Below are 144,179 nucleotides of genomic sequence, written 5' to 3' on the forward strand. Positions count from 1 at the left end.
GATGATCCTTACCTAGTGTAGCCTCTTCTACAGACCCTAGGTACTGGAGTTTCCCGGTCTCTTAGGACAAGAGCCGATATAATGCTTGGCACTGCCACAGTAGAAACAGCTCCCCTCCAGGCGACGCGCCTCCTGGCGATGGTTGCCCAGATTTACACGATCCACCTCCATAGCCACAGGAGCGGGAGACAAAGTTGGAGAGTTTGCAGATTTAGGAGCACAAGCAACCTGGTTGATTGGATTCCTTTTCACGTCTGATCTCGTTGGACCGTTCCTGAAACCGTAGATCAACCCAAACTGCCAGGGAAATCAGGTCATCCAGAACAGTAGGCAAGTCTCGTCCCGCCAACTCATCCTTAACTCGTCCAGAGAGTCCCTGCCAGAAGGTAGCCACCAAAGCCTCATTGTTCCAGGAAAGTTCAGATGAAAGAGTACGGAACTGCAACGCATACTGAGCCACCATAAGAGCCTCCTGTCATAGTCGAAGAAGAGCAGAAGCTGTCGACGTAGTATGACCAGGTTCGTCAAAGGTCTTGTGGAATGCCTCTTGAAAAGACTGGAGATTAGTAACCAATGGATCCACCCTCTCCCACAGCGGATTCATCCAGGTGAGTGCCTCTCCATCAAGGTGGGACATGATGAAGCCAACTTTGGCCGAATCAGAAGCAAACCTATGCCCCAATAGTTCAAAGTGCAGTGTGCACTGATTTAGGAACCCTCAACACAAAATGGGGTCGCCTTGGAAGTGGGTGGGAGCCGCCAAGCAAGAATCCTTACTTGCTGTGCAGTTAGATACCTGGACACAGGTGGCAGGAGCAGGTGCTATCAAAGAAGCCAGACTATCCAGGTGAGCAGATACGTTGTGCAGGAAAGGCATGATTTTATCCTGTTGCTCCCTCAGCTGGGAGATCTCCTGACGTAACTCCATGACTGGTGATTTCTGGGATCCAGCGGGTTCCATGGCCGGAGCAATCTGTAACGAATGGAAACGGAGGCACAGATGTAGAAGTTCACATTTGTATTTATTAAGGTTTGATGTGGAACCACTAGACCGCAGTCCGGGGGGCTCCAAAGGAGGCATTACTGCGTGAGCCCCAGACACCCGTAGTAAGTCCCCTCGAACAGGGACAGAATGGAATGCCTGGAGGACACGGGTGCTACCTTCAGTTAGACTCCGTACTCATGGCAGCTGTCCCAGCGGATCAGACGGACCAGCAGGGTTAGCGGGTGTTGCAGAGCTGACTGGAGGATACCGGGTGTATGAGTAGAAGCTGGCACCGGGAGTACTGGCGTGGTCCGGAATTGAGGCTGGCAGACTGGCAGGACTAGACGGGTCCAGCGTAGATACTGCGGATGCAGTCCAGAATAACCGTGTAACCGGTAGCAGAAGATCTGTGGAGACAGACAGAATAAGCGGAGTCCCTTGCAGATACTTCAGAAACAGAAGCGCATGATAACAGGAACCGGAAGTTAGAAACAGTAGATACTTGTTGCTCCGGCACCCTCCCTATGGTGGAAGGGCTAGAAATAGTAGATAAACACACGCCATTGGTTAGAGGCAACATTTGGAAAATGCACACTGTCTCTTTAAGAGACCGGGAGTGAGCGCGCGTGCGACCTACTAACCCTGCCAGGGAACCTGCTGGCCGCACACCAGGAAGCAGGAGAGGAAGGAGGGGTGGGGGCTGTGTCCAGACAGCGTGAAGCCGGCACAGAGCGAGAGTCCCGACGGAGACCCCTTGGAGGTACAGTAAACAGACCGGGTGTAACAAAGAGGCACTTCCCTTTCAAAAGGAGAATGGTAATATCCAATTTTTAATTTATTAAAACATTTCTGTACGGAATAATGGGAATGGCACAACACAATGATGTTTCAAAATACACTCTAGAATTCTTACATCATGTCATGTCCCTGCAATATGACATTTGCACTTCCTCATTAGATACTTCAATACATAATTTATGGTCAGGGTCTAACAATTGTGGCTATGTTCATGTGCTGCTTCCTTAAACAACAGGAAGTTAGAGTTGAAAATAGAAAATAAGCCAACTTTAAAATTTCAAGATTATATAATTTTTTAAATACACATTGTGATACTTAAAGAAAACTTTGCCAAAAATATTTAAAAATAAATGTCTGTTGTATGTGTGTACGTGTGTGTAATACTTGTGGCATACGTGTGGCATCAGTACCACATGTACCGGCACCTGGGAAGCAGCCGTACACTTACCGCTGTTCCCCGGTGCCGGTTGCTGAAAATGGCTCTTATCATTCTGCCATGCTCTGCCAGCGATCAGTGTGAGCAGAGGATAATGATGAGAGCCAGGGAACAGTGCTAACTGCACTGCTCCTTCCCAGGTGCCGGTATGTGTCACACTGAGGATACACAGGTCTTCCTTGTGTCATCAGTGTGCATGTGTGCAGAGATTTGTGGCACGTTCTGCTGTTAAAAAATGGATAAGTCAGCGCATCTCGCCTATGGACCGTGTGTCTGTAGAAACACACTGACATGTGCATGGACCCATTCACTTGAAATGGCCAAAAGTGTAAGTGTCTCCGGAACGTGTGAAAACTGTCACCACACATACCGGACACACTGACATGTGGAAGAGGCCTAAAAGAACTTTAGGGACCACTTTTGCTAATGAGTGTTATTAGAAAAATCACTAGTCTCATGCTGCCCACTCTTTGTCAAAAAAGTGCAGCTGCAGACTGATAATACTGTAGGTACTCTTTGTTACAATAAATAAATTCAAGAATTTGCATACAAAGTATAACAATTTAACAAGTCATTTACTGCAGTATTTTAGCACAGACCAATTGTCAGATGTAAAAACTAATGTGAAATCTTAATCAGAAAATTATTTTATGTCAAATTGTTTTTAAACTTATTCAAAGAAAACAATACTAACCTTAGATAATAGAGTCAGACCACTGCATTGGAACAATTTATCTATTACAGATGGTGGATATTTTACAGATCTTTTATAAAATCTCATTTTTAGGCATAACAACAGGATTAGAAGAAGAGATAAAATCATTCTTTATTTTAGTAGCTGGATCTCATAATTTATTAGTAAGTAGTATGCATGCCAGAAGTATCAGCTTTGCTTCCTTCAGAAATTGTTGCATTTGTTCACTTGAGACTTTTTATTTGTTATATTTGTCAAAAATAAATCAAATTTAACCTGTATATATTAAGTTAGAAGAAAGGAAGAAAAGCACATTTTATTAAAAGGCTCTAGGGAAAGACATTTAGTAGGATGTTTACAAATTATAGGGGTTAAAGTGTGCTTTTGTGTTCCATTGAGATGAAATGAAAAACCTTATATAACCATATAACCTACAATAATAAAATAAATATCTAGCAACAGCAACATTTAAAATGCAAAGTCAGGAAATTTAAGCCTTACCCCAGGACTGCTAATATGCCAATTCCATGGCCCCCAAAATGTCTGAACAGTTTTTGAAAAAAAAAAAATGACATTTGAAGAATTTTTTTTGGATAATTTTTAACAATTTTGCTATTTCTCACAATTGTAATTAGGATGTTACCTGAAAATTTCAACCCAGATGCAGTCACAATAATCTTCCACCTAAAATTAGAAAGGTTAGTTTTTTTGTGTTGAAAAATTAGTGCACATCATACAATAAATTTTGTCTAAAAAATGTTGCATGTTTTTAAGGCACAAAAAATGAGAACTTATGAAGCACTGGTGTGAGAGAGTGAATTATGTGGAAAGAAGTTGGTAACCATGATGGGGCTTATGACAAAAACAATGCACTACTTGCAGGTGCAGACTGATTACCAGAAAGATGATCTTGAAGACAGGAAAGAGACTAGCTTTAGCCTTTCTCATCTTACTGGTTAGTTGCTTTCTCCACATGAACAAGTGATGCCATTCCATGTGCTGAAGGAGTGATTTTGTTTGTGTTTGATGTGTACCTTAATATAATTGCCATGTTTTCCAACATCAAGCACATACACTAATGAGCAAAAGTTTAACAATTAACAATGAGCGAATGTGCTCAGTAATACTCGGATATAATAATAATAACAATAATAATAATAATAATAATAATAATAAAAAATAATAATATCATCCAAGTATCTGGGTGCTCGGATGTACTCATTACTTGGCGATCATTGGGCCCGTGCTTGATGTAAAACTCAAATCCCCACTCCGCTTGTTTGGTGCTTTTTACACAGCCAATAAGCATTCAGGGATTGCCTGCCCATCACTATAATGCTGTAGCCATCTTGATTGTGGCATTACTGTGATTGGCTGGCCGTGTCACATCATCAGGAGTTATAAAAGAACAGCTCTGTCACAGTTCGTATTGGAGGGAGATAGTGCTTGTTTAGGTTTGTGTGTGCACAGTATTGCAGGTTAAATTTCTCAGCCATACAGTTTTCCGTGGTCTGTGGATACATTTTTGTGATATATAACACTCCAAAAAAAGTGTTGAAAAATATTGTTGGGTTAAATTTCTCACCCGTACAGTATTCTGTTGATGAATGGGGTACATTTTTGTGATATATGATACTCAAAAAAGTGTAAACATTTTTTGGTTGGTTAAATTTCTCAGGCATACAGCATTCTGTTGTCTGAGGTGCACTTTTGTGATATATAACACCCAAAAAAAGTTTTAAAATTTTTCTGGGTTAAATTACTCACCCATAAAGCATCCCGTGGTCTCTGGTACATTACTGTGATATCTATCACTCCATAAACATATTTTTGTGGTATACAAAACTCCCAAAAATTTTTTAAATTGTTTGCTGTATTCAGTTAAACTTCCATATATTGTAACGTGCTTAGTGGGCGACAAAGATCGCAGAACCACGCAAGACTCCCGAGGAATATTGGAACCAAAGGAAGCTGGCACAACAGCAGAGGTGGCAGGAGCCTGTGGTCCAAGCACCAAGTCCCGAACTCATGCTGCATCCTTACCGCTGAGGTTCTTGCAGACTGCAGACGGGTGAGCTAGGATACAGGAACTGGTGAGCAGACTGTGGGGACTAGGCTGGTCGAAAAAAAGACAAGGAGATGAGCCACGACCAGGTCTGGAGAAATGTTATCGGGCCTGCTATCTGCAAGGTAATGAGAGGTGGCATCAAAGGGATTGGTTATTACTTATGAATGTCAGTAGAGAAAGGGGTCTATTGAAGTGTTTGGGACCTGCATTCAAATCTCGTTCAACCATTGGGCAGTAGAGGTGGAACACTTGCCTTAAAAGCTGCAAGAGCTGATGGCTGGAACTAGGGTCATGTTCATGAAAATGGAGGCACAATATTGCTGGTATGCAGTGGGTGTGATCCTAGAAGAAAGGGAGCAGGATGAACCCTTCTTGAGGAATGAAAAGGCCAGGTTGAGGCTCCTTGTGATGGCACAAGACAGGGCTACTACCTCCCCTGAGAGAGTATACTGTCCTTGGAGTTCCCCAGCTCCTATATGTGAACAGCCGATGGTGCAGGTGACACATGGAGCTGTTGCCCATTAATATATGTCGGGGGCTCTGGTACTACTGGAAGCATTGTTACTTACAGCCCAGACACCTGAGAATCAGGCTTTAGGAAGCAGGTGGAGGCAGTCCCCCCAACCTCCCGAAGAAGGAGAAGAAGCTGACACATGATGAGAATTACTGTATTACCTGTTGTGAATTCCATTCTCGAACTCCCTCCTGTGGTCATGAATGGTACTTCGGCGAGTTCTGTCCGTGGACTCCCTCTGGTGGCTGTGAGTGGAACTGCTGGTTCTGAGGTCGCTTCCTCAGCTGCCCTCGTTTGCGGCTAGGCTGGCTTCTCTATTTAACTCCACTCAGATCGTTACTTGATGCCAGCTGTCAATGTATCAGTACTAGTGTTGAGCATTCCGATGCTGCAAGTACCGGGTATCGGCCGATACTTGCTGTATCGGAATTCCGATACCGGGATTCCGATACTCTTGTGGTATTGGGTATCGGGTATCGCAACAACATTAATGTTAAAATGTGTAAAAGAGAGAATTAAAATAAAAAATATCGCTATACTCACCTGTCCGACGCAGCCGGGACTTCAGCGAGGGAACCGGCAGCGTTGTTTGTTTAAAATTCGCGCTATTACTTGGTTACATGAATTCCCGGCTTGTGATTGGTCAGGTCGGCCACGTTGCCGGGACGCGGACCAATCACAGCAAGCCGTGACGAAATTACGTCACGGCTTGCTGTGATTGGTCCGCGTCCCGGCAATATGGCCGCCCTGACCAATCACAAGCCGTGACGTCACGGGAGGCTGGACACGCGCCCATTTTAAAATGAGCGCGTCCAGCCTCCCGGCTTGTGATTGGTTGACCGCGGCGCAACCAATCACAAGCCGTGATGTCACGGGAGGCTGGACACGCGCCCATTTTAAAATGAGCGCGTCCAGCCTCCCGGCTTGTGATTGGTTGACCGCGGCGCAACCAATCACAAGCCGTGACGTCACGGGAGGCTGGACACGCGCCCATTTTAAAATGAGCGCGTCCAGCCTCCCGGCTTGTGATTGGTTGACCGCGGCGCAACCAATCACAAGCCGTGACGTCACGGGAGGCTGGACACGCGCCCATTTTAAAATGAGCGCGTCCAGCCTCCCGGCTTGTGATTGGTTGACCGCGGCGCAACCAATCACAAGCCGTGACGTCACGGGAGGCTGGACACGCGCCAATTTTAAAGTGAGCGCGTGTCCAGCCTCCCGTGACGTCACGGCTTGTGATTGGTCAGGGCGGCCATATTGCCGGGACGCGGACCAATCACAGCAAGCCGTGACGTAATTTCGTCACGGCTTGCTGTGATTGGTCCGCGTCCCGGCAACATGGCCGACCTGACCAATCACAAGCCGGGAATTCACGTAACCAAGTAATAGCGCGAATTTTAAACAAACAACGCTGCCGGTTCCCTCGCTGAAGTCCCGGCTGCGTCGGAGAGGTGAGTATAGCGATATTTTTTATTTTAATTCTTTCTTTTACACATTTATATGGTTCCCAGGGCTTGAAGGAGAGTTTCCTCTCCTTCAGACCCTGGGAACCATCAGGAATACCGTCCGATACATGAGTCCCATTGACTTGTATTGGTATCGGGTATCGGTATCGGATTGGATCCGATATTTTGCCGGTATCGGCCGATACTTTCCGATACCGATACTTTCAAGTATCGGACGGTATCGCTCAACACTAATCAGTACTGGTTCAGATCTCTCTCGGATCTTTCTGATGACCTGTCTACTCCAGCAGAAGCTAAGTCCCTGCTAGTTCATTTGTTGTTCATTGTGTACTGAATATATTTCTTAGTATTTGCTAAGTTCTAGTCCAGCTTGCTAACATGATATTTCCTTGCTAGCTGGAAGCTCTGGGGTGCAGAGTGGCACCTCCTCACCGTGAGTCGGTGCGGGGGTCTTTTTGCACATTCTGCGTGGCTTTTTGTAGTTTTTTGTGCTGACCGCATAGATCCCTTTTCTATCCTCAGTCTATTTAGTAAGTCTGGCCTCCCTTTGCTGAAACCTGCTTCATTCCTGTGTTTGTGACTTCCCTCTTAACTCACAGTCAATATTTGTGGGGGGCTGCCTTTTCCTTTGGGGAATTTCTCTGAGGCAAGGTAAGGCTTTATTTCCTATCTTTAGGGGTAGTTAGCTCTTAGGCTGTGAAGAGGCGTCTAGGGAGAGTTAGGTACGCTCCACGGCTATTTCTAGTTTGTGTGTTATAGGATTAGGGTTTGCGGTCAGCAGAGATCCCACTTCCCAGAGCTTGTCCTGTCGTCTAGTTTAACCATCAGGTCATTCCAGGTGCTCCTAACCACCAGGTTCATAACAATTACCCACCTCATAGTTTTTTTACTGGCTTTGCACTTTGTGCAATGCCTTTAAGAATGTAGAAGTATATTACTACACCTTCAAAATATTTATATTACAAATTTACTTCTGGATTCAATTAGATATCCATATAGTTTAATGCGAATATTGTTACTTTTTAGTGGTGTGTAAAACTCCACAAAAACACTAAGCAATTGGATGATTAAAATTTCTTACCATTTCAGTGATATCTAACTCTCAAAAAACCCGGCAGGGCTTTAGGTTGTACTGGAGGAAGAGCAGGACGAACTGGAATGATACATCAATCAAAGCAAGAATCTCCCCAGTGCAGGATCTCTCCCGTCCTCCAATTTAGAACAGGTTCATGCATCCGGAACCAGGGTAGACCTAGATGCAAGGAGTGAGACAAATCTGGCAACACATAAAAACGGATTCTTTCAGAATGGGTTAGACCTACCCGGAGTTCCAAAGGCACAGTCTGGAACCATATGTACTCTGACAGGGGTCTGCAATCCACAGATGTCACTTGCAACAGTTCCAATAAACACTGGACTGGAATCTGATAACAATCCACTACCACCTGCCGAATAAGGTTCCCGCCAGCACCAGAATCCAGGTGACAGAACTCCGAAAATCTAGTCTTGCCGAAGGCCACAGAGATTGTTATTTGCAGAGCTAGAGAGAGATGATCCTTACCTAGTGTAGCCTCTTCTACAGACCCTAGGTACTGGAGTTTCCCGGTCTCTTAGGACAAGAGCCGATATAATGCTTGGCACTGCCACAGTAGAAACAGCTCCCCTCCAGGCGACGCGCCTCCTGGCGATGGTTGCCCAGATTTACACGATCCACCTCCATAGCCACAGGAGCGGGAGACAAAGTTGGAGAGTTTGCAGATTTAGGAGCACAAGCAACCTGGTTGATTGGATTCCTTTTCACGTCTGATCTCGTTGGACCGTTCCTGAAACCGTAGATCAACCCAAACTGCCAGGGAAATCAGGTCATCCAGAACAGTAGGCAAGTCTCGTCCCGCCAACTCATCCTTAACTCGTCCAGAGAGTCCCTGCCAGAAGGTAGCCACCAAAGCCTCATTGTTCCAGGAAAGTTCAGATGAAAGAGTACGGAACTGCAACGCATACTGAGCCACCATAAGAGCCTCCTGTCATAGTCGAAGAAGAGCAGAAGCTGTCGACGTAGTATGACCAGGTTCGTCAAAGGTCTTGTGGAATGCCTCTTGAAAAGACTGGAGATTAGTAACCAATGGATCCACCCTCTCCCACAGCGGATTCATCCAGGTGAGTGCCTCTCCATCAAGGTGGGACATGATGAAGCCAACTTTGGCCGAATCAGAAGCAAACCTATGCCCCAATAGTTCAAAGTGCAGTGTGCACTGATTTAGGAACCCTCAACACAAAATGGGGTCGCCTTGGAAGTGGGTGGGAGCCGCCAAGCAAGAATCCTTACTTGCTGTGCAGTTAGATACCTGGACACAGGTGGCAGGAGCAGGTGCTATCAAAGAAGCCAGACTATCCAGGTGAGCAGATACGTTGTGCAGGAAAGGCATGATTTTATCCTGTTGCTCCCTCAGCTGGGAGATCTCCTGACGTAACTCCATGACTGGTGATTTCTGGGATCCAGCGGGTTCCATGGCCGGAGCAATCTGTAACGAATGGAAACGGAGGCACAGATGTAGAAGTTCACATTTGTATTTATTAAGGTTTGATGTGGAACCACTAGACCGCAGTCCGGGGGGCTCCAAAGGAGGCATTACTGCGTGAGCCCCAGACACCCGTAGTAAGTCCCCTCGAACAGGGACAGAATGGAATGCCTGGAGGACACGGGTGCTACCTTCAGTTAGACTCCGTACTCATGGCAGCTGTCCCAGCGGATCAGACGGACCAGCAGGGTTAGCGGGTGTTGCAGAGCTGACTGGAGGATACCGGGTGTATGAGTAGAAGCTGGCACCGGGAGTACTGGCGTGGTCCGGAATTGAGGCTGGCAGACTGGCAGGACTAGACGGGTCCAGCGTAGATACTGCGGATGCAGTCCAGAATAACCGTGTAACCGGTAGCAGAAGATCTGTGGAGACAGACAGAATAAGCGGAGTCCCTTGCAGATACTTCAGAAACAGAAGCGCATGATAACAGGAACCGGAAGTTAGAAACAGTAGATACTTGTTGCTCCGGCACCCTCCCTATGGTGGAAGGGCTAGAAATAGTAGATAAACACACGCCATTGGTTAGAGGCAACATTTGGAAAATGCACACTGTCTCTTTAAGAGACCGGGAGTGAGCGCGCGTGCGACCTACTAACCCTGCCAGGGAACCTGCTGGCCGCACACCAGGAAGCAGGAGAGGAAGGAGGGGTGGGGGCTGTGTCCAGACAGCGTGAAGCCGGCACAGAGCGAGAGTCCCGACGGAGACCCCTTGGAGGTACAGTAAACAGACCGGGTGTAACAAAGAGGCACTTCCCTTTCAAAAGGAGAATGGTAATATCCAATTTTTAATTTATTAAAACATTTCTGTACGGAATAATGGGAATGGCACAACACAATGATGTTTCAAAATACACTCTAGAATTCTTACATCATGTCATGTCCCTGCAATATGACATTTGCACTTCCTCATTAGATACTTCAATACATAATTTATGGTCAGGGTCTAACAATTGTGGCTATGTTCATGTGCTGCTTCCTTAAACAACAGGAAGTTAGAGTTGAAAATAGAAAATAAGCCAACTTTAAAATTTCAAGATTATATAATTTTTTAAATACACATTGTGATACTTAAAGAAAACTTTGCCAAAAATATTTAAAAATAAATGTCTGTTGTATGTGTGTACGTGTGTGTAATACTTGTGGCATACGTGTGGCATCAGTACCACATGTACCGGCACCTGGGAAGCAGCCGTACACTTACCGCTGTTCCCCGGTGCCGGTTGCTGAAAATGGCTCTTATCATTCTGCCATGCTCTGCCAGCGATCAGTGTGAGCAGAGGATAATGATGAGAGCCAGGGAACAGTGCTAACTGCACTGCTCCTTCCCAGGTGCCGGTATGTGTCACACTGAGGATACACAGGTCTTCCTTGTGTCATCAGTGTGCATGTGTGCAGAGATTTGTGGCACGTTCTGCTGTTAAAAAATGGATAAGTCAGCGCATCTCGCCTATGGACCGTGTGTCTGTAGAAACACACTGACATGTGCATGGACCCATTCACTTGAAATGGCCAAAAGTGTAAGTGTCTCCGGAACGTGTGAAAACTGTCACCACACATACCGGACACACTGACATGTGGAAGAGGCCTAAAAGAACTTTAGGGACCACTTTTGCTAATGAGTGTTATTAGAAAAATCACTAGTCTCATGCTGCCCACTCTTTGTCAAAAAAGTGCAGCTGCAGACTGATAATACTGTAGGTACTCTTTGTTACAATAAATAAATTCAAGAATTTGCATACAAAGTATAACAATTTAACAAGTCATTTACTGCAGTATTTTAGCACAGACCAATTGTCAGATGTAAAAACTAATGTGAAATCTTAATCAGAAAATTATTTTATGTCAAATTGTTTTTAAACTTATTCAAAGAAAACAATACTAACCTTAGATAATAGAGTCAGACCACTGCATTGGAACAATTTATCTATTACAGATGGTGGATATTTTACAGATCTTTTATAAAATCTCATTTTTAGGCATAACAACAGGATTAGAAGAAGAGATAAAATCATTCTTTATTTTAGTAGCTGGATCTCATAATTTATTAGTAAGTAGTATGCATGCCAGAAGTATCAGCTTTGCTTCCTTCAGAAATTGTTGCATTTGTTCACTTGAGACTTTTTATTTGTTATATTTGTCAAAAATAAATCAAATTTAACCTGTATATATTAAGTTAGAAGAAAGGAAGAAAAGCACATTTTATTAAAAGGCTCTAGGGAAAGACATTTAGTAGGATGTTTACAAATTATAGGGGTTAAAGTGTGCTTTTGTGTTCCATTGAGATGAAATGAAAAACCTTATATAACCATATAACCTACAATAATAAAATAAATATCTAGCAACAGCAACATTTAAAATGCAAAGTCAGGAAATTTAAGCCTTACCCCAGGACTGCTAATATGCCAATTCCATGGCCCCCAAAATGTCTGAACAGTTTTTGAAAAAAAAAAAATGACATTTGAAGAATTTTTTTTGGATAATTTTTAACAATTTTGCTATTTCTCACAATTGTAATTAGGATGTTACCTGAAAATTTCAACCCAGATGCAGTCACAATAATCTTCCACCTAAAATTAGAAAGGTTAGTTTTTTTGTGTTGAAAAATTAGTGCACATCATACAATAAATTTTGTCTAAAAAATGTTGCATGTTTTTAAGGCACAAAAAATGAGAACTTATGAAGCACTGGTGTGAGAGAGTGAATTATGTGGAAAGAAGTTGGTAACCATGATGGGGCTTATGACAAAAACAATGCACTACTTGCAGGTGCAGACTGATTACCAGAAAGATGATCTTGAAGACAGGAAAGAGACTAGCTTTAGCCTTTCTCATCTTACTGGTTAGTTGCTTTCTCCACATGAACAAGTGATGCCATTCCATGTGCTGAAGGAGTGATTTTGTTTGTGTTTGATGTGTACCTTAATATAATTGCCATGTTTTCCAACATCAAGCACATACACTAATGAGCAAAAGTTTAACAATTAACAATGAGCGAATGTGCTCAGTAATACTCGGATATAATAATAATAACAATAATAATAATAATAATAATAATAATAAAAAATAATAATATCATCCAAGTATCTGGGTGCTCGGATGTACTCATTACTTGGCGATCATTGGGCCCGTGCTTGATGTAAAACTCAAATCCCCACTCCGCTTGTTTGGTGCTTTTTACACAGCCAATAAGCATTCAGGGATTGCCTGCCCATCACTATAATGCTGTAGCCATCTTGATTGTGGCATTACTGTGATTGGCTGGCCGTGTCACATCATCAGGAGTTATAAAAGAACAGCTCTGTCACAGTTCGTATTGGAGGGAGATAGTGCTTGTTTAGGTTTGTGTGTGCACAGTATTGCAGGTTAAATTTCTCAGCCATACAGTTTTCCGTGGTCTGTGGATACATTTTTGTGATATATAACACTCCAAAAAAAGTGTTGAAAAATATTGTTGGGTTAAATTTCTCACCCGTACAGTATTCTGTTGATGAATGGGGTACATTTTTGTGATATATGATACTCAAAAAAGTGTAAACATTTTTTGGTTGGTTAAATTTCTCAGGCATACAGCATTCTGTTGTCTGAGGTGCACTTTTGTGATATATAACACCCAAAAAAAGTTTTAAAATTTTTCTGGGTTAAATTACTCACCCATAAAGCATCCCGTGGTCTCTGGTACATTACTGTGATATCTATCACTCCATAAACATATTTTTGTGGTATACAAAACTCCCAAAAATTTTTTAAATTGTTTGCTGTATTCAGTTAAACTTCCATATATTGTAACGTGCTTAGTGGGCGACAAAGATCGCAGAACCACGCAAGACTCCCGAGGAATATTGGAACCAAAGGAAGCTGGCACAACAGCAGAGGTGGCAGGAGCCTGTGGTCCAAGCACCAAGTCCCGAACTCATGCTGCATCCTTACCGCTGAGGTTCTTGCAGACTGCAGACGGGTGAGCTAGGATACAGGAACTGGTGAGCAGACTGTGGGGACTAGGCTGGTCGAAAAAAAGACAAGGAGATGAGCCACGACCAGGTCTGGAGAAATGTTATCGGGCCTGCTATCTGCAAGGTAATGAGAGGTGGCATCAAAGGGATTGGTTATTACTTATGAATGTCAGTAGAGAAAGGGGTCTATTGAAGTGTTTGGGACCTGCATTCAAATCTCGTTCAACCATTGGGCAGTAGAGGTGGAACACTTGCCTTAAAAGCTGCAAGAGCTGATGGCTGGAACTAGGGTCATGTTCATGAAAATGGAGGCACAATATTGCTGGTATGCAGTGGGTGTGATCCTAGAAGAAAGGGAGCAGGATGAACCCTTCTTGAGGAATGAAAAGGCCAGGTTGAGGCTCCTTGTGATGGCACAAGACAGGGCTACTACCTCCCCTGAGAGAGTATACTGTCCTTGGAGTTCCCCAGCTCCTATATGTGAACAGCCGATGGTGCAGGTGACACATGGAGCTGTTGCCCATTAATATATGTCGGGGGCTCTGGTACTACTGGAAGCATTGTTACTTACAGCCCAGACACCTGAGAATCAGGCTTTAGGAAGCAGGTGGAGGCAGTCCCCCCAACCTCCCGAAGAAGGAGAAGAAGCTGACACATGATGAGAATTACTGTATTACCTGTTGTGAATTCCATTCTCGAACTCCCTCCTGTGGTCATGAATGGTACTTCGGCGAGTTCTGTCCGTGGACTCCCTCTGGTGGCTGTGAGTGGAACTGCTGGTTCTGAGGTCGCTTCCTCAGCTGCCCTCGTTTGCGGCTAGGCTGGCTTCTCTATTTAACTCCACTCAGATCGTTACTTGATGCCAGCTGTCAATGTATCAGTACTAGTGTTGAGCATTCCGATGCTGCAAGTACCGGGTATCGGCCGATACTTGCTGTATCGGAATTCCGATACCGGGATTCCGATACTCTTGTGGTATCGGGTATCGGGTATCGCAACAACATTAATGTTAAAATGTGTAAAAGAGAGAATTAAAATAAAAAATATCGCTATACTCACCTGTCCGACGCAGCCGGGACTTCAGCGAGGGAACCGGCAGCGTTGTTTGTTTAAAATTCGCGCTATTACTTGGTTACATGAATTCCCGGCTTGTGATTGGTCAGGTCGGCCACGTTGCCGGGACGCGGACCAATCACAGCAAGCCGTGACGAAATTACGTCACGGCTTGCTGTGATTGGTCCGCGTCCCGGCAATATGGCCGCCCTGACCAATCACAAGCCGTGACGTCACGGGAGGCTGGACACGCGCCCATTTTAAAATGAGCGCGTCCAGCCTCCCGGCTTGTGATTGGTTGACCGCGGCGCAACCAATCACAAGCCGTGATGTCACGGGAGGCTGGACACGCGCCCATTTTAAAATGAGCGCGTCCAGCCTCCCGGCTTGTGATTGGTTGACCGCGGCGCAACCAATCACAAGCCGTGACGTCACGGGAGGCTGGACACGCGCCCATTTTAAAATGAGCGCGTCCAGCCTCCCGGCTTGTGATTGGTTGACCGCGGCGCAACCAATCACAAGCCGTGACATCACGGGAGGCTGGACACGCGCCCATTTTAAAATGAGCGCGTCCAGCCTCCCGGCTTGTGATTGGTTGACCGCGGCGCAACCAATCACAAGCCGTGACGTCACGGGAGGCTGGACACGCGCCAATTTTAAAGTGAGCGCGTGTCCAGCCTCCCGTGACGTCACGGCTTGTGATTGGTCAGGGCGGCCATATTGCCGGGACGCGGACCAATCACAGCAAGCCGTGACGTAATTTCGTCACGGCTTGCTGTGATTGGTCCGCGTCCCGGCAACATGGCCGACCTGACCAATCACAAGCCGGGAATTCACGTAACCAAGTAATAGCGCGAATTTTAAACAAACAACGCTGCCGGTTCCCTCGCTGAAGTCCCGGCTGCGTCGGAGAGGTGAGTATAGCGATATTTTTTATTTTAATTCTTTCTTTTACACATTTATATGGTTCCCAGGGCTTGAAGGAGAGTTTCCTCTCCTTCAGACCCTGGGAACCATCAGGAATACCGTCCGATACATGAGTCCCATTGACTTGTATTGGTATCGGGTATCGGTATCGGATTGGATCCGATATTTTGCCGGTATCGGCCGATACTTTCCGATACCGATACTTTCAAGTATCGGACGGTATCGCTCAACACTAATCAGTACTGGTTCAGATCTCTCTCGGATCTTTCTGATGACCTGTCTACTCCAGCAGAAGCTAAGTCCCTGCTAGTTCATTTGTTGTTCATTGTGTACTGAATATATTTCTTAGTATTTGCTAAGTTCTAGTCCAGCTTGCTAACATGATATTTCCTTGCTAGCTGGAAGCTCTGGGGTGCAGAGTGGCACCTCCTCACCGTGAGTCGGTGCGGGGGTCTTTTTGCACATTCTGCGTGGCTTTTTGTAGTTTTTTGTGCTGACCGCATAGATCCCTTTTCTATCCTCAGTCTATTTAGTAAGTCTGGCCTCCCTTTGCTGAAACCTGCTTCATTCCTGTGTTTGTGACTTCCCTCTTAACTCACAGTCAATATTTGTGGGGGGCTGCCTTTTCCTTTGGGGAATTTCTCTGAGGCAAGGTAAGGCTTTATTTCCTATCTTTAGGGGTAGTTAGCTCTTAGGCTGTGAAGAGGCGTCTAGGGAGAGTTAGGTACGCTCCACGGCTATTTCTAGTTTGTGTGTTATAGGATTAGGGTTTGCGGTCAGCAGAGATCCCACTTCCCAGAGCTTGTCCTGTCGTCTAGTTTAACCATCAGGTCATTCCAGGTGCTCCTAACCACCAGGTTCATAACAATTACCCACCTCATAGTTTTTTTACTGGCTTTGCACTTTGTGCAATGCCTTTAAGAATGTAGAAGTATATTACTACACCTTCAAAATATTTATATTACAAATTTACTTCTGGATTCAATTAGATATCCATATAGTTTAATGCGAATATTGTTACTTTTTAGTGGTGTGTAAAACTCCACAAAAACACTAAGCAATTGGATGATTAAAATTTCTTACCATTTCAGTGATATCTAACTCTCAAAAAACCTTTCAAAATGTGTCTGGCTTCAATTATTCATCCATAGAGTATAACATGCTCTGAGGAACATTTCTTTAGTATATAGCCCTCCAAAAAAATTTATAAAAATGTGTGGGTATTATATTGCTCACTTATAGAGTATTAGGTCTTCTTGGGCACATTTCAGTGGTATCTAACTCTCAAAAAATTGTTAAAAAGTTTATCAGTATTATATTTCTTATTCATAGAGTATTACATCTTCATGGGTGCATTTTGGTGGTATATAGTGTTGAGCATTCCGATACCGCAAGTATCGGCCGATATTCGCGGTATCGGAATTCCGATACCAAGTTCCGATACTTTCTGAACATCGGATACCGGAATTGGAAATTCCCATAATTCAAAGAGCCAGAATTCAGCCAATGAGGAATCATTAGAAGTGTGGGCACATCCTGTTCTGCATGTTAGGTATGTAACTACTGGCATGGCTGTGATTGGCTGCTGAAATGATGTCATGATGCACTATAAAAGTTGCCGCCGCCATTTTGGGTTCACTCTGCTGTGAATTCAGTTAGGGAGAGGATGCTGTTGTTCTGACTGAGGGCCAGTTTAGAGATAGCGATTTGCTTCATTGTGCTTTACCCAGGCTAATTTAGCAACCACTGTGTGAGAACCTTGTTTTTGCCTTGCAGCACTGTTCACGGCTGTCTGCACGGTCTCTGTGTCTCTGTATGCCTTTAATGTCTCTGCTACCTCCCCAATACATCCTACATTATTCTTAGTTGTTTTCCTTCATGTAGAATGAACCTACAAGGAAAGAAAGGGTTTATTTTAATTCCCATATTTTTGTCCCATTGACTTGCATTGGAATCGGGTATCGGTATCGGCGATATCCGATATTTTTTTAATATCGGCCGATCCAATCCGATACCGATACTACTGGATATCGGAAGGTATCGCTCAACACTAGTGGTATATAATCCTCAAAAAAGAGTTCATAATTTTATTGGTATTAGATTTCTCATCCATAGAGTATTACATCTTCTGGTGCACATTTCGGTAGTATGTAACCCTTCTGAAAATTGTTAAAAAATGTATATCTACTAAATTGCTGATCCTTAGAGTATTACTTCTCCTGGGGTACATTTTGGTGGTATCTATACCTCCTGAAAACTGTTAACAAAATGTATCAGTATTACATTGCTCATATATCTCAGAAAACAGTATTGCTTGTTCTTGGATACAATTTAGTGGTATATAGCCTTCAAAAAAAGTTTATAAATTTATTGGTATTATATTAGTGATCCATAGAGTATTACGTCTTTTTGGGTGCATTGCATGTGGTATCTAACCGTCCCCAAAAATATTCATAAATGTATCTGTATAATATTGCTAAGACTTAGTTAAGACTTAAAGTTGAAACGCGTTGATCGTTTATGGGTTCCGATAGTGTGTTATAGGGCTGGATACCATATGTTGGACTATTTTTATCTATTTGGATTAAAAGTTACATTTTATACCTTCATTGCTCGCTGGACACATTTCTGTTTGATTGGATTCTGCTGTGGCTGCTTCACCCTGGTCCTTGCGAGGTGTCGGCGTGCAAGAAGGAGGTCAAGATAGGATGCAATGGTGAGCTGACTTGTTTTGTGCTAAAACTTATCGGTATTACATTGCTCATCCAAAGAGCATTACGTCTTCTTGAGTAGTGATGAGTGAATTTGTTCGGAAATCGATTGCCAAACTTAAATTCAACACGAATACAGCACATTCGAATTCGTGATCGGAAAAAAGAGCAAAATTTTAAAAAATCATAAAAATCGGTAACATTTGGTAAAAAGTGCAGGAAAATATTTGTGTTACCACACAAGTATTTTCAGCACTTTAGCAATGATAATGGTGGTGTATCATGAGCGTTTGATGAGGGGAATGGGATTGCAGAGCTCAGAGGTGCGGCGTTCTTGTAAACAGTAATTTTTTCCCTAACTTTATGTGTGCACATTGCAGCTAGCCAGCCAGGGCGCAGGAAACTTCCACAATGTCCTGCACAATGGCTTGTGTCATTGGCTGCTGAAATCACGTGTCCTTCTCCATACATAGAGTGGACATGTTGTTTAGAGCCATTTTGACACTGTAACAGCACAGAAAAGCTGCCCCTGATTCTGGCACTGTTAGCAGCAAGATTTTAGCTAGTCAGATAGTTTAGCTAGCTAGTGTTCAGTGTGACTGTGAAATTGACCTTCCAGCTTTTTTTTGCCATTACTGAGGTCCACAGACAAAGCTGGCAGGGCTCATGTCATACAAGTGTGTTGAACACTGCTTATCCCATATCTTACGCAAATATCCCCCGAAAAATTATATAGCTAAATGTCATACAGTAGAAGACCTAAATTGCTTGCAGCATCTAGTGTGATATAGAGGCCTGATCCAGAGGGCACCAAAAAAATTCTTCTGTTACTAAAGACATACAGTAGGGGACATATGACTTTCAAATTGTTTGTAGCATCTAGTGTGTTATCGAGGCCTGATCCAGAGATCATCAAAAAATTATTCTGTTACGAACATCATACAGTAGTGGACATCTGACTTTCCAATTGTTTGTAGCTTCTAGTGTGTTATAGAGCCTGATCCAGAGGCCACCAAAAAAATTCTTCTGCTACTAGTGTCATACAGTAGGTGACATCTCACTTTCAAATTGTTTGTAGCATCTAATGTGTCACAGAGACCTGATCCAAAGGCAACAAAAAATCTTCTGTTACTAGTGTCATACAGTAGGGGACATCTCAATTTCAAATTGTTTGTAGTATCTAGTGTGTTATAGTGGCCTGTTCCAGAGGCCCTCAAAAAATTCTTCTGTTACTAACATCACATAGGGTACATCTGACTTTTAAATTGTTTGTAAAGAGCCTGATCCAGACACCACCAAAAAAATATTCTGTTACTAGTGTCATACAGTAGGTGACATCTCATTTTCAAATTGTTTGTAGCATCTAATGTGTCACAGAGACCTGATCCAAAGGCAACAAAAAATCTTCTGTTACTAGTGTCATACAGTAGGGGACATCTCAATTTCAAATTGTTTGTAGTATCTAGTGTGTTATAGTGGCCTGTTCCAGAGGCCCTCAAAAAATTCTTCTGTTACTAACATCACATAGGGTACATCTGACTTTTAAATTGTTTGTAAAGAGCCTGATCCAGACACCACCAAAAAAATATTCTGTTACTAGTGTCATACAGTAGGTGACATCTCATTTTCAAATTGTTTGTAGCACCTAGTGTATTACAGAGCCCTGATCCAGAGGCCATGAAAAAAATATTCTATTACTAACGTCACACAGTGTAATCTACTGACGTTGAAATTCAGCTGTTTGCAGAGCTGTTGCAGAGTTAAAAATCTAATTTTTTGTTGCTAATACTGTGCTCCTACCACACTAACTGAGCAACATGACTGGGAAAAAGCAAGGCCATGGTGGAAGGGCAATCAGGCTTGGTTTCAACATGTACGTTGAATGTAATGTTTGTGAAAGCACTAGTGTGCCAACATCATTACGTCCTATGCAAAGACAACTGACAACTTCTGTTACTGGATGGGCTGCTCCACTACCATTCTTTGGCAGACGCACAGCATTATGCTTTGTTGATGAAGCCCGGAAAGCGCATGTGCTCGAGTAGATGACAAGTGCAGCTTCAAATGGCCTCTTCTCCTCTTCCTCCACCTCAACATCACACCCAGTACAGTCTACATGTTAAGGATATATGTATATGATCTGAAGATATAAAAAAAAATGATTGCAGACAATATGGACTCTTTGCTGAATATGTATAAGAATCACAGATATTACTTAAAGTGTGTATGTTCTCTAAGTCATACCTGTCAACAGGTTATACAACACTCAAATGGACTCTGATATGACGTGTCCACTGAGCTAATCAAGAAGGAATAATACTGAATATGCCTGTACCAAGGTGTACCCATCTCCACTCCCCTCATGTCAATCACAGATCGACACGCTACATGCAAGACAAGATATCAGCTTACCCTAATTGATTGACCATTAGAGTAATATAGATAATGACATGTGGGTGACAGAAATCAGCAATGACTAGCAATAATTATGAGATAAGGCAATGAGGTAATGGGGGGGGGAAAGCCTCTTATTTTTCCTACAAATTAATGTACATTTCAACTAATAAACCTGAATTAATGTGAGACAAGACTCTCACACGCCCCCGGAAGAAGCGATCAGCGAAACGGTGCCCGTCGGGCGGGAGGGAGGACGCCAGGCACAGTATACCTTGTGGTAAGCTTTTACATCTGATGCTTTCAGCTTGTCCTGCATTTGCCCTGTATTATCGGCACCACTAGGACCACCATTGTCACTACTTAGTGAGTATTTTCTCAATGGGAAAACCGTTGCTCAGGATATAATATTGTACCAAGGTTCGTCACATCATTATCTTATATTGGAGTATAGCGATTTTTCTATTTTTTGCTTGGTAGGTCTAGTTCAGGTTATGGTATTGCCTTCGTTGCATTATACCTGTTGATACACATTTTTGGTATTACATTTATAGTCCACTGCTGTTTTCCTATTATTACGGACAGGAATTTATTGTCTTATCTCATAGGTTTATTAATACAGCAGTGTTCTTACGTGCCTTACCTGTTTAATATTGCAGTTCTTGCTATTTGTATTAGCATATATATATATTTTTTTCACCATTTTGCTTACATGTACCACCTGTGCCCGTTTTTACTTCCCTCCCTTTGGAGGTTTTTTTAGCCCTGTTTTATAAATTGGTTTTTTATCTATTATGTTGTAATAAAAATTTAAATTTTAACTATACTTCAGCCTATGTCACTCTTTATCCTTGGCTATTGTACCTCTGGATATAAGTTGATTTATTTCAACTAATAAACCTGAATTAATGTGAGACAAGACTCTGTCTTTGTCTTGTGATTTCTCCAGCCGTAAACCTTCAATAAACAATTTGGGGGCAGACAACTAAAGCAAGAACACACGCATCTCGTTTGTCGTTTTAAAACACAGAGATGGCACTCAAATTACCCTTGCTTACCCTCACATCTCAACTCTCCAAATGTACAACTGATGGTATGGAACTACAGATGGTTGAGTCTGAAGAGCTGTTCACACATTTTATGCCATGGTCATCAGAAGTATTCTCAAAGCTTTGCAGAGTCAAGAGGAGGAAATCTGCACCGATGCAAATCATTTGTTTAGCTTGGATCTGGGGCAAGACAAAGTAGGGTCCAAGCAGCATCCTGAACCTTGTAAAAAGACGTTAACCCCCGGGGAGGATGTGATCCAGAGGAGACTCAGATATCTGAGGCTCATGTGGACTGTACTATGCTGTCAGGGCAGGAAGAGGAGGAGGGCGACTTCAAGGGCAAGGAATGTGATAAAACAGAGGATGATGATGATGAGGTGTTAGATCCCAATTTACATGAACATAGAGGTGCACAGCTGAGTATGTCATCTGAGGAGGAAGACAAGGAGGTTACGCTGTGCCGTACATCGCAGACAAGTAGTGATTCAGCTACAATGAGCAATGCATCTTCAGCCACAACTGTGACTGTGACCAACAGCATCCGTGGGTCTGCAGCTCACAGGGGTGGCAAGCGCTGCCTAGCCTGGGCCTTTTTTGACACTGCAAAGGATGAGCCAACTCATGTAATCTGCCATCTTTGGTAAAAAATAAACTGAGTCGAGGTAAAAAGTGCAAAATTTGACTACTATATGTATGAACCTTCACATACGAAATCAACATGCTTTACTCTGGGAATCCCAATGGCGCTAAAATGCGGACCACCGGACCTCAACAACCATCAGCTGCCCCTTCAATTGCATCTGCTTCTTCTTCCTCTTCCTCTGTTACCGTGCCAACTATTGAGACACAGGTCTTCGACTGCAGAACCTTGGTTTCTTTTCCAACGCCAGTCACCCTGACTTTTTTGCTAGCTGCTTCCCACCCTGGAAATGGACCTGCAAATGCTGGAGTATCAAACATGCTTTTACACAACCTTAAGAGCGCTTTTCTCCAGGAGAAGCAGTGAAGCACACAGTTCGCATTACAGCTCTAGACTTTCAACCTCCAGCATGTTAATTCGTTAATGCTAAAACATTAGCAGCAGCAGTGGTGTAAGTGGAAGAAGTAGTCTCTGTGAGTCCTTTTACACTTTTTTTAGACCAGCTCATGCACAAGCACAACAGAGTCCAAGTCTTACATGAATGGAGAAGATGGTGCAGGAGTATCTAGAACTGAATATAAATACCAACAGGGAGGGTTTGGACCCTTTTGTATTTTGGTTTTCCAAAAAGAATGAGTGGTCTGAGCTCACCTCACACGCCTTGGAGGTTTTATCGTGCCCGGCAGCCAGCGTTCTCTCAGAACATGTCTTCAGCACTGCAGGTGGTGTCCTGATGAATAAGCACAACCGGCTGTCCCCTGAAAGTGTAGCCCACCTAACTTTCATCAAGATGAACAAGTCATAGACCTCCAAGGACTTTTGCCCCCCAATTGCACACTGTACAGACTAGGTGATATTGCATTTTTTAGTGTGATGTATTAATGTCACTTAACTGCACTCTGTGATATCTTTAGTGTGGCTTCTGTGCCTGCTGTGCCTGCTGCTGCTGGTTTAACACAAATTTGTGGAAATGTGAACAGTCATGGGTTAGCTGTAGTGGAAGATGTGTCGATCCCAATTACAATTATTTCTATTCTCATGACAGTTACTCCACTTTGGTGGTGTCAGGCCATCATTTTTTTAAAATATGAAAACTACACTTGGTGGTCCTTCTGCTGGATTGGGTATAGTGGAAGACCTGTCGGTCCCTATTGGTGAAATTGATGCCATGTCTGTGGTGTAAAAACCCTCATTTGTTTAAATGTGAACACTCCTGGTTAGGTGTCCATCTGCTGGATTGGGTGTAGTTGAATACCTATCGGTCCTTATTTTACTATTTCTACTGTGGTGAAATTGATGCCACTTTGGTGGTGTCTGACAATTATTTTTGAAAAAGTGAACACTCTTGGTTGGGTCTCCTTCATGCGTGTTGCCTGTAGCAGTAAGCCTCCAAGATCGTCAGGCCTCCATTTCCTTGGACTCAACTACCCGTGTTACTATCCTTACATTTTTCTGACAATGGTAGTCTACAAAATTGATATTTGTGCCACCTGAGTGTGGGTCAGCATGAAAGCAGGTGTTGCATGTGGTATCTGAGCTCTCAGCAAAGGAGGCCTACACCGATCCCTCACCCACCTTGTTTTACTGTGACATTCAATTGAAAGTTGTAACTGCTGTCCCAGACCCCGATACCTCATGCCTGGCTGATCGCTGATGTGCCATGCTATAGTTTGTACTGTGGGTGAATTGAGGCCACTTTCCTGGTGTTTGTCCCTCATTTGATGTGTTTTGGCAGCATTTGGGGCCATTATAAGGGGTTGTGCATGCGTTTGTTTTTGCCTCCCATTGACATGAATGGTGCTCGGTTATGTTCTGCAAATATTCAACAAATTATTCGGAGAATATTGAAAATTCAGTGATCGTAATCCGAACCGAACATTGAAAGATTCGCTCATCTCTAATCATTACTTCCAAGATTCCTTGTTCTTTGTACTCAAGACAATTCTTAATGAGATTAACTGTATATTTGGGATTATTATCTTGCTATCGAATAAATGTGGAGATAAATAGATGCCTCCTTGCAGATATTTCATCATAGATATGTATCTTTCTGTATTTATTAGCAATGATTAATCACCATTAATCTTGACCAAATCCAAAATTCCACATGAAATGCAGTCCTGAACTTGCAGGGAACCTCCACCATGCCTCATTGTTGTACCACTCTCCAACTCATTAGCAAACAAACTTCTTTTTGTTATAACCAAATTCTTTATAAAATCCAAATATTTTAAAAATCCTTGTTTTTACCAATATGCAAAGAGGTTGCAAGTGCTTTGAGTTTGACACAACATTTTTCAAGCTTCTGCCTCCACAGCCAGTAGTTGTGACATCAAGCAATAGAAAAAAGAACTTAACATCAGTCAAGCAGCAGTGAGAGTAACAAGGTGGGGACTTGAGCTGGGGAGGCAGAAGCACAGGAAGTACACCATCAGGCTCAGAGCATTTGAGGCCTCATTTGCATATTTATAAAAATATAGACTTTTTGATTATGAAGATATGGATTTTATAAAGGTATGTACAGTATATTTAGAAGAGCTACCTTACCATAAAAGTGACCAATTCTCGTTAAGTTCAGTATCTCTCTATTATATGCTGACATTAGATATTGGCCTTATAGCAATGCAGTTTATTGAGAAAGCTGTCAAATGTGTACAAGCCTTATCTGACCTATGTGTATTAGGTTTGAAAACTGAACCAACATCAATTACTGTCATTTTTATTGGATAACTTTTGTGACAAATCAGCTTAGACCTGTCGAAAAATCAGTTCCAGTTGAATTGACTTCTTGAAAGCATTCTTAGATATACTGTAGAGCTAAAGCCAAATACTCTCTAGAACAGAATCGAAGTTCAAACCTACTCCTATAAATCTGTAAATGCCTTTAAAAAAGTGGTGATATTTAGCACTACATAGAATTTATGACTGTCCAATGATCTTCATCCAACAGAGGCCTTTGCTTTTGGCAGAGGTCGTGTCTGATTTGAACTTAAATTCTCAGTCTTACAACAGTACATCCAAGAAAATTTCAAGAAACAATTTATTAGACTTTTTATTCAGCAATAGGAAGATGAACTTTTGTGAAAAAAGCTCTTCTAAGAAAATTCATAGGAAATAATGTGGGTCTAAAATTTTCATTTAAAATTAAAAAATATTTATGAATTAAAAAGGAAACAGAAGCGCATAAGAATAAAAATTTTTACACACAATTTTCTGATTTCTAAGACAAATACCCTTGTCATTGGAACAGTGTAAACATGAAAAATTTGAAGAAAATCTATGAATATTGGTAAATATTACCGCAGATATCTTTCGGTCTTACAGTAGTTTACATTTTGTCATTGGCCGTTCTACTTTAAACTTCTCATTAGTGTCATACTGTATGTATTTAATCTAACAGTTACCCAGCTCTTTCAGGCAGGCCGTTGCCTAAATTATACAGTGAGGTATGCTATAGATTATTATGCCCCTTACGTAAGAGCTGAAATGGGCTATTTTTCATGTTACAGAAATAGAAAAACAAAGCAGTTTTCTGCGGAAGTATGTTAAATTATTTTGGACATATTCTTCTGCCAATTCATACAATTTAGAGTTATTAGCTGAAATATTATTTAGAACCTCTATGAATGTGTCACTGGGAAGCTTTAAACAAGTGGCTGTCTCCAACTGTAAAAGCTTAGTGAAAAACCTCTTAAGTACATCATGATTCTGTAAGCATTGTCCCTTTGTTCATCCCTTCAAAACATCGTACAAGTTCGGCACTGTAGAAGGTACATCTGTTAAAACCGCTGTACATGCACGGCGTGACAATCTCACAGGCTCACTCCAAGCGCTGGTGCAATCAAAAGACAATGTCAGCATTATATTAGAGATAGTATCCTGCAATAATGCTCACAATTGATGCAAACACCAATCATGGTGACAAATTTGATGTCTCTATCAAAAGTAAAAGGGACATCGATCAGCATTGCAGAGGGAGGGAGCTACCTCTCTGTTCTGATTGGCACAATGTTATTTAATCACCATGGTCTCCATGTTGACTTTGGGCCGAAAGATGGCCATGGGGTCACCAAGTACAGTGGCCTGTAAGCTCCTGGTCAGAGCAGGAACTGAGACTCCTCCCTGTGTGTGAGACACTGATCTAATGCCCTGATCCTGCAAAACAAAAACATTGCAGAGTATTAGATCAGTGATCAGAGCAAGGAAAGTTTATATCCCATACTGAGACATGGTAAAAAAGTAAAAATAACGTTTTTAAAATGGCAAAAATATATTTAAAAATTCACAAAATAATGATAAAAAATAATGAAAAAATATGAATCCAACAAATACATATATTTTTATACAAACAATTAGTGTTGAGCATTCCGATACCGCAAGTATCGGGTATCGGCCGATACTTGCGGTATCGGAATTCCGATACCGGGATTCCGATACTTGCCGCGTATCGGATACCGGAATCGGAAGTTCCAAGATTCAAAATGCAGAAATTCAGCCAATGAGAATGATTCCAAGTGTGGGCACATCCTGTTTAGCATGGAGGGCATGAAACTACTGGCAAGGCTGTGATTGGCTGCTGAAATGATGTCATGATGCAGTTTAAAAGTCGCTGGCGCCATTTTGCGATCACTCTGCTGTGAATTCAGTTAGTGACAGGACGCTGTTTGCTGACTGAGGGACAGTTTAGAGATAGCGATTTGCTTCTTTGTGCTTTCCAAAGGCTAATTTAGCAACCGCTGTGTTCACCTACTATTCACCTTGCTTTTGCCTTGTAGCGCTGTTTTCACAGCGATCTGCAAGGTCTGTGTGTGTGTGTGTGTGAGTGCAGCCCACTCTCTAGTCTGAGTGCAGCCACATAGGCCATCCATAGCTGGTTGTATTCAGTTCAGGGAGGGTGGTTCATTGCCTCATACTGTTCTTTTTTTTTTTTTTTCAAGTAGTGTAGTCTGCTGCTAATTTATTCAAAAAAATCCTATTAGTGTCTTTCCACCCGTCTCCAGCTAATTTGTGGAAAAACACTACATAGGATAACGTAGAGGAGGGTTTTTGGGCCTTGCAGCGCCGTTTACGGCTGTCTGCACGGTCTCCGTGTGACTGCAGCTCGCCCTGTAGTCTGTGAGCAGCCGTAGCCTGGTTGTCTCCAGCTCAGGGTTGTTCACTGCGTCATACCGCCAAATCAATTTTCATTTTGTTTTAAGTAGTGCAGGCTGCTGCACATTTTTTCAAAAAATTCCTATTAGTGTCTTTCCACCCGTCTCCAGCTAACTTGTGGAAAAACACTACATAGGATAACGTAGAGGAGGGTTTTTGGGCCTTGCAGCGCCGTTTACGTCTGTCTGCACGGTCTCCGTGTGACTGCAGCTCTATCCGTTGTCAGTTCAGCCCCCAAAAAATAAATAAATAATAAAGTTCACCAAACACACCAGTTACACCACTTTACATTTGTGTAGGCCACATTAGCTCATATTAAAGTCTAGTCCACACTTTAGAAAATTAGTGTTTCTTATACCTGTTAGGAGGAGTTGCTCAGGAATAAGCACACAAAGCCGTTAGTACTTTTCTGCTTATCTTTATCAGTCAACCAAGATGAAGAAGGCAGTGAGTAAGGCACGTGGGCGTGGGCATGGGCGCGGAGCAGGGAGGGGACGTGGGGATTCTGTGCCTGCTGCGGGCACCGGTGACTCATCAGCACCCACATTCACCAGGCAACAGTCGTTCATGCGCAGCTTTGTGTCAGAGCGCCGTACACCGCTGCTGCGTGAAGAACAAATTGAAGCCGTTGTCGGATGGATGGCAGCTAATGCATCAACTTCAATTAGTGCCACATCCTCTCAGACACAGAGCACTGGAGAGCAGCCATCTGTCTCTTCACCACCTGCCAAATTGCCCAGGCAGACAGAGAGCCCAGGACAGGAGCCGTCTCTACTTCTGTTCTCTGAATCTCTTGGCTTGGAAACAGGGGGCCAGCCAAGCAGCATTGGAGAAATGGAAGAAGAGGCAGGGTGCAGTGATGCCCAACAGCTTTTTCTCTCTTCCTCTGAAGAGGCGGGTGGGCCAGTGGCTACGTTCACCACATCGCAGGCCGCATCAGCTGATGATGACACTCAGGTGCCACTTACTGGTGCGTGCTCTGCTGCTGAGACTACCCAGGAGGAGCAGTTGGGGGCAGAGGGTAGTGTAGATGATGAGGTCCTTGACCCATCTTGGCGTGAGGGACAGGAAGGTGGTGGGAGCAGCTCTGAGGAAGAGATTCCCCGTACGGCCCAAAGAGGGAGAGGGAGGGGGAAGACTGCGGATCCTGCAGCCTCCGCTTTGGCACCCGTTAGGAGCATGTCTCTTCCAAAAGCCAAAAAGGGCGCTCCCAAGACTTGCAGTGCCTGGTCCTTTTTTGACACAGTTGCAGATGACATTTGCTATGTCAGATGCAAGGTGTGTCATCAAAAAGTCAAAAGAGGGAAAAATGTCAGCAACCTCAATACCTCCAACATGTGGAAACATGTGCGCAACAGGCACCCGGCGGAGTTAGAAAAACACACTGAAGAGCTAGGCCAACCAACAGCGGCAGCTACCACCTCTTCAGCTCGTGTTGCCTCTTCCTCTAGCTCACACGCAGCTGGTTCGGCTTCCTCCCAGGATCGCCGTGGAAGAACCTCTGGCCCTGTTGTCCAGAGACCCGCTGTAATTCCACCCGCAGCACCACTTTCCCAGTCATCCACACACTCCCAGCCCACTCTACAGCCATCGGTAGTACAGGCATGGGAGAAAAGGCGGCCTTTCTCGTCAAACCACCCACGAGCACAGGCTCTGACTGCAGGCATTGCCAAACTTCTTTCACTGGAAATGCTGTCATTCAGGCTGGTGGAGACTGACAGCTTCCGTGACTTGATGTCATTGGCAGTCCCACAGTACAATGTGCCCAGCCGCTTTTACTTCAGCAGGCAATCCGTCCCTGCCCTGCACAAGCATGTGGAGGGACACATAAAACACGCGCTACTGAACGCCGTCAGTAGCAAGGTCCACCTCACCACCGATGCGTGGACCAGTCAACATGGACAGGGGCGATACCTTTCCCTCACTGCCCATTGGGTTAATGTCGTTGAGCCGGGTACAGACCGTGCGAGTGGCGCAGGACGTGTCCTGCCCACTCCAAGGATTGCAGGAATCCATTCTGTACGCATTGACTCCTCCTCTTACACCAGTTCCTCAGAATCATCGCTGCAGGAGCCTTCACAGTCCACCTCCACATGGACCCGTGATGAACGTGTACCTGTTACGACCGACATGAGCACAGCCGTGGCCAAACGTCAACAGGCCGTCTTGAAATTAATTTTTTTGGGGAATCGTAGCCACACAGCGCAGGAGCTCTGGAATGCCATCAAGCAGGAGAGCGATGTGTGGTTTGTGCCAGCGAATCTCCAGCCAGGCATGGTAGTGTGTGATAATGGCCGAAATCTGGTGGCAGCTCTGGGCCTCGGCAACCTCACTCACATCCCATGTCTGGCACATGTGCTCAATTTGGTCGTGCAGAGCTTTTTGAGGGACTATCCGGATCTTGATGCACTGCTGCACAAGGTCCGCCTAGAGTGTGCTCACTTGCGGCGTTCCAGCACGGCAAAAGCGCGCATTGCGGCTCTGCAGCGCCGACACCGCCTGCTGGAACATCGCATCATATGTGACCTACCTACCAGGTGGAATTCCACGTTACATATGTTGGAGCGGTTGTGTGAGCAGCAGCAAGCTGTAATGGAGTACCAGCTGCTTCAGGCGCAAAGAAGTCGCAGTCAGCGCCGTACAGACTTCACAACCACAGAGTGGGCCACTATGAATGACGTCTGCCAGGTTTTGCGTCCCTTTGATTATTCCACGCGGATGGCGAGTGCAGATGATGCACTAGTCAGCATGACTGTCCCCCTTATCTGCCTGCTTGAAAAATCACTGCAAGCGCTAAGGGATGATGTTGTGGAAGAGGTGGAGGATGAGGATTCACCATTTCCATCATCTTCTGGACAGTCAGCGCCACGTGGTTCCTCACAAACGCGTAGGCAGGGGACAGTGTGTGAGGAGGATGAGGAGGAGTCAATGGAGGAGGAAGACATCCGTCCAGAGGAGGGAGTTACCGAATTGTCCAGTACTCAGTGTGTACAGCGAGGGTGGGGTGATGACGAGCGGGCAGAGACCACGCCTCCAGCAGGGGACAGCGTTTCTTGGGCAGTTGGCAGTCTGCAGCACATGGTGGATTACATGCTGCAGTGCCTGAGAAACGACCGCCGCATCGCCCACATTCTCAACATGTCTGATTATTGGGTGTTCACCCTCCTCGATCCTCGCTACCGGGACAACGTAGAAAGCCTCATCACACCGTTGAACCGGGAGCGAAAAATGCGGGAGTACCAAGACACACTGGTCAATTCCATCATCTTCTCCATTCCAACTGAGAGAAGTGCTGCTAGTGCATTCCAAAGCAGCTCAGTGCGTCCAGGCAGTGGTGGAGGCTCTGCACAAAGAGGGAGCAGAAGCAGTGCCTCTGCCCAAGGCAAGACCAGTATGGCCCAACTGTGGCACAGTTTTCTGTGCCCCCCACAAAAGTCTATCTACACCATCACAGATGGCTCCAGTCAGCAGGAGGCAACGGTTCCGTCAGATGGTGACAGACTACATGTCTTGCCCTCTTGCTGTACTCCCAGACGGCTCTTCCCCTTTCAAGTTTTGGGTCTCAAAGCTGGATACATGGCCAGAGCTAAGCCAGTATGCATTGGAGGTGCTGTCTTGCCCTGCGGCCAGTGTATTATCGGAACGTGTCTTTAGTACTGCAGGTGGTGTACTAACTGACCGTCGCATGCGACTATCCTCCGATAACGTTGACCGGCTTACTTTCCTGAAAATGAACAAGGCCTGGATCTCGCAGGAATTTGCCACTCCTCCTCCTTGCCACTCCTCCTGATTAAATAATTAGGTCACTGTATACGTTATCCAGGTCTCCTGTTGTGTTCATCTTTCTACCACCTGAACTTAAATTCCTGGGCTCCAACACCGCCAGTTGAGGCTCAGAAGTGCCGTCTGCACAGTCAAAACATACGACCCAGTGTTATTGGGTTTCAGTAACGTCAGCTGATCCCCAGCTGTGTAGCCGGCAATGTGTCATGCGACCGCCACGCTGACACAACAACTGAAATGTAAGGGAATCTGTCCCCCCCCCCAAGGCGTTTGTTACTGAAAGAGCCACCTTGTGCAGCAGTAATGCTGCACAAGGAAAAGGTAGCTATTTTGGTTTAGCTCCTTGCACACGCAGAACTTAACACTTATAAAATGTGTCCACTGATACCGTAAAACCGTCCCGGAGGTGGGACTTTCCTTCGTAATATGACGCAGCACAGCCGTCATTCCTACCCCCCCGGCGCCGCGCCCCGGCTCCTCAACGTTGTTTGATTCCGTCCCGGAGCCTGCGCTGTTATGTTATCCCGTGGCCAGGCACACTTAGCGCTGCCCGTCTTCTGGCATCATTTGGTGTCAGGATGGCTGCGCCTGTGCGGCCGCGCTGCCCGAGAGCCCGCCTCGCAGTGTCTTCTGATTTAATCCCACTGGGGGCCTGGGATCCATGGACATGCGCAGTGCATATCTGAACCTCCACCTCTCACTCATCTCCCTATGGCTTCTTCAGACTGTTCAGTGTCAGCTGGTCCCTAATAGCATGCCACGGCCGTGACACCGCACAGTCTTAAGAAGCCGTAGGGAGGGGAGTGAGAGGCGAGGATATGCACTGCGCATGGCCATGGATCCCAGGCCCCCAGTGGGATAAAATCAGAAGACACTGCGAGGCGGGCTCTCGGCCAGCGCGGCCGCACAGGCGCAGCCAGCCTGACACCAAATGATGTCAGAAGATGGGCAGCGCTAAGTGTGCCTGGCCAAGGGATAACATAACAGCGCAGGCTCCGGGATGGAATCAAACAACGCTGAGGAGCCGGGGCGCGGCGCCGGGGGGGTAGGAATGACGGCTGTGCTGCGTCATATTACGAAGGAAAGTCCCACCTCCGGGTCGGTTTCACGGTTTCAGGGGACACATTTTATAAGTGTTTAGTTCTGTGTTTGCAAGGAGCGTGATGAAAAGAGCCACCTTTTCCTTTTGCATCTTTTGTGCTGCACAAGCTGGCTCTTTCAGCTACAAACGCCTTGGGGGGGGGGGTTAAAGGTTCCCTTTCGACTTTCTCAGGCTTCGGCCTACATTGTGTTCCTCTGCTTTTCCACCTGTCCCTGGGCTCCAACACCGCTAGTTGCCGTCCAGAAGTGCTGTACGCACAGTCAACAGTCCCTCCTCTGTTATTGGGGTTCAGTAACGTCAGCTGTTCCCCTGCTGTGTGTGTGGCAATCCCTCCTACCTCCTCCTACCTCCTCCTCCTCCACCTGTCCCTGGGCTCCAACACCGCCAGTTGCCGTCCAGAAGTGCTGTACGCACAGTCAACAGTCCCTCCTCTGTTATTGGGGTTCAGTAACGTCAGCTGTTCCCCTGCTGTGTGTGTGGCAATCCCTCCTACCTCCTCCTACCTCCTCCTCCTCCACCTGTCCCTGGGCTCCAACACCGCCAGTTGCCGTCCAGAAGTGCTGTCCGCACAGTCCCAACAGTCCCTCCTCTGTTATTGGGGTTCAGTAACGTCAGCTGTTCCCCTGCTGTGTGTGTGGCAATCCCTCCTACCTCCTCCTACCTCCTCCTCCTCCTCCTCCACCTGTCCCTGGGCTCCAACACCGCCAGTTGCCGTCCAGAAGTGCTGTCCGCACAGTTCCAACAGTCCCTCCTCTGTTATTGGGGTTCAGTAACGTCAGCTGTTCCCCAGCTGTGTGTGTGGCAATCCCTCCTACCTCCTCCTACCTCCTCCTCCTCCACCTGTCCCTGGGCTCCAACACCGCCAGTTGCCGTCCAGAAGTGCTGTACGCACAGTCAACAGTCCCTCCTCTGTTATTGGGGTTCAGTAACGTCAGCTGTTCCCCTGCTGTGTGTGTGGCAATCCCTCCTACCTCCTCCTACCTCCTCCTCCTCCACCTGTCCCTGGGCTCCAACACCGCCAGTTGCCGTCCAGAAGTGCTGTCCGCACAGTCCCAACAGTCCCTCTCTCTGTTATTGGGGTTCAGTAACGTCAGCTGTTCCCCTGCTGTGCGTGTGGCAATCCCTCCTACCTCCTCCTACCTCCTCCTCCTCCACCTGTCCCTGGGCTCCAACACCGCCAGTTGCCGTCCAGAAGTGCTGTCCGCACAGTCAACAGTCCCTCCTCTGTTATTGGGGTTCAGTAACGTCAGCTGTTCCCCTGCTGTGTGTGTGGCAATCCCTCCTACCTCCTCCTACCTCCTCCTCCTCCACCTGTCCCTGGGCTCCAACACCGCCAGTTGCCGTCCAGAAGTGCTGTCCGCACAGTCAACAGTCCCTCCTCTGTTATTGGGGTTCAGTAACGTCAGCTGTTCCCCTGCTGTGTGTGGCAATCCCTCCTACCTCCTCCTACCTCCTCCTCCTCCACCTGTCCCTGGGCTCCAACACCGCCAGTTGCCGTCCAGAAGTGCTGTACGCACAGTCAACAGTCCCTCCTCTGTTATTGGGGTTCAGTAACGTCAGCTGTTCCCCTGCTGTGTGTGTGGCAATCCCTCCTACCTCCTCCTACCTCCTCCTCCTCCACCTGTCCCTGGGCTCCAACACCGCCAGTTGCCGTCCAGAAGTGCTGTACGCACAGTCAACAGTCCCTCCTCTGTTATTGGGGTTCAGTAACGTCAGCTGTTCCCCTGCTGTGTGTGTGGCAATCCCTCCTACCTCCTCCTACCTCCTCCTCCTCCACCTGTCCCTGGGCTCCAACACCGCCAGTTGCCGTCCAGAAGTGCTGTCCGCACAGTCCCAACAGTCCCTCCTCTGTTATTGGGGTTCAGTAACGTCAGCTGTTCCCCTGCTGTGTGTGTGGCAATCCCTCCTACCTCCTCCTACCTCCTCCTCCTCCACCTGTCCCTGGGCTCCAACACCGCCAGTTGCCGTCCAGAAGTGCTGTCCGCACAGTCCCAACAGTCCCTCCTCTGTTATTGGGGTTCAGTAACGTCAGCTGTTCCACAGCTGTGTGTGTGGCAATCCCTCCTACCTCCTCCTACCTCCTCCTCCTCCACCTGTCCCTGGGCTCCAACACCGCCAGTTGCCGTCCAGAAGTGCTGTATGCACAGTCAACAGTCCCTCCTCTGTTATTGGGGTTCAGTAACGTCAGCTGTTCCCCTGCTGTGTGTGTGGCAATCCCTCCTACCTCCTCCTACCTCCTCCTCCTCCACCTGTCCCTGGGCTCCAACACCGCCAGTTGCCGTCCAGAAGTGCTGTCCGCACAGTCCCAACAGTCCCTCCTCTGTTATTGGGGTTCAGTAACGTCAGCTGTTCCCCTGCTGTGTGTGTGGCAATCCCTCCTACCTCCCCCTACCTCCTCCTCCTCCACCTGTCCCTGGGCTCCAACACCGCCAGTTGCCGTCCAGAAGTGCTGTCCGCACAGTCAACAGTCCCTCCTCTGTTATTGGGGTTCAGTAACGTCAGCTGTTCCCCTGCTGTGTGTGTGGCAATCCCTCCTACCTCCTCCTACCTCCTCCTCCTCCACCTGTCCCTGGGCTCCAACACCGCCAGTTGCCATCCAGAAGTGCTGTACGCACAGTCAACAGTCCCTCCTCTGTTATTGGGGTTCAGTAACGTCAGCTGTTCCCCTGCTGTGTGTGTGGCAATCCCTCCTACCTCCTCCTACCTCCTCCTCCTCCACCTGTCCCTGGGCTCCAACACCGCCAGTTGCCATCCAGAAGTGCTGTCCGCACAGTCCCAACAGTCCCTTCTCTGTTATTGGGGTTCAGTAACGTCAGCTGTTCCCCAGCTGTGTGTGTGGCAATCCCTCCTACCTCCTCCTACCTCCTCCTCCTCCACCTGTCCCTGGGCTCCAACACCGCCAGTTGCCATCCAGAAGTGCTGTACGTACAGTCAACAGTCCCTCCTCTGTTATTGGGGTTCAGTAACGTCAGCTGTTCCCCAGCTGTGTGTGTGGCAATCCCTCCTACCTCCTCCTACCTCCTCCTCCTCCACCTGTCCCTGGGCTCCAACAACGCTAGTTGCCGTCCAGAAGTGCTGTCCGCACAGAGCAAAACACCTCGCCAATGTGTTAGTGGGGTTCAGCACCGCCAGCTGTTCCCCTGCTGTGCAGCCGGCAACGTGTACTGCGACCGCCACGCAGGCACAACAAGTTAAATTTAAGGGAACCTGTCACCCCCCCCCCCCAGGCGTTTGATACTGAAGGAGCCACCTTGTGCAGCAGTAATGATGCAAAGGGAAAAAGTGCCTCTTTTCGTGGTGCTCCTTGCACATGCTGATCCTAACACTTATGAAAAGTGTCCCCTCCTACCGTGATACCGTCCGGTTGGTGGAACTTTCCTTTGTGATGTGACGCAGCACAGCCGTCATTCTTACCCCCTTGGCGCCGTGCGCCGCCTCCTCAGCGTTGTTTGAATCAGTCCCGGAGCCTGCACTGTTAGGTTAGCCCTTGGCCATGCACACATTTTGGATCTCACACATGTGAGATCCATGGACATGGATGGTCAGAAGAAGCCGTAGGGAGATGAGTGAGAGGTGGAGGTTCAGATATGCACTGCGCATGTCCATGGATCTCAGGCCCCCAGTGGGATTTAATCAGAAGACAGTACGAGGCGGGCTCTCTGCCAGCGCGGCCGCACAGGCGCAGCCAGCCTGACAACAAATGATGTCAGAAGACGGGCAGCGCAAAATGTGTGCATGGCCAAGGGCTAACCTAACAGCGCAGGCTCCGGGACTGATTCAAACAACGCTGAGGAGGCGGCGCACGGCGCCAAGGGGGTAAGAATGACGGCTGTGCTGCGTCACATCACAAAGGAAAGTTCCACCTACCGGACGGTATCACGGTAGGAGGGGACACTTTTTATAAGTGTTAGGTTCAGCATGTGCAAGGACCATAATTAAAAGAGCTAAGTTTACCTTTTCCAGCATTAGTGCTGTACACAATGGCTCTTTCAGCTACAAACACCTGGGGGGGGGTTAAAGGTTTCCTTTCAACTTGCTCGAGTGCAGGCTTCGGCCTACACTCCGCTCCCCCTGCTCCTCCTGCTGACCCTGGGCTCTAACACCGCCAGTTTTGGCCCAGATGTGCTAGCTGCACAGAGAAAAACACCAGCCAATGTGTCAGTGGGGTTCAGCACCGCCAGCTGTTCCCCTGCTGTGTAGCCTGCAACGTGTCCTGCGACCGCCACGCAGACACAAGAACTGAAATTGAAGGGAACCTGTCCCCCCTCCCCCAGGTGTTTCTATGTTTTACAGCCACCTTGTACAGCAGTAATGCTGCATGTGTGCAAGGTGGCTCAGAAACTTATTTTCCTTGCCCATGTTGAAGTGAACACGTCTAAAAATGAGTCCTCTGCGACCATTAAAACGTCCCTCAGGTGTGATTTTCCTTTGTATTGACACACGCAACAAGCTCCTTGGTAGCGCTGCCCGTCTTCTGGCATCATTGTTTGGCTGCCTGCGCCTCTGCGGCCGCCTTGCCCCACACAACGCCCCTCGGTGTCTTATTTATTTGGACTGCGAGGGTGTGATTGATGGTCATGAACGGTGAATTTCTTCGCCTGTCCCTCATCTCCTTCCGCCTTCTTCGGACTGTGCGTCTTCATGGCCGTGGCATGCGATAAGGGATCAGCTGACGCCGCATAGTCTGAAGCGGGTGTAAGAACCCAAGCGAGAGGCGAACATATGTACTGCGCCAGGCCATGAATCCCAGCCCCGCAGTGTTTTAACAATGTTAAGACACTGGGGGGCTGGGATTCATGGTCATCGCAAACCGCAACAGCCGACATAACATGATGTCAGAGGATGGTCAGCGCTAACAGCGGAAGGCCAAGGGATAACACAAAAGCGCAGACTCCTGTGCAACAAATAACGATGCTCAGGAGGCCGCGCAAAGCACCAAGGTGGCATTTTTGCCAGCTGTACTGCGTCTCTTTACGAAGGGAACTCACGCCTCAAAATCAGTTTGACTGTGTAAGGGCCTAAATGTCATACGTGTTCCTTTCAGCGTGTGCAAGGAGCAAAATTAAAAGAGCAACCTTTGACTTGTGCAGCACTACTGCTGCATAAGCTGTGGCTCTTCTACTTTGTAACCCCTGAGGGGGGGTTAAAGGTTACCTTTGAAATTGGTTCAAGTAGGCTTCGGCCTACACTCTGCTCCCCCTGCAGAGCCCGGGCTCCAACACCGCCAGTTGGGGCCCGGTACTGCTAGCTGCACAGAGCCAAACACCAGCCAACGTGTCAGTGGGGTTCAGCACCGCCAGCTGTTCCCCTGCTGTGCAGCCGGCAACGTGTCCTGCAACAGCCACGCAGGCACAACAGACCCAAAGCTGCCGCCAGTGCAGGCTTCGGCCTACACTCTGCTCCATCTCCTCCTCCTGCTGACCCCGGGCTCCAACACCGCCAGTTGGGGCCCGATACTGCTAGCTGCACAGAGCCAAACACCAGCCAACGTGTCAGTGGGGTTCAGCACCGCCAGCTGTTCCCCTGCTGTGCAGCCGGCATCGTGTCCTGCAAAAGCCACACAGACACAAGAACTGAAATTGAAGGGAACCTGTCCCCCCTCCCCCAGGCGTTTGTACGTTTTTAAGGCCACCTTGTACAGCGGTAATGCTGCATGTGTGCAAGGTGGCTCATAAACGTATTCTCCTCGCACATGTGGAACTGAAAACACGTCTGAAATGTGTCCTCTGTGTGACCATTTAACCGTCCCGGGGGTGTGACTTTCCTTTGTAATGACACGCTGCAACCCCCTTGGTAGCGCTGCCCATCTTCTGGCATCATTGTTTGGCTGCCTGCGCCTCTGCGGCCGCCCTGACCCACACAACGCCCCTCGGTGTCTTATTTCTTGGGACTGCGAGGGTGTGATTGATGGGCATGAGCTGTGCATCAGTTCGCCTGTCCCTCATCTCCTTCCGCCTTCTTCAGACTGTGCGGCTTCATGGCCGTGGCATGCGATAAGGGATCAGCTGACGCCGCACAGTCTGCAGCGGGTGTAAGGACCCGAGTGCGAGAGGCGAACATATGTGCTGCGCCAGGCCATGAATCACAGCCCCGCAGTGTTTTAACAATGTTAAGACACCGCGGGGCTGGGATTCATGGTCATCGCGAACCGCAGCGGCCGACATTAAATGAGGTCAGAAGATGGGCAGCGCTAACAGCGCTAGGCCAGGGGATAACACGACAGCGCAGACTCCTGTACAGCAAATAACAACGCTCAGGAGGCTGCACCCAGCACCAAGGTGGGATTCTTGACATCTGTGCTGCGTCTCATTACAAAGGGAACTCGCGCCTCCAACACAGTTTGACTGTATAAAGGGCTAAATGTTATACGTGTTTCATTCAGCGTGTGCAAGGAGCAAAATTAAAAGAGCAACCTTTGACTTGTGCAGCACTACTGCTGCATAAGCTGTGGCTCTTCTACTTTGTAACCCCTGAGGGGGGGTTAAAGGTTACCTTTGAAATTGGTTCAAGTAGGCTTCGGCCTACACTCTGCTCCCCCTGCAGAGCCCGGGCTCCAACACCGCCAGTTGGGGCCCGGTACTGCTAGCTGCACAGAGCCAAACACCAGCCAACGTGTCAGTGGGGTTCAGCACCGCCAGCTGTTCCCCTGCTGTGCAGCCAGCAACGTGTCCTGCAACAGCCACGCAGGCACAACAGACCCAAAGCTGCCGCCAGTGCAGGCTTCGGCCTACACTCTGCTCCATCTCCTCCTCCTGCTGACCCCGGGCTCCAACACCGCCAGTTGGGGCCCGGTACTGCTAGCTGCACAGAGCCAAACACCAGCCAACGTGTCAGTGGGGTTCAGCACCGCCAGCTGTTCCCCTGCTGTGCAGCCGGCATCGTGTCCTGCAAAAGCCACGCAGACACAAGAACTGAAATTGAAGGGAACCTGTCCCCCCTCCCCCAGGCGTTTGTACGTTTTTAAGGCCACCTTGTACAGCGGTAATGCTGCATGTGTGCAAGGTGGCTCATAAACGTATTCTCCTCGCACATGTGGAACTGAAAACCCGTCTGAAATGTGTCCTCTGTGTGACCATTTAACCGTCCCGGGGGTGTGACTTTCCTTTGTAATGACACGCTGCAACCCCCTTGGTAGCGCTGCCCGTCTTCTGGCATCATTGTTTGGCTGCCTGCGCCTCTGCGGCCGCCCTGACCCACACAACGCCCCTCAGTGTCTTATTTCTTGGGACTGCGAGGGTGTGATTGATGGGCATGAGCAGTGCATCAGTTCGCCTGTCCCTCATCTCCTTCCGCCTTCTTCAGACTGTGCGGCTTCATGGCCGTGGCATGCGATAAGGGATCAGCTGACGCCGCACAGTCTGCAGCGGGTGTAAGGACCCGAGTGCGAGAGGCGAACATATGTGCTGCGCCAGGCCATGAATCACAGCCCCGCAGTGTTTTAACAATGTTAAGACACCGCGGGGCTGGGATTCATGGTCATCGCGAACCGCAGCGGCCGACATTAAATGAGGTCAGAAGATGGGCAGCGCTAACAGCGCTAGGCCAGGGGATAACACGACAGCGCAGACTCCTGTACAGCAAATAACAACGCTCAGGAGGCTGCACCCAGCACCAAGGTGGGATTCTTGACATCTGTGCTGCGTCTCATTACAAAGGGAACTCGCGCCTCCAACACAGTTTGACTGTATAAAGGGCTAAATGTTATACGTGTTTCATTCAGCGTGTGCAAGGAGCAAAATTAAAAGAGCAACCTTTGACTTGTGCAGCACTACTGCTGCATAAGCTGTGGCTCTTCTACTTTGTAACCCCTGAGGGGGGGTTAAAGGTTACCTTTGAAATTGGTTCAAGTAGGCTTCGGCCTACACTCTGCTCCCCCTGCAGAGCCCGGGCTCCAACACCGCCAGTTGGGGCCCGGTACTGCTAGCTGCACAGAGCCAAACACCAGCCAACATGTCAGTGGGGTTCAGCACCGCCAGCTGTTCCCCTGCTGTGCAGCCGGCAATGTGTCCTGCAACAGCCACGCAGGCACAACAGACCCAAAGCTGCCGCCAGTGCAGGCTTCGGCCTACACTCTGCTCCATCTCCTCCTCCTGCTGACCCCGGGCTCCAACACCGCCAGTTGGGGCCCGGTACTGCTAGCTGCACAGAGCCAAACACCAGCCAACGTGTCAGTGGGGTTCAGCACTGCCAGCTGTTCCCCTGCTGTGCAGCCGGCATCGTGTCCTGCAAAAGCCACGCAGACACAAGAACTGAAATTGAAGGGAACCTGTCCCCCCTCCCCCAGGCGTTTGTACGTTTTTAAGGCCACCTTGTACAGCGGTAATGCTGCATGTGTGCAAGGTGGCTCATAAACGTATTCTCCTCGCACATGTGGAACTGAAAACACGTCTGAAATGTGTCCTCTGTGTGACCATTTAACCGTCCCGGGGGTGTGACTTTCCTTTGTAATGACACGCTGCAACCCCCTTGGTAGCGCTGCCTGTCTTCTGGCATCATTGTTTGGCTGCCTGCGCCTCTGCGGCCGCCCTGACCCACACAACGCCCCTCAGTGTCTTATTTCTTGGGACTGCGAGGGTGTGATTGATGGGCATGAGCAGTGCATCAGTTCGCCTGTCCCTCATCTCCTTCCACCTTCTTCAGACTGTGCGGCTTCATGGCCGTGGCATGCGATAAGGGATCAGCTGACGCCGCACAGTCTGCAGCGGGTGTAAGGACCTGAGTGCGAGAGGCGAACATATGTGCTGCGCCAGGCCATGAATCACAGCCCCGCAGTGTTTTAACAATGTTAAGACACTACGGGGCTGGGATTCATGGTCATCGCGAACCGCAGCGGCCGACATTAAATGAGGTCAGAAGATGGGCAGCGCTAACAGCGCTAGGCCAGGGGATAACACGACAGCGCAGACTCCTGTACAGCAAATAACAACGCTCAGGAGGCTGCACCCAGCACCAAGGTGGGATTCTTGACATCTGTGCTGCGTCTCATTACAAAGGGAACTCGCGCCTCCAACACAGTTTGACTGTATAAAGGGCTAAATGTTATACGTGTTTCATTCAGCATGTGCAAGGAGCAAAATTAAAAGAGCAACCTTTGACTTGTGCAGCACTACTGCTGCATAAGCTGTGGCTCTTCTACTTTGTAACCCCTGAGGGGGGGTTAAAGGTTACCTTTGAAATTGGTTCAAGTAGGCTTCGGCCTACACTCTGCTCCCCCTGCAGAGCCCGGGCTCCAACACCGCCAGTTGGGGCCCGGTACTGCTAGCTGCACAGAGCCAAACACCAGCCAACGTGTCAGTGGGGTTCAGCACCGCCAGCTGTTCCCCTGCTGTGCAGCCGGCAACGTGTCCTGCAACAGCCACGCAGGCACAACAGACCCAAAGCTGCCGCCAGTGCAGGCTTCGGCCTACACTCTGCTCCATCTCCTCCTCCTGCTGACCCCGGGCTCTAACACCGCCAGTTGGGGCCCGGTACTGCTAGCTGCACAGAGAAAAACACCAGCCAATGTGTCAGTGGGGTTCAGCACCGCCAGCTGTTCCCCTGCTGTGCAGCCGGCATCGTGTCCTGCAAAAGCCACGCAGACACTTGCTCTTGTACCTTCTGCTCCCCATCCTGGTTCCAGTACCGTCAGCTGGTTCCGGGCAGAGCCTTTGGCTTAGGTGCCTCCCTCTGGGTATCCGAGTTCCACCAACGTCAGGTGGTCCTTGGTAGTGCTTTCAGGCACGGGTACCTCCTGCTTAGTAACCGGGTTCCAGTAACGTCAGCTGGTCCTCGGTAGTTCCATTGGCTCTTGGACCTTCGGCTACCCATCCGTGTTCCAGCACCATCAGCTGGTTCTCGGCACTGTCTTTTGCTCTTGTACCTTCTGCTCCCCATCCTGGTTCCAGTACCGTCAGCTGGTTCCGGGCAGAGCCTTTGGCTTAGGTGCCTCCCTCTGGGTATCCGAGTTCCACCAACGTCAGGTGGTCCTTGGTAGTGCTTTCAAGCACGGGTACCTCCTGCTTAGTAACCGGGTTCCAGTAACGTCAGCTGGTCCTCGGTAGTTCCATTGGCTCTTGGACCTTCGGGTAGCATTCCGAGTTCCAGTTCCATCAGCTGGTTCTCGGCATTTTCTCAGCCTTCTTGTACCTTCTGCTACATTTCCAAGTTCAAGAGACTAAACACGATGACCCGGAAGACCACCCCTAAGATGACGACGACACCAGAGACGACAACCACCGTGATGACGACGACCCTGGAGACGATGACCCTGAAGACCACCCCGATGACGACGACCCCGGAGACGACTACCCTGAAGACCACCCCGATGACGACGACCCCGGAGACGACGACCCTGGAGACGACGACGACCTGGAAGACCGAGAACAGAAGAACAAGAGGCTGCAGAACAAAGATCAGAAGAACATTAAGCATAACACTAAATATCAGAGCAAAAAATATTATCTAAATTATAAGCAGAAGAAGACTAAGCAGTGTATGGGGGTGAGTCCGTTCCTCCTCGTGGTGCCCCTGGATAAAGCCTGATGCTGCAGGCCAAACTGAACGCGGACAAATGTAACTGTTTTGTGACAGGCAGAACGGAAGGTGTAATCTTCAAACTTTTATAGATAACAACTACGGGAATGCCTGTCACAAATAAGAATATGATGAAGAAGTAGAATATGATGAAGATAATAGTAAAATAAAAAGAATATGAACAATGTAACCAAAAAAATAATAGGTAGAAGATGAAGAAGAAGATGAATAAGGTGAAGAAGTTGATGTCAAAGAAGCTGATGATGAGGATAATGAAGAAAAAAGTGTGGGAGAAGTAAAAAAGAAGGTGAAGGGCGTGGAAGTAGTGAAACATCAATATCTGACAAAATAAAAAAAAATTAACATAGTCAAAATCTTTCTAACGCCGAACGTCATAAAAAACAAAACAAAATCCTGCTATTCTATTACATTGGGCTAAACCTCTGTGCCTTTAATGTCTCCGCCACGTCCCCCAATACATCCTACATTATTCTTAGTTGTTTTCCTTCATGTAGAATGAACCTACAAGTTTATAAAGGGTTTATTTTAATTCCGATATTTTCGTCCCATTGACTTGCATTGGGATCGGGTATCGGTATCGGATTAGATCCGATATTTTGACGGTATCGGCCGATACTTTCCGATACCGATACTTTCCGATATCGGAAAGTATCGCTCAACACTACAAACAATATTAAACAAAGTATACAAATGTCACGAAGTGACAATCCTTGCGTGACATGCCCCGACGAGGGGACAGTCACAAAATTGCGAAGCACACAACTGTACACCAGGACACAATAACAACAGTGGTCCCTGACAATAGAGAATGGAGAATTGGACACCTCCTGCACTCACCTGATAATGTGCCCTGATCTTACTATTGTCCCTATATGGGTTATTTTACCCCGTTGCCGAGCAGGATAACTAATCCCTCACTTGCCCTGCTCCTATCCCTACGTAGGGAATTGGCAAGTGAAGACACTGGTCCCACTGTTGCACTAAAACAACAGAAGGTAAGGTAAGACAAACACCACAGGGAAAAGGAAACACAAAACAACACTTAGATTTCTCTGCTGAAATGCATCACACAGCAGAGTAAGGCACCAAGTTACAGCATTCAACTGAAGCACCACTGAACCAGAAACCTCCAGTCTTCAGCATGGTTGGTATCCAAAAGGACCTGTATAACCAACAGTCAGCTGATGCATCAGGTGACCTTTTGAAGGATGGTGGGAGTGGAGGAAACCAGATCTGCCACAAATCCAAAAGTGGATCGTGACAACATATTAGATATCACTGTGTCCAGAACAACCTGGCCTATAAAAAACTGTCACACTAGTTAGCACCATCAGTGAAAACTGTGAAAGCAAACTAGCAAAAAACTATGCTTTTTCCATATACAGTGGGTACAAAAAGTACTTAGACCCCTGTAAAATTTTCACACTTTGCTTCATTGCAGCCATTTGGTAAATTCAAAAAAGTTCATTTTTTTTCTCCTTAGTGTACACTCTTCAGTCCATCTTAACTGAAGAAAAAACAGAAATGTAGAAGTTTTCGCAAATTTATTAAAAAAGAAAAACTGAAATATCACATGGTCATAAGTATTCAGACCCTTTACTCAGTATTGAGTAGAAGCACCCTTTTGAGCGAGTACAGTCATGAATCTTCTTTGGAATCATGCAACAAGTTATTCACACCTGGATTTGGGGATCCTCTGCCATTTTTCCTTGCAGATCCTTTCCATTTCCGACAGGCTGCATGGTGAACGTTGGTGGACAGCCATTTTCAGGTCTCTACAGAGGTGCTCAATTGAGTTTAGGTCAGGGCTCTGGCTGGACCAGACAAGAATGGTCACAGAGTATTTCTGAAGCTACTCCTTTGTTATTTTAGTGCATGCTTAGGGTCATTGTCTTGTTGGGAGGTGACCATTTGGCCAATTCTGAGGTCCAGAGCACTCTGGAAGAGGTTTTCATTCAGGATATCTCTGTACTTGGCCAATGGCAACCAGTCATCCTGTCCCTGCAGCTGAAAAACACCGCCATAGCATTATGCTTCCACCACCATGTTTCACTGTAGGGATTGTATTGGGCAGGTGATGAGCAGTGGCTGATTTTCTCCACACATGCAGCTTAGAATTATCACCAAAAAGGTCTCTCTTCATCTCATCAGACCAGAGAATCTTATTTCCTATAGTCTGGGAGTCCTTCATGTGTTTTTTAGCAAACTCTATTAGGGCTTTCATATGTCTTGCACTGAGCAGAGGCTTCCATTTGGCCACTCTGCCATAAAGGCCTGACTGGTGGAGGGCTGCAGTGATAGTTGACTTTGTGGAACTTTCTTCCATCTCCCTACTGCATCTCTGGAGCTCAGCCACAGTGATCTTGGGGTTTTTCTTTACATCTCTCACCAAGGCTCTTCTCCCACGATTGCTCAGTTTGGCTGTACAGCCAGGTCTAGGAAGACTTCTGGTGGTCCCAAACTTCTTCTATTTAAGGATTATGGAGGTCACTGTGATCTTAAGAACCTTGAGTACTGCAGAAATTATTTTGTAACCTTGGCGAGATCTGATCCTTGCCTCAATTCTGCCTCTGAGCTCCTTGGCCAGTTCCTTTGACCTTATGATTCTCATTTGATCTGACATGCACTGTGAGCTGTAAGGTCTTATATAGACAGTTGTGTTCCTGCTAACCACCGAGGGGTACAGGGACAATAAGCACCAGCTCAGCTAACCACTGAGGGCTACAGGGACAATAGGAAGTGTGCAATACCCCGTTAGAACCATTGTGAAAGAACACGTGAGTTAAACTTGCTCTGTGGTGCAATACCCTGTTAACCCCAGAGGAAAGTATAGCATGCACATGGCATGGAAACAGATAGCAAAAATTCACAGTCAGCAACAACATGCAGTAAACCTCCTCTCCGGAGGTGCCGAAATTCTGATGGCTTGATTCCAGCCCTAAACTCACACAGCCAATCTCCTCTCCGGAGTTGCCGGAATTCTGATGGCACAGGGCCAGTCCTGAACACATGCTGATACAGATCACTGACATCCCACTGGTAGCTGATATGGTGCTAAACACACAAAACGCAAAGACAGAGCGGTAGCGAATCCACCCACACATACACCAAACACAAGTGATGCTGGCATGCCCGCGAGCTTCGATGAAAGCAGTTTATGTGGCAGACTCCACCCCAAACACTCACGCCCAGTCGTACAGGGCATCACCCATGGGTCAATCCAGAGCTGCCACATCGCCAGAGCAGAAAGCATCTGAGCAATAACAACAAGGCACCACATTACGGACATGTTCAGTAAGGTGATTTTTGGACCTAGACTCCAGAGAGTGGGGCTACCTCTGTATGCCACTGGCTACCATAGACTTTAGCTGTAGAACCAGCAGTAACCACATGTATAACAGGATACTGAGCAAGATGCTGGGATGACCCAGTATCCAGGCCTGAATGGGAGACCAGATCAACAAACAGTGCCTGCGATACATTCCACAGGGATGTCCCAGCTTCTAATAGATATACTCAGCACAGCCTTATCTCAGCTGCTCAGTGCAGATTGGGTAACAATGAAGAGGTGGAGGCTGAGGAGTAGAGATGAGTGAATTTCATCGGGTCCCTGCTTATTTGGCAAGCTATAATGCTATTCGGCTATAACTGCAGAGGGAACCCGGCTTCCTGGATCGCTTAGACTGATCAGCTGTTCAGCTCTGCAGCTGCATGTGTCATGGCTGTGTGACAGTCGCGACACATGCATGGAAAGCCTGGACCAATTCATGAGACCCTCCCAGCATTTATGCCCTGATAACAAGTATTTTTGACAAGGAGAGAAAAGTGTTCAAAGGTGGTCAAGCAAGACCTGGCTGACAAAACCAGAGTACTCCCTAATTCTTCTGCAACTTTCAACTATTTCATCTCAGACCTGGAAACCTGGCATGAGTTGTCCATCCATGCCTTGGTGTTGTTGTTGTGCCCTTCCACTAGCATATTATCTGATCAGATTTTTAGTGCCACTGAGAGGAGTCATAACAGACAGGTCCTTTCACCTGTTAACAGAATATGCTGACAGGCTCACTCTGATAAAATGAACAAAGCCTTGATTAGCCTTGAGTTTTCCACACCACCAGATGAAAGCAGCACATAAAGAATTTTCAATCTTCAATCTTTGAATGAAGCCAGCAAATTGTTGCCTTCAAGGGTCTATGGATTACTGGAAAACCCTCCTTATCATTTTTTACTGGTTTTGCACTTTGTGCAAATCCTTTATGAGCATAGGAGTACATTAACAAAACTTTCACAATATTTGCATGAGGATCGCTAGTTGTTGCCTGAAGAAAGTGAGTCCTACAAAAAAAGAACACAGTACCTACAGTCAAGTATGGTGAAGGTTCAAAGATGGGGTTGTTTTACTGCCACAGCCACCGGGTGCCTTGACTATATGCAAGACATCATGAAATCTGAAGATTACCAAAGATTTTTGGTTCACAATGTAGTACCCAGTGACAGAAAGCTGGGTTTGCATCCTAGGTCATGGGTCTTCGAGAATAACAATGACCCCAAAAATATTTCAACAAGCTCCCAGAAATGGATGGAAGCAAAGTGATGAAGAGTTCTGAACTATCCAGCAATGAGTGTGTATCTAAATCCCATTGAACACCTGCGGATAAATCTTAAAATGGCTGTTGGGAGAAGGCACCCTTTAAATATGAGTGACCTGAAGCAGTTTGCAAAAGAAGAGTGGTTAAAAATTCCAGTTGAGAGGTGTAAGAAGCTTGCTCATGTTAAAGGAAGTGATTGATTGCAGATACTAATTCCAAAGAGTGTGCCACCAAATATTAAGTTGAGGATGCAAAATATTTATTTCGGACCATTTTTTTCTATATTATGTCAAATTTGACATCTGTTTTGTTTTAATTGTTCCAATGCACACAAAGGAAATACATATGTACAGCATAACATGTGTAATAACGTGTAATAATTCTCTAAGAGAAATATTTCATTTCAAGGGTGCCAACACTTTATGTCATTTTTATCGCTTAACTATTTTCATGTTTTTCTTCTAACATATTTTTATTACATATTTTGTATTGAATTTTAAAAAAATACATTTAGGTGCTAGTTTAGTAGAAGACCTGAAACAAATTAGACTAAAAATTATGCCAAAACGCTAAAACAGCAAATCTTAGGATAATGTTTAGGAATGTCTAAGGAATCCCACAATACTGTATGTTGGGCAGTACCACTAAATGTGACACTGCCCCTATTTCACCACAATCATAAAAACAATTAAGAGGTATCCACATATAGTTCTATAGTGTCCATTATAATAAATAAATTGTAATTGAACCACTGTATTAACCCCTTAAGCCCCGAGGGTGGTTTTCACGTTAATGACTGGGCCAATTTTTACAATTTTGACCACTGTCCCTTTATGAGCTTATAACTCTGAAACGCTTCAACGGATCCTGGTGATTCTTACATAGTTTTCTCGAGATGTACTTCATGATAGTGGTAAAATTTCTTTAATATTACCTGCATTTATTTGTGAAAAAAAATTTGGCGAAAATTTTGAACATTTCGCAATTTTCCAACTTTGAATTTTTATGCCCTTAAATCACAGAGATATGTCACACAAAATACTTAATAAGTAACATTTCCCACATGTCTACTTTACATCAGCACAATTTTGGAAGCAACATTTTTTTCTTAGGGAGTTATAAGGGTTAAAAGTTGACCAGCAAAAAACACCTAACTTGGAACTTTTACTATTGGGAAAAGGAGCTGAGAAATACCTCTGGACCTCAGCCATCCCCCCAAAAAATTCTCTTGAAGAAATAACTAGCACAACACTGTCCATTAGGAGGAAACTGATCCCAAATAACTGGCCATACTGTCTCTTTTTTGATAGCATGCCTCTGGGGGTCGCACCTTGGCTCATTGACCCAAAATATGTAGATGCATTTGACCTTTGGGACTCATTACCGAATCTCCCAGTTTCTCATTTGCTTTCTAATCTAATCAACTGTAATAACAGTTGGCCATGTGAAGCCAGGAAGCGTCCCCGAGACTTCATACAAGTACACCACGTTCAACATATCATGTCCAAACTAAAGTCAAACATCCAACACAACCCAGATTGGCTTTGGTTCGAACTTATACTAAAACTTAATCCCACACCCCCCAAATTAATATCTAAACTATACCATAATTTAATTTCCCCAAACACTAATTTCAAACCCTTATACCTATCCTCCTGGGAGTCTGAGTTAAACATTTCTCTCTCCAATAAGGAATCAAATCAAATTTTAGGACACTCACACGGGTTCTCAAGATGTGTCCTGTTACAGGAGAATGCTTTTAAAGTCCTTTCCAGATGGTATAGAACCCCCGAATCACTCTATCACCTGGGCCTCTCAGACTCTCCTCTTTGTTGGAGATGCATGAAGTCAAAGGGTTCATTATCACACATATTCTGGTCATGCCCAGCTATCACAAAATTCTGGAAAGACGTTTCCGACCGACTCCGCCAATTGGGACTGATAACTTACAACCTAACACCCCAAGAAACTCTACTGTCACTTCCCACGAAGTCATACAAACCGAAAAAACATGACCTTCTCCCTCTTCTAATAGCCGCAGCCAAACACTTGATCTCGTTGCACTGGAGACAAAAGAACCCCCCTCATATTGATGAATGGACCAAAAAAGTTCAGGAAATCTGTAGGATGGAGGAATTGTCCAGCTGGGACTCTTATTCACACGATAAATTCTTTCGGACATGGTTACCATGGCAAATGTTAAATAATCCTTCTCCGCTGCCTTCCACTAGCTATTCTTCTTAGCTATACAAAATGGTTCCCCTGTGAACTCATCGAGTTTATTGACAATGCACTGTGGTGGACCCGGGCACTATTCACTCACCTGGTTACTTTAGTTTTACTTAAATATTCTCTATGGCACTCTGCTACAGATGGTCGAAACTACCTGACTAATTTCTACTGGTTTTAGGTAGTAGTGTATCCGTCCTCCGCAAACTAATAACCTGTACTCAGAAATTTCTACATCGACCACTATCTCCCCTCCGGTATTTCTCTCCCCCCCCCCCCCCTCTCTTCACCCCCAGTTTTTGTTGTTGCTTGAGTCACATGTTAATTGTTTACTATTTTGTTTTTAGCCTTTTGGGTTGCACAACCCGAACCTCGTGACCTAAAATTGCCACCAATATTTTATGCAAATAACTATAGTTATGGTCACCTCGATATTAATATGCAGTTGTATGGTACGTTTTATTCCATTCAGAAGTATGTAACACGATGTCTCAGATTCATGTGTACCATTTTGTTGTTTATGTAATTTGAAAATTTGGAAATAAAAAATTTAAAAAAAAAAAAAAAAGTTGACCAGCAATTTCTCATTTTTACAACACCATTTTTTTTTAGGGACCACGTCACATTTGAAGTCATTTTGAGGGGTCTATATGATAGAAAATAAACAAGCGTGACACCATTCTAAAAACTACACCCCTCAAGGTGCTCAAAACCACATTCAAGAAGTTTATTAACCCTTCAGGTGTTTCACAGGAAATTTAAAAAAGTTTAAAAAAAAAATGAACATTTTTACTTCAGCTCCAATTTGTTTTATTTTACCAAGGGTAACAAGAGAAAATGAACCCCAAAAGTTGTTGTACAATTTGTCCTGAGTACCCCAGTACCCCATATGTGGGGGTAAACCACTGTTTGGGCACATGGCAGAGCACGGAAGGGAAGGAGCGCCATTTGACTTTTCAATGCAAAATTGGCTGGAATTGAGATGGGACGCCATGCTGCGTTTGGAGAGCCACTAATGTGCCTAAACATTGAAACCCCCACAAGTGACACCATTTTGGAAAGTAGACCCCCTTAAACTTAAAAACTTAAAAAAGGGGATAAAATTAAACACACCAGTAGCGCTTCAGAAACTGTGAATCCTGCAGTGGATACAAATACAGTGCCACCCTTTTGTATTAGTAGCTTTAAATAGGTATATGAATAAAAATAATCCGCGCTGGGTTCTCCAGTTTTGTGACCACTAGATACCTCCAAAAAACAATAAGTATTTGCACCTTTTATATGACTTAAAAAACTATTTAAAAATAAGTTTGTGCTGTGTTTTAAAATAGCTCCACCATGGAGCACGATATTACCATAAGGAAATTCTGAGCGAGATAATAAATTGATTTGATGAAGGAATACGTCCTATTCCGAAACTAGTAGGAAATTGGTCCACCGTGCTATCTGTAGCAAGTCACGTGAGCAATCACATGACCGTGACGTCACGCAAGGTCCTGCAGAGGCAGAGAACCGAGAGCTGCACAACAGCGCATAGTCGCTACTAGCAGTGAGCGAGCATAGGGCTGTTTGCCGCCGGCCGGGGCACTGCCTGGAGCCCGCTCACGTGAAAACAAAAGAGGAAAAAAACTCCACCGAAGCCGCATTTTTCCACATTTGGACTTTTACAAAGACCGACTAAAGGGAACTGTGGACATTATCGACTATACTGCACCAGGTAAAAAATCAATTTATTATCTCGCTCAGAATTTCCTTATGGTAATGTCGTGCTCCATGGTGGAGCTATTTTAAAACACAGCACAAATTTATTTTTTAATAGATTTTTAAGTCATATAAAAGGTGCAAATACTTATTGTTTTTTGGAGTTATCTAGTGGTCACAAAACTGGAGAACCCAGCGCGGATTATTTTTATATATATACCCCTAAGGAACTTATCTAGTTGTGTGGTGAGCACTTTGACCCACCAAGTGCTTCACAGAAGTTTATAATGTAGAGCCGTAAAAATAATAAATAATATTTTTTCACAAAAATGAACTTTTCGCCCCCCAATTTTTTATTTTCCCAAGGGTACCAGAAAAAATTGTACACCAAACATTGTTGTCCAATTTGTCCTGAGTACCCGGATACCCCATATGTGGGGGGAAACCACCGTTTGGGCGCATGGCAGAGCTCAGAAGGGAAGGAGCGCCATTTGGAATGCAGACTTAGGTGGATTGGTCTGCAGGCGTCACGTTGCATTTGAGTATAAAAAATGTAGAAATCCAGCTCCAGGATGTAAAATATCAAAAAGATTCTTTATTCAAACATTAAAAATTGGAACAAGGGCACACAAATGACCAGCAAAAATAGTTAGGGAGCAGCCATGATTGACTGAACGAACAGCTGCTGTGTTCTTAGTCTTCAGTACAAGAGTGGAAAATTCACACCTCCTTTAACCCCTTCCCGACCTTTGACGCAGTGTATGCGTCATGAAAACCTGTGCCAATCCGACCTGTGACGCAGCATATGCGTCATGGTTGGATCGTGCTCCTGCAGGCCAGGTAAAAGGGTTAACTGTAATTTCATCCAACCTGCAGGGACAAGGGGAGTGGTACTTGAGCCCAGGGGGGTGGCTTCACCCCCCATGGCTACGATCTCTCTGATTGGCTGTTGAAAGTGACGTTTCACTTTCACTTTCAATCAGAGCGGTAGTAATATTTCACCAATGAAAATTGGTGAAATATTACAATCCAGCCATGGCCGATGCTGCAATAGCATCAGCCATGGCTGGAGATCACAATCTGCCCCCTCCACTGCCACCAATCTCCTCCCCTCTGTCCTCCATCCTGTCATTGCTGTCCTCCTCTCCCCTCCATCCTCTTGTTCGCTCACCCCGCAGTCCGATCCCCCCGCTGTCCGATTTCCCCCCCTCATACTTACCGGCCTCCGGTGTCCCTCCCGGTGTCTGTCCGTCTGCTCTATGGGCACTGCCATCTTCCAAAATGGCGGGCGCATGCGCAGTGCGTCCGCCGAATCTGCCGGCCGGCAGATTTGTTACAGGTACATTTTGATCGCTGTGATAGGTTCTATCACAGCAATCAAAATAAAAAAATAATAAATAAACCTCCCCTTTATCACCTCCATAGGTAGGGACAATAATAAAATAAATAAATATATATATATTTTTTCCACTAGGGTTAGGGTTAGGGCTAGTTTTAGGGCTAGGGTTAGGGCTAGGGTTAGGGCTAGGGTTAGGGCTAGGGTTAGGGTTAGCGTTAGGGCTAGAATTAGGGTTAGAACTAGGGTTAGGGTTAGAATTAGGCTATGTGCACACGGTGCGGATTTGGCTGCGGATCCGCAGCGGATTGGCCGCTGCGGATTCATAACAGTTTTCCATCAGGTTTACAGTACCATGTAAACCTATGGAAAACCAAATCCGCTGTGCCCATGGTGCGGAAAATACCATGCAGAAATGCTGTGCTGTATTTTCCACAGCATGTCAATTCTTTGTGCGGATTCCACAGCGTTTTACACCTGTTCCACAATAGGAATCCGCAGGTGAAATCTGCACACAAAAAAACTGGAAATCCGTGGTAAATCCGCAGGTAAAATGCAGTGCCTTTTACCTGCGGATTTTTCAAAAATGGTGCGGAAAAATCTCACACGAATCCGCAACGTGGGCACATAGCCTTAGGGTTAGGGTTGGAATCAGAGTTAGGGTTGGGATTAGGGCTAGGGTTGGAAATAGGGTTAAGATTAGGCTGTGGTTAGGGTTATGGTTAGGGTTAGGGGTCCATTGGGGTTAGGGTTGGGATTAGGGTTAGGATTAGGGTTGGGATTGGGGTGTGTTGGGTTTAGGGTTGTGGTTAGGGGTGTGTTGGGGTTAGGGTTGTGATTAGAGTTATGGCTAGAGTTGGGATTAGGATTAGGGGTGTGTTTGGGTTAGTGTTGGAGTTAGAATTGAGGGGTTTTTACTGTGTAGGCACATCAGGGGTCTCCAAACGCAACATGGCACCACCATTGATTCCAGCCAATCTTGTATTCAAAAAGTCAAATGGTGCTCCCTCCCTTCCGAGCCCCGACGTGCGCCCAAACAGTGGTTTACCCCCACATATGGGGTATCATTGTACTCAGGACAAACTGGGCAACAATTATTGGGGTCCAATTTCTCCTGTTACCCTTGTAAAAATAAAAAATTGCTTGCTAAAACATCATTTTTGAGGAAAGAAAAATGATTTTTTATTTTCACGGCTCTGCGTTGTAAACTTCTGTGAAGCACTTGGAGGTTCAAAGTGCTCACCACATATCTAGATAGGTTCCTTGGGGGGGTCTAGTTTCCAAATTGGAGTCACTTGTGGCGGGTTTCTACTGTTTCGGCACATCAGGGGCTCTGCAAACGCAATGTGATGCCCGCAGACCATTCCATCAAAGTCTGCATTTCAAAAGTCACTACTTCCCTTCCGAGCCCCGACGTGTGCCCAAACAGTGTTTCCCCCCACATATGGGGTATCAGCGTACTCAGGACAAACTGGACAACAACTTTTGGGGTCCAATTTCTCCTGTTACTCTTGTGAAAATAAAAAATTGCGGGCTAAAAAATAATTTTTGAGGAATGAAAAATGATTTTTTATTTTCACGGTTCTGCGTTATAAACTTCTATGAAGCACTTGGGGGTTTAAAGTGGTCACCGCACATCTCGATTAGTTCCATGGGAGGTCTAGCTTCCAAAATGGGGTCACATGTGGGGGAGCTCCAATGTTTAGGCACACAGGGGCTCTCCAAACGCGACATGGTGTCCGCTAACGATTAATTTTTCATTCAAAAAGTCAAATGGCGCTCCTTCCCTTCCGAGCCCTGACGCGTACCCAAACAGTGGTTTACCCCCACATGTGAGGTATCAGTGTACTCAGGAGAAATTGCCCAATAAATTTTAGGATCCACTTTATCCTTTTGCCTATGTGGAAATGAACAAACTGAGGCTAAAAGAAATTTTTTGTGAAAAAAAGTACTTTTTCATTTTTACGGATCAATTTGTGAAGCATCTGGGGGTTCCAAGTGCTCACTATGCATCTACATAAGTTCCTTGGGGGGTCTAGTTTCCAAAATGGGGTAACATGTGGGGGAGCTCCAAAGTTTAGGCACACTGGGACTCTCCAAACGCGACATGGTGTCTGCTAACGATTGGAGCTAATTTTTCATTCAAAAGTCAAATGACGCTCCTTCCCTTCAGAGCCTTGCCATGTGCACAAACAGTGGTTTGTGACCACATATGAGGTATCGGTGTACTCAGGAGAAATTGCCCAATACATTTTAGGATCCATTTTATCCTGTTGCCCGTGTGAAAATGAAAAAATTGAGGCTAAAAGAAATTTTTTGTGAAAAAAAGTACTTTTTAATTTTCACGGATCAATTTGTGAAGCACCTGGGGGTTCAAAGTGCTCACTATGCATCTAGATAAGCTCCTTGGGGGGTCTAGTTTCCAAAATGGGGTCACTTTGGAGGAGCTCCAATGTTTAGGCACACAGGGGCTCTCCAAATGCGACATGCTGTCCGCTAAAGATTGGAGCCAATTTTTCATTGAAAAAGTCAAATGGCGCTCCTTCCCTTCCGAGCCCTGTCGTGCGCCCAGACAGTTGTTCCCCCCCACATATGAGGTATCGACACACTCAGGACAAATTGTACAATAACTTTTGGGGTCCAGTTTCTCTTTTTACCCTTGGGAAAATAGAAAAATTGTTGCTAAAAGATCATTTTTGTGACTAAAAAGTTAAATGTTCATTTTTTTTCCTTCCATGTTGCTTCTGCTGCTGTGAAGCACCTGAAGGGTAAATATACTTCTTGAATGTGGTTTTGAGTACCTTGAGGGGTGCAGTTTTTAGAATGGTGTCACTTTTGGGTATTTTCAGCCATACAGACCCTTCAAACTGACTTCAAATGTGAGGTGGTCCCTAAAAAAATGGTTTTGTAAATTTTGTTGTAAAAATGAGAAATCGATGGTCAAGTTTTAACCCTTATAACTTCCTAGCAAAAAAAAATTTTGTTTCCAAAATTGTGATTTAAAGTAGACATGTGGGTAATGTTATTTATTAACTATTTTGTGTCACATAACTCTCTCATTGAGCAGAATAAAAATTCAAAATGTGAAAATTGTGAAATTTTCAAAATTTTAGCCAAATTTCCATTTTTTTCACAAATAATCGCAAAAATTATCGACCTAAATTTACCAATAACATGAAGCCCAATATGTCATGAAAAAATAATGTCAGAACCGTTAGGATCCATTGAAGCATTCCTGAGTTATTACCTCATAAAGAAACACTGGTCAGAATTGCAAAAAATGGCCTGGTCATTAAGGTCAAAATAGGCTGGGTCATGAAGGGGTTAAAGCTGAGCCCAACAGATGGAAAATAATTAGCAGACCACATGTGAGAATTGCTAAAAAAACTAGTCAAATAGACAGAAAATGTGAAAAATTGTGAAAAAAACAATGCAAACACAAATGAAATTAGATAAATCTATACATGGATAAGAAGAAAAAAAATAACAATATAACTATGATTAATAATATAACATCATTTCTTTTCTGAGATTCAATCCCAAAGGTGCTCTGGTATTGAGACAAAGGATCCAAAAGGCTTCTCTATCACGCAGTTTCCTCTCGTCTCCACCTCGTATGTTTTTATAAATCTGTTCTATTGCAAAAACTCTCGAGGATGAGATTTGTCTATTATGAACTTTTATAAAATGATTAGAAGCACTGGACACATGACGAATGGTGGGTTGTACAATGTCATACAAATGTTCACGGAATCTATCCTTGAGTTTTCTTATGGTAGAGCCAACATAAAGCAGTTCGCAATCTACACACTCAATGATGTAAACTACATAATCTGAATTGCAGTTTAAAAAACTTTTTATAAAAATTGTTTTTTGTTTTTTAACACAAGAAAAACTGCAGTTTTTTTTTGTATAAGAACAGGTTTTACAAGGAAATGATCCACACTTGAAAAAACCTTTGGTAGATAACCAATTTGAAAAATTCTTAGATGTGTTAGATTGTAATAAACTTGGAGAAAGTGAATTACCTAAAGTGGGTGCTCTCGTAGAAACAATTTTTACACCATGTTCAAGAATTGAATCCATGACCGAGTCATCTCGCAAGATATTTAAATTGCGATGGATAATTTCCGATAAGGATCTGAAATAAGTGCTATAAGTAAGTACTAAAACAGGTTGTTCACAATAAGTACTTTTAACAGTTTGTCGTGCTTTGTTTGTAGTGTTATCACGATTATGTAGTATATCAGGTGTGCTTCCTATAAGTTCTTCTGATCTTTGTTTGTTGCCAACTATATTAAAGGCTTTTTCAATGGCCCATTTTGGATATCTTCTGTTGGTAAGACGTTTGCGGATAATAGATTTTTCCTGATTAAAAGCGGACTCTTCACTGCAGTTTCTCCTTGCCTTAATTGCCTCACCTACAGGGATAGATTGAATGGTATGAGGAGGATGAAAACTGTCTGCATGTAGGATGGTATTGCCTGCGGTTTGTTTGCGATAAGTGTGAGTTCTGATTATTTTATGTGGAATCCCCAAGAGAATTAGATCTAAAAAATGTATACATTCATGATTCCAGTTGTATGTGAATTTTAAATTAAAGGGATTATTATTAATATAAAAATTGAATGCGTTTATGGAGAAAGAATCTCCATCCCAAATCAATAATATGTCATCTATGAATCTGGAATACCATTTAATGTGGTTGAAAAATGGATCATCAACACTAAAAATATAATTTTCTTCCCACCATTACATAACCAGATTGGCTACTGAGAGGGAAAAATTTTGCCCCCATTGAAACTCCACTAGATTGTAAAGAAAACCTGTGATCAAACAAAAAATAATTATGAGAAAGTAAAAATGCGAGTACCAAAATAATATATGATTGGAGATCATAAGAAAATTTGCTGTATTTACTTAAGTGAAACTGTACCGCATGTAGAGCTACTTTGTGGGGTATAGACGTATAGAGAGCAATTATGTCACAGGTGAGCCAAGACCATTGGGGATTCCTTGAGGTAACCAGGTACTCATTGGGCTAGTGGCTGTAATATCGCATCAAGCCACTCCCCCAAATGTTCACTGTACAAACCTATACCGGAAATGATAAGCCGCATTGGACGAGGAAAAACCTGTTTATGTGTTTTCGGTAAGGCATGCAGAATTGGGATTTTAGGGTTATCTACCCAAATATGTTCTGCCTGTTGTTTAGTGAAAAATCCCCAACTAACACCATTATCCACAATACGTTTGATAAGTACTGAAAATTCCAAAGTTGGATTAGATTTCAGAAGGGTATATACATCACTTTCTGATAACATGTTATGGATGGTTTTAAAATAATCAGATCTATTTAATACAACCACTGAGCCACCTTTATCTGACATTCTAATGACAATATCAGGATTGTTTTTAATTTTCTCAAGAGATTCACGTTCTGACCTAGACAAATTAAATTTGCGGGAATAAACGTCTGATTTAAATGTGAGATTAAGAATTTATTTTTCTACAATTTCTTGAAAATGATCCATAGCTTCAGTTCTAGTATGGACTGGATAAAATAAAGGATTTTTTATCTTGAATGAAGAAGCATTATTGATGTGTTCTGTTATATCAGATTCAGTGTCCAGATCCATAAGAGACATCAGTCCGTTTTGTTCCAAAAATTTTTTTCCAACAAACTCATTAGTATGGGAAGGTGAACGGGAAGGTGAACTGGAAGCTTGAGCTTCCCTATTTTCCTCAAAAAAATGTTTTTTAACAGTTATGTCTCGTACAAATTTATTAATGTCCTTTAAAGTTGAAAAAATGTCAAGTCCAGTGTTAGTAGGAGCAAAATTAAGACCTCTGGTCAGAAGTTTTATTTCCGTCTCAGAAAATACCACAGACGAGAGATTAACAACATCTAGTGAGGCGTCTTGTTTTGACTTCTTAGACGATTCTGGAAAATCGAGGGAGTGCTTTTGATGTTTTCTCCCACTCATCCTGATGCATTTTTTGGAACGTTTTTTGGATAACCATGATTGTTTTGTTTAGTTTTACGGTAATACCGCACTTGGGATTTAGAACCAGATGTCACTTGATTAGTATCGGCATCATGAGTGAATGAGCCTAAAGAAACATGTGAAGATTCAGGATCCAAAGAAGAGAGGTCACTTGGTTTTGACATGCGGCAGAAAACGTGTGATCACGTTTTTTTAAATTGATCTGGGATTTGTGGAATATTTTTCCCATCTGCCCCATTCGTAAACCTGGTTATTTTTATAATCAAAGACATCCCTGTTAAATTTACGTTTCTTGATTGTTATAATAGACTCTTCCAAGGTATGTAATTTGGATCTCAGATCTTTTTGAAAATCTTCAAATTCTTGATCAGTTATCGTAGATTTTAGTGACACAACATCCTTGTTCAATTCGTATTTATGTCACGTTGCATTTGCAGAGCCCCTGATGTACCTAAACAGTAGAAACCCCCACAAGTGACACCATATTGGAAACTAGACACCCCAAGGAACTTATCAAGACGTGTTGTGAGAACTTTGAACCCCCAAGTGTTTCACTACAGTTAATAACGCAGAGCCGTGAAAATAAAAAATAATTTTTTTCCACAAAAAATATTTTAACACCCAGTTTTGTATTTTCCCAAGGGTAACAGGAGAAATTGGTCCCCAAAAGTTGTTTTTCAATTTGTCCTGAGTACGCTGATACCCCATGTGTGGGGGGAACCACCGTTTGGGCACATGGCAGAGTTCGGAAGGGAAGGAGCCCCATTTGGAATGCAGACTTAGATGGATTGGTCTGCAGGAGTCACGTTGCATTTGCAGAGGCCCTGATGTAACTAAACAGTAGAAACCCCCCCACAAGTGACCCCATATTGGAAACTAGACCCCCAAGGAACTTTTCTAGATGTGTTGTGAGAACTTTGAACCCCCAAGTATTTCACTACAGTTTATAACGCAGAGCCATGAAAATAAAAAATCATTTTTTCCCCACAAAAATGGTTTAGCCCCCCAAATTGTTATTTTCCCAAGGGTAACAAGATAAATTGGACCCCAGAAGTTGCTGTCCAATTTGTCCTGAGTACGCTGATACCCCATATGTTGGGTAAACCCCTGTTTGGGCGCACGGGAGAGCTCGGAAGGGAAGGAGCACTGTTTTACTTTTTCAATGCAGAATTGGCTGGAATTGAGATCTCACGTTTGGAGAGCCCTGATGTGCCTAAACAGTGGAAACCCCCAATTCTAACTGAAACCCTAACCCAAACACACCCCTAATCCCAACCACAACCCTAACCCCAATCCTAACCACACCCCTAACTCCAACACACCCCTATCCCTAATCCCAATGATAACACTTACCACACCCCTCACCCTGACACACCCCTATCCCTAATCCCAACTGTAAATGTAATCCAAACCCTAACCCTAACCCTAGCCTCAACCCTAACCCTAATCCTAGCCCCAACCCTAACCCTAACCCTAGCCCTATCCCTAGCCTCAACCCTAGTCCCAACCCTAACCCTATCCCTAACCCTATCCCTAACCCTAGCCCTAACCCTAGCCCCAACCCTAACCCTAGCCCTAACCCAAGCCCTAACCCTAGCCCCAACACTAGTCCCAACCCTAACCTTAGCCCCAACCCTAACCCTAGCCCCTACCCTATCCCTAACCCTAACTCTAGTCCCAACCCTAACCCTAGCCCCAACCCTAACCCTAGCCCCAACCCTAACCCTAGCCCTAAGCCTAGCCCTATCCCCAACCCTAGCCCCAACCCTAGCCCCAACCCTAACCCTATCCCTAACCCTAGCTCTAACCCTAGCCCTAACCATAGGCCTAACCCTAATGGGAAAATGGAAATAAATACATTTTTAATTTTTTTTTCCCTAACTAGGTGGGTGATAAAGGGGGGTTTGACTTACTTTTATAGCGGGATTTTAGTGGATTTTTATGATTGGCAGCTGTCACACACTAAAAGACGCTTTTTATTGCAAAAAAATATTTTTTTGCGTTACCACATTTTGAGAGCTATAATTTTTCCATATTTTGGTCCACAGAGTGATGTGAGGTCTTGTTTTTTGCGGGACGAGTTGACATTTTTATTGGTAACATTTTCGTGCACGTGACATATATTGATCGCTTTTTATTCCAAATTTTGTGAGGCAGTATGACCAAAAACCAGCTATTCATGAATTTCTTTTTTTGGGGGGCGTTTATACCGTTCCGCGTTTGGTAAAATGGATAAAGCAGTTTTATTCTTCGGGTCAGTGCGATTAGAGCGATACCTCATTTATATCTTATTTTTATGTTTTAGCGCTTTTATATGATAAAAACTATTTTATAGAAAAAATAATTATTTTTGCATCGCTTTATTCTGAGGACTATAACTTTTTTACTTTTTTTGCTGATGAGGCTGTGTGGCGGCCCATTTTTTTCCGGGAAAAGATGACGTTTTCAGCGGTGCCATGGTTATTTATATCTGTGTTTTTGATCGTGTGCTATTCCACTTTTTGTTCGGCGGTATGATAATAAAGCGTTGCTTTTTGCCTAGTTTTTTTTTTTACGGTGTTCACTGAAGTGGTTAACTAGTGGTACAGTTTTATAGGTCGGGTTGTTACAGACATGGCGATACTAAATATGTGTACTTTTATTGTTTTTTTATTATTTAGATAAAGGAATGTATTTATGGGAACAATATATATATTTTTTTTCTTTATTTAGGAATTCTTTTTTTTTTACACATCTAAATATTTTATTTTTAACTTTATAACATTACGCCCGGGGGGAAGCATCATGATATAAGGTCAGATCGCTGATCTGACACTTTGCAATGCAGTATGTCAGATCAGCAATCTGACGTGCACTGCTCCTTGCTTACCAGTGCCTGCTCTGAGCAGGCGCTTGTTAAGCCGCAGCCCCGTGGCCATTTTGGATCTGGGGCCTGCAGGGAGGAGACGCTCGGTGCAAGGTGAGCACATCGTCTTGTACCTAGGGTCTCAGGGAAGCACACAGGGAGCCCCCTCCCTGCGCGATGCTTCCCTATGCCCCCGGAACACTGAGATCATGTTTGATTGCAGTGTGCCGGGGGTTAATGTGCCGGGGGTGGTCCGTGACCACTCCTGGCACATAGTGCCGGATATCTGCTGTGATAGTCAGCTGACACCCAGCCACGATCGGCCGCGCTGCCCCTGTGAGCGCGGCCAATCGCTATGATGTACTATCCCGTCACTGGGAATTAAGTCCTAGGTCACCTTGATGGGATAGTACGTCATATGGGATTAAGGGGTTAAAAATGCTATGCCTAATATTATTCTATTGTACACACGTGGTCAAAATGTACCCCTCGTTTAATGACAGAAAAACCCACAATAATCATAGAAATAACTTGAATTTGACAACAGTAATAAAAAATATATGAAAATAAACAAATGAAAGTCAGACATTGCTTTTCAACCATGCTTCCACAGAATTTAAAGAAAAATAAAACTCGTGAAATAGGCCTGGACAGAAATGATGGTACCCTTAACTTAATATTTTGCTGCACAACCTTTTGAGGCAATCACTGCAATCAAATGATTCCTGTAACTGTCAATGAGACTTCTGCACCTCTCGACAGGTATTTTGGCCCACTCCTCAAGATCAAACTGCTCCAGTTGTCTCGTGTTTGAAGGATGCCTTTTCCAGACGGCATGTTTCAGTTCTTTCCAAAGATGCTCAACAGGATTTAGGTCAGGGCTCCTAGAAGGCCACGTCAGAATAGTCCAATCTCTTCCTCTTAGCCATTCTTGGGTGTTTTTGGCTGTGTGTTTTGGGTCTCTATCCGGTTGCAAGACCCATGACCTGTGACTGAGACCAAGCTTTCTGACACTGAGCAGCACACTTCTCTTTAGAATCCTTGCTTGTACCCTGCACAGATTCTAGACTCCCTGTGCCTGATGCAGCAAAGCAGCCCAAGAGCATAACAGAGCCTCGTAAATGGACCCGTAGAAGCGCTGAGTGAGCAAAACGGCCATGGTCCTGCTGTTCACTCCCCGCACCCTCACTTTTTATCTGCCGATTCCAAGAAAATGTCTGTAACCTTGATATGGTAAAATAAAAGACATCAACTTAACTGCAAACTGGGTGAGTGCCGCATTTCTTTTTCTATTTTCTAACAGAGCCTCCTCCATGTTTCACAGTAGGGACAGTGTTCTTTTCTTGATATGCTTCATTTTTCTGTCTGTGAACATAGAGCTGATGTGCCTTGCCAAAAAGTTCCATTTTTGTCTCATCTGTCCTTAGGACATTTTCCCAGAAGCTTTGTGGCTTGTCAACATGTAGTTTTGCAAATTGCAGTCTGCCTTTTTTATGATTTTTTTCTGTTCATGTCCCATGAAGTCCACTTTGGCTCATACAACGATGGATGGTATGATCTGACACAGATGTTCCTTGAGCTTAAAGTTCACCTTTAATCTGTTTAGAAGTTTCTTTAATTTGCCATCAATTTTTCTCCTGTGGCCACATCCAGGGAGGCTGGCTATAGTCCCATGGATCTTAAATTTCTGAATTATACGTGCAACTGTAGTCACAGGAACATCAAGCTAATTGGACATGGTCTTATAACTTTTACCTTAACATGTTTCTCTATAATTTTCTTTCTAATCTCCTAAGACAACTCTTTCCTTCGCTTCCTCTGGTCCATGTTGAGTGTGATACACACCATGTCACCAAACAGCAGTGAGTATCTGTAACGCTATATACAGGCCCACTCACTGATTCTAAGATTGTAGACACCTGTGATGCTAGTTAGTAGATACACCTTGATGTAACATGTTCCTTTTGTCACATTATTTTCAGGGGTTCTTTCTGTCCAGGCCTATTTCATGAGTTTTTATTTTATTTTTTAATTCTGTGGAAGCATGCTTGAAAAGCAATGTCTGACTTTCATTTGTTCATTTTCAGAGATCTTTTATTTATTATTACTTTTGTCAGATTCAAGTTATTTCTGTGACTGTTGTGGGTTTTTCTGTCGTTATACGTGTGTATAACATTAGCAATAAAAATTCTGCAGAGTCTCAAAGTTATATTTGATAGATTAATTAATTAATTAGTTTGCTGAATGTAATATTAAATTGTATTTTTTTTTAAAAAACATGGCCCATCATGGTGTAAAACAAAATAAATAAAAAATATAGTTCAATGAAGGAAATAATTATTTGATCCCTTGCTGATTGTGTAAGCTTGCCCACTGAGAAAGACATGAACAGTCGATAATTTTAAGGGTAGGTTAATTTTAACATTGCGAAAAAGAATATAAAAAATAAAATACAAAATATCACAGTGTATAAATGCTATACATTTATTTGTATTTTGCAGCGAGAAATAAGTATTTGATCCCCTACCATCCACTAAAGGGCCACTGTCACCCCCTCCAGCCGTTATAAACTAAAAGAGCCACCTTGTGCAGCAGTAATGCTGCATTCTAACAAGGTGGCTCTTTTAGTTTTTGATTCAGTTAATCCCTCAATAAAGCATTTTAAAGTTTGCCACAAATACCTGACTTTGTACCTGGAGGCGGTCCGAAGCCTCCTCTATGAATCTCCCAACTGCCGTCACTCTTCTCTTCAGGGGCGATGGTCGCCTCCCCCTTCGCGCTGTTTCTTCTTAAATCCGGCACCTGCGCTGTGCGTGCCTGCCTGTGACAGGCGCAGTCTTCATTGTCCATCATAGCTCAGATGCAGGGTGCCTGACTGCGCCTGTGCGGGCAGTGCGGCCACCCTGTTGCTGAATCCCCGCCCCGCACTGTGTTATTCATTATGCACAGTGCGGGGCTGGCATTCCTGGGCATGCGCACTGCGCTGTTCAGGCGCTCCCCCATCTCGGACGCTCCCCCTGCTCCCCCGCCTTCCAGCATTGTTATTTGCGGCTGCCTCATTACAAACGCTGGTGAGGATTAGTGTATATTGCGGCAACCTGCATCTGAGCTGTGACTGACAATGAAGACTGCGCCTGCCCCAGGCAGGCACGCACAGCGCAGGCGCCGGATTTAAGAAGAAACAGCGCGAAGGGGGAGGCGACCATCGCCCCTGAAGAGAAGAGTGACGGCAGTTGGGAGATTCATAGAGGAGGCTTCGGACCACCTCCAGGTACAAAGTCAGGTATTTGTGTCAAACTTTAAAATGCTTTATTGAGGGATTAACTGAATCAAAAACTAAAAGAGCCACCTTGTTAGAATGCAGCATTACTGCTGCACAAGGTGGCTCTTTTAGTTTATAACGGCTGGAGGGGGTGACAGTGGCCCTTTAAGAGTTCTGGCTCCTACAGACCAATTAGGTGCTCCTAATCAACTTGTTAGCTGCATTAAAGACAGCTGTCTTACATAGTCACCTTTATGAAAGACTCCTGTTGAAAGACTCAATTAATCAGTCAAAGCCTAACCTCAACAACATGGGCAAGACCAAAGAGCTTTCTAAGGATGTCAGGGACAAGATCATAGACCTGCACAAAGTTGGAATGGGCTACAAAACCATAAGTAAGACACTGGGTGAGAAGGAGACATCTGTTGGTGCAATAGTAAGAAAATGGAAGAAACACAAAATGACTGTCAATCAACATCGATCTGGGGCACCATGCAAAATATCACCTTGTGGTGTATCCTTGATTGTGAGGAAGGTGAGAGAACTTGTTAATGATCTCAAGGCAGCTGGGACCACAGTCACCAAGAAAACTATTGGTAACACATTGTGCAGTAAAGGTTTAAAAACTTGCAGTGCCAGCAAGGTCCCCCTGCTCAAGAAGTCACAAGTGCAGGCTCATCTGAAGTTTCCCAAAGAACACCTGGATGATTCTGTGAGTGATTGGGAGAAGGTGATGGTCAGATGAGGCAAAAATTGAGCTCTTTAGCATTAACTCAACTTGGCGTGTTTGGGGGAAGAGAAATGCTGCCTATGATCCAAAGAAAAAAAAAAAAGTTGAAAGAAAGGGAGGCCTTTTGGATATATACGTTACAGACACTCCATCCACATGGTATGAATAGGGAATATGATGCCATATAGAGTTTTATAATGCTGCATTTACAGTTATATGACGGCTATACTATTGTTAAATTCATGGTAATTATATTCTCATATGTTCTGTTTCTTTTCTCTAGATTCCCCTGTGATTTCGACACCATTTTCCAGGGCTGTCCTTCTGCTGGGTGAACACTACTTTCCCTCTTTACTTGTGTTATTTTATTTTTTAATTTGAGTTACTGAGTGCCACATGTATATTCATGTTTAGTCTTGCATTCTCCCTTATATTACGTTTTGGTACGTTGCATACACATATATGGCTTATCCTGCAGAGTCTTCTGTATTGCGCAAGCGCTAGTTTATACCTCCTTATTCCTGACACTCGGTGGGCGTGTTTGTGCACGTTCGTTCTTCCTTCTGTGCTATGGTGTTCTTTTTTCAGACTGCGCATGCGCGCACTTTCGTTTTGTACTTCGGGCTTTCCGTAGCAGTCCCTCATTGTGCACCGGAAGTAGCGTCATGTTTTTACGCTATTTAGAGCCGGCTTTCTGGCCGCAGTATGCACATCACCTCCTGACACCATCAGACGCACGCCGGTCACCTACTGCAGGTATGCTACATTCTATGGTATAGACTTTGTATACAGGTTATTATTAGTGAGGACTTATATGATATTTTGCTCGTTTGCCCTTATAGCACCATCTTAATATCTAGCCTTTTGGCTAGTGATGCACCCGATGAATTTGATTTCCTTATGCAGGTACTCAGTGCTCATATTTCGTTTGTGGGACTTCTCTTTCTGGTGTTTGAAGTTATGTTCCTATCTGGTACTATCTATGTACGTTAACACTATAGTGTGGTTTTTTCCTTTCCTTTTTTTCTCTTTCAGGCTGATAAGGTCTCTCCATTTACCCTTTAATGACCTATGGGATATGCACTTACCTAAATTTATCTAAGATGTAGTGTTGAAATGACTTCATTAGCTGCTCTAAGGAGTCTGGTTAGACATTGGATCCACCTTTCCTTATTGAACTACTTAGTTCCTTTTTTTTTTTCTTTTCTTTTTCTTTCTTCTCACCATCATTCTTATTCAGCCACATGTCCTGGGTGGACTATTTTTTGTTTTTCTCAACCTCTGATGTTGATTAATTATTTACTGATACTGACTGTGGTTTTTCTAATGTTATAGACTTCCTTGAAAAAGGCATTGTTTTGCCGAAACGTTGGATCTTCTTTTGTCTGTTTTGCATACCGGCTGAATGGTGTGAATAAAATATTTTTTTGCCAAGTTGAATCTACTGTGGATCTTTTTCTGAGTGCCGAAGGTCTTCTCTTTATATGATCCAAAGAACACTGTCCCCACTGTCAAGCATGAGGTGGAAATATTATGTTATATGGGTGTTTCTCTGATAAAGGCACAGGACTGCTTCACAACATCAATGAGTGAATGGACAGAGCCATGTACTGTAAAATCTTGAGTGACAACCTCCTTCCCTCCAACAGTCATGGCTGGGTCTTCCAGCAAGACAATGACCCAAAAAATACAGCCAAGGCAGCAAAGGAGTGGCTCCAAAAGAAGCACATTTAGGTCACGGAGTGGCCTCGTCAGTCTCCAGACCATAATCCCATAGAAAACTTGTGGAGGGAGTTGAAACGCCAAGTTGCCAAGCGACAGCCTCAAAATCTTAATGATTTAGAGATGATCTGCAAAGAGGAGTGGACCAAAATTCCTCCTGACGTGTGCAGACCTCATCATCAACTACAAAAAACGTCTGACTGCTGTGCTTGCCACCAAGGGTTTAAGTCTAACTGCAAAATGCAAATAAATGCAAATAAATTTATATCATTTATACAATGTGATTTTCTGGATTTTAATTTTGATATTCTATCTCTCAATGTTAAAATTAACCTATCTTTAAAATTATAGACTCTTTATGTCTTTGTCAGTGGGCAAACTTACAAAATCAGCAAGGGATCAAATAATTATTTTCCTTCACTGTATATGCTCATCTTTCTATACATCACACTGACCCATTCCAGCTGGAAGCTTGGGTACCAGTGGGGAACTTTTATTTTTACAGAACAGTGGGTTCAGATTTAATAAAAAAAGGATCTGAAAAACCCTATTTAAATAAAGTTGATAGAGTTTTGAAATCTACCATTTTAGGACACTACTCTCTATGTTCAAAATTAACGTTTCTTTACTGAATACATCAATGACAATTACATGTCTTTTTCCAAGCGAGTAATTTTTTCCACAACTATTTTTTGAGCAAAACTAAAGCTTTCAATGTAATTATCTGCCCTTAAGAAACTGTTAGGGAATAAATTACTGTGGGATGCTGCCCAACAGGTTATTGCAAAGGAGATGCATAATGACTGAAAGTAAAATATGCATCTAACAGATTGTAAATTAAATCAATTCATTGTAAGCTATAAATGGCTTTTCATTTTATTCTCTATCATACATTGCTCCTAAAGTGAATTTATTAAATATTACATATTGCTTTATTAGCAATTACTTTATTTCAAAACATTATGTTCATATAACACTAATAAAATAAAAATACCATATTTATGGCCCTCAGCTATATAACACATAGTTATATTCACTCTCATCCTAATCCCTATTACTATTCTTACATCATTCTATAAGGCTGATGGCTCTCTCAATCTGTCCTATAAAAATTGGACTATTATATTCCTTTTCAAATGTATTGACTTTGGCATGCACTGAATCTTAAAAGATAAATATTTATTGCAAATAAGATTTTTTCTTTTAGATATCACTTGCTAGCTTATTGTACAGAAGAGGTGCTGATGCACAGAGATTAGCAGGTCAGGCAAAAATCAAATTCTCCTATTCACACAAATTTTCTCAGGAAATTCGATTCACATAAAAGTTATTATTTGCAAATGTAATGTCTCGGTCTCCCAGAGCATAGTAAAGTAAGATTTAAACATTAACAAAAATCATCATGCTTACTTGACTGCTCACTTTTCTGGAACCTCTGCTCTTCACCATCACCTGTCTGGTCCTTGCAACATCGTCTTATCACTGCAACCAAGCACTGAATCCCCCATATGTTACACTGGGACTTCTGATTCCAATGAGGCCTGGGAGGGTTCTGTGCAAGCACAGAAAAGTAACAACGTTGTGATGTCACAATGTGCACTGTGATCTTACGCAAGCATGCGCAGGAATTGGGGGTTACTTGCTGTCAAATTGCACTTTGAAGAATGGAGGAGTGGGTGGTTCATCCAGTTATGGTGATCACTGATCACAAGAATTTAGCTTACATTGAATCGGCTAAAAGGTTAACTCCTAGACAGGCCAGATGGTCCTTGTTTTGCTGTTGGTTTAAATTTTCTATTACATTCAGGCCAGGGTGTAAGAATATGAAAGCTGGTGCACGGTGGCTCAGTGGATAGCACTGCAGCCTTGCAGCGCTGGAGTCCTGGGTTCTAATCCCACCAAGGACAGCATCTGCAAGGAGTTTGTATGTTCTCTCCGTGTTTGCGTGGGTTTCCTCCAGGTACTCCGGTTTCCTCCCACATTCCGAAGACATACTGATAGGGAATTTAGATTGTGAGCCCCATTGGGGACAGTGTGTGCAAAATTGTAAAGCGCTGCGGAATATGTTAGCGCTATATAAAAATAAACATTATTTTTATTATTATTATCTCATAGTCTTGATTCCATTTCTCCTCCAGAACCTCAATCCTTCCTTATTACTGAGGGTATTGTGATGTCTATGGTAACCACGGAATTGGAAGAGGAGATTCGTAAAGACAAGTTGTTGGCTCCTTCCTCTTCCCTAGGGTCCAAATAATTTGTGCCTGTGTACCTAAGATTGCGGGTGCTACAGGAATTACATGATTCATTTTAAGTGGCGTTCCTGCTGTTACTGCCATACAGAAAGCCATTGCTAGACTTCTTTGATGGCCATCCATGCATAATGATATTAAAGATTTTGCATCTATTTGTGAAACATGTGCAAGCACCAAAGTCAGTTATAGCCGGCCGGCTGAGGAATTGGCTCCATTGTCAATTCCAGACAGACCATGGACTCATTTTTCCATGGATTTCATTACAGATTTTCCTCTATCTGATTGCAAAAACTGCTATATGGGTGGTAGTTGATCAATTCAGCAAATAAGCTCATTTTGTTCCTTTGTCAGAATTACTTAATGCAGAAACACTCTCCAAGTTGTTTATTTCTCATATTGTAAGGTTACATGGGATCCCTCTGAACATTGTTTCTGATAGGGGAGTACAATTTGTCTCTAAATTTTTGGAGAGCTTTTTGCAGTAAACTAAGGATTGACTTGTCATTTTCATCTGCTTATCACCCTGAAACCAATGGTCAGACTGAGAGAACAAATCAGTCTTTGTAACAAATTTTAAGGTGCTTTATGGCAGCTCAACCAGAGGTTTTTGCCTCTTGCTGAGCTTGCTTTTAACAGTGGAGTACATCAATCTACCGGAATATCACCATTCTTCTTTAATTTTGGTTTCATCCCCATTTTGGTGAATTTTCTAGGATTAGTTCTGAAAGCCATGGGCTGGAGGTCGCCGTACAGAGACTTGGGGATGTCTGGAGGGAGGTTCAGAAGAATATTGGGACAGATTATATTGGCTCAGATTCGCCAAAAATGAAAGGCCGATAGAAGATGTTTGGTAGGTCCTGTTTCTATGATTGGGGATAAGGTTTGGTTGTTGTCTAGGAATATTAAACTTAAGGTGCTGTCGGCAAAGTTGGGTCCAAAGTTTATTGATCCATATGAGATCCTAGAGATGGTCAATCCTGTGGCATTTAGATTAAAGTTTCCTCCATCCCCTCGCATCCCTAACATATTCCATAAATCCCTATTAAAGGAGTATGTCCCTTTGGCATTGTCTCGCTCATCTCCGCCTCTTCCACTTTCAGTAGACGGTGGTCTGGAGTATGAGGTTCAGATGGTTGTGGATTCTTAGTGGGTTCATAATTCCCTCCAGTACCTCATCCACTGGAGAAAATATGGACCAGAGGAGCGATCTTGGGTCCCTGCCCAAGATGTGAAGGCCAATCGGTTAGTCAGGGCCTTCCATCTATAATTTCCTGAGAAGCCTGGGGGTCCGGTGGCCCCCTCTAGAAGAGGGGGTACTGTCACGGTTCCACCCCTCAGTGTGCCTGGTAAGCAGTTGCTGACAGCTCGGTCGTTCAATCCGGCACAGGGGCATGCTGAAGCTGTCAGTACTTTGACAGCTTGGCCATCCAATCTGGTACAGGGGCATGCAGAGCTGTCAGTGTGTTGATTAACAGCTTGACTATCCTGTGACTGGGAGGTGTCAGTTGTCTCCAAGTGTTCACTGTCCCGGGTGATGGTCATGCCTTCTTAACTGAGCTGCTTCTCCCAAACCTCTGCTAGACGTACATTCAACAAGTTAGGTTTGTGCTCCCTGTGCCTTGAGTTCTGTATGCTTGATCATTTGCTACCTCGCCTTGGACTTCGTTCTGACCATCCGACTGTTTAACCCCTTGTGCTGTGATCCATTATCCTCCTGGTATTCTGACCTCGGAATGTTACCTGACCACGCTTTTGTCTCTTCCTTCTGTTTATGACATACTACCCTGGCTTCTGACCTTGGAATCCTTGACCATTCTGACTCATGGCTTGAACTGAAAGGTATTTTTTCAGTACCTAATGCTATGCAGATAGTTAAAATGAACTACAATTGCATAAAAAGGAGCACTTGATATACATAAATAATTTAGAAAAATCATCACTATGATGCAGTTGATTTCAAATAACAAATAATTAATTAGTACTGTACAATCTGAAAGATAATCCTGGGAACAGGTCAGTCTGATCATAATATAAAAAGAATTGTGGTTTATCTGATAAAAGTATGAATATTTCTAGTTCACTGGAGCCAGGATGTTCAAATAAAAAATCTAAACAGAGATTATATTACAAAAATACTGTGTCAGTCAGGATAACCAATAAATGCGAGATGTTACAATATTAGTAGTTAAGAGTAGTTAAGTTAAAGGGGTATTCCGATCGCCAAGATCCTATCCCGGCATGTAGTATGTGTAATAATAATAATAATAATATTAATAAATGCATCCAATTAGAAATTCAGTATTGTTCTTCTGATTTGCTATGTCACTTACCTCATGTGCAGTGCAGGGCATTGCAGAAGCTTAAGTATCCATGGTTATGGCCACTCTTAGGCCAGAGTCACACTAGCTTATAATATGGACGAGTGCTATGCGAGAAAACAGCACATAGCACTCAGACCAATGATAATAACCTATAAAGAAGCTCACATCACCATTTTTTTTTCTAGGGCGTATTCTACATGCGAGAGAAATTGCAGCATGCTGCGATTTTACGCATATATTGGCCAAGTCTCGCCAATGCAAGTCTATGGGTGCAAGAAAAAAATGCACAGCACTCACAGCATGCGAGTGCTGTTCGTTTTTTACGCACTGGTGTCCTTTGAAAAGCCAGTAATTCATGTGCGGTGTACAGTAAAATCACACTGACAGGTTAGCATAGAATAGATAGAATAGAAATATACACATAGAATATATATATATATATATATATATATATATATATATATATATATATATATATATATATATACATTATATATATATGTCAGTAACACACAGATACACTACCGTTCAAAAGTTTAGGGTCACCCAGACAATTTTGTGTTTTCCATGAAAACTCATACTTTTATTAATCAAATGAGTTGCCAAATTAATTTAAAATCTAGTCCAGACATTGACAAGGTTCGAAAAAAAGATTCTTATTTGAAATAATAATTTTCTCCTTTAATGTCACCTTACAATAGCAAGGTGACATTAACCCTTCATTACCCCATATCCCACCGCTACACGGGAGTGGGAAGAGAGTGGCCAAGTGCCAGAATAGGCGCATCTTCCAGATGTGCCTTTTCTGGGGTGCTGGGGGCAGATGTTTGTAGCCAGGGGGGGCCAATAACCATGGACCCTCTCTAGGCTATTAATATCTGCCCTCAGTCACTGGCTTTACCACTCTGGCGGAGAAAATTGCACGGGAGCCCACGCCAATTTTTTCCGCGATTTAACCCTTTATTTTACAAGCTACAGCGCTCAAATTTTGCACATACACACTACTAACATTAGTAGTGTGGAATATGCAAAAAAAAAGGGATATGAGATGGTTTACTGTATGTAAACCATGTCTCATATCCTGTCGGATTTGTGAAGGAGAAATGAAAAGCCGGCAATTGAATTACCGGCTTTTCACATATATCGCGCTGAATTAAATATAAATACAGAATATATATATATATATATATATATATATGTGTGTCTCAATGACATATATATATATATACACTCACCGGCCACTTTATTAGGTACACCTGTCCAACTTCTTGTTAACACTTAATTTCTAATCAGCCAATCACATGGCGGCAACTCAGTGCATTTAGGCATGTAGACATGGTCAAGACAATCTCCTGCAGTTCAAACCGAGCATCAGTATGGGGAAGAAAGGTGATTTGAGTGCCTTTGAACGTGGCATGGTTGTTGGTGCCAGAAGGGCTGGTCTGAGTATTTCAGAAACTGCTGATCTACTGGGATTTTCACGCACAACCATCTCTAGGGTTTACAGAGAATGGTCCGAAAAAGAAAAAAAATCCAGTGAGCGGCAGTTCTGTGGGCGGAAATGCCTTGTTGATGCCAGAGGTCAGAGGAGAATGGGCAGACTGGTTTGAGCTGATAGAAAGGCAACAGTGACTCAAATCGCCACCCGTTACAACCAAGGTAGGCCTAAGAGCATCTCTGAACGCACAGTGCGTCGAACTTTGAGGCAGATGGGCTACAGCAGCAGAAGACCACACCGGGTACCACTCCTTTCAGCTAAGAACAGGAAACTGAGGCTACAATTTGTACAAGCTCATCGAAATTGGACAGTAGAAGATTGGAAAAACGTTGCTTGGTCTGATGAGTCTCGATTTCTGCTGCGACATTCGGATGGTAGGGTCAGAATTTGGCGTAAACAACATGAAAGCATGGATCCATCCTGCCTTGTATGGAGCATCTTTGGGATGTGCAGCCGACAAATCTGCGGCAACTGTGTGATGCCATCATGTCAATATGGACCAAAATCTCTGAGGAATGCTTCCAGCACCTTGTTGAATCTATGCCACGAAGAATTGAGGCAGTTCTGAAGGCAAAAGGGGTCCAACCCGTTACTAGCATGGATGGTGTACCTAATAAAGTGGCCGGTGAGTGTATATATATATATATATATATATATATATATATATATATATATATATATATATATATATATATATATACTGTACATATGTTTTAACGAACATTTGAGCACATAAATCCATTAGATGTCGGTTTTGCAAGCCTGCGGGAAAATATCGCAGTACGGATGCCATACGGATTACATACGGAGGATGCCATGCGCAAAATACGCTGACACACCCTGCCTACGGATGACATACGGATCACTATTTTGGGGACTTTTCTGCGTATTACGGCCGTAAAAAACGGACCGTACTTACATACGCTGAGTGTGAGGCCGGCCTTAGCAAAAACCTGCTAATATTTTTCCTTTAATAGTCTTCACTGCCTACCTGGAGATATAAGGATTTTGTTCTCTGTAGGGTACAGCAGCACAAATAAATACAGTACAAGGTGTGATGTATATCAGAAATGTTACTCGCTCTGCATATTGAAGTGTCTCTACCTAATGCAGAGCTTGCCACCCTGATGTTAGAATAACTGTGAGCCCTATTCTGGCTCCATAACTAGGGTGTGAGTGTAGGGCTCTTTAGACTCAGTTTCTCTGGCTGTCTCTTGGTACAATTACTCACACAAAGAAATATCATCAGATAGCTTGAACTCAACTTCAGAGGCACATATGAAGTCTTCAGAAGATTTTTTACTTTCAAGCTGTATCCTTGTAGCACACCATTAAGTAACCTTGATTGGATTAAAAAAAAGTAGAATGGAATAAAGTGACTGGTAATTGATAAGACAGAATTACTCTGCTGTCAATTATGAAGTATAGAGTTGTTATTAGTGTTGAGCATTCCGATACCGCAAGTATCGGTTATCGGCCGATATTTGCGGTATCGGAATTCCGATACCGAATTCCGATATTTTTGCGATATCGGGAATTGGGATCGGGATCCATATTCATGTAAAAAATAAAGAATAAAAATAAAAAATATGGATATACTCACCCACCGACATGACCTTGGGGTGTTCCGTTTTTCCGTGTTCGTTTTTCGCTCCCCTCCTTCCCAGTGCCATAACTTTTTTATTTTTCCATCAATTTGGCCATGTGAGGGCTTATTTTTTGCGGGACGAGTTGTACTTTTGAACAACATCATTGGTTTTACCATGTCGTGTACTAGAAAATGGGAAAAAAATTCTAAGTGCAGTGAAATTGCAAAAAAAGTGCAGTCCCACATTTGTTTTTTGTTTGGCTTTTTTGCTAGGTTCACTAAATGCTAAAACTGACCCACCATTATGATTCTCCAGGTCAGTACAAGTTCATAGACACCTAACATGACTAGGTTATTTTTTATCTAAGTGGTGAAAAAAAATTCCAAACTTTGCTAAAAAAAAAAAAAATTGTGACATTTTCCGATACTCGTAGCTTCTCCATTTTTCATGATCTGGGGTCGGTTGAGGGCGTATTTTTTTACGTTCCAAGCTGGTGTTTTTAATGATACCATTTGGGTGCAGATTCGTTCTTTTGATCGCCCGTTATTGCATTTTATTGAATTTTTTTCTCGCTACGCCGTTTAGCGATCAGGTTAATGCTTTTTTTATTGATAGATCGGGCGATTCTGAACGCGGCAATACCAAATATGTGTAGATTTGATTTTTTTTTTATTGATTTATTTTGATTGGGGCGAAAGAGGGGTGATTTAAACTTTTATATTTTTTTTTATTTTTTTCACATTTTTTTACTTTTTTTTAACTTTTGCCATGCTTCTATAGCCTCCATAGGAGGCTAGAAGCTGGCACAACATGATCGCCTCTGCTACATAGCAGCGATCTGATGTTCGCTGCTATGTAGCAGAATTGCAGGTGTGCTGTGAGCGCCGACCACAGGGTGGCGCTCACAGCTGCCGGGGATCAGTAACCATAGAGGTCTCAAGGACCTCTATGGTTACTATTCTGAAGCATCGCCAACCTCCGATCATGTGACGGGGGTCGGCGATGCGATCATTTCCGGCCACCCGGCCAGAAGCCGTAGTTAAATGCCGTTAAATGTTTGACAGCGGCATTTAACTAGTTAATAGGCACGGGCAGATCGCGATTCTACCCGCACCTATTACGGGCATATGTCAGCTGTTCAAAACAGCTGACATGTCCCGGCTTTGATGCGGGCTCACCGCCGGAGCCCGCATCAAAGCGGGGCTTCTGACCTCGGACGTACTATCCCGTCCGAGGTCAGAATGGGGTTAAAACATAAATTAACTGTGGTTTATCATATATTTGGGAAGTTGAGTTCAAATTCCCTAGCCACACTCAGGCTTTATTACCACCACATCTTTTCTATATAAAGAAATCACTTAAATAAGACCTGCCTGACAAAGTGAAGTAGGCCAAAATTAATCGCAAGGTATACACTGTGTGCAGAATTATTAGGCCAGTGGTATTTTGATCACATGATACTTTTTATACATGTTGTCCTACTCCAAGCTGTTCAGGCTGGAGAGCCAACTACCAATTAAGTAAATCAGGTGATGTGCATCTCTGCAATGAGGAGGGGTGTTGTCTAATGACATCAAAACCCTATATAAGGTGTTATTAGGCAACTTCCTTTCCTTTGGCAAAATGGGTCAGAAGAGAGATTTGACGGGCTCTTAAAAGTCCAAAATTGTGAGGTGTCTTGCAGAGGATGCAGCAGTCTTGAAATTGCCAAACTTTTGAAGCGTGATCACTGAACAATCAAGCGTTTCATGGCATATAGCCAACAGGGTCGCAAGAAGCGTGTTATGCAAAAAAAGGCGCAAAATAACTGCCCATGAATTGAGGAAAATCAAGTGTGAAGCTGCCAAGATGCCATTTGCCACCAGTTTTGCCATATTTCAGAGCTGCAACGTTACTGGAGTAACAAAAAGCACAAGGTGTGCGATACTCAGGGACATGGCCAAGGTAAGGAAGGCTGAAAAACGACCACCTTTGAACAAGAAACATAAGATAAAACATCAAGACTGGGCCAAGAAATATCTTAAGACTGACTTTTCAAAGGTTTTATGGACTGATGAAATGAGAGTGACTCTTGATGGGCCAGATGGATGGGCCAGAGGCCTGATCAGTAAAGGGCAGAGAGCTCCACTCTGACTCAGACGCCAGCAAGGTGGAGGTGGGGTACTGGTATGGGTGGCTATCATCAAAGATGAACTTGTGGGACCTTTTTGGGTTGAGGATGGAGTGAAGCTCAACTCCCAGACCTATTGCCCGTTTCTGGAAGACAACTTCTTCAAGCAGTGGTACAGGAAGAAGTCGGTATCGTTCAAGAAAAACATGATTTTCATGCAGGACAATGCTCCATCACATGCCTCCAACTACTCTACAGCGTGGCTGGCCAGTAAAGGTCTCAAAGTAGAAAAAATAATGACATGGACCCCTTGTTCACCTGATCTGAACCCCATAGAGAACCTGTTGTCCCTCATAATATGTGAGATCTACAGGGAGGGAAAACAGTACACCTCTCAGAACAGTGTTAGGGAGGCTTTGGTGGCTGCTGCATGCAATGTTGATCGTAAACAGATCAAGCAACTGACAGAATCTATGGAAGGAAGGCTGTTGAGTGTCATCATAAAGAAAGGTTGCTATATTGGTCACTAATTTTTTGGGGTTTTGTTTTTGCATGTCAGAAATGCTTATTTCTAAATTTTGTGCAGTTATATTGGTTTACCTGGTGAAAATAAACAAGTGAGATGGGAATATATTTGGTTTTTATTAATTTGCCTAATAATTCTGCACAGTGATAGTTACCTGCACAAACAGATATCCTCCTAAGATAGCCAAATCTAAAAAAAAAAACACTCTAACTTCCAAAAATATTAAGCTTTGATATTTATGAGTCTTTTGGGTTGATTGAGAAAATAGTTGTCGATCAATAATAAAAATAATCCTCTAAAATACAACTTGCCTAATAATTCTTCACACAGTGTACATCATACCGTGATCCAAATAAATTCTGAAACAAATGAGAAACAAAGCAATTGAGATCTTTCAGTCTGGAAAAGGTTATAAAGCCATTTCTAAAGCTTTGGGACTCCAGAGAATCACAGTGAGAGCCATTATCCACAAATGGTGAAAACATGGAACAGTGGTGAACATTCCCAGGAGTGACCAGCTGACTAAAATTACCTCAAGAGCACCGCGATGACTCATCCAATAGGTCACAACAGACCCCACAAAAACACCCAAAGAGCTGTAGATCTCACTTGCCTAAGTTAAGGTCAGTGTTAATAACTCCACCATAAGAAAGAGACTGGGCAAAAAGGTCCCGGAAGAGTTCCAAGACAAAAACCACTGCTGAGCAATAAAAACATAAAGACTTGTCTCGGTTTGCCAGAAAACATCTTGGTGATCCCAAAGAAATTTGGAAGAATACTCTGTGGACTGACCAGACAAAAGTTAAACTTTTTGGAAGGTGTTTGTCCCATTGCACTTGGCTTTGAAGTTACATAGCATTTCAAAAAAAGGATCATCATACCAACATTAAAATATGGTGGTGATAGTTTGATGGTCTGGGGCTGTTTTGTTGCTTCAGGACCTGCAAAACTTGCTGTGATAAATGGAACCATGAATCCTGCTGTCTACTAGAAAATCCTGTAGAGTATGTCCTGCCATCTGTCTTTGACCTCAAGCTGAAGCGTACTTAGTTTATGCAGCAGGACAATGATCCAAAAAACACACCAGCAAGTCAACCTAAGAATGGCTTAAAACAGAATTAAAACTTTGGAGTGGCCTAGTCAAAGTCCTGACCTGAATCCAATTAAGATGAGGCAGCATGACCTTAAAAAGGTGGTTCATTTTCGGAAACCCTCCAATGTGGCTGATTTCCAACAATTCTGCAATGAGTGGGCCAAAATTCCTCCAGAGCGCTGTAAAAGACTCATTGCGAGTTATCGCAAAAGCTTGATTGCAGTTGTTGCTGCTAAGGGTGGCCCAACCAGTTGTTAGGTTTAGGGGGCAATAACTTTTTCACACAGGACACTGTAGATTTGGATTTCTTTTCCTTTAATAGTAAAAACCTTCATTTAAAAACTGAATTTTGTGTTTACCTGTGTTATCTTTGTCTGATATTTAAATTTGTTTGGTGATCTGAAACATTTTAGTATGCAAAAGAATAGTGAATCAGAAAAGGGGCAAACACTTTTCCACACTTTTTCGTGGGACTGAATGTGCTGCAGTGTATTTAGATCATTCTTTAGAACTACTCAACAAGCATTCTACTTCATTTCTCATGGTTCAAAATGTATAAACATATACAAGTGACTAACAAACAATAAAACAAATAGTAAGCCAAGAAAGTGTGCTTGAGAAAGCGAACTAAGACACATCCATTACCTAACCATAGCAACCATGCAAATAACAAACAATGAAGTAAGATGACAGATTTTGCAGGGCATTAAGGGACATTACTGTTAGTCAATGTAAATTAGATTTTTCTGAGCATTGTACAGTATATGCTGTATAGCATGGTTATATCTGAAGTAATGTATAATGCAATAGAATTATCAGCAACACACAAAATAGTAAGACATTATTTTTTAACTCCATTGTGAATTTCAGTTCTATGGGATGTTTCTTAGAATAGTTGAAAAACTGCCCAACTTTTAGGCATGTTGGCTATGATTTATCAAGACCAGAGTTTTTCATGCCTGCCTTGATGATGTGGCAGGATGGAGCAATCTAATTCATTGAGAACTCGGTACTCAAATGTATGTGGTAGAACTGGAAACTAAGTTTATTCATCCAATCCAATGTATATGTAAAGAAGTAAACTCAACATCTTTTCTTCCAGTAATCTGCGCTATTCTGAGAAATGTCTGGATGTAGCACCGAAATGTCAATATTGCTTTGCATATACATTCGATTGCATGAATAACCTTATTTTCCACTTCTACCTCATACCTTTGAGTGCCAAGTATTTCACACAATTATATTAATGGAGTGACTTAAATCGTTTATTGCGCCTATGTATATGGAATGCCACCACTTCTTTATTTTGCAAGCCAGGTTGCCATGCCCCATCACACATTCACCATGTACAAGCTCCACCCACTTTGTCAGAACCAAGCAAAAATGGTGTGAAAGTGCCAAAAGTCACAAACCAATTAATGCAGCCTGCAACTTTTTGAAAATTGTTGCCATATTTTTCTGGAGTAAAAGCTTTAATTATGTTATTATAATATATTATATTATGTTATGTTATCTTGTACTATGTTTTCTAGACTGTGAGCTTCTCTGCGTCTTGTTTTGTTTTATGTATGCAAATAGGTTGGCAAAGCCTAAAGGCTTATTTAAACCGGCCAAAACAAATTCAGTAGGATGGAAAAATTTTTAATATTACTGTTTGGTCCCCATACAAATTATCAGCAGCTTATTTCTTTTCTATGTATGGAGATGTACTTTTGACATCAAACATTTTTAGCACTGTTAAACCATAAGATGAGCTACAGGGCAAGCATATTCTTGGCAGCTGAATACTGACTGATCTCTACCATCCTCAAACTGGCTAAAGATTGGGAACAAACTTCCAAAAAAAAATATGATGGTCCAGTTATAAGAGCGCGTAAAAGGCTTTTGTAGCAGTATCTATCAGAAGTTTAAAAAAGCATGACTTCTGTTAAGTAGAGGTAGTGACTAGCGTTGAGCGAAACGGATCGGTCATTTTCATAAATCGCCGAATTTTAGGCAAAGTCGGGTTTCATGAAACCCGAACCGATCCTAGTGTGGACTCGGCCATGAGGTCGGCGATCAGAGCGCCAAAGTCGCGTTTCGTATGATGCTGTTACCGCCGTTTTTCATCCAATGAAGGAGGACGCAGAGTGTGGGCAGCGTGATGACATAGGTCTCGGTCTCCACCATCTTAGACAAGGGCATGGCAGTGATTGGCTTGCTTTCTGCGGCATCACAGGGGCTATAAAGGGGCGTGCACGCTGACCGCCATCTTACTTCTGCCGATCTTATAGCATAGGGAGAGGTTGCTGCAGCTTCATCAGAAGAAGGGATATAGTTAGGGAGGGAAGATTAACCCCCAAACCACTTGTGCTGTAGGGATTTCCATGGTCCAACACCACCTTTTTGTCCAGGGACAGTGGAGGTCATATTTTAGTGCATCAGCTGCATAGCTGTGTGCACGGTGCTGTGCAAACCAACTGCTTTTTTGAAAGCAAAAATCCTGTTGCTCCTTTCTGCACAGTTACCTGTCTTGTTTATTTGTCCACACTTTTTTGTTCTGCAGTCCTTTTTATTGCTGCCATACTTGTCCTGAGATCATTGTAGGGACTAGGGAGCGTGTTATTGCAGTACCTTTTTATTTCTTTATAATAATTCCAGCCACTTTCTGCCACGTTCATAGTGTTGTGTTATACCACAGGGCCAGAGTTAGGGTTCAGTGTCTCCCCCCAAAAAATGGAGATTCAAATTCTCACACAGTGTATATTCAGCTGTACTGCTAGTGCGTCGTATATCAGGCAGCCACTTTCTGCCACGTTCATAGTGTTGTGTTATACCACAGGGCCAGAGTTAGGGTTCAGTGTCTCCCCCCAAAAAATGGAGATTCAAATTCTCACACAGTGTATATTCAGCTGTACAGCTAGTGCGTCGTATATCAGGCAGCCACTTTCTGCCACGTTCATAGTGTTGTGTTATACCACAGGGCCAGAGTTGGGGTTCTGTGTCTCCCCCCAAAAGCAAGTCATCTTTCAGGCAAGCTACGTGTCAGCAGGGGAAGGTGGGGCAAAAGAATGTGAAATCCATGATTGGTTATTTTAAATGAAGGTTAGCTAATCAACATTTTTGGTAGCCAGACGTGTCCTTTTTTCGGTCAGTATTGAACCAGCAGCACTGAAGACTCTTTCTGATAGCACACTGGCAGCAGGGCAAGCGAGCTCTTTTAATGCATATTCTGCCAATTCAGGCCTGTGAGGGAGAACATCGATAAGGGCGGAAAAGTAGTTTGTAACCATACTGGACAAATGCTGTCTCCTGTCACTTTGAATCGATGCAGCTGCCCCTGTCGTGTTAGCGGTCATTGCGAAATCATTCCACAACCTTGTCATAAAACCCCTCTGTCCAACGCCACTTCGGATTTCTGCACCTCTAGCACCTCTGCCATGTTGCCCCCTGCAGCTCGTGTGAGAACCATCACTGTGTGCTGGGAATGCCTGAACCAAACGGTCTACAAGAGTTGCTTGTTTGGTAGCCAATATTTGACCTAGGTTCTCATGTGGCATGATATTTTGCAGTTTTCCTTTATATCCAGGAGGCAGGCCAACCAGTTGTCGTCATCGGTCATCATTTTAACAATGCGGGGGTCCCTTTTTAGGATACGCAAGGCATACTCAGCCATGTGGGCCAATGTTCCAGCGTTCAATTAACTGTTTCTGCTGGGTTGAGGACCACTTTCTTGCAAATCAACATCACAAGTGTCCCGCAATAAACCTGTACCAGACCTTGCAATGCCACCAGTTTCTATTGCCACCTGAGAATCATCCTCCTCCCATACATATTCATCCCCATCATCCTCCTCCTCATCCTCTTCATCCGCCAATTCATCCTGGACAGTTCCCTGAGCAGACAATGGCTGACTGTCATCAAGGCTTCCCTCCTCCTCGGCTGAAGACGCCTGCTCCTTAATGTGCGTCAAACTTTGCATCAGCAGACGCATAAGTGGGATGTTAATGCTTATGATGGCGTCGACCGCTGCACACCAGACAACTCCATGTCTGCCATCCAAGGGCCTGCCCGTGTATCCTCCGACAAATTAATTACAGCACGCCTCTGTTCACACAGCCTCTGAATCATGTGCAGTGTGGAGTTCCACCTTGTTGCAATGTCGATTATTAGGTGGTGCTGGGGAAGATTCAGCGATCGCTGATGGTTCAGCATACGGCTGGAATGTATGGGCATCCAGCGGATGTGCGAGCAAAGTCTTCGCACCTTCAGGAGCAGGGCTGGTAACTTTGGATAATTTTTGAGGAAGCCCTGCACCACCAGGTTAAAGGTGTGAGCCAGGCAAGGTATGTGTTTCAGTTCTGAAAGGGCTATGGCAGCCATAAAATTCCTTCTGTTATCACTGAATACCTTGCCTGCATCAAGATGTACACTGCCCAGCCATGACTGAGTTTGTTGCTGCAAGTACTCCACCAGTACTTCCGCGGTGTGTCTGTTGTCACCCAAACACTTCATTTGAAACACAGCCTGCTGACGCTTACCACTAGCTGTTCGATAATGGGACACCCCATGTGCAACACTGGCAGCTGTGGATGGAGTGGTAGGGCGACTGCGCTCTGTGCACGAGCTTTCGCTTCTGGAGGAGGAGGAGTGGCGAACGCCTTATGCCAACTGTTTCCTTAGACTGTGGGATAGGCTGAACTGTCCCACTATGGCTGCCCCCTGTGGACCCTGCATCCTACACATGAACCCAGTGCGCCTTGATGGACACGTAACGTCCCCGGCCATGACTACTGGTCCATGCATCTGTTGTGAGGTGCACCTTTCCACTGACTGATTGCCTCAAGGCATGGACAATGCGGTCTTTGACATGGTGGTGGAGGGCTGGGATGGCTTTTCTCGCAAAGAAGTGGCGACTGGGTAGGTCATAGCGTGGTACTGTGTGGGCCATCAGGTCTTTGAAAGCTTCGCTTTCAACCAAACGGTAGGGCATCATCTGTAATGAGATTAGTATAGCAATGTGGGCGTTCAAATCCTGTGTACGCGGATGAGAGGATGAGTACTTTCTTTTCCTATCGAGAGTCTCTAGTAGGGTGAGCTGGACTGGAGAGCTGCATATGGTGGAACTAGCGGTGGTGGTGGTGGACATGGCGGATTGAGAGAGAGTTTGTTATGGTATTCTTTTTGTTGGCCTACAAACAGTCTTTCCTACCAATAACCTTGTGATTCCCTGACTGCTTTGGCTTTACGACGATACCGCCACATTTGCTGCTGGTGGTGTCCTAACCGGTGGGCTTACAGGGAGGGAAGCAATGTAGCATTGCTGACTACCTTCATTCCGAGCAGGTGCACCAACGGTACGGGACGTTTGGTAGTTAGTCCAGGCTTGCAAGTGCATGCTGGTTAAATGTCTAAGCATGCACGTTGTATTTACATTTTGAAGATTCCACTCTCTGCTAAAGGTCTTTGAGCATTTCTTACATATAACTTTTGACTGATCATTCTGATCTTGGTTAAAAAATTGCTACACTACACTCTTCCTACTATCGAAAACCTTTTCAGGCATTGTGCGCTGTGCTACTTTCACCGAATGGCCACGCTCTCCTAAAACTGTTTTTGTTTTTCGCAAACATTTTTGGCCTGATACGGGCCTGCCAGATGACAGCTGTTGCAATGTAGATGGCTGATCATCCTCCTCCGCTTCTGAGCTAGTGGCAGTGGCACCCTCTTCCCCCAATGGCTGCCAATCTGGGTCAACAACTGGGTCATCTATCACCTCCTCCTCAATGTCATGTGCACCTTCCTCAGTGTCACCGTGTAAGGTGCTATAGCGTTCGGGACAGGGCACCATAGTCTCATCAGGGTCACATTCTGGCTCAGTAAACTGCGAGGGCAATGTAGTGATCAGAGTCAATGGAACAGCATCTCAATCTAGCTGTGGCTGTGCATCAGTGCACTCCATGTCCGATTCTTCTTGTAATTGGCAGTGTACAATTTCCCTTTCTAACCCAGGCACGGTATGTGTAAAGAGCTCCATGGAGTAACCTGTAGTGTTGCCTGATGCATCCTTCACTTTTGGTTTGGGAGAAGGACACAAGGAAATGTCTTTTTCCTGACCGGGAGCATCCACTGACGACTGGCTGCTCTTACATTTAGAACTTTGGGAAGAGGAGGCGAAAGAGCTAGAGGGTGAGTCAGCAAGGAAAGACAACACTTTTTCCTGCTTCCCTGGCTTTAAAAGCTGTTTTCCTACTCCCAGGTAAGGGAGCCTTCGAGGCCTTGTGTAGCCAGTAGTGTTGAGCATTCCGATACTGCAAGTATCGGGTATCGGCCGATACTTGCTGTATCGGAATTTCCGATACCGAGATCCGATACTTTTGTGGTATCGGGTATCGGGTATCGCAACAACATTAATGTAATAATGTGTAAAAAAGAGAATTAAAATAAAAAATATCGCTATACTCACCTGTCCGACGCAGCCGGGACCTCAGCGAGGGAACCGGCAGCGTTGTTTGTTTAAATTTCGCGCTTTTACTTGGTTACGTGAAGTCCCGGCTTGTGATTGGTCAGGGCGGCCATGTTGCCGGGACGCGGACCAATCACAGCAAGCCGTGACGAAATTACGTCACGGCTTGCTGTGATTGGTCCGCGTCCCGGCAACATGGCCGCCATTAACCAATCACAAGCCGTGACGTCACGGGAGGCTGGACATGCGCGTATTTTGAAAAGCGCGCGTGTCCAGCCTCCAGTGACGTCCCGGCAACATGGCCGCCATTAACCAATCACAAGCCGTGACGTCACGGGAGGCTGGACATGCGCGTATTTTGAAAAGCGCGCGTGTCCAGCCTCCAGTGACGTCCCGGCAACATGGCCGCCATTAACCAATCACAAGCCGTGACGTCACGGGAGGCTGGACATGCGCGTATTTTGAAAAGCGCGCGTGTCCAGCCTCCCGTGACGTCACGGCTTGTGATTGGTCAGGGCGGCCATGTTGCCGGGACGCGGACCAATCACAGCAAGCCGTGACGAAATTACGTCACGGCTTGCTGTGATTGGTCCGCGTCCCGGCAACATGGCCGCCATTAACCAATCACAAGCCGTGACGTCACGGGAGGCTGGACATGCGCGTATTTTGAAAAGCGCGCGTGTCCAGCCTCCAGTGACGTCCCGGCAACATGGCCGCCATTAACCAATCACAAGCCGGGACGTCACTGGAGGCTGGACACGCGCGCTTTTCAAAATACGCGCATGTCCAGCCTCCCGTGACGTCACGGCTTGTGATTGGTTAATGGCGGCCATGTTGCCGGGACGCGGACCAATCACAGCAAGCCGTGACGTAATTTCGTCACGGCTTGCTGTGATTGGTCCGCGTCCCGGCAACATGGCCGCCCTGACCAATCACAAGCCGGGACCTCACGTAACCAAGTAAAAGCGCGAATTTTAAACAAACAACGCTGCCGGTTCCCTCGCTGAGGTCCCGGCTGCGTCGGACAGGTGAGTATAGCGATATTTTTTATTTTAATTCTTTCTTTTACACATTAATATGGTTCCCAGGGCCTGAAGGAGAGTTTCCTCTCCTTCAGACCCTGGGAACCATCAGGAATACCGTCCGATACCTGAGTCCCATTGACTTGTATTGGTATCGGGTATCGGTATCGGATTGGATCCGATACTTTGCCGGTATCGGCCGATACTTTCCGATACCGATACTTTCAAGTATCGGACGGTATCGCTCAACACTAGTAGCCAGACGATGACGCAGGCTGAACACCTCCAGCCTTAGGTGCTACTGTGCTTTTGCCACTACCACGAGATGCAGCACCACCAGCACCATCAGTACCAGCTGGCAACCCCCGCCCGCGGCCTCTTCCACCAGACTTCCTCATTTTTTGGGGGGAGACACTGAACCACAACTCATATTACACCGTCGTAATATGAGGGGCCCTGTGCCAGTACCGCCACCCACGAGAGAGTGTTCCCCCCCCAGCTTGAACAGTGCTCTACCACTTGCAATACTACCTCTCCAAGCTCCACCACTGTGTAGTCTGTGCGGTTAAAACCTTAAATGGCACTGCCAATACGAATTATTTGAAATGATAGATGATAGTTAAAATATACAGGGGCCCTGGCCTCCATTTAATACTTTGCGCCTACTACCACTGTCTTATTATTTGGGCGTAATAACGGTGTCTGCTGCTGCTTCTTTTTTTTCCTTCACTGAACAAAAGCTGAACTTCAACTGTTGTCCTGTATCAAATATTAAACTGCATATGGCCTACTTGTTGGGTTGGGGCCTACTAACGGTGTCTGCTGCTCCTTGGTGTTCTCCTGGTTTATTTTTCTTGCGCTTCAATCTTCAGGCTTTCATTTAAATATTTTTTCTATTAAACTGCATTTGGCCTACTTGTTGGGTTGGGCCTAGTAACATTGTCTGCTGCCGCCTCTTGTTTTCCTCTACTAAACAAAGCTGAGCTTGAAGCTTCAGGCTTTCGGCCTGTAACAACAATATGAAACTACATTTGGCCTAGTTCTTGGTTTGGGCCTAGTAACGTTGTCTGCTGCTGCCTCTTGTTTTCCTCTACTACACAAAGCTGAGCTTCAATCTTCAGGCTTTCGGCCTATATTTAGAATATGAAACTTCATTTGGCCTACTTGTTTGGTTGGGCCTACTAACGGTGTCTGCCGCTGATTGTTGTTCTCCTCCACTGAACAAACCAATGCCACCTGTTTACTCCCGTTACAAATTTTTAACAGCTTTTAGCCTACTTTTTTATTTTGGGCCTATATCTGTGTTTCCTCCTCATTCCTGCCCATTGCCCAGCCACTGCTAGATGAGTCTGCTGGTACATTGACACAGACCACTACATTCCCCTTGCATTCTACACAGCCTGAATCTGACCCTGCTGAAACTCAGGTTCCCCTTCCCGCATACTATACCACCTTACATGGGGACAAAGAGGAAGGTGCAGATGAAAGTGCATGTTCCTTCAACAGGTGGGGGGGCATACTTATTGGCGACGTCACTGGCACAGGGCCCCTCATAGTACGCAAAAGTGTCTCTGCCAGTGGGAGGCGCCCCCGCCGTCAATCACAACGCCGTACTTTGCCAGTGGCAATGCGAACGAGTGTGCCCCCCCTGCTTGCTCAGGATCACAGCACTTGCAAAGTTGAAATGCTTACCTCTCCCTGCTCCACCGCCGTGACCTAGTCCGCGTTTCCTGGGCCCACAAAAAACTTGAGCCAGCCCTACTCCCCTCACAACTGTTGCCAAATGACCCCCAAATTTTCAATAGCTAACTATTATTATAAGGTAAATTAAGATTGACAAGCTTAAGTAACAAGAATTGATGTTTTTGGCATTAAAATGGGCTCTGTTGCTGTTTTCCTGTCCTCCACTCACTGCCGACTTTGATTCTCCATTGACTTGCATTGGGTTTCGTGTTTCGGTCGGATCCCCGACTTTTCGAAATAATCGGCCGATTTCACCCGACCCGACTTTTGACAAAGTCGGGTTTCGCGAAACCCGACTCGATCCTGAAAAAGTAAAAGTCGCTCAACCCTAGTAGTGACTTTGTATGACCATGTTTAAACCAACCAAATATTGGCATACCACCAGACCTGTAGATAAGTAAATACTTAGACACTGAATATTTGGGGGACACTTATCAAACATTTGGAAAGAGGTTGTCATCAAGAGCTAAGATAACAAAAGAAAGATTAAAATATACTGTACATTACATTCATAAGTGTAAAATTCCTATTGAAGTGTTTCATTGTGACCAAGACTAGTATCCCATCTTTTTGGAAATGGCAGGGACCATATATTCTGGATCATTTGTTTTTGATGTTAGGTGCATAGAAGAATGTACATTAGTGGCTAAATAAGATTTCTCATGAAGAAAATTCTCATATGTTTGATTATGGTATAAAAATGTCATAAATGGGTTCACTAGGGATCTACTCTATGAGCTACAAAGCAAAATTACTTTATGACAAAGACTAGCATTTTGGTGGCCATTTATGAAAATAGCAAATGTGTAATACTATATCTCTAGTGCAGATATCTTTATCTGGCTATATGATTACAGGCATGCAGGAAGAGTCTGGTCAATACCACTGCTCTGCAGTGACAGGTCTTTCCCTGCGTACGTGCATAGGACGAGACCTATCACTCAAGGGCAGCAGGCAGGGAGAAGCCACTGGGGACCCATCTGTCTAACTAGCTTGACTTACGGCTTAGTCCCTTGCAGCTATTAAACTGTGTTTCCCTGTGAAATGATGCAGCTTTTCAGAGTTAAACATGTATGGCTGAAATTTTGCATCTGTAGTGTAGGTGTCTTGATGCAATGTACAGCGGCACAAAGTAGACACAGTCAGATCTCTCTCTGCAAATCTGGCACTATCGGGGGTCTCTGGCTTTTTCCACTAGGCCATAAGTCTCTGACATAGTCTATCAAAGCCTGTTGAGTCTCCCAAGCATGAACTGGCCCCTCTCTACCTGTGACCCTAATACCTGTCGTATACCATAGAGGATAGCTGGAAGTGACAGTCCTGCTCACACGCATTGTCCTTCTGCAGTCTCATGTGTGTCCCACCTGTTGCAGTGATTTAATGGATCTTCTCGGCTTTACCATCAACTAAAGTCTCTTAGGATTGGAACAAAGTGGACTAGGCCTCAGCTTTTGATGGGTATAGTCAGGTTTCTAATCTGTGCAGAGCATAAGGTACATGATATGCTTCAGATAACATACTCCAACCTTATTTAATAGTCAATGTTAAACTGTATGTAAATGTTCCTTTTGCTTTGATAGCACTAGCATACTCTACAGGACAGTATATAGGTTATGACAGGGTCACTGGCAAAGTATTTGAGAGGAGATGTGTGTCACGAAGGTTGCTGTCCTCCATCATCTGAGACCCAGGGTTTCCATGACAGGGTTGGGGTTTTTGTGAGTAGCTGTAAGAGAAGGGCGGGGCGGCTCCTCATCATATCTGAACCCCGAGTGTGTGGTTCAGCAGGTAAATGTCTGGCCACAAAGTTGATTGGCAAGATTCTGTGTGTTTGGAGGTGAGGAAGTCTCCAGTCTGGAGCTCAAGTGTGACCTGACATTTGCTGTTCTCCACAAGGCAGGAAATGATTTTTTACAGGCTGTTTATTTTCAGTTATACCATGAAGACCCATTTTGTGTTACTATTTTTGTTTTGCTGGCTTATAAAGTAACAAACTAGCCACTGACTTTAATCACAAGTGTTCCTATGTCTTCCTCAGCAGAGGACAATTAAGTAGCATTACCACAGGATCTTAAAGGGAACCTGTCACCCCCCCCCCAGGCATTTGAAACTAAAAGAACCACCTTGTGCAGCAGTAATGCTGCATTCTGACAAGGTGACTCTTTTTGTTCTGGGTGCTGTAACTGCAGAAATAATCAGCTTTGTAATTTGTCAGAAAATACCTTTCTTCAGTCAAGGAATCAAGCCTCTCCCCCCCTGCTGCAGATGCCACACAGCCGTCACTCAAATCTTCTTGGCGCCAGGAGCAGCCTCTTCACCGCTGTTTTGAAATGAGCCGGCGCCTGCGCTCTTTTCTCCTGCCTTGGGCAGGCGCAATGAGCGCTGCCCATCTGTCCTGATATGCAGTCTAGCTGACTGCGCCTGTGCAGCCGGCCTGCCTGTGAATCCCAGCCCCGCAATGTGAATAAATCAGAAGACACTGCGGGGCTGGGATTCACAGGCAGGGCAGCTGCACAGGCGCAGTCAGCTAGACTGCATATGAGGACAGATGGGCAGCGCTCACTGCGCCTGCCCAAGGCAGGAGAAAAGAGCGCAGGCGCTGGCTCATTTTAAAACAGCGGTGAAGAGGCAGCGCCCGGCGCCAAGAAGATTTGAGTGATGGCTGTGTGGCGTCTGCAGCAAGGGGGGAAAGGCCTGCTTCCTTGACTGAAGAAAGGTATTTTCTGACAAATTACAAAACGGATTATCTCTGCAGTTACAGCACCCAGAACTAAAAGAGCCACCTTGTCAGAATGCAGCATTACTGCTGCACAAGGTGGCTCTTTTAGTTTCAAACGCCTGGGGGGGGGGCTTCGGGGGTGACAGGTTCTCTTTAAAATCCAAAAACATACACTGGGATATATACCATAGCAAGTGAATTACATCCTGCTCCTGTTTATACACCAAATAAACTTTATGAGAAATATAAAGAGGCATGTAAAAGTTTTGACATCTCTGGTCAAAATTACTATTATTGTGAATGGTTAAGCAAGATAAAGATGAAATGGTCTCTAAAAGGCCTAAAGTTAAAGATGACACATTTCCTTTGTATTTCAGGCTAAAATATATATACTGGTGCTTCTCACAAAATTAGAATACCATCAAAAAGTTAATTTATTTCAGCTCTTCTATACAAAAAGTGAAACTCATATATTATATAGAGTGATTACAAACAGTGTTCTATTTCAAGTGTGTATTTTTGTTAATGTTGATGATTATGGCTTACAGCCAATGAAAACCCAAAAGTCATAATCTCAGTAAATTAGAATACTTTATAACACCAGCTTGAAAAATAATTTTAAAATCCGAAATGTTGGCCTACTGAAATATATGTTCAGTAAATGCACTTAATATTTGGTTGTGGCTCCTTTTGCATCAATTACTGCATCAGTGTAGCATGGCATGGAGGTGATCAGCCTGTAGCACTGCTGAGGTGTTAAGGAAGCTCAGGTTGCTTTGATAGCAGCCTTCAGCTCATTTGCATTGTTGGGTCTGGTGTCTCTCATCTTCCTCTTGACAATACCCCAAAGGCTTAAGGTCAGGTGAGTTTGCTGGCCAATCAAGCACGGTGATAATGTTGTTTTTAAACCAGGTATTGGTACTTTTGGCAGTGTGGACAGGTGGCAAGTCCTGCTGGATTATGAAATTTCCATCTCCAAAAAGCTTGTCGGCAGTGGGAAGCATGAAGTGCTCTAAAATGTCCTGGTAGATGGCTGCGCTGATTTTGGTCTTGATAAAATACAGTGCACTTACACCAGCAGATGACATGGTTCCCCAAACCATCCCTGATTGTGGAAGCTTCACACTAGACCTCAAGCAGCTTGGATTGTGTGCCTGTAACGGGGTCTACTGTGCTGTAGTACCTCTTTCAGTACCACCCCATGTATCAGGAGGTCCACTCTGCTTTGGCTGGATTCTGAATGAAGGACGCTGGCTGGAATTCCTTGGTTACATGGGTGAATATAAAATCTCACTACTTCTCCACGTATTTCCAGTCTAACAACACTTTATTCACAGGACACAGAATATATAACACAGATACAGAGGGCAGGCCAATAGAACAGCAGCAGGCCAGACATACATTACAATAGCCGCAGGTGGCCGGAGCCTGCCGATATTTACTGCGGGAATTATAAGGAGGACAGAAGGAGAATATCTTGTCCCATCTGCCCAGGAGCGCAGCCTGTGGGCTGATGCATCTCACATGGAACCTATTATACATATATATAACGGCCCAGATATTCTGGGTGCTGGGGGATTCTGTAACAGTGCCTCTTCACTCTTCCTCCAGACTCTGGTACCTTGATTCTATTATAATATATGAGTTTCACTTTTGTATTGAAGAACTGAAATAAATTAACTTTTTAATGATATTCTAATTTTGTGAGAAGCAGCTGTATATGTATATACAGTATATATTGCATCTATCTATCTATCTATCTATCTATCTATCTATCTATCTATCTATCTATCTAAGAAAAGCCAGAATTCAGCTGCCACGTACTGTAAAATCACAGCAGGAGCCGACAAGATAGAATAGATGGATTACACACAGTATATACACATAAATATATAGACATTCAGATGTCAATGACATATACAATTAGTACAATGCATTTACAGCTTTCTGTACATGTATATAATTATTAAAATATTATTTTTCAGAAAATAGTGACGTGGGCTCCTGTGTAATTTTCTTAACCAGCAGAGGGAAAGTCCACAGCTGGGAGCAGATGTTTATAGTGTGGGAAGGGAGTAATACCCATGGAGCTTCTAATTTACTGAGATAATGACTTTTGGGTTTTCATTGGCTGTAAGTCATAAATATCAACATAAACAGAAATAAACACTTGAAATGTATCACTCTGTTTGTAATGACTTTATATAATATATGAGTTTCACTTTTTGTATTTAGGAACTGAAATAAAATAACTTTTTGATGGTATTCTAATTTTTTGGAAAGCACCTGTATATATTTTCATGTTCTACATTTTAAAAATTACAAAAAGGAAAATGGCCTGATGTAAAAATGTGGACCCCCTGCAGGGTAGTATCTAGTATCACACGCTTTTAAAAGTATCACAGCTTGTAAATGCTTTTTGTAGCCAGTTAAGAGTCTTTCAATACTTGTTTGAAGGATTTTCATCTAGTCTTCATTAGAAAATTATTCCAGTTCAGTGATATTCCTGGGTCATTTTGCATGCACACCTATTTTGAGGTCTTGCCACAAAATTTACAATGATGATCAGATCATCATTGTAAATCAGACGACTGAGGGGCGATCTAATAACCATGTATAAGTATATAAGGGGACAATACAAATATCTCGCTGAGGATATGTTTATACCAAGGAAGGTGACGGGCACAAGGGGGCATTCTTTGCGTCTGGAGGAGAGAAGGTTTTTCCACCAACATAGAAGAGGATTCTTTACTGTTAGGGCAGTGAGAATCTGGAATTGCTTGCCTGAGGAGGTGGTGATGGCAAACTCAGTCGAGGGGTTCAAGAGAGGCCTGGATGTCTTCCTGGAGCAGAACAATATTGTATCATACAATTATTAGGTTCTGTAGAAGGATGTAGATCTGGGGATTTATTATGATGGAATATAGGAATATAGGCTGAACTGGATGGACAAATGTCTTTTTTCGGCCTTACTAACTATGTTACTATGTTAGATCAGTGAACTGCAAGGGCAATTGTAAATCCTTCAGTTTGTGCCTTTTGTGGTAGACTATTGTGGATTTAGGATCACTATCCATTTGTAGAAGCCATCTTATTTTCAACTTCAGCTTTTACAGATGATGTCATGTATGCATAAAGAATTTGTTGACATTTCATTGAATCCATTATACTCTTCATTTGTGAAATGTTCCCCGTTCCATTGGCTGCAACACAATCCCAAAGAATGATTGATCCACCCCCATGCTTATTGGTTTGCCAGATGTTCGTTTCCTGAAATTCCATGCCTTTTTTGCTTCACACATATCTTTGATTATTGTAGCCAAAGAGTTCTAGTTTAACCTCATCCGTCCAAAGGACTTCTTTCCAAAATGCATCAGGCTTGTTTAGATGCTCTTTTGCATACTTCTGATGCTAAATTTCATGATGAGAATGCAGAAGAGGTTTTCTTCTGATTACTCTTACATGGAGGCCATCTTTGTGGAGGTGTCTATTAGGGCTAGAGGAACGCACCGAGTAATGAGAGATAGATACGAGATGCATTCGCAGCAGGTCCACCGTGCAGAGATTCCTGCTGCTAAGTAATGGCGGATGGACTCTGAGCTCACACGTGGGTTAACCTCACCCCGTGTGAAATGTAAGCGACCTCTGTTGCTTCACAGAGTCACGCTGTACACAGAAAACTATTACCCTAACTTGGGTTGTGCTTGCTCTGAAACTCTTCTGTGCTAACCGCACACATGAAGGAACCAGACGCTAAGCCAAGGCTAATTGCCCCCACTGACGCTAGCTGCCTGCCTGCGTGTACAGCCCCAGAGCTAAATAGACTCTCCACATATGACTGAGTGGTAGAGTATTCACTGGCAAAAGCCAAACACAATTGATACTAGCGCATGGCCGTGCGGCCATGCAAACCTTTTATAGTTGTAGCTTCTTCAGGACCTTCCTAGTGAACCAATAGGAGCTGCTACAGGACCTTAGCATGTGACCCCTGACTTTCAATGAGAGGTCTTCCCTTGAGCATGCTCAGAAGGAGAAAAGCAGTCCCAGAAGTGTCTGCTCACTGCTGAACAGTACTGGCTACAATGGCTGAGCCTGGAAGGGCAGCAGTAACCAAGCACACAGTATCTGCCTGAGCCAGATGCTGGAACCGACATCTCCGCTGAGCAGGCTCCACTGCTGCTGGAGAAGAATGGGAGACCGCAGCGGAGGTGGTTCGAGATTCCCCCTGTGCAGCGGCAGAAACTCGAGACCTAACATTACCCCCCTCAAAGGGTGCCCATCCTTGGACCTCGCTACGCTCGAAGGCAGCAATGAGCTGCGAAGCTCGAACGTGCTCAGCAGGCTCCAAGGACCTGTCCTCTGGGCCATAACCCTTCCAATCCGCCATGTACCACCTTACACGCCAAGATAGCATTCACCTCGTAATCATCCGTAGATGAACCCTATGTCCCAGAAGATGACTTGGAAAACCGGGACATGTGTACAGGCTTTAAGAGGGACACATGAAAGGTGTCGGTGATACCTAGGCGTGGAGGAAGGGCCAGACGGTAGACCACAGGGTTAACCTGTTCCAGGACCTTGAAGGGACCCAAGTAGGGAGGTGCAAACTTAATGCACTCAACTCGCAGCCTGATGTTAAGGGCGGAGAACCACACTAAATCGCCAGGAGCAATGGTCGGAGCGGGGACCCATTCGTCTCAGGATGGTATGCTAAAGAGAGATTCAACTCGATGCTGAGTAAATGATAAAGCTCTCTCCAGAATCGAGACGCAAAATGGGGACCCCACTTACTGTCAATTTTGTCCGGCATACCGTGTAGGCGGAAAATGTGTTTTATAAACAACGCTGCCAAGGCCCGTGCAGAAGGTAGCCATGGAAGCTACACCCGGTGCACCATTTTAGAAAAATGGTCAGTGATTACACAAATGATGGAGCAGCCACGGGACTTGGGTAAGTCCACCACAAAGTCTATCCCGACCATCTCCCAGGGCCTGTCTGCCACCGGCAGGGGATAAAGTAACCCAGCTGGCCGTTGTCGAGGAGACTTATTCTTGGTGCAGAAGACACACTCCCGAATATAGTCTCTGACGTCATGGGCCATATGCGGCCTCCAGTACGTCCTCACCAGAAGCTCAGATGTCCTTTTGGTCCCAAAGTGTCCACCCACCCTGGACAAGTGAGCCAAATAGAGAGCCTCCGGTCGCAAATTTGTTGGCACAAAAGTCTTGCCCGGGGGCACAGACTCTAGCGAAACTGGAGACACTGTCCTCAGGCTCTCAGAAGAGACAACAAGCTGAGGCCCCTCCTCCTCCTCCACTGATGACACTACGGCACGGGAGAGAGCATCAGCACAAATGTTCTTCTCCCCCCGGAGTGAAAATGGAGGGTGGAATGGAACCGGGAGAAGAACAGAGACCAGCTGGCCTGGCGAGAATTTAGCCGCTGGGCAGTCTGTATATAGACCAAATTCTTGTGGTCGGTGTAATAATAAATAAATAATAATCTTTATATAGCGCTAACATATTCTGCAGTGCTTTATAGTTTTGCACACATTATCATCGCTGTCCCCGATGGGGCTCACAATCTAAAATCCCTATCAGTATGTCTTTGGAACGTGGGAGGAAACGGGAGAACCCGGAGGAAACCCACACAAACACAGAGAGAACATACAAACTCCTTGCAGATATTGTCCAAGGTTGGATTAGAACCCAGGACTCCAGCACTGCAAGACTGCAGTACTATCCGCTGAGCCACTGTGCTGCCCCGTAAAAACTTGGAAGGGAAAGCGAGCCCCCTCCACTAGGTGTCTCCACTCCGAGAAAGCCAACTTAATGGCTAGCAACTCCCTGTCCCCGATGGAATAATTCCTCTCCACTGGTGTGAAGGTCTTAGACAAAAAGAAGCAACGATGCTTCCGACCATGAGCATCCTTTTGGAATAAGACTGTTCCAGCACCAACAGATGAGGCATCCAGCTCAATATGAATGGTTTATCTACATCGGGGCGATGTAGAATGGGAGCGCTAGCAAAGTGGGACTTAATAGAGAGGAAGGCCTTGGAGACCTCCTCCAACCACAAATTAGGATTTGCTCCTCTTTGGTGAGGGCAACCAAGGGAGCTACCCAAGTTGAGAAGTGGGGAATGAACTGGAGATAGTAATTAATGAACCCTAAAAAGCGCTGCTCCGCTTTGAGAGAATGGGGTTCCTGCAAGTCCATCACAGCCTGTAGCTTGGCAAGATCCATAGCCAATCCCTGGGCGGAGATGATATAGCCAAGGAAAGGCAAGGACTCCTGCTCAAACACACACTTCTCCAAGTTGGCGTAGAGGGAGTTTGCCCGTAGGAGGTCGAAGACTTTGGAAACATCTCTCCGGTGGGAGTCTATATCTGGAGAGTAGATTACAATATCATCCAGATAGACTACAACTGAGGTGGACAGCGTATCCCAGAAGATATCATTCACAAAGTCTTGGAAAATGGCAGGTGTATTTCAGAGCCGAAGGGCATCACGAGGTATTCATAGTGCTCGTCCCTGGTGTTAAATTCTGTCTTCCATTCGTCCCCCTCATGGATGTGAATCAGGTTGTATGCACCCTGCAGATCTAGTTTAGTAAATACCCTTGCTCCCCGAAGCCTATCAAAGAGCTCAGATATCAGGGGCAGTGGGTACTTGTTCTTAACGGTGATGGCGTTAAGCCGTTAAGACCCCTGTAATCTATGCATGGACATAATTCTCTGTTCTTCTTCTGCACGAAGAAGAACCCAGCCCCTGCAGGTGACACTGACTTTCTAATGAATCCTCTTGCCATATTCTCCTGGATGTACTGAGATATTGCCTCCATCTCCGGGAGAGATAATGGATAGACTCGACCCCGAGGAGCACCAGGCAAGAGGTCAATAGGACAGTCATAGGGGCGGTGAGATGGAAGGGTCTCCGCAGCCCTTTTAGGGAACACGTCCGCATAGGGCCAATAATGCTTGGGGAGAGAGGAAAGATCTGTGGGTACCGAAGTAGTAGCAACCTGAACGCACTCCCTCTGACATCTACCATCACAGGATTCACTCCATCCCCAAATTCTGCCTGTTCACCACTCTATATGAGGGGAGTGATACCGTAACAGGACCTCATCAACTCCCACAGGAATGACGAGTAAGGAAATAATCTCCTGATGAGATTGCATTATAGATAAAGTAAAGGGGATGGTCTGGTGTGTTATCTGTGAGGGCAGTGTTGACCCATTCACCACTCGTACGGTCACAGGTTTGGCGAGCATCACCAGGGGTATTGCATGTCATTGGGTGAAGGCAGATGACATAAAATTGCCCTCCGACCCAGAATTCATGCAAAGCTCTACAGTATGAGTGGATGGGCCTATGGTAATTTTCCCCTTAAAGGACAGTTTGGAGGAAACCATCGCCATGTCTAATGTACCTCCTCCTACAACCACTAGACGCTGATGTTTTCCCGACCGCTGGGAACATCTGGAGGCAAGATGTCCTGACTGCCGGCAGTCATGACAGCCCTTGAGTGCACGAGCGGTCCGGAACTTAGATCCCACTCGTGACACCTCCATGGCCTCATGTGACTCCGGCCCCTGGATTAGAGATTCCCAAGGCTTGGTGAAGGTGGGAGCCAGCTGAAACCTCTGCCTACACTGGGCTCGCTCCAACTTTCGCTCGTTAAAACGAAGGTCTATGCGAGTTGATACTGCTATTAGCTCCTCCAGTGTGGCGGGAATCTCCCTAGTGGCCAAAACATCCTTCACATGGTCAGCCAGCCCCCTCCAAAATACAGGGATGAGGGCTTTATCCGACGACTCCAGCTCAGATGCTAAGGTGCAGAAGTGGACGGCAAATTGGCTGACCAAGGACGAGCCCTGAGTCAATGCCTACAGTTGGAGCGCCGTATCATGGGTGACTCGAGGTCCTAAAAAGACCTGTTTCAGAGTGCTCAGGAACAGCGAAGCACTCTGCACCACATGATCACCACGCTCCCACAGCGGCATAGCCCACTCCAGCACTCTATCCGACAGGAGAGACATAATGAATCCCACCTTTGCCCGCTCTGTGGGGAAACGTGCAGCAAGGAGCTCGAGGTGTATAGAGTACTGGCTCACGAAACCCCTACAAGATTCACTATCACTAGAGAATTTATCTTGCAGCGGGAGGCGAGATAAGGTCGGGAAAGGGGTGGCAGTGGACAAAGTTGCTGCAGCCACGCTAGCAGCCTGAACAGCTACTGCGGTAACATCCACAGCTGACGTTGTTGCCAACCTGCCCTCCAGCTGCTGGATGTACCGCAAGGGTTGCTGTTTGTCCGCCATTACTAGCCAGACCCTGGCGCTAGTATACTGTTAGGGCTAGTGGAACGCATCAAGTAATGAGAGATAGATACAAGGTGTGCTCACAGCCTGGGGTCCACTGTGCATAGATACCTGCTGCTAAGTAGGGTTCAGCAAAACGGATCGGACAAATTCAAAAATCGCCGACTTTCGGCAAAGTCGGGTTTCATGAAACCCGACCCTAGTGTGGGATCGGCCATGCGGTCGGCGATCAGCGAGCCAAAGTCGCGTTTCGTATGACGCTTTCAGCGCCATTTTTTAGCCAATGAAGGAGGACGCAGAGTGTGGGCAGCGTGATGACATAGGTCTCGGTCCCCACCATCTTAGAGAAGGGCATGACAGTGATTGGCTTGCTTTCTGCGGTGTCACAGGGGCTATAAAGGGGCGTGCACGCCGACCGCCATCTTACTTCTGTCGATCGTAGCGTAGCATAGCATTGCCGCAGCTTCATCAGAAGAAGGGATATAGTTAGGGAGGGAAGATTAACCCCCAAACTGCTTGTGCTGTAGCGATTTCCACTGTCCAACACCACCTTTTTTTTGCAGGGACAGTGGAGGCTATATTTTTGTGCATCAGCTCTGTAGCTTTTTAGGCTGCCTTATAAGGCTCCCTGATAGCTGCATTGCTGTTTGTACGCTGATGTGCAAACCAACTGCATTTTTAAAAGCAAAAATCATGTTGCTCCTTTCTGCACAGTTATCTTGTTTATTTGTCCACACTTTTTTGTGCAGCAGTCCTTTTTATTGCTGCCATACTTGTCCTGAGATCATTGTAGGGAGATTGAAATTGTACTACAGTCCTTGCATTTTTTCATATATCAGCCAGCCACTTTCTGACACTTACATTGTGTTGTTTTATACACTGGGCCTGAGTTTTGGTTCAGTCTCCCCCCCAAAAAAGGGAGATTCAAATTCTCACAAAATGGATATACTTCTGTCCTGTTAGTTTGTCGTATATCAGCCAGCCACTTTCTGCCACTTACATTGCGTTGTTTTATACAATGGGCCTCAGTTTTGGTTCAGTCTCCAAAAAAAAGGGAGATTCAAATTCTCACAAAGTGGATATATTTCAGTCCTGTTAGTTTGTCGTATATCAGCCAGCCACTTTCTGTCACTTACATTGCGTTGTTTTATACACTGGGCATCAGTTTTGGTTCTGTCTCCAAAAAAAAAAATGGAGATTCAAATTCTCACAAACTGGATATATTTCAGTCCTGTTAGTTTGTCGTATATCAGCTAGCCACTATCTGCCACTTACATTGCGTTGTTTTATACACTGGGCCTCGGTTTTGGTTCAGTCTCAAAAAAAAAAAAAAGGGAGATTCAAATTCTCACAAAGAGGATATATTTCAGTCCTGATAGTTTGTCATTTATCAGCCAGCCACTTTCTGCCACTTACATTGTGTTGTTTTATACACGGGGCCTCAGTTTTGGTTCAGTCTCCAAAAAAAAAAAAAAGGGAGATTCAAATTCTCACAAAGTGGATATATTTCAGTCCTGTTAGTGTTAGGAGTCGAGTTCCTGCTGCTGCACAAGTGGAATCTCGAGCCGTGTCTGCTGCGGTCTCCCATTCTGCATTGGCCACAGTGGAGCCTTTGGTCCCAGCATCTCACTGAGTCTGAAACTGTGCAAAGGGTTACTTCTGTCTCTCCAGGCTCTGCTATTGTACCCTGCACTGATCTGCGGTGAGCAGGCTTTTCTGGGACTAAGTCCTGTTTTGCACACACTGAGCATGCCCAGGGTAAGATCTCTCAGTAGAGATCAAGGGTCACATGCTCAGGTACTGCAGCAACTTTCATTGGTCCTCCAGGAAGGTCCTGTACCTGATCAAGTTCTGTGGCAGCCTTCCATTGGTCCTTCTTGGAAGGTCCTGTAGGTGCTGCAGCTATATAAGGTTCTCATGACCGCACCATTGGTCCTCCAGGAAGGTCCTGTACCTGATCAAGTTCTTTGGCAGCCTTCCATTGGTCCTTCTTGGAAGGTCCTGTAGGTGCTGCAGCTATATAAGGTTCTCATGACCGCACAGCCATGCGCTAGTGTCAAATATGTATGAGCTCAGCGCCAGTGTGGTCATGTGTGTGGTCAGGGACCCAACTGAAATAAGCCCCTAGAATGCTGGCACCTCCGGCGAGGAGTTTATGTGTGAATTCAGGGCTGGCTAATAGCCGATAGAATTCTGGCTCCACCGGAGAGGCGCTGCGTGTTGGTTGGACTGCATGACCACTGTCGGTTCTACTCAGTAGCTGTGTCCCCTGTGAGCTAAACAGGGCACAGCATTCTCTTTAAGACGGGCTCTGTGAAGTAACAGAGTTCATTTATTCTTATTTGCTTCGCCGCCTTACTTAGCAGCAGGTTCTTTCCTGCACAGTGGATCCCGGGTTGCGAACGCACCTATCCCATCTAATAAATATATTCGGTGCGTTCCGCCAACCCTATCAGTACACTAGCGCCAGGATCTGGCTAAGTAATGCTGGATGAACAGCGATTGCAGGGGTACATCAAGCTGCTGGAGGGCTGGTTGGCGTCTCTTGAGCGTGCAACCTCAGCGGTGGATGTTACCGCAATAGCTGTTCAGGCTGCTAGCGTGGCTGCCACCTCTGTTCCGACTTTATCTCACCTCCCATTGCCTTAGAGATACTCTGGGGACAGTAAGTCCTGTACGGGTTTCGTGAGCCAGTGTGGTATACTGTTGTGAATTTGCTTTTTGCTCCCTCTAGTGGTTACTAGTTTTTTGACTCTGGTTTTTCTGTCATTCCTTTTATCCGCACCTGGGTCGTTAGTTAGGGGTGTTGCTATATAAGCTCCCTGGACCTTCAGTTCAATGCCTGGCAACGTAGTTATCAGAGCTAGTCTGCTGTGCTCTTGTCTACTGATCCTGGTTCCAGTTATATCAGCTAAGTCTGCCTTTTGCTTTTTGCTATTTGTTTTGGTTTTGTATTTTTGTCCAGCTTGTTCCAAATCTATATCCTGACCTTTGCTGGAAGCTCTAGGGGGCTGGTGTTCTCCCCCTGGACCGTTAGACGGTTCGGGGGTTCTTGAATTTCCAGTGTGGATTTTGATAGGGTTTTTGTTGACCATATAAGTTACCTTTCTTTATTTTGCTATCAGTAAGCGGGCCTCTCTGTGCTAAACCTGGTTCATTTCTGTGTTTGTCATTTCCTCTTACCTCACCGTCATTATTTGTGGGGGGCTTCTATCCAGCTTTGGGGTCCCCTTCTCTGGAGGCAAGAAAGGTCTTTGTTTTCCTCTACTAGGGGTAGCTAGATTCTCCGGCTGGCGCGTGTCATCTAGAATCAACGTAGGAATGATCCCCGGCTACTTCTAGTGTTGGCGTTAGGAGTAGATATATGGTCAACCCAGTTACCACTGCCCTATGAGCTGGATTTTTGTATTCTGCAGACTTCCACGTTCCTCTGAGACCCTCGCCATTGGGGTCATAATAGTTTGCCAGGCCAGTATTAAATGTTTAATGCATTGCAGAAGAGGGATTATAAGAAAGAAGATTCTGAGTTTTTTTTTTTTTTTTTTCTTCTTCCCCTTTACCTCAGAGTGGCTATGCTTGCTGCAGACATGAATGTCCAGACCTTGATTACAAGTGTGGACCAGCTGGCTACTCGTGTGCAGGGCATACAAGACTATGTTATCAGAAATCCTAGGTCAGAACCTAAAATACCGATTCCTGAACTGTTTTCCGGAGACAGGTTTAAGTTTAGGAATTTCGTGAATAATTGTAAATTGTTTTTGTCCCTGAGACCCTGTTCATCTGGAGATTCTGCTCAGCAAGTAAAAATTGTGATTTCGTTCTTACGGGCGACCCTCAGGATTGGGCTTTTTCGCTGGCGCCAGGAGATCCGGCATTGGCTGATCTTGATGCGTTTTTTCTGGCGCTCGGTTTACTTTATGAGGAACCCAATCTTGAGATTCAGGCAGAAAAGGCCTTGCTGGCTATGTCTCAGGGGCAGGACGAGGCTGAAGTGTATTGCCAAAAATTTCGGAAATGGTCCGTGCTGACACATTGGAACGAGTGTGCACTGGCCGCTAATTTTAGAAATGGCCTTTCTGAAGCCATTAAGAATGTTATGGTGGGTTTTCCCATTCCCACAGGTCTGAATGACACTATGGCACTGGCTATTCAAATTGACCGGCGGTTGCGGGAGCGCAAAACCGCAAATTCCCTCATGGTGTTGTCTGAACAGACACCTGATTTAATGCAATGTGATAGAATCCTGACTAGAAATGAGCGGAAAATTCATAGACGCCGGAATGGCTTGTGCTACTACTGTGGTGATTCTACACATGTTATCTCAGCATGCTCTAAACGTATAGCTAAGGTTGTTAGTCCTGTCACCGTTGGTAATTTGCAACCTAAATTTATTCTGTCTGTAACTTTGATTTGCTCACTGTCATCTTATCCTGTCATGGCGTTTGTAGATTCAGGTGCTGCCCTGAGTCTCATGGATCTCTCATTTGCTAAGCGCTGTGGTTTTACTCTTGAACCATTAGAAAAATCCTATTCCTCTTAGGGGTATTGATGCTACACCATTGGCAGCAAATAAACCGCAGTATTGGACACAGGTTACCATGTGCATGACTCCTGAACACCGCGAGGTGATACGTTTCCTGGTTTTACATAAAATGCATGATTTGGTTGTTTTAGGGCTGCCATGGTTACAGACCCATAATCCAGTCCTGGACTGGAAAGCTATGTCAGTCTCAAGTTGGGGCTGTCGTGGTATTCATGGGGATTCCCTGCCTGTGTCTATTGCTTCTTCTACGCCTTCGGAAGTTCCGGAGTATTTGTCTGATTATCAGGATGTCTTCAGTGAGTCTGAGTCCAGTGCACTGCCTCCTCATAGGGACTGTGACTGTGCTATAGATTTGATCCCAGGCAGTAAATTTCCTAAGGGAAGACTGTTTAATCTGTCGGTACCTGAACATACCGCTATGCGTTCATATATCAAGGAGTCTCTGGAGAAAGGACATATTCGTCCGTCTTCTTCCCCTCTTGGTGCGGGATTCTTTTTTGTGGCAAAAAAGGACGGATCTTTGAGACCTTGTATTGATTATCGGCTTTTAAATAAGATCACTGTCAAATTTCAGTATCCTTTACCGCTGTTGTCTGACTTGTTTGCCCGGATTAAGGGTGCCAAGTGGTTCACCAAGATATACCTTCGTGGTGCGTACAACCTTGTGCGCATTAAGCAAGGTGATGAATGGAAAACCGCATTCAATACGCCCGAAGGTCATTTTGAGTACTTGGTGATGCCTTTTGGGCTCTCCAATGCGCCTTCAGTTTTTCAGTCCTTTATGCATGACATTTTCCGGAAGTATCTGGATAAATTTTTGATTGTTTATCTGGATGATATTTTGGTTTTTTCTGATAATTGGGATTCGCATGTGGAGCAGGTCAGGTTGGTCTTTAAAATTTTGCGTGAAAATTCTTTGTTTGTCAAGGGCTCAAAGTGTCTCTTTGGTGTACAGAAGGTTCCCTTTTTGGGGTTCATTTTTTCCCCTTCTGCTGTGGAGATGGACCCAGTCAAGGTCCGAGCTATTCTTGATTGGACTCAGCCCTCGTCAGTTAAGAGTCTTCAGAAGTTCTTGGGCTTCGCTAACTTCTACCGTCGTTTTATCGCTAATTTTTCTAGCATTGTGAAACCTTTGACGGATATGACCAAGAAGGGCTCCGATGTAGCTAACTGGGCTCCTGCTGCCGAGGAGGCTTTCCAGGAGTTGAAACGCCGGTTTACTTCGGCGCCTGTTTTGTGCCAGCCTGACGTCTCACTTCCCTTTCAGGTTGAGGTGGATGCTTCGGAGATTGGGGCAGGGGCCGTTTTGTCGCAGAGAGGCCCTGGTTGCTCTGTTATGAAACCTTGTGCCTTTTTCTCTAGGAAGTTTTCGCCTGCCGAGCGAAATTATGATGTGGGCAATCGGGAGTTGTTGGCCATGAAATGGGCATTTGAGGAGTGGCGTCATTGGCTCGAGGGTGCTAAGCATCGTGTGGTGGTCTTGACTGATCACAAAAATCTGATGTATCTCGAGTCTGCTAAACGCCTTAATCCGAGACAGGCCCGCTGGTCATTGTTTTTCTCCCGCTTTGATTTTGTTGTCTCGTATTTACCAGGTTCAAAGAATGTGAAGGCCCATGCTCTTTCTAGGAGCTTTGTGCCTGATGCTCCTGGAGTCGCTGATCCTGTTGGTATTCTTAAAGATGGAGTTATCTTGTCAGCTATTTCTCCGGATCTGCGACGTGTGTTGCAGAGATTTCAGGCTGATAGGCCTGAGTCTTGTCCACCTGACAGACTGTTTGTCCCGGATAAGTGGACCAGCAGAGTCATTTCCGAGGTTCATTCCTCGGTGTTGGCAGGTCACCCGGGAATTTATGGCACCAGAGATCTGGTGGCCAGGTCCTTTTGGTAGCCTTCCTTGTCAAGGGATGTGTGGTCATTTGTGCAGTCCTGTGGGACTTGTGCTCGAGCTAAGCCTTGCTGTTCTCGTGCCAGCGGTTTGCTCTTGCCCTTGCCTGTCCCGAAGAGACCTTGGACACATATCTCCATGGATTTCATTTCTGATCTTCCGCTATCTCAGGGCATGTCCGTTATCTGGGTGATATGTGATCGCTTCTCCAAGATGGTCCATTTGGTTCTTTTGCCTAAGCTGCCTTCCTCTTCCGATCTGGTTCCTGTGTTTTTCCAGAACGTGGTTCGTTTGCACGGCATCCCTGAGAATATTGTGTCAGACAGAGGATCCCAGTTCGTTTCCAGGTTCTGGCGATCCTTTTGTAGTAGGATGGGCATTGATTTGTCGTTTTCGTCTGCTTTCCATCCTCAGACTAATGGACAGACGGAGCGAACCAATCAGACTTTGGAGGCTTATTTGAGGTGTTTTGTCTCTGCTGATCAGGACGATTGGGTGACATTCTTGCCGTTGGCTGAGTTTGCCCTTAATAATCGGGCTAGTTCCGCCACCTTGGTTTCGCCTTTTTTCTGCAACTCTGGTTTCCATCCTCGCTTTTCTTCGGGTCATGTGGAGCCTTCTGACTGTCCTGGGGTGGATTCTGTGGTGGATAGGTTGCAGCAGATCTGGAATCATGTGGTGGACAACTTGAAGTTGTCACAGGAGAAGGCTCAGCGCTTTGCCAACCGCCGCCGCGGTGTGGGTCCCCGACTACGCGTTGGGGATTTGGTATGGCTTTCTTCCCGCTTTGTTCCTATGAAGGTCTCCTCTCCCAAATTTAAACCTCATTTTATTGGGCCTTACAAGATATTGGAAATCCTTAATCCTGTATCTTTTCGTCTGGATCTTCCTGTGTCGTTTGCTATTCACAATGTATTTCATAGGTCCTTGTTGCGGCGGTACATTGTGCCTGTAGTTCCTTCTGCTGAGCCTCCTGATCCTGTGTTGGTTGAGGGCGAGTTGGAGTACGTGGTGGAGAAGATCTTGGATTCTCGCCTCTCCAGGCGGAGGCTTCAGTACCTGGTCAAGTGGAAGGGCTATGGTCAGGAGGATAATTCCTGGGTGGTCGCCTCTGATGTTCATGCGGCCGATTTAGTTCGTGCCTTTCATGCCGCTCATCCTGATCGCCCTGGTGGTCGTGGTGAGGGTTCGGTGACCCCTCACTAAGGGGGGGGGTACTGTTGTGAATTTGCTTTTTGCTCCCTCTAGTGGTTACTAGTTTTTTGACTCTGGTTTTTCTGTCATTCCTTTTATCCGCACCTGGGTCGTTAGTTAGGGGTGTTGCTATATAAGCTCCCTGGACCTTCAGTTCAATGCCTGGCAACGTAGTTATCAGAGCTAGTCTGCTGTGCTCTTGTCTACTGATCCTGGTTCCAGTTATATCAGCTAAGTCTGCCTTTTGCTTTTTGCTATTTGTTTTGGTTTTGTATTTTTGTCCAGCTTGTTCCAAATCTATATCCTGACCTTTGCTGGAAGCTCTAGGGGGCTGGTGTTCTCCCCCCGGATCGTTAGACGGTTCGGGGGTTCTTGAATTTCCAGTGTGGATTTTGATAGGGTTTTTGTTGACCATATAAGTTACCTTTCTTTATTCTGCTATCAGTAAGCGAGCCTCTCTGTGCTAAACCTGGTTCATTTCTGTGTTTGTCATTTCCTCTTACCTCACCGTCATTATTTGTGAGGGGCTTCTATCCAGCTTTGGGGTCCCCTTCTCTGGAGGCAAGAAAGGTCTTTGTTTTCCTCTACTAGGGGTAGCTAGATTCTCCGGCTGGCGCGTGTCATCTAGAATCAACGTAGGAATGATCCCCGGCTACTTCTAGTGTTGGCGTTAGGAGTAGATATATGGTCAACCCAGTTACCACTGCCCTATGAGCTGGATTTTTGTATTCTGCAGACTTCCACGTTCCTCTGAGACCCTCGCCATTGGGGTCATAACAGTATACACCTCGAGCTCCTGGCTGCACGTTTTCCCACAGAGCGGGCAAAGGTGGGATTCATAATCTCTCTCCTGTCGGACAGAGCGTTGGAGTGGGCTACGCCGCTGTGGGAGCGCAACTATCATGTGGTGCGGAGTGTTCTTCGGTTTCTGGACACTCTGAAACAGGTCTTTGTAGGACCTCAAGTCACCCATGATACAGCGCTCCAACTGCTGGCTTTGACTCAGGGTTCAACCATGGTCTGCCATTTTGCCGTTCACTTCCAGACATTAGCGTCTGAGTTGGAATGGCCAGATAAAACCCTCATTCCCGTATTTTGGAGAGGACTGGCTGACCATGTGAAGGACGCTTTGGCCACTAGGGAGATTCCCGCCACACTGGAGGAGCTCATAGCTGTATCAACTCGCATAGACCTTCGTTTTCGCGAAGGTTGGAACGAGCCCAGTGTAGGCAGAGGTTTCGGCTGTCTCCCACCTTCGCCAGACCTTTGGAATCTCCAGTCCAGGCGTCCGAGTCACATGAGGCCATAGAGGTGACACGAGCGGGGTCCAAGTCCCAGTCCGCTCGTGCACTTAAGGTCTGTCATGTTTGCCGGCAGTCAGGACATCTTGCCTCCAAGTGTCCTCAGCTGTTGGGGAAATGTCAGCGTCTAGTGGCAATTGGAGGAGGTACACTAGACACGGCGACGTTTGCTCTAAGTTGTCCTTCAAGGGGACAATTACCATAGGCCCATCCACTCTTATGGTAGAGCTATGCGTGGACTCTGGGGTGGAGGGTAATTTTATGTCATCCGCTTTCGCCCAGCATCACGCAATACCCCTGGTGATGCTCGCCAAACCAGTAACCGTTCGAGTGGTAAATGGGTCGACACTACCCTCACAGATTACCCACCAAACCATTCCTTTCACTCTTTCTGCGTCTCCATGACATCAGGAGATTATCTCCCTATTAGTCATTCCTGAGGGAATTGATGAGGTCCTGTTGGGGAAACCATGACTACGCTATCATTCTCCTCATATAGAGTGGTCCTCAGGGAGAATTTTGGGATGGAGTAAATCCTGTGAGGGTAGATGTCAGAGGGAGTGCGTTCAGGTTGCTACAAAAGAGGTACCCGCAGATCTTTCCTCTCTCCCCAAGCACTATTGGCCCTATGCAGACGTGTTCTCCAAAAGGGCTGTGGAGACCCTTCCGCCTCACCGCCCCTGTGACTGTCCTATTGACCTCTTGCCTGGTGCTGAGCCTCCTCGGGGTCGAGTCTATCCGTTATCTCTCCCGGAGACGGAGGCAATGTCTCAGTATATACAAAAGAATCTGGCAAGAGGATTCATTAGGAAGTCAGTGTCACCTGCAGGGGCTGGGTTCTTCTTCGTACAGAAGAAGAGTGGAGAATTATGTCCATGCATAGACTACAGGGGTCTTAACGCCATCACCATTAAGAGCAAGTACCCATTACCCCTGATATCTGAGCTTTTTGATAGGCTACGGGGAACAAGGGTATTTACAAAATTAGATCTGCGGGGTGCTTACAACATGATTCGCATCCGTGAGGGGGACGAATGGAAGACGGCTTTTAACACCAGGGATGGGCACTATGAATACCTGGTGATGCCCTTCGGGCTCTGTAATGCCCCAGCTGTTTTCCAAGACTTTGTGAGTGACATCTTCCGGGATATGCTCACCGCCTCGGTCGTAGTCTATCTGGATGATATTCTCATCTACTCTCCAGATATTGACTCCCATCGGAGAGATGTTCGCAAAGTCTTCGACCTCTTACGAGCAAACTCCCTCTACGCCAAGTTGGAGAAGTGTGTGTTTGAGCAGGAGTCCTTGCCTTTCCTTGGTTATATCATCACTGCCCAGGGTTCGGTTATCGATACTGCCAAGCTACAGGCTGTGATGGACTGGCAGGAACCCCATTCACTTAAAGGGAACCTGTCACCTGAATTTGGCGGGACCAGTTTTGGGTCATATGGGCGGGGTTTTCGGGTGTTTGATTCACCCTTTCCTTACCCGCTGGCTGCATGCTGGCCGCAATATTGGATTGAAGTTCATTCTCTGTCCTCCGGAGTACACACAAGCGCAAGGCAATATTGCCTGTACTCCGGAGGGCAGAGAATGAACTTCAATCCAATATTGCGGCCAGCATGCAGCCAGCGGGTAAGGAAAGGGTGAATCAAACACCCGAAAACCCCGCCCATATGACCCAAAACTGGTCCCGCCAAATTCAGGTGACAGGTTCCCTTTAAAGCGGTGCAGCGCTTTATGGGGTTCATTAATTACTATCGTCAGTTCATCCCACACTTCTCAACTTTGGTAGCTCCCTTGGTTGCCCTCACCAAGAAGGGAGCAAATCCCAAGTTGTGGTCAGAGAATGTCTCCAAGGCCTTCCTCTCGGTTAAGTTACACTTCGCTAGCACTCCCATTCTACATTGCCCCGATGTAGTTAAGCCATTTATCATGGAGGTGGATGCCTCATCCGTTGGTGCTGGAGCAGTCCTTTTCCAAAAGGATGCTCAAGGTCGGAAGCATCCATGCTTCTTCTTCTCCAAGACCTTCACACCGGCGGAGAGGAATTATTCCATCGGGGACAGGGAGTTGCTAGCCATGAAGTTGGCTTTCTCAGAGTGGAGACATCTCTTGGAGGGAGCTCGCTTTCCCTTCCAGGTTTTCACTGACCACAAAAACTTGGTATATCTACAGACGGCCCAGCGGCTGAATTCTCGCCAGGCTAGATGGTCCCTGTTCTTCTCCCAGTTTCATTATACTCTTCATTTTCTCTCTGGGGAGAAGAACATTCGCGCCGACGCTCTCTCCCGCTCCGTAGTGTCATCTGAGGAGGAGGAGCCTCGGCTTATTGTCCCTTCTGAGAGCCTGAGAACTGTAGCTCCGGTTTCGCTAGAGTCTGTGCCCCCGGGCAAGACTTTCGTGCCAGCGAATTTGCGACCAGAGGTTCTCTCTTGGGCTCTCTCGTCCAGAGTGGGTGGGCATTTTGGGACCAAAAGAACATCCGAGCTTTTGGCGAGAACGTACTGGTGGCCGCATATGGCCCGTGATGTCGGGGACTATATTCGGGCGTGCGTTTCCTGCGCCCAGAATCGGTCTCCTCAGCAACGGCCTGCTGGGTTGCTTTACCCCCTACCGGTAGCAGACAGGCCTTGGGAAATGGTCGGGATGGACTTCGTGGTGGGCTTACCCAAGTCGCGTAGCTGCACCGTTATCTGGGTTGTCACCGATCATTTCTCTAAGATGGTGCACTTGGTGCCGCTTCCACAGTTACCGTCTGCACGGGCCTTGGCGGCGTTATTCATAAAGCACATTTTCCGTTTACATGGAATGCCTGATAAAATTGTCAGCGACCGGGGTCCCCAGTTCGCGTCCCGGTTTTGGAGAGAGCTCTGCCATTTACTCAGCATAGAGTTGAATCTCTCCTCTGCATACCATCCCGAGACGAATGGGTTGGTAGAGAGGACCAACCAGACTCTGGTGACATAATTGAGACATTTTGTCTCTGCTAGGAAGGATGATTAGACATCTTTGCTACCTTGGGCGGAATTTGCCTTGAATAACGCCGTAGCCGATTCCACTGGGCAGACTCCTTTTCTCCTTAATTACGGCCAACATCCGCGTGTCCCTGTGCCCATGCCCGTGTCATCCACCGATTCTAGGGTGGCAGACTGGGTGGTGGAGGCACGTGACATCTGGGACCGCACACAGGATGCCATTCGGGCCTCCAAGGAGAGAATGAGGGTTTCTGCTGATACACAACGGTGCCCCGCTCAGACCTTTGCCCCTGGCGACTTAGTGTGGCTCTCCGCCCGTAACATCAGGCTGCGAGTTGAGTCCACTAAGTTTGCGCCTTGCTACATTGGCCCGTTCAAGGTTCTGGAACAGGTCAACCCTGTGGTCTACCGTTTGGCTGTGCCTCCACGCCTTGGTATCACCGACACTTTTCACGTTTCCCTCTTAAAGCCCGTTAATTTGTCCCGGTTTTCTGAGTCATCTGCCGGGACATCGGGTTCATCCTCGGATGAGTTTGAGGTGAATGCTATTGTGAGGTGCAAGGTGGTACGTGGCAAGAAATTTTATCTGGTGGACTGGAAGGGTCACGGTCAAGAAGATAGAACTTGGGAACCTGTGGAGCACATTCGGGCTCCGCTGCTCATTGCAGCTTTTGAGCATACCGAGGCTCAAGGAGGGGGCCCTAGGAGGGGGGGTAATGTTAGGAGTTCCCACTGCTGCACAGGGGGAATCTCGAGCCGTGTCTGCTGCGGTCTCCCATTCTGCATCGGCCACAGTGGAGCCTGCTCAGCGGAGACGTCGGTCCCAGCGTCTCACTGAGTCTGATACTGTGCAAAGGGTTACTGCTGTCTCTCCAGGCTCTGCTATTGTACCCTGCACTGATATCCGGTGAGCAGGCTTTTCTGGGACTAAGTCCTGCTTTGCACACACTGAGCATGCCTAGGGTAAGATCTCTCAGTGGAGATCAAGGGTCACATGCTCAGGTACTGCAGCATCTTCCATTGGTCCTCCAGGAAGGTCCTGTACCTGATCAAGTTCTGTGGCAGCCTTCCATTGGTCCTTCTTGGAAGGTCCTGTAGGTGCTGCAGCTATATAAGGTTCTCATGACCGCACAGACATGCGCTAGTGTCAAATATGTACGAGCTCAGCACCAGTGTGATCGTGTGTGTGGTTAGGGACCCAGCTGAAATAAGCCCCTAGAATGCTGGCACCTCCGGTGAGGAGTTTTGTGTATGCAGTCAGGGACCCGGCTGAAATAAGCCCCTAGAATGCTGGCACCTCCGGTGAGGAGTTTTGTGTATGCAGTCAGGGACCCGGCTGAAATAAGCCCCTAGAATGCTGGCACCTCCGGTGAGGAGTTTTGTGTATGCAGTCAGGGACCCGGCTGAAATAAGCCCCTAGAATGCTGGCACCTCCGGTGAGGAGTTTTGTGTATGCAGTCAGGGACCCGGCTGAAATAAGCCCCTAGAATGCTGGCACCTCCGGCGAGGAGTTTATGTGTGAATTCAGGGCTGGCTAATAGCCGATAGAATTCCAGCTCCACCGGAGAGGAGCTGCGTGTTGGTTGGACTGCATGACCACTGTCGGCTCTACACAGTAGCTGTGTCCCCTGTGAGCTAAACAGGGCACAGCGTTCTCTTTACGATGGGCTCTGTGAAGTACCAGAGTTCGTTTATTCTTATTTGCTTTGCCGCCTTACTTAGCAGCAGGTTCTTTCAGGCACGGTGGATCCCGGGTTGCGAATGAACCTATCCCATCTAATAAATTTATTCAGTGCGTTCCGCCAACCCTAACAGTTAGTTTGTCGTATATCAGCCAACCATTTTTGCCACTTACATTGCGTTGTTTTATACACTGGACCTCAGTTTTGGTTCAGTCTAAAAAAAAAAGGGAGATTCAAATTCTCACAAAGTGGATATATTTCAGTCCTGTTAGTTTGTCGTATATCAGCCAGCCATTTTCTGCCACTTACATTGCGTTGTTTTATACACTGGGCCTCAGTTTTGGTTCAGTCTCCACAAAAAAAAGGGAGATTCAAATTCTCACAAAGTGGATATATTTCAGTCCTGTTAGTTTGTCATATATCAGCCAGGCACTTTTTGCCACTTACATTGTGTTGTTTTATGAACAGGGCCTGAGTTTTGGTTCTGTCTCCTCAAAAAAAGGGAGATTTAAATTCTCAACAAGTTTATATACACCTTCTACCTTGTTTTACAGTACCATATAATGGTTGTTATTTTGGTTAGATTTTCCAAAAAATGAGGAAGTCTGGTGGAAGAGCCCGTGGGCGTAGGTTGCCAGCTGGTACTGATGGTGGTGGTGCTGGTGGTGCATCTGGTGGTAGTGGCAAAAACACAATAGCACCTAAGGCTGGAGGTGTTCAGCCTGCGTCATCGTCTGGCTATGCAAGGCCTCGAAGGCTCCCTTATCTGGGAGTAGGAAAACAGCTTTTAAAGCCGGAGCAGCAGGAAAAAGTTTTGGCTTTCCTTGCTGACTCAGCATCTAGCTCTTTCGCCTCCTGTTCAGAAAGTTCAAAATATAAAAGCAGCGAGTCGTCAGTGGATGCTCCCGGTCAGGAACAAGATGTTTCCTTGTGTCCTTCACCCAAACCAAAAGTGAAGGATGCGTCAGGCGACACTACAGGTTACTCCATGGAGCTCTTTACACATACCGTGCCTGGGTTAGAAAGGGAAATTGTTAACTGCCAATTACAAGATGAATCGGACATGGAGTGCACTGATGCACAGCCACAGCTAGATTATTATGCTGCTCCATTGACCCAGATCTCTACATTGCCCTCGCAGTGTACTGAGCCAGAATCTGACCCTGATGAGACTATGGTGCCCCGTTCCGAACGCTATAGCACCTTTCACGGTGACACAGAGGAAGGTGCACATGACATTGAAGAGGAGGTGATAGATGACCCAGTTGTTGACCCAGATTGTCAGCCATTGGGGGAAGAGGGTGCCGCTGCCAGTAGCTCAGAAGCGTAGGAGGATGATCTGCAGCAGCCATCTACATCGCAACAGCTGTCATCTGGCAGGCCCGTCTCAGGCCAAAAACATTTGTCAAAAACAAAAACAGTTTTAGAACAGCGTGGCCATATGGTGAAAGTAGCACAGCGTGCAATGCCTGGAAAGGTATTCCATAGTAGGAAGAGTGTAGTGTGGCAATTTTTTAACCAAGATATGAATGGTCAGTGCAAAGTTATCTGTAAGAAATGCTCAAAGACCTTTAGCAGAGGGAAGAATCTTCAAAATTTAACTACAACTTACATGCTTAGACATTTAAACAGCATGCACTTGCAAGCCTGGCCTAACTACCAAATGTCCCGTACCGTTGGTACACCTGATCAGAATAAAGGTAGTCAGCAATACTACATTGCTTCCCTCACTGTAAGCCCACCACCAGCAGCAAATGTGGAGGTATTGTTGCAAGGCCAAAGCAGTCAGGGAATCACAAGGTTCTTGTAGGAAACACTGTATGTAGGCCAACATCAAGAATACCATCACCAACCCTCTCTCAATCCGCCATGTCCACCACCCCCACCGCTAGTTCCACCATATGCAGCTCTCCAGTCCAGACAAAAGACTCTTCTTAGAAAAAGAAAGTACTCATCCTCTCATCCGCGAACACAGGGTTTGAACGTCCACATTGCTATACTAATCTCGTTAGAGATGATGCCCTACCGGTTGGTTGAAAGCGAAGCTTTCAAAGACCTGATGGCCTACGCAGTACCACGCTATGACCTACCCAGTCGGCACTTCTTTGCTAGAAAAGCCATCCCAGCCCTCCATCAGCATGTCAAAGACCGCATTGTCCATGCACTGAGGCAATCAGTCAGTGGAAAGGTGCACCTCGCAACAGATGCATGGACCAGTATGCATGGCCAGGGACGTTACGTGTCCATCACGGCGCACTGGGTTAATGTGGTGGATGCAGGGTCCACAGGGGACAGCCATAGTGAGACAGTTCTGCCTAGACCAAGGTCTAGCAAACAGTTGGCTGTAGGCGTTCGCCACCCCTACTCCTCCTCTTTAAGCGAAAGCTCCTCCACACAGTGCAGTCGCATGACAACTCCATCCGCAGCTGCCAGTGTTGCACAAGTGGTGTCCCATTATCGAACAGCTAGTCGTAAGCGTCAGCAGGCTGTTGTCATGGGAGACCTAGGTAGGCAAAAGCTAACAACCCGGGCCCCTGCGATTTCCCTTAGACTAGGGAAACCCTGACTGACCCTCTCCCAGAGTTTACACTGATGGTGTGCATGTCTGGGCCTCCATCCTCACCCTATCTCCTGTTTCAACCCTAAGCTGAAACCACCACCCACCACCCAGTGAGGAGACCACACCAATACCCACAGTTAGCACAGACAAGGATAACGGAAAATATACACCACGCCGCAGTCACACAGGAATACACTATAAATGCTCAGGGCAAAACAAATACAAATATAGGAAGGAGAAAATATGACAAAGGGAAATACACCACCAGATACGAAAATCTTTCTCCTAGACCACCACTCCAGACCGAGATAACCAAGCACAAGACAGAAGCTATAATCGGCGACGCCCAATGTTCAGCAGAACTATTTAAAGGCAGTGGGCGTGACTGTTATGACCCCAATGGCAGAGGGTCTCAGGAATCAATACCAAGTCTGCAAACACAAAAAACCAGCTCATAGGGCAGTGGTAACTGGGCTGACCATATATCTAATCCTAGCACCACAAATAGAAGTAGCCGGGGAACGTGCCTACGTTGATTCTAGACGTCTCGCGCCAGCCGGAGAACTAACTAACCCTAGAAGGGAAAAGAAAGACCTTTCTTGCCTCCAGAGAAAAGACCCCAAAAGTTGGATACAAGCCCCCAACAAATAATAACGGTGAGGTAAGAGGAAAAGACAAACATAAGAATGAGCTAGGTATTTAGCAAAGAGAGGCCCATTAGCTAATAGCAGAATATAGTAAGATGACTTATATGGTCAGCAAAAACCCTATTAAAATATCCACGCTGGATATTCAAGAACCCCCGAACCGTCTAACGGCCGGGGGGAGAACACCAGCCCCCTAGAGCTTCCAGCAAGGTCAGAAATCACATTTAGTACAAGCTGGACAAAAATAGTAGCAAAGCAAGTAACTCAAAAAACAAAGAAGCAAGACTTAGCTTAATTTTGCAAGAGCCAGGACCAGCAGACAGGAGCAACAGAAGGATCTGATTACAACGGTGCCAGGCACTGGACTAAGGATCCAGGAAGTTAATATAGCGACACCCCTGGACTAACGACCCAGGTGAGTGCCAAACAGAAAAAAGACAATCCCAGAGTCATACCACTAGTGACCACAAGAGGGAGCCAAAAAGTCTAATTCACAACACGTGACCCAGCTTCCAATCCGAGTACCAGCTAAATTAACCCCGGACCAGCTAGATAGAATCTAGCCGACGCCACTGAGCGCATAGTGGACAAAAGCAGAATTACCGCTGTCTTTCGGACTCCCTAGTGTGAACAGCGTCCGACATGACAGCTGTGTTACAAATGAAGTGTTTGGGCAACAACAGACACACCGCGGAAGTACTGGCCGAGTATTTGCAGCAACAAACGCAGACATGGCTGGGCAGTGTACATCTTGAGGTAGGCAAGGTAGTCAGTGATAACAGAAGGAATTTTGTGGCTGCCATAGCCCTTTCAGAACTGAAACTCATACCTTGCCTGGCTCACACCTTGAACCTGGTCATGCAGTACTTCCTCAAAAATTATCCGGAGTTACCAGCCCTGCTCCTGAAGGTGCGAAGACTTTGCTCGCACATCCGCCGGTCGCCCGTACACTCCAGCCGTATGCAGAACCATCAGCGATCGCTGAATCTTCCCCAGCACAGCCTAATAATTGATGTTGCAACAAGGTGGAACTCCACACTGCACATGGTTCAGAGGCTGTGCGAACAGAGGCGTGCTGTAATTAATTTGTGGGAGGATACACATACACGGGCAGGCAGTTGGATGGCAGAAATGGAGTTGTCAGGTGTGCAGTGGTCAAAGCTACAAGACCTCTGTCAAGTCCTTCAGTGTTTTGAGGAATGCACACGGCTGGTAAGTGCAGACGACGCCATCATAAGCATGAGCATCCCAATAATGCATCTGCTGATGCAAAGTTTGACGCACATTAAGGAGCAGGCATCTGCAGCCGAGGAGGAGGGAAGCCTTGATGACAGTCAGCCATTGTCTGCTGAGGGAACTCTCCTGTACGAAGTGGCGGACGAAGAGGAGGAGGAGAAGGATGATGGGGATGAATATTTATGGGAGGAGGATGCTTCTCAGGGGCCAATAGAAACTGGTGGCATTGCAAGGTCAGGTACAGGGTTTTTGCGGAACACAAGTGATGTTGATTTGCAAGAAAGTGCTCCTCAACCCAGCACAAGCAGTGAATTGACACCTGGAACATTTGCCCACATGGCTGAGTATGCCTTGCGTATCCTAAAAAGGGACCCCCGCATTATCAAAATGATGACCGATGACGATTACTGGTTAGCCTGCCTCCTGGATCCACGATATAAAGGAAAATTACAAAATATCATGCCACATGAGAACCTTGAGCAAATATTAGCTACCAAACAAGCAACTCTTGTAGACCGTTTGGTTCAGGCATTCCCAGCACACAGCGGCGGTCATGGTTCTCACACGAGCCGTAGAGGGCAACATGGCAGAGGTGTTAGAGGTGCACAAATCCGAAGTGGCGTTGGACAGAGGGGTTTTATGACCAGGTTGTGGAGTGATTTCGCAATGACCGCTGACACGACAGGTACTGCTGCATCGATTCAAAGTGACAGGAGACAGCATTTGTCCAGTATGGTTACGAACTACTTTTCCTCCCTTATCGATTTTCTCCCTCACAGGTCATTCCCCTTTGATTACTGGGCATCTAAAATAGACCCCTGTCCTGAATTGGCAGAATATGCATTACAGAAGCTCGCTTGCCCTGCTGCTAGTGTGCTATCAGAAAGAGTCTTCAGTGCTGCTGGTTCAATACTGACCGAAAAAAGGACACATCTGTCTACCTGAAATGTTGATGATCTAACCTTCATTAAAATGAACCAATCATGGATTTCAAATTATTTTGCCCCACCTTCCCCTGCTGACACGTAGCTTGCCTGAAAAATGTCTTGCTTTTGGCCTCCTCTTACTAACTTCTCCAATTCCTCCATTTGCAGCTGCTGAATGTCCACCATAGGTCATTTTTTTACCTCCCTAAATGGGCTGACTCCCCCCACAGGGCCATGGTCACAACCTGGCGCAAGCACCCGTGCGAGTGCCGTTTGCCTGGACAGGTGGTTGTGCCCACTCTTGGGGCAACAGCACTGGCACAGGGTCCCTCATAGTACAATGAAGTGTCTCTGACGGTGGTGGTGCACAACCAACGTCAGACATACCGTTGTAATATGAGGGGCCCTGTGCCAGTACCGCCGCCCACGAGAGAGTGTTCCCCCCAGCTCGAACAGTGCTCTACCACTTGCAATACTTACCTCTCCCTGCTCCACCACTGTGTAGTCTGTGCTGTTAAATCCTTCAATGGCACTGCCAAAACAAATTTGTTGAAATGATAGATGATCGTTAAAATATACAGGGGCCCTGGCCTCCATTTAGACCAGTTAATACTTGCGCCTTCTACCACTGTCTGCTGCTTAGCAGAGGAGCCCACCCCTGTACCTAGCTATGCCACCTGTTTATTTATGAACAATTTTTTGGCAGACATTTTGCCCACTTTATTATTTGGGCCTACTAACTGTGTCTGCCACTCATTACAGTTGTCCTCCACTGAACAAAGCAATGCCGCCTGTTTAGTCCTGTTACCAATTTTGAACTGCATTTAGCCTACTTTATTATTTGGGCCTACTAACTGTGTCTGCCACTCATTACAGTTTTCCTCCACTGAACAAAGCAATGCTGCCTGTTTAGTCCTGTTACCAATTTTGAACTGCATTTAGGCTACTTTATTATTTGGTCCTACTAACTGTGTCTGCCACTCATTACAGTTGTCCTCCACTGAGCAAAGCAATGCCGCCTGTTTAGTCCTGTTACCAATTTTGAACTGCATTTAGGCTACTTTATTACTTGGGCCCATATCTGTGTTTCCTCCTCATACTGCCCATTGCCCAGCCACTGCTAGATGAGTCTGCTGGTACATTGACCCAGACCACTACATTCCCCTTGCACTCTACACAGCCAGAATCTGACCATTCTGAAAGTAAGGTTCCCCTTCCCGCTTACTATACCACCTTACACGGGGACAAAGAGGAAGGTTCAGATGAAAGTGCAGGTTCCTTCATCAGGTGGGGGGGCATACTCGTTGGTGACATCACTGACACAGGGCCCCTCATAGTACGCAAAAGTGTCTCTGCTGGTGGGAGGCGCCACCTGCCATCAAACACACCGCCGTACTATGAGGGGCCCTGTGCCAGTGCCAATGCCAACGAGTGGGCCCCCCCTGCTTGCTCAGGATCACAGCACTTGCAAAGTTGAAATACTTACCTCTCTCTGCTCCACCGCCGTGACGTATTCCGCGTTTCCTGGGCCCACAAAAATCTTGAGCCAGCCCTACCCCCCCACAACTTTAGCCAAATGACCCCCAGGTTTCATTGCCTAACTATTATTATAAAGTAAATTAAGATTGACAAGCTTCAGTAATAAGAATTGATGTTTTGGGCATTAAAATGGGCACTGTAGGTGTTTTCCTGTCCTCCACTCACTGCCGACTTTGATTCCCCATTGTCTTGCATTGGGTTTCGTGTTTCAGTCTGCCTCCGACTTTTCGCAATAATCGGCTGATTTCATCCGACCCGACTTTTGACAAAGTCGGATTTCGCGAAACCCGACTCAATCCCAAAAAAGTAGAAGTCGCTCAACTCTACTGCTAAGTAATGGCGGATGGACACTGAGCTCACATGTGGGATAACCTCACCCCGTGTGAAATGTAAGTGACCTCTGTTGCTTCAGAGTCGCGCTTTACACAGAAAACTATGACCCTAACTAGGGTTGTGCTTGCTCTGGAACTCTTCTGTGCTAACCGCACACATGAAGGAACCAGATGCTAAACCAAGGCTAATTGCCCCCACTGACGCTAACTGCCTGCCTGAGTGTACAGCGCAGAGCTAAACTGACTCTCCACATATGACTGAGTGTTAGAGTATCCACTGGCAACAGTCAAACACAATTGATACGTGCGGCCATGTAAACTTTTTATAGTTGTAGCTTCTTCAGGACCATCCTAGTGGACCAATAGGAGCTGCTACAGGACCCAAGAATGTGACCCCCGACCGCCAATGAGAGGTCTTCCTTTGGGCATGCTCAGAAGGAGAAAAGCAGGACTTAGTTCCAGAAGCGTCTGCTCGCCGCTGACCAATACTGGCTACAATGGCTGAGCCTGGAAGGGCAGCAGTAACCAAGCGCACAGTATCTGCCTGAGCCAGATGCTGGGACCAACGTCTCCACTGAGCAGGCTCCACTGCTGCTGGAGAAGAATAGGAGACCGCAGCGGAGGTGGTCCGAGATTCCCCCTGTGCAGCGGAGGGAACTCGAGACCTAGCAGTGTCTCTGAACAGTAGAACAATTTGCCACAACTCCTGCTAAATCTTTCTGAAGAAATGTTGCAGTCATGTTCTGATTTGCCTATCTAGCAATCCTACAAGCAGCTCTCAGGCCATGTGCACACGTTCAGTTTTTTTCGCTATAAAAACGCGAAAAAAACGCTAACATATGCCTCCTATTATTTACAGTGTATTCCGCATTTTTTGTGCAAATGTTGCATTTTTTTCCGCGAAAAAATCGCATTGCGGAAAAAAAGCAACATGTTCATTAAAAATGCGGAATTGCGGGGATTCCGCACACCTAGGAGTGCATTGATCTGCTTACTTCCCGCACGGGGCTGTGCACACCATGCGGGAAGTAAGCAGATTATATGCGGTTGGTACCCAGGGTGGAGGAGAGGAGACTCTCCTCCACGGACTGGGCACCATATAATTGGTCAAAAAAAAAGAATTAAAATAAAAAATAGTCATATACTCACCTTCGATGGCCCCCGGAGTGTTCCCGCCTCTCACCGCTGCATGCTGCCGCTTCGGTTCCTATAGATGGTGTGGTTCAGGAGCTGCGATGACGTCGCTGTCTTGTGATTGGTCGCGAGACTGATCATGTGACCGCTCACGTGACTGCGACGTCATCGAAGGTCCTGAACCACACCATCTAGGAACGGACGCCGCTGAGGATATCGGCTGTCTGCAGAGGGTGAGTATAACCATTTTTTTATTTTTTTAATTATTTTTAAACATTCTATCTTTTACTATAGATGCTGCATAAGCAGCATCTATAGTAAAAAGTTGGTCACACTTGTCAAACACTATGTTTGACAAGTGTGACCAACCTGTCAGTCAGTTTTCCAAGCGATGCTACAGATCGCTTGGAAAACTTTAGCATTCTGCAAGCTAATTATGCTTGCAAAATGCTAAAAAAGACGCGAAAAAACCGGGAAAAAAACGCAAAAAAAAAAATGCGGATTTCTTGCAGAAAATTTCCGGTTTTCTTCAGGAAATTTCTGCAAGAAATCCTGACGTGTGCACATACCCTCACTGAAATTTTGCTTGGCCTTCCAGACCTTATCTTGACCTTCACTGTTCCTGATAATTTCTATTTCTTAATTACATTTCAAAGTGAGGAAAGATCAACTTGAAAACACTTTGCTATCTTCTTTTAGCCTTCTCCTGCTTTGTAGGCCTCTACCATTTTTGTTTTCAGAGTGCTAGGCAGCTGCTTAGGCCATGTTCACACGCTGCGGTTTTTACCGCGGAACCGCCGCGATTTTGATGCTGCGGGTCCGCAGCAGTTTCCATAGCGTTTACATTAACATGTAAACCCTATGGAAACCGCAAACCGCAGTGCACATGCTGCGGGAAAAACCGCGCAGAAACGCAGCGGTTTACAACCCGCAGCATGTCACTTCTTTGTGCAGAATCGCTGCGATTCTGCACCCATAGGAATGCATTGAACCGCTTACTTCCCGCATGGGGCTGTGCCCACGTTGCGGGAAGTAAGCGGATAATGTGCGGGTGGTACCCGGGGTGGAGGAGAGGAGACTCTCCTCCAGGCCCTGGGAACCATAAAATAGTGTAAAAAAAAGAATTAAAATAAAAAATGAAGCTATACTCACCTCTCAGCGCTGCCCGCGGCCGTCCGGTCTCAGTTGCTGTGCCGAACAGGACCTGTGGTGACGTCGCGGTCACATGACCGTGATGACGCCGCGGTCACATGACCGTGACGTCACGAAGGTCCTTGTCGGCACAGCCGCTTGCAGCGCCGGGGAGATCGCGACGTCAGAGGGTGAGTATAGCCAATTTTTATTATTTTTTACATTACTATTGATGCTGCATATTGCTGCATATGCAGCATCAATAGTACAGCAGTAATCCCGCAGCGGAAACCGCGGAACAAACCGCGATAAATCTGCAGGGATAACCACAGCGGTTTTGCCCTGCAGATTTTCAATTCCGCTGCGGGATTAACCCGCAGAGGAACCCGCAGCGTGTGAACATGGCCTTAGAAGTGGCTGCTGTTTTTTGGCACAAGGTTAGAAGAGGCTGGGTTTTTATAATGCTGGGAAATTTGCATCAACTGTTTTTTCCTAAATGATAGTAAACAAGCCATGACACTAACAGGCTAATTAAGGTCTGGAACCTTGGTGAGGATTATCTGAGCACACAAATCTCCAAGTGTGCCATACTTTTGTATTGGCCTATTTTCCATTTTATAATTTTTTTTAAATGTAAAAAATGATAATATTTTTTCTTTTTACCTAAATACAAAAAAGTGTCATCTTTAACTTTAGGTTTTTTAGCGATCATTTCATCTTCAGCTTGCTTAACTAGTGAACAGCTAACAGTAATTTTGACCAGGGGTGCCCAAACTTTTACATGTCACTCTAATTTAGGCTATACTTAAATATACCAAATGGATATCATGTTGGATTGTTTGCTCAGCCTATAGAGCTACTCCCACCATGAGTATTGTTTGAGTTTAGTCTAAGAAACATACTGTAGGAAGTTAATTTTGCTCTTTAAGGCATAGTATATGCAGTGACTTCCACTTGCCTAAGGAAAGGCAGGAAACTTCTAGTGCTCATTGCTGAATATTGAAGATTGAGTGTTGCCATCTACATTACTTGTTAAATAAACAGACTTAACATGGAAAATCTGTAATCATTCGAACTGGTTATAAAACAATTTGGAAGATTTATATCCTGTCACATTTCTTCATGCCTCTTGATTTTCCACCAATGACCTTAAAAGTGGCACTGTTTCTTTAAGGGAAAACACTGAATAATGGAAATAACAGAAATGTTGATCCTGGCATTGAATCACCTATTGCTTTGCATGCTGAACTTCTTCTAGAGAAAAGTCATTTGACAGATATGTAACAGGAGCTGCGTTTTCTGTCAAAGGATGTAGAGCAGGCAATATGGTTTGTGGTATTTTGTCTTGTTTTCCCAGTAATGTTAAATGTTTGTACAGAAATGTTTGTTCCACTAAGATCCACTGCTTGATACTATCTTTAAAAATGGAAACTTTCCTAAATCTCCAATTACAAACTCAATAATCAGCTAATGTATTAATTTTGAGTGTTGAAAAAAGATTATCATGATTTATAGATACAAACCCAAACTAACCGTAATAACTTTGGGATTTTTTCGGTGCATTTTGAGACAGAAACTTACATGCCAACATTGAGTTCCAAGGTAAAAAGTTCCAATGGAAAAAATGTAGTATTAATAATGTTTACCAAGCTTGTGCAGTCTCCCTTTAGTAGGGATTTTTTTTTCAAAACAAATGCCCACAAGGAAGACTGGTAGAGATGCAACAAGTTCCTCACTGTGAAGTGATGAAGGGCTAGAGGAAGGCCTCCTCCATCTCCTCCTACACTTATTGTTGTGGACTCAGCAACTTCAGTTCCTGCTGCTGAGTCCTGTGGAGATGATTAAATAACTCGACTGCACGTGTTTCACTACTTAGTTTGAGACCACCAGAGTTGTGCTTATTAACCCCTTTATCTCCCTAGATTAGAGATGTTGCCATTTACCCCTTTTCTTCCATGAATACCACTAAACATCCTAAAAAAGGAAATGAATGTGACTGTGACCATTAAATTATCTGCTCTACATGTCTGTGCTTAAAGAAGCCCTCCTATAAAGTTTTTGAGTGTATGTGCCTTTAATACAGTGTGAGTGTATTAATATACTCACCTACTGTTGCTCCCTATGGTGTCTTGCGCCATTATTCTCGTCTTCTGAGTAACGTCTCCAGTCTGCAGCATCAGAACAAGGTTCCATGGGCTTACATTGTAGCATTGTAAAAGAAACTTCCGCCTCACACGTAGAGCATAAACTTGAGCCGACTATTCTCAAGTGTGGTGACGTCACTGAGACACAGAGAGGAACAGTCCTGGACACCAGCGAGAGCAGCGGTAGGCAAGCAAATTAATAGACTCACACTACATTACATGAATACGTACTCACATTTAATGAATAAAAAAACTTAAAACTTAAAAAAATACAATTCCATGGCTTATCCCTAGGTTTAGAATGGCTGATGAGTGTGACATTTCTAAACATGATTATTACCAGTATAATTTCAGTAGCTAACATCCACTGCTGAAATGCTAGAAAAAAAGAGGATTTTAGGGCTCAATGTAGCTATTCATCCTTTCTTCTTATCTGTAATGACTGTCCCACTAGACAGTATCCTAAAGTAGTTTCTTCTTTGTAACCATTTTTGTCCACCATTAGGGGCAGGAAGTCATTCACTCCAGGAAGCAAAAAGGGCTAGAAACAAGTATGCATGGGACCATGCTGATTCATATGGAGCCAACATAACTTTCTTTATGGTTGCCCTTTCGGGAAACTGAACACTCAAATAGGATAACTATTTTCCCAAACCCCTAATAAATCTGCACACTTCTTCTCGTGACATCATCCCAGCTCTAGAACAGTACACTACTGATTATCTGTTTGTTTCCTTTATCTTGTCTTTTTCTGATTTTAAAATGAATCTATCCAAAACTGATTTTTTTGGTTCACATCCAATATCATACCAAATTCTGATGTCTCCATTTCCTTGTGTGATACTGCCAGAGCCCTAAGGAAGCATGCCCACTCTCTTGGGGTTATGGTTTGCCCAGATCTTTCTTTCATTCCATATATCCAATAACTCATACACATTTGTCACATGTACCTCAAAAAAATCTCCAGAATCCTCCCTTTTCTTACCCTATAATCTTTTATTGTGGCTCTTGTCCATTCTCATCTTGATTACTGCAGCTCACTATTAATCGGACTTCTCACTAAACTCTACCTTCTCTAATCCATCCTCAATTCCGTGGACAGGCCCATACCACATTTTTGTCCAGCACTACAGCAATGCTTCAACTCTGTGCCACTCATTGCACAGTTTGCTCATCTGCTTTAGGATGAAATATAAGCTTATCCTTCTCACTCAAAAAGCTCTCCACAGTCTTGTACTGACCAACATCTCCACCCCCATCTCGATCACTGTCTACCTGCTGGGCTAAATATCTAATACTAACATACTTCCTAAACCTTCAATTCCCATCTTCAAGATTTTTCTCACCTTGTGCAAGCTGTATGGAAAGCACAGCCCCAGATAATCAGGTTAAATCCCAGTGTCAATCATTTTAATAATATCATCTGTTTTCCACACACTACATACACATTTCATATCTGTTCACACACAGACACAGGCAAGTGCCCAGTACATTGGAAATGTACGTTAGTAGTCTTTTTCTTTATTAAGATGGGACCATGCAATTATAGCAGTTATTGCCTTTGATGATATATGCATAGAAATATGCAGTGAAACATAATCTCCCTTGAGAACAAAGGAAAAGCATGTTAAAAATGAGCATACTTGTTTCTTTAAATGATTTATAGAGGGCACTGAAATTGCTGTTTTTTTACTAATTTTCCTCTAAAGTTTTTGGGTACCATGAGTGAGGTTATCATCATGGGACCTATGTGAAAAAAGGCCTGAGTGTAGGAAGCAGATCACCACTTTAAGGGTGCAGTCAGACGGCCATATAACACAGACGATGATCGCATCGCAAACCTTGGGCTGGCTGTCGTCTTTCCTGACCCAAGCGTGACAGCTGCATAGAAATACCTGCTGTCATACTTGGGTCAGAAGAGCTGCCAGCCAATCTGAGCATTGCAATGCGATCGCCGTCTGTGTTATCTGAATGCGTCCTAAGAGTATTACTACCAAAATTCCACAAATTTACTGATATTGCACACCCACCAATTTGTTATTGTAGCACCAATTATGGAGCAGACATACACATACAGCACATTTCTATAGAAATGAAGAGCATAAATACAGCCAATTCATATATAAAAGGAATAATTATGTAAAGCTCGTGTATGAAAATTGACCTGGCATATTCTCCTACAAATCATTCAATTGCTTGGTTTACAAAATATCTGATTATTTTTGCCACAGGAAGTGGAATATAATATGATATCATTTGTTTGTTATTTCAGTTAGATGTTTTAACAGCTAATTAAGCTTAATAGGTATTGTGAAATCCCATCTTGCAACAACAATTTATTTTTCCAGTTGCTATAGCTCCTCTTGAAAAAGATGCATAATTCACGTAAACATAATTCAATTTGCCATGTTAAATAAGTGCAGGAAATGAGGGAATGGAATTAGAAGTCACATCACGTTTACAAGTGACCTGGACCAAATATATCAAAGCAAACAGTCATTAAACTAAATTTCAGTTATTTGCTTAATAATGATTGAATAGTTATAAAGAATTAGATCCTTTAAATTGCTATAGTGGTGTTTGAAAGTTTGTAAACCCTTCCAAATTTTCCATATTTCTGCATACATTTGACCTAACATGACACCAGATTTTTACACAAACCCTAAAAATAGATAAAAAGAACGAATTCAAACAAACAAGTCTAAAATATTATAATATATATTTTCAAATGAGGAAAATGATCCAATATCACATGTCAGTGAGTGGAAAAGTTATGTGAATGATTGCTTCTACTATCTCTTGTGACACCTCCCTTTGTTCAGCAGTAACCTCACTTAAACATTTCTGAACCTCGATCTGGAAGAATTGTATTAACTTCTACTCTATATTAGAGGGTTTTCTCCCTTGGAATGCTTGTTTCTGGCCCTTGCACAGCATTTATAAGATTAAGCTCAGTACTTTGACTTTGTCATTTTAAAGCTTTAACTTTCTTCCTCTTTACAAATACAGAAAGTTTAGACTTTTTGGTAAAGCCTGACATTGTGGGCATTTATGATTTTTGATTCTTGACTACCTGACTGTTGTTGACAGTGGTGTTGCCTTGCATATATAAGATTACTTTTTTCTTCTGTAACCATACTTTTGTAGAATGACATAAGTATTTGATACACTGCAATTTTTGCAAGTTTTCCCACCAACAAAGAATGCAGAGGTCTGTAATTTTTATCGTAGGTACACTTCAAGTGTGAGAGACAGAATCTAAAAATAAAAGCCAGAATATCACATTGTATGATTTTTAAATAATTAAATTGCATTTTATTGCATGAAATAAGTATTTGATCACCTACCAACCAGGAAAAATTCTGGCTCTCACAGACCTGTTAGTTTTTCCTTAAGAAGCCCTCCTACTCTGTACTTATTACCTGTATTAATTGCATCTGTTTGAACTTATCACCTGTATAAAAGATTCCTGTCCACACCCTCAATCAATCACACTCCAACCGTCCACCATGGCCAAGACCAAAGAACTGTCTAAGAACAATAGGGATAAAATTGGAGAAGTTGGGATGGGCTACAGGACAATAGGCATGCAACTTGGCAAGAAGGCAACAACGTTTGGAACAATTATTAGAAAATGGAAAAAACACAAGATGACTGTCAATCTTCCTTGGTCTGGGGCTCCATGCAAGATCTCGTCTTGTAGGATAAGGATGATTATGGGAAAGCTCATGAATCATCCCAGAACTACAAAGGAGGACTTGGTCAATGATATGAAGAGAGCTGGGACTACAGTCTCAAACATTACAATTAGCAACACTCTGCACCGTCATTGATTAAAATCATGCAGGGCACACAAGATCCCCTTGCTCACACCAGCACATGTCCAGGCCCATTTGAAGCTCATCAATGCCTATATGAATGATCCAGAGTAGCCATAGGAGAATGTGGTAAGGTGAGACCAAAATAGAACTTTTGGGTATCAACTCAACTATCCAAGTTTGGAGGAAGAAGGATGAGTACAATCCAAGAACACCGTCCCAACCGTGAAGCATGGTGAGTGAATCATCATACTTTGGGGATACTTTTCTGCCAATGTGACAAGATGACTTCACCGTATTGAAGGGAGGATGGATGGGGTCAAGTATTGCGAGAATTTGGCCAACAATCTCCTTCCCTCAGTAAGAGCTTTGAAGATGGGTTGTGGCTGGGTCTTCCAGCATTACAATGACTAGAAATACACAGGCAACTAAGGAGTAGATACGTAAGTAGCATTTCAAGGCACTGGAGTGGCCTAGCCAGTCTCCAGACCTGAACCCAATAGAAAATCTTTGGAGCGAGCTGAAACTCAATGTTGCCCAGTGACAGCCCCAAAAACTGAAAGATCTAGAGAAGGTCTGTATAGAGGAGTAGGTCAAGATCCCTGCTGCAATGTGTGCAAATGTGGTCAAGAGCTACAGGAAACATCTGACCTCTGTAATTGCAAACAAAGGTTTCTGTATCAAATATTAAGTTCTGTTTTACTATTGTATCAAATACTTATTTCATGCACTGTATGGTCACTGCATGGCATAATATCAGTCTTGGTTTTTGCACAGAGATATATTTTCAGTAACCACATGTCCATATGAGTTGCCCGCCAGGGCCGTGGGGTACTTGGTACTGGGTCCGGTACATAAAGGGGATATCACGGTGGCTGCGACCCGGTCCGTGGCCCTGGGCACTCAAATAAAAGGATAGGTCTTTAAAGGGGATTTGGAATAAAGTTAGAGTTCGTGATGCCACCTGTAGTGTTTGGTCAATGGGGACCGATGCTGCTTAAAGGAGTCCTCTGGGGTGATGTTATGGCAGCTAGATGGTATAACTTCCCACAGGTGAAGTAGGTCCCCAGGGCTCTCGGTGTGTAGACGAGGATGGGGAGTGGTGCAGTAAAGAACGGAAGACACAGGTTTGCAGTCTCTTTACCTGGTTTACTGAAGGCTTCAGGCAACCGCAGTCCAGGGCACCAGATCACAGGTACAGGCAGGGTCCGGCTGGCTTGGAAGCAAATTCAGAGTCCTCTTTACCAGGTGGAGTTAGAAGCCTTCCTATTAGCGTGGTGATGTTGTAGTCCCTTACTGCCTTTGTCTTCTGACAAGGCCCTCACAAGTCTCTCTGTCCTCCATGAAGGTTAGAACACAAACCCATATGACAGGTGGCTTGAGCCTTTTTATAGGGTCTCTATCATGACCCGGGCTCTATGTGCCACTGTGCCTCCTGGGTATTAGGGCAGACAGGTGATATGTAATCCAGCTGTCCTGCCGGTTTCTGCTGTGTGTCTTAGAGTCCGACACAACCTCGGTCTTCCGGCTACCGGAATCTGCGCTTGGCCAGGGAGGTAGCCCAAGCACTGCTGTTCTCCCCTGGTGTCTCTCTCCTGTGCTCCATTCTCCTGTATGCTCACTAACACTGTTCTTCCTTCAGTATCGCTCAATCCTGCAGCTGCAGCAACTCTGGCTGCACGGCCCCAAACACGTCTCTCTGCCTCAGACTGCTCCAGTCTGCTGTCCGGCACTAGCTGACTAACTTTTCCTCCAAGCCAGAATGTATATTCGGGAAGTTCCCCTTAATTTGGGTTCAGAGCTCCCCCTTCTGGCCTGGAGTGTGAACATGTTGTGTGCATTGTGTTTACCTGGTGCAAGAGATCTTCTTTCGCTTCCAAGCGTGACATCACTCTCCCCTTAAGGAAAGCAATGCCACTGTAACAAGCAAGACCCTGGGATGTTATACATATGCAAAGATTTCCCTATACTGACAGTTACGGTGCACCACTGTAGTTGTAAACATGGTTACTTAGTTAAGGTCCTGCTCAAAAGTTTCACTCCCCCCAAGCTGAACCCCTAAATACAAATTTAATTCCTGTTATTAAAATGAAGGCATCTTAAAACTGACAACTCCAAACTAGGCTCAAGTGAATATCTAGACACCCGTAGTGTTTTAGTTTTGTTCTAAGAATAAACAATGTCTTTCAGCCCCAATGTACTGAATGTAATTTGTCTACTTTTATTTATTTATTTATTTATTTTACTTACATATATAGCACTATTATTTCCACAGCACTTTACAGATTGACAGTATAACCAAAGACATACTGATGGAGAATTTATATTGTGAGCCCCAATAGGGACAGTGATGATGATGTCAGTAAAGTGTGATTGAAATTAATGGCATTATATAAACAAGTAAAATAAATACATTTTCAAAGCCTAGAGTCTCATCCACAGGTAATACATTTTGCTCCTTTCATCAGTGGAGGAAATACGTAAAGTAATCTCTCAGCTTCTCCTAATTAGATAGGAGTTTAGCGTAATGTGTATTGGGGCCTAAAGACTCACAAAAGATTGGCCTTGGTATTTGAGAACTGTATAGTAGGTCCTCCACTAGGGATTTACTTACTACATCTCCATCTATTGAACAGCTGTGAGAGACATGAGGGAAGTGACACTTTAGATTTGAAATCTAGATTTGAAAATTCCTTTTTTCCTGCCAGAAGTGCAAGGCTTCATCCCTATAGTATACTGCTAATAAATGGGTAAAATACACAAATTGAAAGGGGTGCAGGACACCTTATATAGTGTTCAGGTGTCAGCTATCAGCTCCAAAGGCAGAGAATCCCCATATGTTCAGATGCTGACAGGACAAAGAGAGAAAAGATTTACATTCTAATCTAAATAATCATTTTTTTGTGGAGATCCGATGCCCCAGCCATTAGTATCGTGTTGGAGCCACATAAAAATCTGTCTAGAAGTGCACTGGTGGACTTGGAAAGATGCTACCTAAAGCCATTGCCATGCATTCACTTTTACTTTGATTTTGATATGGCTTCTACTCTAGATTTCTCCAGACTGGCACATCGAATCTTTATAAACAAGGTAACATTTATGGGGTTTATGGGGTTAGGCAAGTGTCTTTAAACTTCAGGACTACAATTTCTCTCTGGAAATTGATTAGTAGAAGAAAAGTTTTTATTTTGTATTTTTCTTATATTGAACAAGTTTAATCAGGAAAAAAATACTGTACATTCAAAACTATTAAATTATGCAGTTACCTCTACTATACCATAAAATAACTGTATATTCCTAAAGGAGCTGCTTTGGATAAAGATACAAGTACCAGTGAAGCAAATGTTTCAATTCCATATAAATTATATGTTAAATTGTCTCACATACTCTGAACCCATTCTACCTTCTGTGATCACTACCAGATGTTTAGTAATGTTGGGTTACTTCATGTTCAGTGCAATACTATAGCCATGCAAAATCATTCAATGTTTTCAAAAAGAGCTTGTACGTAAGATTACTTATGGTGAATGGTATTCATCTAGCACAATCACCCAACTGCCACACGTAAAAGCTAAGCTTGAAATTACATCTAGTGAATAACCTTCCAGACTCTAACATTTTCTTTTCCCTTTAAATTTAATTTTAAAGCGACATGATTTGCCTTATATGCAATTTAGGTTCTGTAACATTATATACTATATGTTTCAATTCTTCAACATTTTCAAGATCTTTCTTTGCTACTATTGAGTAGGAACAATTGGTCACAATGGGATTTTAGAGGCTAACATGCAAAGACAATATACTGTGAGTTTTCTACAATTGCATCCAGTCTAGACATACCATCCATGAGCTACATAAGCAATATTACATAACCAGATGGGCTAGAAAGGTTAGTGAGTGCAAATGAAAATGCACCAAGAATGCAGAGATTATTTACATAGTCCATTGTATATTATGACTATGACCTATCACATTCATTAATTATTTTTATCTTATAGTTTAACCAGTTAATGACTGGGCCATCCCCCCTCACCCCCATTTCAGGAAAAATTGTACATTTGATTTTAACAACTCTAAAAATGTTCTTGTTCGAATATTCAAATAATATTTGCTATACATGTAGCTTAAGTTTTATGTAGAAACAAAGTACAGCACATCAATAATGCCTGAATCCTGTCTTGTCCGAAGCATGGCCGGGGTCACACGTGCAAAGAATACGGACGAGTGCTATACGATAAAATATTGCATAGCACTCGGACCAGTATGCATCTATGGGGCAGCTGCCATCACAGTTTTTTTCCTAGGCCATATTGTAGGTGCGAGTGAAATCGCAGCATGCTGCGATTGTCACGACTCTTGGCTGAGTCTTGGCTCACTCGCACCCATATAAGTCTACGGGTGCGAATGGGACAACGCACATCCATCGGATATCATCTGAGTGATGTGCATTATCGCTGACCCCAGCAATGGAGGAGATGGAGAAATCAATTTCTCTGCCTCCACCGCAGCTGTGCGAGAGGCTCAGAGCACAGACGCATGGCACTCGGCTCCCACTCGCAGCAGAGCAGGAGCGGAGGGTCATTAGCATATTGCATTCAATGCTCTTGCACCGGATGCCATACGCTCATCTGACGCCGGCCTTAGTCAATGTATTTAGAAGGGTGCCAGAGGTCAGCTTAAATAGTTCCCTTTCTGTGAGCACACCAGTGATCTAATTAATTTAGATAACATCATATGGATGTTGAAAGCAAACTGCCATTTCTAGCAAAAGAGCATAAAAATGCTGCTAAAAATCTACATATCAAAAACAATTCTGGTGTGCTCACTGGATAAGCAGCACAATGTGTTTTAACCCCTTAATGACCAGAGGCATTTCAGTGTTTGCTTTTTGTTCCCCTTTTTCCCAGAGCCATAGCTGTTTTATTTTTTAGTCAAAATGGCTTAAGGGTGTGAGGGCTTGTTTTTTGCGGGACAAGTTGTACTTTTGTGAAAAACGAAAAAAAAAACAGAATGGCACTAAGAAAAACGTTTATACTCACTGTTGGAGAAGGTAATTTCTGAGTCAGCGTCGCCTTGCCCGGTGAATCCATGGTATTGGGTATGCTTGCTTGGAGACACATGTGCAAAAATCCAAAGAAATTGGAAAAAAAGCCGCACCACTCCAACTTTCCGTATAGTTAAAAAACCTTTGTCCTTCATTTCTTTGAATGTGGTATGGACATGGTTACAGAGTACGTTTGCAGAAAATGCCGGTACAAGAAGAGGACTACGGCCGTTTCACGTATTGCACACTTCTACGGGTCCATGTATAACAGATAGTATGTCATTTCTTTATTTAAGCCGTCATCACCTGAGAGCATTTACATATAATTAAACATTTAAAAACATGCGCTAGTCATGAAAAAAAACAAAACAAAACCATTACATCCTATTTTTGTTGATGATTATTATGTGCAAACTTTTATATACTACCATACTTCAAGAGACAAAAAGTTCTTTTAAGTTTGATTATAAAAAACAAGAACTAATCTTTCAAACCCCCAATGCCTGCGTTTCGCTGGCATAGAAATGGTTACATTCCCAAGAAAGGGGGGCGACCATAATAAAATCCTCCTACGACAAGAAGCTAAATGGAAAATAAAAACCAATGAACAGGGCCCTTTGGGACTTAATGAAAGATTAGATCTTTCTTGTTTTTGGTGAGGTGGGGTTTTTGTCACGCAACTGGTGATGTGGGGTTTCCTGTACCCCAGTGTTTAGAAATCTCTTATTTTTACAGAAAATGCAAAGATAAAGTTTGTTTTAATCATTTTCTTATTGGTGATTGATTACACATGAGTATAACAAATATTTGACACCCACAAGTATCAGAAAATGTAATACTTTGATAAAAATAAAGAAGTTTTCAAAATTTGAAAATGTGTAAAAAAGAATTACATAAGTGGTGATGTGGGGTTCAGCAAGGCCAAGACAGCACTTAGCGACACCTAATTCTGTTATGCGTGGCCAGAAGAGAGAGGCCTTGATGACATCCTGTTGACAAGGAAATGGATGGAAGCTAGTGAGACACGTATCATCACACCAGCATTTTTCAATGAATGGCAACTAGTGTTGAGCGATACCTTCCGATACTTGAAAGTATCGGTATCGGATTGTATCGGCCGATATCCGAAAAATATTGGATATCGCCGATACCGATACCCGATACCAATACAAGTCAATGGGACACAAGTATCGGAAGGTATCCTGGATGGTTCCCAGGGTCTGAAGGAGAGGAAACTCTCCTTCAGGCCCTGGGATCCATATTCATGTAAAAAAAAGAATTAAAATAAAAAATATGGATATACTCAACCCTCCGGTGGCCCCTGGACCTTACCGATGTAACCGGCAGCCTCCTTTCCTAAGAATGAGGAGTTTAGGACCTTCGATGACGTCGCGGCTTGTGATTGGTTGCGTGACCGCTCATGTGACCGCTCACGCGACCAATCACAAGCCGCGACGTCATCGCAGGTCCTAAACACTGCATTCTTAGGAACGGAGGCTGCCGGTTAACACCGCTAAGGTCCAGGACCCGCCGGACGGGTGAGTATATCAATATTTTTTATTTTTATTATTTATTTTTTACATTAATATGGATTAGGGTTGAGCGAAACGGGTCGACTATTTTCAGAAGTCGCCGACTTTTGGCAAAGTCGGGTTTCATGAAACCCGACCCGACCCCTGTGTGGGGTCGGCCATGAGGTCGGCGATCTTCTGAATCTGGAATCGGAATTCCGATACCGATTCCCGATATGTTTAAGATATCGGGAATTGGTATCGGAATTCAGATTTAAGTGTAAAATAAAGAATTAAAATAAAAAATATCGCTATACTTACCCTCTGATGCGCCCTGGTACTAACCGGGAACCTTCCTTCCTTAGAATCAGCCTTCCAGGGCCTTGCGGTGACGTCACGGTGACGTCGCGGCTTGTGATTGGTCGGGCGGCCCCCATGTGACCGCTCGCGCGACCAATCACAAGCCGCGACGTCTCCGTGACGTCACCGAAGGTCCTGGAAGGGCTGATTCTTAGGAAGGAAGGCTGCCGGAAAGAAGCAGGGCATGTACGAGGGTGAGTATATAGCTAATAGGAATATACTCACCCTCGGCTTCTTTCTGGCAGCCTTCCTTCCTAAGAATCAGCCCTTCCAGGACCTTCGGTGACGTCATGGAGACGTCGCGGCTTGTGATTGGTCGCGCGAGCGGTCACATGGGGGCCGCCCGACCAATCACAAGCCGCGACGTCACCGTGACGTCACCGCAAGGCCCTGGAAGGCTGATTCTAAGGAAGGAAGGTTCCCGGTTAGTACCAGGGCGCATCAGAGGGTAAGTATAGCGATATTTTTAATTTTAATTCTTTATTTTACACTTAAATATGGATCCCAGGGCCTGAAGGACAGTTTCCGCTCCTTCAGACCCTGGGAACCATTGGAAACCCAATGCACTGCATTGGGTTTCGAGTTTCGGCCGACCCCGACCCCGACTCCGACTTTTTTATAGGATCGGCCGATTTCACTCGACCCGACTTTTGAAAAAGTCGGGTTTCGTGAAACCCGACCCGATCCTATAAAAGTAAAGGTCGCTCAACCCTAATATGGTTCCCAGGGCCTGAAGGAGAGTCTCCTCTCCTCCAGACCCTGGGAACCATACACTGGGAACTTCCGATTCCGATTTCCGATATCACAAAAATATCGGAACTCGGTATCGGAATTCCGATACCGCAAATATCGGCCGATACCCGATACTTGCGGTATCGGAATGCTCAACACTAATGGCAACTGAACAAAAATCCCCTGGGGTGTGGCAAACCCCACCTCACCAGTTGAGGGTTAACAAACACCAGCAAATTCATTATTGAGATCTGTACATTAATTGTCATCATTTATATGCCACCTTAATTGCCCAAACCAACTTTTTAGATCAGTCTGGGAGAGCATACAATTGGAAAGAACACAATTTCCAGGTGTCCTTCCAGTGTCCTGAAATAAAATAATAGGTAAAAAATCAGATAAGAGTCTAGAAAGCAAATGACAATATATCTGAGGTGTATTTTTATGTGCCAAATTTACTTTTGTACACTTTACAGTCCATGAGTAAACAAAGTTATCAAGTTATATCTGTATCATCACAATGAAACTATACTGCTCATCAGAGTTGCCAGGTCTCATGGAGCGCAGCGTGAGCCAGAGATTCTGATGATTGGTAATGTTACTGCTATTCATAGTCGCTAGGGCCAGATTCAGGGGATGCTCGACTACTTTGGACCTGCATGGGAATATTTTTTCAAATAAACTGGTTAATGAGTGTCAAGGTCTTCATATTTTTTCTCTCTCTTTATATGTTTTTCAGGTATTCATAGTGCACTACGTCGGATTCGGTGTACTAAGATGTATTACATGGACTACGATGAATTTGAGGGGTTTTTTTATAAACGGGTGAACCAGAGAATGTGTCGGGGAGAGATTTTCAAATAAAATTAATTTTTCTGTGTCTGTAATTTTTTTTATTGCTGGGTTAGTAATGAGGGTGTTTGATAGACACCTCACCACTGCTAAAATCAGGGCTTGTCAAATAGCTGACATAAACCCAAAACACCATTACCTCGATTGCCATCGCACCAAGGCAATAAGAAAGAGATGGGCAAAGTGCCAGATTTGGCACATCTATGTGATGTGCCATGTCTGATGTGGCTGCAGGCTAGTACTATTAGGCTGGGAAGAGCCCAATAACCATGAACCTTCCCAGCCTGATAATAACAGCTCACCGACCTTTGCTGGTCTTCAAAAATAATGGGGACCCCACATTTTTTTTATTGATTATTTATTTATCAAGTTGAAAAAGGCTAAACATTCTTTAGTACCACAGAAAAGGGTGTGCAAGATTATAACATGTAGGGGGCTTGTGAAATTATATATCTACAGGACATATATCTATCTATTCGATGTATCCATTCTATATATCTATACAGTATATTCTATATGTTCTATCTATCTATTCGAAGGGTTCTGGCTGTGAATTTAGTGCACTTCGCTGATTAAATTTTGTGTTTCTTGTGAGATCTGTTCTTAAATACGTGTGCCGTCCATTTTTTCTCTCACACCCATTGACTTGTATTGGTGATTTTCGTCCGATATAAGCGGGCATACACAGCATGCTGCAATTTTCATCTTCAGCCTGATTACAACTGAAGAAAAACTCGCAGATGAACACTGCCTCATTGAAAAAGATTGCAGGCAAGTGCAATGCTATTTTTTTCTCGCATTTTACTCTCCATTTTTGCAAGTGTGAGCAAAGCCTTACACTGCAGCTAAATGGTACTCCTAGATCGTAGCTCTTTCATAAAGGAGAAGAAATAAAAAGCAGATAAGCATAAAGCATCCCATATAACAACTGAATTGTTAAAGTTACAGCTTGACTTTTGCTTTAAAAAGAATCTGCCACCAGGTTTTTGCTATCTTCTCTGGACTTGGAGCAGGGTAGCAGGTGAATCTCCCAGAGGGCCCTAGTCAAGGATAGATAATGAGGCGTGCCAACACAGTTGACCCAATAATTGCAGAAAAGGGCATCATCTAATCATTCATTAAACTACTCAATTTTATATTATATGAAAGCATAGGTAAATGTAAGCATCAGTTAATAATGCATGTAGCTGAACATGTTACTGGATGGCCCTTGTCAGGCTAGTCCAACACTGAGTACAGTGGAGACCTGCTCAAGATCAGAAGAAGTAAAAAATGGATTAAGTGAAATTCAGAATAGTAAATGCAACAGGGAAACCTTCAGTGGTGGTCTGACATTGAAAGCTACTGGTTCTTTCGCTGTAGTCTGAGGATTGCAATCTACTGTTTGGCCCCCACAGCTTTAATGTTTGCTCAATAAAACTGCTGCAATTACATTTAACATGCCTGTCTGACTGTGTAACTGTTCCACTTAAGTATTGCTATAAAGTTTCTAAATAAAATTTGATGCAATGTTTGAGGTTACGCAACTTTAGAATTTATTCACAGGTTTTGATTTACAGCGTAAATTACATAACACAGAAATTCTATTTGGATTCCCCTACCTAAGGCTTAAAACAATTACGTATATCTATGATTTATATACTATTTAGCCCAGAGTACTGTTAGTATAAATTGTTGTTGTACAAAGTAAAGAAATTTGCATAGCTTCACCATCACTCCAAGGCTGTATTCACATAAATAAAGACAAATGGTGCTTAGCAAAAGAAATCATTACTGCTACTGTGTCAGATATCATGTAGATAGTAGATGATGTAATATTAGTAACATGCTACATTGCATGAGGTTTTAAGCAAAGTAATAATTAGTGATGAGCAAATACATTCGGCACTATTCATGGCTCACTAGTGATGGGTGAGTAGCATTGGTGCTCGGGTCTCCCTGAGCATGCTCGGGTGATCTCTGAGTATTTTTGCATGCTCGGAGATTTAGTTTTCATCGCCTCAGCTGCATGATACTGGCTGAATACATGTGAGGAATGCCTGTTTGTTAGGAATTCCCACATGTATTCAGCCTGTCCATCAGCCGTAAATCATGCAGCTGAGGTGAGGAAAACGAAATCTCCGAGCACACAAAAATACTCGGAGATCACCCGAGCATGCTCGGGGAGAACCGAGCAACGAGTATACTCGCTCATCACTATTGCTGACATAAATAGTACAGTATTCAGGCTGTTCGTTACTCGGCAAGTAATTAGGTATTCACCTCGGTATATTTAAGTGACCCGCCCAGCATGTCTAAGAAAAGTTGTCTCCAGCGGCCCAGCATGTTTGGCGCTTTATTTGCAGCCAATCAACATGTGGGGCTGGCTTGCCAATCACAGAATTGCCGGCGCCATCTTTGGTGTGGCATTACTGTGATTGGCTGGCCTTCTAGCATTATAGGGACTATTTAAAGGCTGACGCCACCATCTTGCACACATTCCATGCATGGCCCACATGCTGAACATGGTTGTACAGCAGTTTTTAAAAACACACCAAGACTTGTCTGACCTACTTGCCAAAGTACACCGTGTCAGCGCACATTTCCGAAAGTCATATCAGGCTTTGCCAGTCTAGCTTCACTGCAGCAGCACTTTAATTTGCCTCATCACTGACTGATTTGTGACCTAGCCACATGCTGGAATTCGACCTTCCATATGTTGGCAAGATTTAGTGAGCAGCAGAGGACAGTCTCTGAATTCCAGCTTCTCAATAACCGTCATAGTAATACTCAACCCCCACACATAATAACTGCCGAGTGAGTGTGGATTTCTGACCTATGTGAGGTTCTTCAAAATTTTGAGGTACGCACCAAGATGGTGAGCGTGGATGACACTATTATGAGCTTAACCATCCCACTGCTCTGTCTATTAAAACGTTCCCTGCAAAATTTCAAAGAGGAAGCTTGGAATGCCAAGCAGGTGGATATGCCCAGCCTCGCACAGTATTCTCAGGCCACATTGGGTGATGACGAGGAACAGGAGGAGAAGTATGAGGAGGAGGAGGAACAGGACTTTTTGCTCTGCGCTACTAAGGGGATTGCCAATCCAAGCTTCAAGCTTGTCCAGTATGGATGGCCTGAAGAGAAGGAGGAGGAGGCTATGTGTGGTGAGGAGGAGAGGATGGTTAATGTTGCTCTTGGTGAGGACAGGGAGTGTTTGACTCTTTGTAGTCTACCACACATGGCAGAGTTCATTTCAAGATGCCTATCCCAAGACCCTCGCATGAAAGACATTTTGTCCCCCATGAAATACTGGCTGTGCACCTTTCTTGACCTACAATACAAGGAGAATATTGCTTCCCTAAAGTTGGAGGCAGTCGTTCCATTTTTAGTGCATGCATGCCAGATGGCCATAGTGGAAGACTTACTCAAAAGACTACCCTCAGACAATGCTGGTGGCAGAGGTACTGACTCATTTCTCCCACAGGGATTACATGGGAGAGCCACAAACACCAGGTGTAACTTGGGGGTGGGAATGTCCACCAACTGGGCCATTTTACTGAGTCTGTGACATCAGCAAGGGCTATATGTGCGTGTGAGTATGACGAGGAGGGAGATGTTGACCAAGATTGTGATGGACTACTTAAGTGACCAAACCAGCGTCCTTTCTGATTCTTCAGTGCCCATTAACTTTTGGTTGTCCAAGCTGCACACTTGGCCCAACCTCTCCCTGTATGCCTTGGAGGTACAGCCATGCCCTGCTGCAAATGTGTTGTCTGAGCAGGTTTTTAGTTTGTCAGATGCAATCTTAACGGATAGCCGCACACTGCTGTCAATAGGAAATGCAGACAGGATGACTCTTCTAAAATTGAACAAGGGCTGGATTTCCTCTTTGTAAACCCTATGGATGACAGCAATATAATGTAAATGTAGGCCAATTTTTTTTGTATGCTGTCTTAACGTCCATCCCTTACCACCCAAAACCATTTTTTTTTCAGGAAATCAACTCCTCCTCCTGCTTCTGCAACAAGTACTTAGTGTTCATCTATGTATACCCCACGTGGGTATTGTTTTGTACTTTTTGAAACCTTTGCACATTGTAATAACTGCTTACTGTATTGTGATCTCTCCATCACGGTGTCTTTCAGCTGGTCTGAGAGATACTCCTTGTCTAATTTTTCTAAAACCTTTGCACATTGTACAATTGTGAAACTTGTACTCTCTATCTCTACCACTTTAAATAACTGCTAAGTGTATTGTGATGTCCCCATCACGGCATCTTTCAACTGGTCTGAGAGGGGCCATTGGCTAAATTTTTAAACCTTTGCACATTATGCAATGGTAAAACATGTATTCTCTATCTCTACCTATTTTAATAACTGCAAAATGTATTGTGACGTCCCCAACATGGTTTCTTTCAGCATATATGATACAGACCCCTTAGGTAATTTTTGGAAAACTTTGCACATTGTGCAATGGGGAAACTTGTACTCCCTATATTTAGCAATGATAATTAATAACTGAAAAAATGTATTGAGAGGTCCCAAGTCCCCAGAGTTGAGCGACTTTTACTTTTTTAGGATCGAGTCGGGTTTTGCGAAACCCGACTTTGTCAAAAGTCGGGTCGGGTGAAATCGGCCGATTATTGCGAAAAGTCGGGGATCCGACTGAAACACGAAACCAAATGCAAGTCAATGGGGAAGCAAAGTCGGCAGTGAGTGGAGGACAGGAAAACCTACAGTGCCCATTTTAATGCCAAAAACATCAATTTCTTGTTACTTAAGCTTGTCAATCTTAATTTGCCGTATAATAATAGTTAGGCATTGAAAATTGGGGGTCATTTGGCTAAAGTTGTGGGGGTAGGGCTGGCTCAAGTTTTCCGTGGGCCCAGGAAAAGCGGACTACGTCACGGCGGTGGAGGAGGGAGAGGTAAGTATTTCAAATTTGCAAGTGCTGTGATCCTGAGCAAGCAGGGGGGGCACACTCATTCGCATTGGCACTGGCACAGGGCCCCTCAAAGTACGTGTTGAACGGCGGGGGCACCTCGCACTGGCAGAGACACTTTTGTGTACTATGAGGGGCCCTGTGCCAGTGATGTCGCCAATGAGTATGCCCCCCACCTGATGAAGGAACCTGCACTTTCATCTGCACCTTCCTCTTTGTCCTCGTGTAAGGTGGTATAGTATGCGGGAAGGGGAACGTGACTTTAAGCAGGGTCAGATTCTGGCTGTGTAGAGTGCAAGGGGAATGTAGTGGTCTGGGTCAATGTACCAGCAGACTCATCTAACAGTGGCTGGGCAATGGGCAGGATGAGAAGGAAACACAGATAGTAGGCCCAAATAATAAAGTAGGCTAAATGCAGTTCAAATGTGGTAACAGGACTAAACAGGCGGCATTGCTTTGTTCAGTGGAGGACAACTGTAATGAGTGGCAGGCACAGTTAGTAGGGCCAAATAATAAAGTGGGCCAAATGCAGTTCAAAATTGGTAACAGGAGTAAACAGGCAGCACTGCTTTGTTCAGTGGAGAACAACAAGCAGCGGCAGACACTGTTAGTATGCCCAACCAAACAAGTAGGCCAAATACAGTTTAATATTAGAAACAGGATGAAAATTGCGGCTCAGCTTTGTTCAGTGGAGGAGAACCACAAGCAGCGGCAGACACCGTTAGTAGGCCCAACCAAACAAGTAGGCCAAATGCAGTTTAATATCTTATATAGCCTGAAAATTGAAGCTCAGCTTTGTTTAGTGGAGGAGAACACCAAGCAGCGGCAGACAACATTAGTAGGCCCAACCAAACAAGTAAGCCAAATGCAGTATAATATCTGATATAGCCTGAAAATTGAAGCTCAGCTTTGTTCAGTGGAGGAGAACAACAAGCAGCGGCAGACACTGTTAGTAGGCCCAACCAAACAAGAATGTCAAATGCAGTTAAATATCTGATATAGGCTAAAAGCCTGAAAATTGAAGCTCAGCTTTGTTCAGTGGAGGACAAAAGCAAGGAGCGGCAGACACCGTTAGTAGGCCCAACCAAACAAGTAGGCCAAATGCAGTTAAATATCTGATAGAGGCTGAAAGCCTGAAAATTGAAGCTCAGCTTTGTTCAGTGGAGGAGAGAAGCAAGGAGCGGCAGACACCGTTAGTAGGCCCAACCAAACAAGTAGGCCAAATGCAGTTTAAAATTGGTTACAGGGGTACACAGGCGTCATTGGATAGTTCAGTGGAGGTCAACTGTAAGGAGTGGCGCAGACAGACTTAGTAGGCCTAAAATAAAAAAGTAGGCTCAATGCAGTTTAAAATTGCTTACAGGGGTACACAGGCGGCATTGGATAGTTCAGTGGAGGTCAACTGTAAGGAGTGTCTGACACAGTTAGTAGGCCAAAATAATAAAGTGAGGTAAATGTTTGCCAAAATTTTTTTCAAAAATAAACAGGTGGTATAGCTACATACAGGGGTGGGCTCCTCTGCTGAGTAGCTGACAGTGGTAGTTGGCGCAAAGTATTAAATGGTCTAAATGGAGGCCAGAGCCCCTGTATATTTTAACTGTCATCTATCATGTCAACAAATTTGTATTGGCAGTGCCATTGAAGGATTTATCAGCACAGACTACACAGTGGTGGAGCAGGGAGAGGTAAGTATTGCAAGTGTTAGAGCACTGTTCGACCTGGTAGGGAACACTCTCTCGTGGGCGGCGGTACTGGCACAGGGCCTCAAATATTACGACGGTGTGTCTGACGTTGGTTCTGCACCACCATCGTCAGAGACACTTCATTGTACTATGAGGGACCCTGTGCCAGTGCCGTCACCCAAGAGCGGGCACACCCACCTGTCCAGGCAAACGGCACTCACACGGGTGCTTGCCCTAGGTGGTGACCACGGCCCTGTGGGGGGAGTCAGCCCATTTAGAGAGGTATAAAAATGGCCTATGGTGGACATTCCGCAGCTGCAAATGGAGGAATTGGAGTAGTCAGTAAGAGGAGGCCAAAAGCAATACATTTTTCAGGCAAGCTACGTGTCAGCAGGGAAAGGTGGGGCAAAATAATTAGATATCCACGATTGGTTCATTTTAATGAAGGTTAGATCATAAACATTTTGGGGAGCCAGACGAGTCCTTTTTTCGGTCAGTATTGAACCAGCAGAACTGAACACTCTTTCTCATAGCACACTAGCAGCTGGGCAAGCGAGCTCCTGTAATGCATATTCTGCCAATTCAGGCCAGATGTCTATTTTAGATGCCCAGCAATCAAAGGGGAATGATGTGTGAGGGAGAACATCGATAAGGGAGGAAAAATAGTTCGTAACCATACTGAACAAATGTTGTCTCCTGTCACTTTGAATTGATGCAGTAGTACCTGTCTTGTCTGCGGTCAGTGCGAAATCATGCCACAACCTGGTCATAAAACCCCTCTGTCCAACGCCACTTCTGATTTGTGCACCTCTAACACCTCTGCTATATTGCCCCCTGCAGCTAATGTGAGAACCATCACCGCCGCTGTGTGCTGGGAATGCTTGAACCAAACGGTCTACAAGAGTTGCTTGTTTGGTAGCCAATATTTGTTCAAGGTTCTCATGTGGCATGATATTTTGTAATTTCCCTTTGTAGCGTGGATGCAGGAGGCAGGCCAACCAGTAATGATCATCGGTCATCATTTTTATAATGCGGGGGTCCCTTTTTAGGATATGCAAGGCATAATCAGCCATGTGGGCCAATATTCCAGGTGTCAATTCACTGCTTGTGCTGGGCTGATGA

At 44.8% G+C, this 144,179-nt stretch overlaps 1 long non-coding RNA gene across 1 annotated transcript; it reads right to left on the minus strand.

Moving 5' to 3' along the window:
• Positions 1–9,830: 9,830 nt before the first annotated feature.
• On the minus strand, positions 9,831–68,703 carry LOC143809931 (uncharacterized). The gene is made up of 3 exons (XR_013222542.1): positions 68,665–68,703; positions 12,067–12,107; positions 9,831–9,902 (listed from the first exon to the last, which is right to left on the minus strand). It is a non-coding gene; the product is annotated as an uncharacterized LOC143809931 (long non-coding RNA).
• Between the last annotated feature and the right edge of the window lie 75,476 nt (positions 68,704–144,179).

This window comes from Ranitomeya variabilis, chromosome 2 (assembly GCF_051348905.1).
Source record: "Ranitomeya variabilis isolate aRanVar5 chromosome 2, aRanVar5.hap1, whole genome shotgun sequence".
Lineage (NCBI taxonomy): Eukaryota > Metazoa > Chordata > Amphibia > Anura > Dendrobatidae > Ranitomeya > Ranitomeya variabilis.